General features: G+C 45.5%; 1 protein-coding gene and 2 long non-coding RNA genes across 3 annotated transcripts; all 3 read right to left on the minus strand.

Annotated features, from left to right (window-relative positions):
- Positions 1–11,416: 11,416 nt before the first annotated feature.
- On the minus strand, positions 11,417–18,731 carry LOC126541302 (uncharacterized). Its single transcript, XR_007601640.2, has 2 exons — positions 18,347–18,731; positions 11,417–11,878 (listed from the first exon to the last, which is right to left on the minus strand). It is a non-coding gene; the product is annotated as an uncharacterized lncRNA (long non-coding RNA).
- Positions 18,732–21,998: 3,267 nt separating this feature from the next.
- Positions 21,999–44,793, minus strand: LOC129387555 (uncharacterized). Its single transcript, XR_011892556.1, has 4 exons — positions 44,648–44,793; positions 37,727–37,793; positions 34,263–34,351; positions 21,999–22,118 (listed from the first exon to the last, which is right to left on the minus strand). It is a non-coding gene; the product is annotated as an uncharacterized lncRNA (long non-coding RNA).
- A 6,167-nt stretch (positions 44,794–50,960) lies between these two features.
- LOC126541300 (adhesion G protein-coupled receptor L3-like) lies at positions 50,961–118,834 on the minus strand. The gene is made up of 11 exons (XM_050188024.3): positions 118,737–118,834; positions 102,080–102,364; positions 98,761–98,901; positions 93,222–93,322; positions 93,130–93,147; positions 85,961–86,203; positions 84,073–84,181; positions 81,991–82,216; positions 78,968–79,135; positions 54,093–54,311; positions 50,961–51,759 (listed from the first exon to the last, which is right to left on the minus strand). The coding sequence occupies exons 1-11, from the start codon at positions 118,804–118,806 to the stop codon at positions 51,477–51,479; spliced, it is 1,863 nt and encodes a 620-aa protein (XP_050043981.1). The 5' UTR covers positions 118,807–118,834; the 3' UTR covers positions 50,961–51,476.
- Positions 118,835–121,896: the final 3,062 nt, after the last annotated feature.

Below are 121,896 nucleotides of genomic sequence, written 5' to 3' on the forward strand. Positions count from 1 at the left end.
CAAGGCTAGACGGATCGCCGATGAAGTGACCGCCCTTTTGGCACCTGTTGCGCCACACCGTGCATGACAACACCTGTCTCAGTGACACCGATAAGTTCCACAACTTCACTCTGTACTGGATCGCCCGGCAGCCAAAACTATCGAAGAGATTCTTACTACCAAGAGCAGCTACACCGACACCATCAAGATTATCAAGCGGTTCTGGAACGCCAACATCATTGAGGCAAAGTAAATTGAGAACCTACGTACCTTCAGTGTGGTGAGGTCTTGTAGCCATGTCACGGGACTCCGGGGCCTGTACAATTTCGTCCAGGTGAATATAAAAGGATTGAGATGTCTGGGAATTTCGGCGTCATTGAATGCAGCATATCAATTCTGCGGATTCCAGCAAGATGGAGGAAGTATCATGAAAGGGAAAAGTTGGCACCCACCCAAATGTAGAACGAAGCTACAAACAAATTCGAGGACACCTAAGTACTTATGAGTTGTGAATCATTAAACTCCACTTGAACGCCGCTGAGCGGTCCTTCTCAGTTATGAACACGTCGCGGGAACGCGGCGGCGTTGAGACGCTTGGTGCGTTTTGATTTCATGATGATAGTGATCTAAAGAAAGGAAAGACGCTTGGGTTTTGATTTAGCCTTTCCGAAGCGCATTTATAACGCAGGCGACAGCTTGTGCAGGTAAGGAACGCGCGGATAACATAGGCGGCTTCCGAGAGCCCTTTCCCCTCACGCAACACCTGGCCAGCTATGGGGGCCGCAAATATTCCCTTTCGCTCGATCTGCTCCGCCGAGGCGCGCTCGTGACGTGGCGTCACAGCCAATGTGAATTTACCTGCCGTTTCGTTGCTGCACACCATAGACACCGGCTTTTTCGTTCAATGGACCAATTGACGCTATCGCATCAAAATAAAAAATAAATATACTGGTTTCTTGAAAAAACGCCCCGCACTTGATGTAAAGTGCGTCCTGCTCTGGGACCCCGGACCGATATGAATATTACCTCAATAGCGAGGCGTTCGTTCTAAGAAACCTTTTTAAGAAACCTTCTTAAGGTTTTCTTTTTAGCTTTGTGTGCGTCTCTCCGTGTCTGTGTGTGTGTGTGCGAGCGTGTATGCGTGTGGGCGTGCATCTATTTTATACCACTTTTTATATTTCCGTGCCCTTTTACCGGTCTTCCAGGGTAGGGTAACAAACCGTATCTTTGTCTTCTGGTTACTTCCTTGCATTTTACATCTCATTCGCCTCTACGCCCCCTCCACAAGCCCACCCCTGACCTCCTCCTCTCGTTGTACGTGTTGCAACCTTGTCTTTGTGTTGACTTGCGTCTATATTGTGCATCTGAAAACAGAGGAACACATACGATGTAGTCACTGGGATCAACCTGAAGATCTACAGACACAGAAAGACGATTTTGTGAGAGTTCCAACCTATAGTTAGCTATATACGCTTGGCATCATGCTATTATAGTGTGATCCACAAAACAGAAAGAACAACCTTTAAGAAAGGAAGCAAGCGAGAACGCGAGCGTTACAGCATAAGTATTTCTCACCACTAGCAAATTCTGAATGGGCCAATTTCGCCGTAAGGAACTGTTTTTGAAAATTTGAGCGTGAGCTGATGACTGGCTTATATTGCTCTGTTGTGCCGTAAAATACCTGTTGCGTAGCTTGGTCACTTTTTTGCCTAGACGCTTCACAGTATATAATGAAAAGCTGTTAATAAGAGGAGAAAATCACCCTTTCGTCACATTGGAGGACGTGGTCGCCGTATACCCAGACGATACCATTAAGCGGAGGAGAGCGTTGACATAACCAGGTCGTGCACAAGCCGATTGCTGGCGCAGTTTCCAGAGAAATTCTCATTATGCCATCCCCTCTAGAAAGAAGGCGATTGCAGAGTTGCCCGGCACGGAAATGATGTTATCCTACCACTTGATAGGGCACTTAACCAGGACAGAGTATTTTGTGTTTTTTCAGGCATACACACAGACACGCAACTCACGTCAAAAACGTTGTGCTCGTTTGCGCACGTTCGGTGTACGCATGAGTAAAGTATTTTATCTCTCAGCCTCCATCTCTGGTGGCACGCGCCGTTTCAACCAATCTAACATCTACAACTCTCCCTATATTGTCGGCATTTCTGTCTGCATCCACGTATTTTTTTCGTACTCGTATTGGCAATCTCAATTCTTTCCACCACAAATTGGAAGGTAGACTTTTTTTTAGAGGAAAGTCGCTATCAATCCTTCCTCCTCCCTTCCCGTCTTTTGTTTTCTCACCTCAAGTAACCTGGGCTTTCTGCGAAGACACGTTTAAGGTTACGGGCAAACTGGACGAGATACAGTTTACGCAGGAAATAAGGTAGAGTCATCGAAGTTTCATCGAAGCATTTACTGCGAAAATTCTTGCGCATTGTCCGTCCGTCCGACGGTTCCGTTACACTGACGATCACCGATGTGTCCTTTTTGTCGTCGTCAGGCCGCCTCGTCATCTCACCATCGCTATAGCGCAAATAAATTGAAAAAAAATTTTCTCAACTGCCACCACTGCGTTTAGAACCCATTTCACAGTAGCAATTTGCCCGTGAGACATGGGCGCCCTAACTACTATGCTATCGCGCAACTTTATTGCGATAGTAATTATATGGGCACTCCAGGCGCATTACTATCGACAACGTTGCCGTCGCCGTGATGTTCCATATAAAGTACAAGGGAGAAAACATCGTCGCCGCGCGCCATATGCTCTATGAGCGAGTGAAAAGGCGCGACGTTCAGGATCGTCGGCTCAATCTCGTGCGTGCAAGGGAGCAAGCGCGGAGGAAGCGCGCCGGCTTCCGTCGCGCGCAACATACCGGGTGGAGGCGAAGGGGGAACTAACTCTGGTAGGTGATGTTCTGTGGTCGGTATGGGTTCTGTGTGCGCCACGAATGTGGGATTCGTCTCGTGATCGAGGACGGAGCAGCCACGCAAGCGGCGGCAGGCCGAGCGCCGGGCACGAGCTGAACAAGTCCGACAATACGTGCGTGCTTGGCGTGGCCAGGAGACTCCCGAGGAACGTGCTAGGCGGCTTGCGACAATGCGGGTGTATCAGGCAAGATGGCATAGCTTAGAATCTCCTCAACAGCGTGAAGCCCTCTTGGAAGCCCATCGCAGTGTCTTGCGCGATGCCCGGCAGCGCAAGACCGAACAGAATGCCCGCCTTCACGCGAGCACCAACAAAATATTTAAGCGGCATTTCGTCGATAAGCCGTTTGGGTACGTGTGCTCTGTGTGTGATTGTCTCTGGCATCTGCGAGACATCGTTTTCGTCGAAATCTCCCACACGCTTGCGCGACAGCCGCGTTCACGAAGTGAAACGTCACCGTAATTTTTCTTGAAAGCAATCTGTGAGGGGACATCGCGCGCGCCGAGTGCTGATGGCTTCGTATGCGCTGTTATTTCGCCGCTTAGTTCACGTTGAAGCGAGAGACATCACGAATGTTGATTCACTCGCTGCAGCTGCCGCGATTGCTCACTTTAGCGATTTGACAGCCAGTTTCCGCGTCATCAAGTGAGCTGGGGCGCTATAACGTAAAACTATTCCGAACTTTTCTATTCCAATTCTGCTATCAGCCCTCCACGATCGTTCAAAAACTTTTTTCGACCACGCCCCCTTCACCTGTCTGTCACGCGACGTCACGAAAACCGCGATACCTCCCCATCTGATATGACGTGTACACACTGATTATGCATGATTTGACAGAAAAAAGAAAAGCAGGCATTTCTGATTCGACCCCTTTTCGCCATTAGCCCTCGGCTATTGGTAAAAAGTTTTCGGGCTGCACCCACTTCACCTGCCTGTCACGCGACGTCACAAAACCGCACAAACTCACCGCGTCAAAGTGACGTGAACGCGATAAAGATGCATTAATATGCCGAACAAAACTGAATTTTCTTCGGAATAGCCGCAGGCTGCTCCTTTCCGAAAGGAATAAAAGATGGCTGCCGCCGATCGCTGAGACGCTGGCTACTCGCACCTGCCGGAGAGCATGGGTGTATTTGCGTATAATAAAGCTTCTTGCGTGGCCGTGTAACGTTTTCGAGCCCTTTCGGCACGTTTACCACCTCATTCTGCCAACTCTTCTTTGCTGAGGGTCAGTTTTAGCGCCATCCTTAAGCTTCCGTTGCATTTTCGACCAGCCACCACAAGCTGAGTAAGGGAAAGCCGACCAATCGCAGACGCCGGCACCACCCTCTTCATCCGGTTATCGATTTTCAGTGCACTGGCTCTGCCCCAGTGAATCCCTCTCCACTTGAGCGTTCTCCTCGCCTCTTGTCAGCCAATTAGATACGACAAGCCGCTCAGTGTAGGCAATGTTATTCGTTTATCAAGCAAACAAAAGTGAGCTCCTATGAACGAGGAGAGCGTTTGATTGGTCTGTTCAGACAACCCTGCGGGTGACCGCCCGGTGCTTGCGTCGGTGGTTACGCAAATTTGACGTCAGGAGATTGGAATAGAAACTTATTGGAATAGTTTTACGTTATAGGGCCCCTCTGTTCATGTTTGCTTGTGCGCGCGTCACAACATGCTTGTTAGTTTAGTAAGCGAATGTTTACAAGTTTATACGGGCGATAAAACTACTATCCTTTCTTCGTATAGCTGTTCGCTAATTTGCTATCGCAATTGCTGCTCCACCTTTCGGGCGAAACTACGGCCGTTTCTATTTCTTTATTGCATGGAATCGCGCAAATTTAGCGATAGACAATTACTGCAAGGTTTTATGTTGCACAGGTACAGAGCATAGGCATCTGTGATTGTGTTTCCATGGCTAGAACAAGCAGTGCTGTACAGGACGAGGTTGACAATGTGTGCATCGCATAGAAATTGCTCCTGACAGAATGACAGTATGTTGGCGCGCAATCCTTCGTTGTCATTATCGTGAAGACACCATAGACGACAGGAAAGAGATGTACATGACGATAATGATGGTCAGCCTCAAACATGGCACGTAGAGTATGTCCCCAGAATCTGGTGATTGGCGGAAAGCAACAAAGAAAGCTTCGACGGTGTCGGTACCAAGAACGACGTCGCAAAGATTACGTCACATAGTTTGTTACATAGTAGCTCACTGGCTTCACAGCCACCAAGCGCCCGATGTATATAGCAGCACTGCAAATGTACAGGGAAAGGGACTCGCTCAGATTTCATATAGGTAGCACTGCATCACTTCGCTCGCCACATGAGTTGCAGATTTTGGCCTTAGTGTTGATCAATCTCCAACCAGGATTTTAGGACGACTCATCAAGCCTGAAAAAAGAAGCCTTTGACACAACAATAGCCTCCTCGGCAGCTACTTCATTGATTTGCACAAACAATGAATTCCGAAAATTGTGTAAGGAAATTTTGTGTTTCAAGGTAATCTCAAATGCCACTCTGCCAACACGTCGGGCACGCAGATGCTTGTACAGTGTCATAATAAATAAAGGAAGTACAAAATATGACTGTTCTACACAGCTTCTAGCACTTGTTACATTGAACACATGGTAACCTCACCATAAAAACAAAGAAAAATAAAATAAGATTCCTGCCCAATAACACTATCTGAATCAAATAAATTCAAATAGTAATGTGTTGGTCCGCGCTCCCTGAACAAAAATATAAATAAAAAATAGCATAAGCCTTCGGCCAAACAGAGGCGAACGTAGGGTACTGGAAAGCTGCATATTTGCTGTTAATAAATCTAACCTACCTTCACACGGGAAGTCTTGGAATCGTCTCTTCAAGTATTTTGAATTCCGGAAAATGCTTCAGTATATCGCATAAAGAAATTTGCGTACATCACAAAGAAAATAAAGTGATTACTTAATTATCTGAACAACAATTCTCTTTCTCTAATATCTCATAATTTATGATAATCTTTTAACTATTCTAAAGAACATTTAATACTTTTCTTACCTAAATTTAACAGATTGTTCTACGACCACACTTATTCCCCACTCCAACGAAGATTCCCTAGTGAAAGAGCGAAGTGTTTTGAGGTGAAAGCCAGCAAGCAAGAGTAAGATGGCGGCCTTTCCTGTGGGAATGTGTCAGCTTCCCTCCACGCAGGTTTTCCAGTGTGAAGGAAGTTTGTCTTCGGAGGCTTCGGGCTGACTTAGCCCTGATACCTGCGGTCACCTGCGCCTGGTGATCTCCAAGTGACAACCCTACAACGTGTGGCAGGTGCCCGCCGGCGGTGTCTATGGAAGAAATTGATCGCCTTTTGTGGCTGTGTCCCGATTTCTCAACATATTAGGCACAAGTTTGTCAGGCAAGGCCAAGCTAAGGCGAAATATTCCATATGACTTTACCTGTTGGATAACTCACTGCAGCACTACCTGCATCAAATGGGCTGCTTGTATTTGTTTGATGACCTTTTGTTGATCTTTTAGTACATATGCCTTGCGACAAATTTTGCGAACAAAGAGAGGCAGAGGGAGAGAGAGAATACTAAATGAACTGAGAAATGAGAAATACTAAATATACTAAATGAGTTCAAAGCCGAAGAAATCGCTCAAGTCCGCTGCATCTTTATTTATTTATTTATTTATTTGTGAGCGCAGCCACGTTGAAATAAAAGAACCGAGGGGTGTGCCAGCAAACTGTAAACTTCTAAGGTCGGACCCTGTCACTGTTTGCGATAAACCACAGCTCGATTAGCAGCGAACACATTACTTGATACATTTAGACAAGTGATTTCCGTGGTCCTCAGCACAGAAACGGGGGCGTATTCCAACCCAAGAAAGGCCGTGCTGCTCCACCTACGCTCCTCAGGTCTTTGCATACATGCTGTTTGACCTTTCTATATCGGGACTTCATTTGTTCGGTTTTTTAAATGTTATATTTATTTTCTCGTGTTCTCTTCATGCGATCTCAATGAGGCTTCAATGGCAGTGAGGCTTCAATGCGATTGGAAGTTTCAGAAACCTTGAATGTTGCAGGATTGGCACCGTCAGCATTCGTTACCCTTGTCCTGTCTATCTCTTTGCCAGTCTGGACGCCTCACGGATCTTTCTGCGTGTCATTGTTACTACAAAGACGATGAACCTGTTAGCTGCAGGATGAAAGTGACGTCAAGGTTTTCCAGCTTTTTTTCCCATATTCTCACAACGAGAAAGCGCAACAACGCACACACTGCAGCCTTATGTCTCATTCCTTATTCATATTTCTGCGGTATATTTTGTGACTGAAGCTAGCCTTTCACTACTATTTATGAAATGCTTAGCTTGGTCTTTGTGACTTGCTTTGTTGAGCAGAGTCTTGTGTTGCTGTCCCTCAGTGGACGTTGCCGGCTGCATGGCTGATGAATTGTTTCTATGTAGCTTAACCGTTCCTCATGTGAAACTCCGGAACAGGGGTACTTTGAGGTACTTAAATAAAAATGATCCAATCGCGTACATAAATTCGTCAGAAATAACTGACATTTAGGTTAGTGGGTGCTGCTTGACTTGACGTAACACAGCGCAAACACGCGGACAAGAATGGAAATAAGGGACATGACAACGCTTGTCCCGTTATTTCTTGCATTCTTGTCCATGTGTTTGCTTGTAGTGTTACTTAGACTAAAGTCGTGTATAAAACGTTCCTTTCTCTTCTTCTAAGCTTCACGCATAAAAGGCAGCTGTCTAATGACAATCGCTGGTAGTGTAAACAACGAGATAAGACCTCATAGCGCAGGCGGTTATGCAGCATTATTGCCGCTCAGTTACCTGTGTAGTCTCTCAAAAGAGCCGCGCTTTAGGTGTTGGAGCGGCACGCGTACACAAAGCGCCATCTATGATGGAGCTGCGTGAACTTTACGCTACGTCGTTCGAAGCAACGCCGCGAAGCACTGATGATGTCCCGTTGGTGCCGTGTTAAATAGCTCATACTCAATTTTTTTCTGAGCATATGAAAATAGTGAATCCTTTACGCAAATTCATGTATGAATCGCAAATTCCTGCTCCCTGAATGTCAAATGGCGAAAATTTGCTCTCTTTTCAGCGAAAAAAGGCAGAAAACTGGGAAATGGCGAAGGGCAAGGAAAAAACACGGATGGATGTTTGCAAGTCCACCCAACCAGGCCGCTCTTAAATGAGCGAAAACTAAGAACTGTTTGAGCATGCGTTACTCTGCGAACTTACACATGCCGCACTAAAATAAGAGGTATTATTGAGAAACGCAGTCAAATACCGGCACACACACAAACACACACACACACACACACACACACACACATATATATATATATATATATATATATATATCGAGACGAGTGTAGACGAAGCTCGACAGCGAAGTCATTTCTTAGGTTCTTTGTTGCCGATCCCCTCGCACAGATTTTTCTTTTTTCTCAAGCTCACTGAGGGTTCTTTCCTATCAGCATAGATGGCTCTTGCATCAGGACATAATATATTTCGTCCTGCGAAGAGATTACTCAAACGGGAAATCATTTCCGATTTGTGTGAATGATGGCGGGCACATGTAGCTCTCAGACGACAGCTACATTATAACACCTTTCTAGGAGGTCTATTTTAAAGCTCATAAACACCATGTGCACTACGCCATATATTCTAACATTCGAAGAAAAGGAATGCGAAAATGTAAAGCGGGCGCTTTGGATTAAAATGAATTCAATGTCTCGAATGTGCATGGATCACAATGTCGAACGTTGACAGCACGACGAATGAAATTCCTTCTTATGGCACTGTTGAGTTGATTGCTGAAGTTTACTAAAGGAACACCAGAACACACTACGAGTTCAAAGCAACAGGATAATGAGAGGACCACGGGAGATGTTTGAAAGCGCGAACTCAGGAAGTGTCTATAGACAGAACAGAGTCCCGAGTACGGTTGTTGACGCGCACCATGTGGGCAGCACGGGAGAGCGTCAACAGCAGGTGTTCAAAAGCCGTCACGACGCGTTGCACCCAGGGTCATTATACACCGAGCACTGACTCGGGATCAAGAAAAAGGGGAGGAGGGGGGGGGGGAGAGGATAAGAAAGAATGGAGTGGCCGAAGTTTTTACTGAGTATGGAGAGAGAATTAAACTTGATTAGAAAAATAAAGAAGTGTTGATCCGTCTTTTAAGTGGTGTCAGAGACAGCGGCTAGGTTTTAAGAATCCTCCAGCGGAACAGGAAGATCGCTGCGCAGCGAAACATGGTTTAGAACTTGTGAGCGATGCTGGCTCGTAAACGGCAAGGGGATCAGTGTCGAAAGGCGGTGGTGAACTCCCAGGAAAGCGGTGAACATTTCGCCTAGAAACGCGAAGCTGAGCAGCGTCGGCACCCCGCCAAGAATGGCTTGGAACGCGAAAGCATGCTTATTCGAAAAAGCGTATAAGATAGTAAGGGAACTGGTCTGTATACACAGACAAATGCAAGCAAATACGAGTGGCCGTGCAAATACTCTGAGAAATACTTTGTGCAGAACGAGTTCGGTTCAGTGTGCAGTGTGTGCGATGGACTATGGTATCTTGAGGACGTGTCTGCGTCTTTCTTTTTTTTTTTTTTTGGAGAACTACAAATTTATGTTGAGCGAGGTGTTTCCCGGTGAAAACTCGATGAACTTTGTCGTGGGTGCTATACTTGCAAAGCACCTCTAAATGAAAACAGTGCTCCTCACTACCCCTCGCCCCGCCCCTAAAAAAAAATCAGACGAAGTTCTGGTTAAACGAATTTGCATAACGTGTGCGATACGTATAATCTTTCTTTTTCTTTCATTTTTTCTTTCTTTTGAGGAAATTCGAACTGCGGATGAACTGCGGCACTTTTGGGCACTTTTGGTCAGAAATTGGCATTTTTGCCCGAAGGTGCAGCATTGAAAGCGATACCAAGGTTTAACGCGGCGCTGAAGGCGTTTCAGAAGCTTGGCCTGATGAGCAGCGCCGCCAACGGCGCAGGAGATAAGCGCTAAAGGAAAACAGTTGTTGTTTGTCAGCTCCCAGGGAAAGGATTATAGATAGGATTCTGCTTGACGTTTACTGAGTGCTTCACTGTGGCCAAAGTACGCACAAAGGTATGGTATGCACAAGCAGCTCAGCAGGAACGATAATCTGTGTGCGCGCAATGCCCATGCCAATAGCGGAAACCACAGAACGCTGCCCGGCCTCTGGCAGAACTGACTGAGTGGAGATGTGACAGTGCGTCCACTTGACTCGGTCGCGTTTGCAGCGAAATAGCTATCGCTCAAACCTGAAGAATTGACCCTTCGCGCGCGGGCGCGTCGGTACTGTAGCAGCACGACGGTGGCGCCGTCAGTGGGGATGCGCCTCGAACGGCAATGTAATTGTTTGCTTGCTTGTTTGTTTGGTTTGCTTGTGTGTTTGTTTGCGTGCTTGCTTATTTGATTTTGGTGCGTCCAACGTAGTTGGTATCGCACAAGAAACGTTTACTTTACAGAGATGGTACGGTGGCGCCATCTTTCGCTGTAACGGCGAAACGCAATGAACGGCGTGTTTGTGACAGAAGGCGCCAGTTGCAGCATATGCGACAGCTTTTTTCATTATTATTTTATTATTTCCTTTAATGTCGCTGCAGTGGAAGCGTGCTTATTTTGGCTTGAACCGGGAATGGTACATTTAAAATTAGTATTGAACAAGGAGCACTAAAAATGCCACGTCGATAGGGAATTCGGTCGCTAGCTAGCCAACGGGTTCGTACGAAAAGTCGTGTCTGCCTGTTGCTCTTTTATTTATTTGGTATGTGGTCCGGTACCTGGTTTAAATATAGAAAATATACCAGGTGTATATTTTTTGTACAATCGGAGTGCATCTTTCGTTTTTACTTCCTTCTTTCTTTTTTTGTAAGTGGCATGCCCATTCAGCCTGTTGGGCGGACATTACTTGCACTAAAAGTACAGGTACATGACAAAAAAATTATTTGTTAAATTATTTGTTTTTGTTTTCACAGTACAGTGAAATCATGTTTACTTAGCAGAAACCGTTTCAGAATACTACAGCTTGCCATATATCCGTCCCCGGAACCTGTTAAAATGTGCGACGACGTTCCAGTTAAGTTTGTTCCAGACTGCTAAAGGGGCGGTTCTTGGAAACTAAGCAGTGCAACGCCAGTGTATTTCGTAGCGCATTTTAATGATGAATATGTCGAAAATGATGTTGATCTTAGGATCTTTACTAGCTGAATATAACTCCAGCATTGCTTAGCTTTAATCTCGCAATAGCATATTGTACCCTAGAGCAAATAATTAAAATGTTATTTAGGGAAATAATTGAACTTAGCTATTTGGACATTACAGTTTCTCATCCAGATAATTTTCCCCGTCTTCTAAAGGTGCACATAACAATGTTGCACGAAGCTATATACAGTATTTCTTTCAAAGGAGAAAGAAAATCTCTTGGAGCTAAAAAAGAAAATGATTGTAGTGTTCCATACGTCGTCACAGGCTGCACGCAATGTTTTCTATCGATTTTATTTGCTGTTTGCGGAGCATGGAAGTAGTATTTCTATGTAAAGAAAATGATTAATTTCTTTCATTTAAATAAACAAAGAGAAAGAAAAAGTGTTGGCAGAGAGGAAAGCATTGGTTATGTTCAAGAAAAAGATAATTTAACCAGCCCACTTTGAGACTTTTCAAAGCAGAGCGACATCAATAGGAGAACCTGCCCTGGTGTACTCGGTGAAATGTTCCCAAGCCCGTGTAACCTGCCGTCACTAAGTGTCATGCGTGTTTGCTAGGTTGCTGTTTATAGTGCTGGTGAACTTTCCCGCCATAGGGTCGTGCACCGCAGCTTCCCCGTAGGCGAAAGACAGGCTTCCGCGTTTGCCAAAGATGGTGGCGATCACGCGGCTGTCGGAGTTCACCGTAGAGGAACTGCCGCGTTCTTCGGTGTTGCTGTTCCGCCGCCATTGCATCTGCGTCAAGAAATGACAGGTGTGGTAAGACATCAGAAGAGGAAGGGCAGCGAACGACGCTTATTTTTCTTTTCCTGCGCAGTCTAACCCGGGCGTTTCGTAAATCTCGTCAGACATTTCAGTTCAAAGAACTATTAATGAATTTCCTCGACTCGAACCTGAAACCTGAACCTTGACCTCAAAAGCTCCAAACGCGACGATTCTTCTTTTTCATACTTATAGTGCAAGGGATTTGCGGGAATCAATTTTTTTCTAATTGCGCGCTCCCAGTGGTCTTACCTTGTTTTGTTCTTGCTTTCTTTTTTTTGTCCGCGAGGTGCCAACACAAGCCTATTGGTTGCGTTGTTTTGTTTCGAATGGTGCGCAGACAGCCCATATACGTCTAAGAGCAACGCAAAATGCAAAAGACTAAAGCGTAGTAATGAATTTCGAAGAGCCTGTCATTGCTGACACAAACATCTTGGGCCTCTCGTTTCTTCCTTTTCTTTTTGTTAATTTCTGTCGTTTTCTTTTGTCTTTTATACTCTTATGTCTGTCGGATCCGTAATTACGGTAATAAGCCTCGATCCCTCCAGAGCGCAGCCAATAATTGACTACCGATGACGCCGAACAGTTGAAAACGCGTGTCAAGTTCATCATGGCTTTGAAAGTGAAACGAGAGACCATTGATATGTCACCGACAGACAATGTAATGGCAGCTGTCCAGACAAACACACACATACACACACATACACACACACAGACACACAATTGACACGCGCACAAAAAATGTTGTCAGTAATATTTCAAATTTCGCACTACAGAGAGAGGTAAATATGCTGCGACAAATAACAAACAGACAGCAAAATAATTAATTACACTGCCAACGACAGCGAACAGTTGCGAAAACGGGCCAAGGGGAGCACGACTTTGGTCGCATAGAGAAAGACCATGGATACTTCCATAATCGACATTGGGTCGACAGCTTTCGCCCGGCGGTAAAAACGTGCCTCTTTTTGCGATGACGGCCGAGGGTACTCGAGCACGATGGATGGATGGATGGACGTTAGGAGCGTCCCCTTTGGAACAGGGCGGTGGGTTGCGCCACCGAGCTCTAGATGTTATACTGCCTTATGTCCTACTTAAGTTAAACAATAAAAAAAAAACACGATGAACTCCCACAACCAAATTTTCTCATCCCCTATTGCAAACTGTGCTTTTGCACGTCTCCATTTTTTTTGTCATTTCCCTACTTTTCTTCTACCAATCCTCCAATCCTCTCTTACTAATACCTACTGCGGACATGTTTACTTTTCCACTGCTCTCGCGGAACCCAAGGGCTTCAAGGAGGCCAGTGGGGCCTAAATCGGCCGCTGGGTAGACGTCTTCATGTTCTAATAAAACATGCTCCATAGTTTTCCTAGCTTTACCACAGCAAGCACATGCTTCTTCTTCCTTCTTATATCTCGCTTTATAGGTGCGCGTTCTAAGTCACCCCGATCTTGCTTCGAAAAGTAATGAGCTTCCCTTTGAATTATCATAAATGGTTTCTTTCCTGATTACGTTTTTTTCCTCTTAAGTAGTTACTCATGGCAGGTTTCTTTTCCATTGCCGCCACCTATGAGATTATTTGAGCCTCTCTGACTTTCCGCTTGACCTTCTTTGTTGCTATGTTGCCCACCCTACAGGCCACATACTTGCTGGTAAGCTTCCTAGTTCTTTTCCTCCAATGTGAATCAATATTTTCCTGTACAGATACCTGAACACTCTCCCAGCCCATTTACTTTCTTCTATATTTCTCAATTGTTCTTCATACTCAATTTTACTGCGAGCTTCCCTCACTTCAAAACTAGTCCAGCCCATATCACCCTGCACAGCTTCATTTGTAGTCTTCCCGTAAGCGCCCAATGCGAGCCGACCCGCTGACCTTTGGTTCTCATCGAGTCCTGATTGTACCCCTGATTTAAAGCGAACAACCGCATTTCCAAAAGTAAGTCCTGGAATCATTACGCCTTTCCACATACCTCGGAGCACCTCGTACCTATTGTATCCCCAAAGCGCTCTCTGCTTCATTATGGCTGCATTTCTCTTCCCCTTCACTGTTATTGTCTTTTCGTGTGTTTCCATATATATATTGCCTTCGTTTATCCATATACCAAGGTATTTATATTCTGTTACCCGAGGTATTTCCTGGCCCTGCATCGCCACTGTCTGTTCACTGTTTTCATTAAATACCATAACACCTGATTTTCTAACACTAAATTTAAAACTTAAATTGTTACCTTCCTGCCCACAGATATTAGCCAGACGTTGCAAATCGCTTTGCTTCTTAGCTAGCAACACAATGTCGTCCACATAAAATAAACCTGGAAGCTGCTGCTCTACTACTGTACCCGCCTGTTTGTACAAGAAATTTTGATATGAGGGATGTTTGTATGAGAGATATGAGAGATCTGTATGAGAGCACGCCGGTCTACTGCAGCGCCACCGGTCTCTGCAGCTTGGAGTCATTGCTGGCTAGACGAAAAATAATGGTGCAACACAGGGCCTCCCCGATTCGCAGTTATGACTGTCGCGGAGGTCATGCATGTAGGTAGAGAGCTCGCTGATTGGTTGCTGTGGTTTGTGTGTGTGTGTGCGTGTGTGTGTGTGTGTGTGTGTGTGTGTGTGTGTGTGTGTGTGTGTGTGTGTGTTTGTGTGTGTGTGTGTGTGTGTGTGTGAGTGTGTGTGTGTGTGTGTGTATGTGTGTGTATGTGTGTGTGTGTGTGTGTGTGTTTTGCACAATTTTTGCATAACATGTTTAAATTTCGCACGCTAAGCACGCCGGTCGATCGCAGCGCGCACCTGGCGGCGTCATCGCAGAAGCGTCCCTTTTTCTCCCATTGTTTTGCTGTACGGACGAAACACTGCCCCATTCCAGGACACCATTCTTAAACTGGGAAAAGCGGTGCGGAACTCCCAGCGAGAAACCATAGTTACTTAACATTTTGTAATTGAGTACCAGGTACCAATTACCAGTACCAGGTTTGTGACATGAACGAGAAGAAAGGGGGTTAACTGAGGGGCCCTATATTTAATTATCATATCATAAGAAGCCAACAAACAAAGACACCAAGGACAACACAGGGGAAATTACTTGTACTTACTAATTGAAATAAAGAAATGATAAATTAATGGAATTGAAAGTGGATGAAGAAACAACTTGCCTTGCGCGGTAGCTCAGTTGGTAGAGCATCGCACGCGTAATGCGAAGACGTCGGATCGTTCGTCACCTGCGGCAAGTTGTTTTTTTCATCCACTTTCAATTCCATTAATATATAATTTCTTTATTTCAATTAGTAAGTACAAGTAGTTTCCCCTGTATTGTCCTTGGTGTCTTTGTTTGTTGGCTTCTTATGATGTGAGTTGCGACATGACGTCTTGCAGCTGCATGTTGGGAAACCAGAAAGACATCAGTATAGTATAGCGTTCGAATAATAATAATAATAATAATAAAAATTGTCTACCTCTTGTTCGGCAATCTAATGAGTGTTCGCTGTGACTAATACTGCCAGTCAAAATAACAGTCGCTTCAATGTCAAGCTTTTATTTTGACGTTGTCAGTGACGCATTTTGTTTTCACTGATAGTTGTGCTTATAAAAATAAATGTTTAGGAATTAGGACTGCAAACTGGCTTAATTGGCTGTAGTTTCCGACTGTAAACAAAACACAGTTCTCGAGTAGGAAGTCGCACAATGTTCTTCTCGAACGCTGTGTTTTGTTTATAACCACGAATCCCCGACACGATACCGCTAGACCTAGACCGATTTAATGTTAGACCGTAAACATGTCACAATGAAATAAATTCTTGACCAATGGCCAACAATAGAGCTACAGGAAAGAACACCTGTGGGTTTTAAAATCCTTTTTGAAAAAAAAAAAGAACAAATATATTAGGTTCTTAGTAAACGTATCGCGGTTGACCGTACCATTATATTTTCATTGAATACCACAGATTGTATAGCGTGTTGTATGTGTATACCTCACGTCTACCATTGTTGTATGTTGTTATGTGTCTTGCGTAGATGTAAACTCAGGTGCGTGTTTTTAGGCTCTTTCGTTCACTTTTCTTTCTTTACGGAACTGTGTACGTCTCCTATAAGGTGCTAATTGGCAACTCCAACTAAATGCTCGCCCCTAGCGGCCGCGCCGAGAAACAGCTCTTCCAGGCTCAATCTTGAAGCGAAAGAAGGCCTCCTATCATGGCAAGCGCTGAATGCCTCGTAGTTCTCAAATGGTCGTGATGCCGCCGCGCACAAGCCCGAAAAATGAAAAAAATATATACAGCTGTCGAAAGATTTGTGTACCATTATGGACGTCATAGCGGTGGAAAGACAGCAATGTATAATTTCATCCTTTCGCGAAAGAAGTAGACGACGCGTATCGCATTGGATGAGAAACTTCGCATACGGCAAAGGTGACGACTGATGCTACAGCGGTTTGTTCGAAACACCTCGCTCGGGACTTCGTTCTTCCAGGCGAGTAGAACATTGCTTTCAATATCTTGCTGGTGTTTCAAATCGCGGAGCGTGCTTTGTCTAGGCAGGCGCTTTTATATTATAGTGATGTACGTTTAAGCTCCATTTGGTTTTGTTCGTTTATAGCTTTCTGCCCCAGCATTAGTGCCACTAATGCTTCAAGCAGCAGGACTGTTCGCGCTGCTGTACTTCTGTCAGCAGGCAGGGTAGGAGAAATGATAACCGCCTCGGAAGGTCTGAAGTTGATCATGACAGATGTCATGCCGCGAGGCGACATATCGTTTTCATAGCATGCTTTAGTTTAGGGGTGCAATCAGAAGATGCTGTTTTCTCGCACAACGAGTTGAGTTGCTAGTTTATTTGCTTTTAAGAAACTTAGAAGCAACAGCAAACAGCACTCGTTCCAGCTTAGGAGCGTTCGACCTGCGCACAGCGCCGCCGGTTCACTTTCCGACAATGCCCAGACAACTAAGTTCCATTACAACTGGTTCAGTTGGTTTCCCAATCATGCACACACTAATACAAGTGGCTTTTCCCAAAGAAAACTTTCGCCTAATTTTGGAAACCTGTTGGAAGAAACTCCACTTGCTCCGATTGATTGTTGTTAACTTATCGCGTTTCGCTACAGGATTTGAGAATTTCTACGGGCGGCGGGTGTCTGCTGCGCTCGCAAGCCCGAGCCTTGCCTCGAACACCGCGTACTGCAAGCCTGAACAAGCACCAGTCATCGGACGCAGAAGGCCTTATCACGCGTATCAGCTAAATATAAGAACAAAGGTGCGGCCCCGACTCCCAAACGGAACTCTCATTTGTTTTTATCCAAGGACATGCTGACCAGGTAACATTACAGTGTTTAGCCTAAGTGCAGAATATCCGTATTTAGCTTCTGAAAGCAAGACAGACGTCACTGCCTGTACACTGTGAGATGTTATATGCTATATCCTACAACACGAGTCGCAGTGCGCAGTTGCCTATGAAGGTCGAAAACAGTCGCGTATCGTACCTATACCAGTGGAGAGACGCCGAGAACAAGTGCTTACTCCTTTCGGAGGCCCGCTACACAAAAACGGCTCCACTCTTTTATTGAAGCTCCGGCTCGTTTGAAAGGCTCTTTGTACTTAAAAAAATCTGGTGCGGTTCGCAGGGCATGCCGGACGCTGACAAACACAGCGCAACAATTTCCGCAGTTTCGTCGCTCAAGTCCTTGAGACTGATTAAAGTAAGGTAATCGGCTGCAATGACACTTTCGACTTCTACGAAACACCTCGATTCGACGCTACGAACGAGAAACGCAGGAGCGCAGCACCAAGCGAAAGAGCCGCCGTGAACCTAGATGGTGTAGTCATCTTTGTTTATATGTACAGTGTTGCCAACACAAGTAACGGATTCTGGAGTTGCCAATAACGTAACGCTTTACCAATTTGTTCCTTTTACATTTCTTCCACTGACCCCCTATTGATAAAAGAATTTGTAGGACCGTGGCCACACCCATCCCTGACACGAAAAGCAATTCGTGCGCTAGTACAACGCTTGAAATGCACCAGCTTAAGAGACGGTTTACAGTGTTCCCGTGCATCCTCCCACACGCACTCAGTGCTTACTCTCTCCTTTTCCCCCTCTTTATATTCCCCTTTCCCCCAACCCCAGTGTAGGGTAGCAAACCGGGTGCTCGTCTGGTTGACCTCCCTGCCTTTCCTGTCCTTGCTTTCTCTTTCTCTCTTGCAGGGCCACCCCCACTTGGCCTGTATATCATGCGATTGGCGAAAATCGCGAAAGAACCGTAAAAGCTCCTAAACTTGTTAACCACAAAGTACGCAGTCTTGAACGGTTCTTCTTTTTATGCCACTTTGTTTCATCTGCCAAGATGCTAGTATTAAAAATAATGTTCGTCTCTAATGACTAAAATCAATTCGTATCGCAAAGGCACATGAGCAGGGTAATGCAAAAGAAAAATAAGAATGATAAGCTTACCGGGACACAACGGTCGAACAGTTGGCTAGACTTGAACTTTCTCATCGCCACTCGTCGGACGCTTCGGTTGAGGGCGCAATGGAAGAGGAACAGTGCGCAGCCCTAGTGGGGATAAAATTCTATTAATGAAGGATCGTGCCCTTTTATATGAGTGACGCAAAGAAACAAGCACATGAATAATTGTGAAGCATGAGCAGAAAATCCGGTATTGAACAACAGGCGTCTCGAGCGGCTAGGAATGGAAACATCTGTTTAGCACACTGTCCTGGAAAACTATAACCACCATTCAGATTAAATTTAGTGTAAAGCAATAAAAAAAGGAAGGGGGGGGGGCATTATAGTCGACCTGCACACCTTGGTAAATGTGTATATATCAGTTACGTTATTTTTTCGTTTTTTTTAAAGATATTCTTTCAGACAAGGACTCGGAAATATTCCGTAATCTCCTGTGTTTCCCAGTGCGCTGAGAGCCCTGCACGTGATACCGAGTTCATAATCGTTGGAAATTCAGCGGGTACTATACCGGGTTATCATTGTTATTGTTTTCGTTTTGACTGTACCCTCCCCTCCCGTAATGTCCCCCACGGTGCCCTTGAGGTATTAAAAAAAAAGAAATGGGGTCATGTTATGGGTGATAACCTAGAAAGATTAACGCTTCTGGCTCAATTCCGAGCTTTGGAGGTAAATACTGAACCCTCGCCTGCTACATATTTTCACACGTGTTACAAGGCTCCCGCAGTGTTCACGGTGAAGCAAACGAATTACTTTGCTTATGTTTGCTTTCGAAATGAAGGGCCCACTATGGGGGGAATATCCAGACACAGTTCAGAGTGTATGTGTAATTATGACTTTCTTAGTAATTTAATTATGTAAGAACTGCAGATCGTTGTGAGTGAATTTTAAGAATCCACGAGGAATTCAGCTAGTTACACTGCAAGAACCATAAGAACCCCCAAGGTCGCATCTGATGGAAATAAGGAAAAGGGGTGCGGATATCATGCCTGATGTGCTTGCGAAGCTAAAAGTGTGTGTGCGTGTGTCGAAAAGGCACCATATAGGCATTGTGATAAGAGCCATGTCACTCGTTTCACCAAATGCGTTTCTTATGTCGTGTGTAGGGTCCTCTTGAGTTGTGATGAAATTTAGATAGGACAGACTGGAAGGTACTTCAACGATAGGGCAAGAGAGCACGTGCTGTCGATTAAGAACCACTCGGAAGGGCAGCTATAGACGAACATTGAAAAAGGTGCGGGTGCATACCAGAATTTGCGCACACCACATTTCTAACGCAGTCACAAGACAGGACAGAGAGGGAAATTATTGAGGCGTTTCATAATCTGACTTCGGGTGACAAGTGCATTAGCACGCCTTTTCTTAACACTTAATGAAAGAGAAGTAGCATTCCAGGAAGAAGATGTGTAGTGTCCCAATTTATTGACCCAGAAACTCGCGTTTAAGCAATGTCACTGTCTTTCGTTCAACTCTCGCGTATGCGGTTGTTTACTGACACGCTGCCTCGTTCACCGCGCGACTAAGGTGATCCACGCGACCATAGGTTACACTTTCTCCGAGATTAGCCCATTTTTCAGTAACCACCTCCGGAATCGGCCAACTTTGCTAGTGCGCTGTCTTCATAATCGACCCAATAGACTGCGCAGGCGCGCCATATATAGAAAGCTTCACTTTAATGATAGAATTACACTTTACAGACCATACATCTGTTCAATTGAGGACATTTAGGCAGCGCATTTTGTCTCACTGCGTAATTCCGTAGAGAACAGAGCTTGCCACCAGCCCAACTGTACAGGGGTGGTATACAGAAGCGGATTCGTTACATGAATGATGCCCTGTGCGTTGCGAGCTATTCGCCAAGGCAGCAGAAGATGCGGTCATTAGCAAAGCCCCAGAAAGTTCACAAATGAAGCTTGACTTAAAAAAAAATATATGAGCCTGCTATGTGTGAAAGAGTCGAAGCTACATAAAGTATAACTGACAGCAAGTACGTCCAAAACTGCCTGAAATAGTTTCCACACGCACGGGGTGTACATCTTCGGCGTGGAATCACCCGACGATTGCGCACCTGTTTTGCGGCCCTCGAAAACCACGCTGCTATATGGCCCAGTACGCCGGCTGTAATATGTCATCATCATCATCATCATCATCATCATCATCATCATCATCATCGTTGCCGTCGTCGTCGTCGTCGTCGTCATCATCGTCATCGTCGTCATCATCATCATCATCATCATCATCAGCCTGGTTACGCCCACTGCAGTGCAAAGGCCTCTCCCATACTTCTCCAACAACCCTGGTCGCTGTAATCTGTACTCACGGCTAATACATTTCGACAGACATACCAGCACTTCCATCGCACAGCGCGAAATGATCAAATGAATGCGCTAAGGTCACTTGACAGCATACGAAGTTGCGTCTGAAGCACGTGCCTTGTGGATGCAACAGGTGAACGGCTCGCGGCGCAGCATGCCGCGCGCAAACCACTTGCAGCATGCCGGAAACTCTAGGATTCGCACAATACTGGGGGCCACTCTGGACAGATATATACCTAATCACCTGACCAGCCAACCAACAAAATGACTAACCGAATTAGTAAATAGTGCACTTCAGGCTTAGATTAAATATGAAACCTCTCACTTCGGAGAACACGGCTGCTGCTCTGCATGAGAACTGTCGAATTAGCTATGTGCTCGTTTGACCTGGATCGGAAAGAAAAGAAAGAAAGAAAATTAAAAGAAAGAATGCAAGAAAATAAAGAAAAGGTATACGTGGTTGAATCGAACAAGCAGGCGAAATTTGAGTACGCCCAATAAAGCACCGCAGCAATCGACCGGCTGAGGAATCAGGATTCCCCGGCACTTGTGTGAGCTCACAGCAATTTACAATAATGTAGCTCTTCATTTTGACGCTGGAAGCTGAAGCTGCCGCCAACATTACGCCATAACATCCGGAAACTCTAGCGAGCTCTAGCGGCACGAAAAATGACACGCTGTGTCAGTGATTTTAGAAGGCAAGCGCGAAAACGCATGTAGTTCTCCCGGACTGCCTTCACCACGGCGCCACATCTGTCGAACGTAGGGCTACATCCGAGCCGTCCACCCGATTACTATCTGCTAATCTATGGCCTACACTGTAGGTTGCTGCTGGACTTTATTGCAAGGGCTACAAGTCACGGTGGTCTTCGTGCTGTTGTTTCATTTTGTGTGGCGTTAAGCACGTTCTCTTGGAAAACTCCCTTCTTGACCTTACCTTCATCTTTATTTGTTTTCTATTATTTTGTGTGTGGAGAGTTGTCCGCAATAATATATATATATATATATATATATATATATATATATATATATATATATATATATATATATATATATATATATATATATATATATATATATATATATATATATATATATATATATATAAGAAAGAAAGCGTGCAGTTTCGGAGTTCTCAGAAAGCAGCGCGCCCGCTCGCACGCAGATGATAACGAGTGCCAAGCATTAAAGCTACGCAGAAGTAGAAAAATGGTTTCAAACTGACGGTAGTCTGGTATAAAACAGGACGTGCAACACTGTAGTCTAGAATACGCAACTACGTTTATCTCAGCTTCCGTTTCACGGTACTCGCCTGTGACGTGTTCAGGATACAAAACGCGTACGTCGCAACTAACGAGGCTGGCCTGCTGTCGAGAATCAGGAAACCGGGGAGCCAGGTGAGTCCAAGGAGGGGTAGCATTATCACCGTCGTCCTAATCCAGCGTCTGCAAGCAACACAGGCGAAGTAGCAGCAACATCACGATAACGCAGATTGTCTGTTAAAACATCGCCACCAGTTTCACGAGCTCACGAAAGCAGGTTTCGTCGGCCTCTATCTACAGTCCCTGCCGCTTAAAGTGTAAAGGTGAGGAGGTCTGAGATATTTAGTGTTTTTTGCATCGGTCCCTGTGAGGGCGCGATGTGCTGGATATTGCTATTGCATGACGGAGGGTCATTAAAGAAGTGGATCAGTAGCCAGAGACATTTTCATTACATAGAATTCCCGGTACAGCAATCTTAACGGTGGTCTATTTTTTAAACATACAAACCACATTAACTGTGGATTTAAATACGACGGAGGCTCGGACGCGGAGGCCTCCACTTTTTATTGATTTTTCGATCAACAGGGGCACGAAGCAGAACAGATAAACTTAACTTCCTTAATGAGGTTCCAAACGCATGGGCAGTATCAATCGTTTAAACGTGTCTTATAGATGTCGCAGTAATAATAGAAATCAGTGTGAGAATTACGTCTCGTTGAAACAAGCATCCTACTAATTCGTCAAATATCCAGGCCTGGTTTGTTAAATGTTTGAAACCCTGCCGCTAAGAATTAATGACTGGCTGCCATGAATTACCATCCTAGCACAGAGGAACACTAATTATTGCATATCAAATAGTTATCAACGTGTCAAGCACGAAAAGTGGGGCGTCCTTGTTAAACGGTGAGAAATTCTCGCCTGTCTTGTAACGGAACGATAACGACCAAAAGCGTGGCGTCATAAATGTCGTTGATATCTGTTCCAATAGAAAAGAATGAAGACACAGCTATACCTACATTGTCTCACAAATAGCACGTAATAAGGAACAAAAGCATACACAAATAACCTATACAGAAATGCACGTAGTATGTACGCATTGTAGCGCACACATTATACACGTTACAGATATACACGCATTGTACAGACTTTATAAGCACGCAGTAAGTACATGAAATACACAGGAAAAGACAGTAGATCAATGCAGCAAAGTGCATCCGATAATGTAACAATTAATCCAATGGTATTGACATTGGCCAGTTCATTGTGCAGCACTGAAAGAAAGTACAAATATTCAGCACGTGTCAGGCTCATGAATAAAGTCAACAGCATTACTAGTGCAAGAAGTTGGAAGGCCAATTCAAGTATTATTTAATATTTTAGTTTCAACTACCTGTTATGATTGCAACGCCGAAATCGCACGGCACGACGCCCCGCGGATCCCCGAAAATACGTCGCAAATATATTTTCTTTTGACGTTGCACCTTTACGGACACACTTGGAGTTGCACGAGTGGTGCGTTGACTTAGCGCAATCACGTGCAACACCCAGGCTGTACTCGTATAATCAGCCCAGTGCTTCCAAGATAACAGTGCACGTTGACCGAAATAAAAATGATCACACATGTGCACCCATATCGTGATCTCCCCGAAAAAAAAAAAAGGCATTTAAGAGCGCAATGTACAGCGCGGTTCGGTGCTAAAGGTAGCATCTTAGCAGGTGGCACTCAATTTGCTTAATTTGCTTAAACCTTTTCTCCAGCACAGGGTAGCCAGCCGGTGCTTGCACTGGCTGTAACCTCCCTGTCTTTGTCCCATCTTTTTTTTTCTATCTGGCTTGCTGATTGAATTTATATCAGCACACTGCACACGGGCGTAGGAAAGGGTCGGCACAACCAACCGCAAGTCCAGTGCTGCAAAACCGGGTGTTTGTACGTGTGCAGAAATTGGCACGCACTCTACATGTACGTGTTCTCTGTAATAGTGAACCACACTGCATGTCTGCTGATACCGGTGCAACTGTAATGCGTATATTGCAGTAAATTTCAATTTAGGGATATCGATTATACTGCGTCGACGTTTACACGGGGCACTACTGTTATTTTTCTCTCTGATAAAGTAGTCACTACAGGAACTTGTATGAGCCTAAACATACACGCCATAGCCCCCCGTTGTGAACGGAAATTCTGTTTTTCAGCTAGTCCTCTTTTTTTTTACTGGGAATAAGTTTGGCACTGATGCTTGAACACATGGTGGGCATTACAGGACAAATAGTGCTAGAAAGGGGATTAAACAAGAAAACACAAGGCGGTGCGCAGTTCTTGTTAAGTCCCGTCTTTAGCACAGCTTGTTTTACAAGTCATGTACCAACCATCTCACCAAGTCGTGTTATTGCATTGCAAACAAAACCCTGCGCTATTGCAACGTGTCGGTGAAAGCATAGTTTGTCGAAATGGACCCCTCCCGGCCTGCACATCCCGACGAGTCGGTCACGTGATCTTCAGGTACACGCGAGAGCATTTGGTGAGCAAAAAGCACGCCGCACGCTCGTTAGTATGCACTGACAGCGTCGTGTATCGCGGGAGTCTTCTTATTTTTCCGTGTATTTCGTGCGCGTCCGCCAAGCCGATTTGTCATGCTGGCGATTTGTTACGTAGTTTAATGGGTAAATATCACGAAAAAAAGGCAGGTAAGTTGCTTTTTTTTTCAGTTTCCCAGGAGACGAAAAGCATCGACAAACGTGGAAGTGCTGGCAATGCACCGCCACAAATGGCAGCCGTCAATCGCCGACAGAATCTGTGGAGTTCACTTGCGATTTTCTTGAAAGGTTGAAAGGATCGGACGCTGCTTTGACAGTGTCCTGCTGCTTTTATGCTGGAAGAAGTTAATTCAGAACGCGAACATAGGAGTAAGCCGTTAGGACAAAAGTGGTCACGTTAGCGCTTACGTGTTTGAAAAAGCATATGAACTGTAGGCAGCTCTCTACTTGACATATTCTATTAGATCAGTGTGAACTATGTGAGCAGTGGTGTGTTGCTGTAGCGAACAAGCACTTACACCTTCTGCCGCATTGCTTGATGTCACACAGGCACATTCACTCGCGCCTTAGCCAGATCGGGATAAAGTGCTGCTACAGGGGCACTTCCGATCCCGATTTCGCTCCATCAGGATGCATTCAATCGTGATCGGGCTTCTTGATCGTGATAGTAGATGTCAATAGCGCTCATCCTCAATGTTCAGCAGATGTCGCGGCGTGAGGAAATTGTTTTACCCACCATCTTTTTGCACACAGCCCGTGACTTCAGGTGTACACGAAAGGAAGAGGTACATTGAAAGCTCCTGCAATGCTATCGGCTCGGCAACATTCTGCCAGCATAGTGCGAAAAGTGCCAATCATGTCGGCCTGCGAGCATTCTGTGTTTACAGCACGCCCGCGTATCCAATTGCAATGGCCGCGAGAACTGAGCTACAGTACGGGATTTCGGCCCATTGGGCACAGCGACGGGGAATCGTTATCATGAAAGAACGGGGCAGCGGCAGCCCTGTCGCTAAAGAAACATCCATCCACAATCACACACAAGCACACGTGCCCACGCACACGCGCACACACGCACACACACGCATACATACGTGCACTAATGTGCACATATACGTGCGTGCAAACATGCGCCTCTGTTTTCATGTCGGTGACATTTGCACAGTAACGTTCACCATGAGGATTATTCTAGATAATTCTGGCTAACCTTGACTTGTAATATTGTGATAACACTACATGGTAGAAATTAGAGGATTAATGCGGCTAATACTCGCTATGACATAAATCTGCGATCACCGATGAGGTTAAAATAAGGAAATCAGAGAATGAGACAGATAGAGAGCGAGCTGGCAGGCATGTGAACCACGGTCGCATTCGGTCGTCTACTTTAATCGCGCGCGGGGAGAGGGCAAGGGGATGGCAAAAAAGATAAGAATAAAGGAAAAGAAAGAAAGAACACGAGGTAGATGTAAGCCGAAAGTGTTGAGACAAATCCATATACTACCATATCATTCCAGTGCTAAAATAAGCGCTGCGTTTTCAGTGCGCACAACACAGGTGTGCCATAATTTCGTAGGCATTCTTAGTATAACTAAATTTTAGTCCACCAACTACTTCTCAAGGTACGCTGCCCGTTGTCAGCAGAAATGGGCGTAATGAACAGTCTGATGAGAAGAGGCCATGTTCTCGCCCGGATCATTGAAGGCCCGAAGCGGTTGCGCTATTAAACTTACAACGCTCACTCTGCCTTCCAAGACAAACTTTACGGTAAAGAGGTCAAGAAGGGGACGGGCCGAGAGACATGCTTGCTACTCATAACCCACATTTGTTTCACTCTAAGGGCCCTATAACGTCAAACTATTCCAATCTGTTTTTATTCCAATCTCCTGATGTCAAATTTACGTAACAGCCGACGCAGGCATCGGGTGGTGACCCGCAGCGTTGTTTGAACCGCCCAGTCATATGCTCAACTTGTTTATAGGAGTTCATTTTTGCTTCAAAGCGAATAGCGTTGTCTACTTCGACATAGTTTTCTTAGCTAATTGATTGACAAGAAACGAGGAGCACGCAGAAGTGGAGAGGGTTTGCGTGGGGCTGATTTAGCGCAGTGAAACTAAATAACGGACGAGGAGGGTGGTTCCGGCGTCTGGGATGGACCCGCTTCTCATGCTTGACTGGCTAAAGATAATGCTTGTTAAAACGGATATTCAGCGAAAAGCAGTTGGCTGACCAATGTTGTATATACGTGCCGAAAAAGCCAGACAAAGTTGTAATACCACGTACAAATGCTTATTATACGCAAATCGTTCCGTTCTCCCCGAGAGCTCCGAGTAGCCACGCCAGAGCGGTCAATGGGCATGCAGACGTCTTCTATTAGTTTAGGAACAGGCACTCTTCAGCTGTCCCGAAAAAAAGTTGTTTTGTTCGGCAGAATTAATGAATCTTTAATGACTACAAATCGCTCTGTAGTAATGAGCTTTCGCGGTTTTGTGGCATCGAGTGACAGAAAAGCAAAGTGAGCGCTGCCCACTATCTTTTGACGAATAGGAGAGGGTTAATGACGAAAAAGGCATGGAAACAGAAATAATTATTTTTCCTTTGTTCAGTGTAATCACGTATAATCAGTGTGTGCTCGTCGTATCGGATGGTGAGCTATCGGGGTTCTGTCACGTTGCGTCACAGACAGGCGAAGCGGGGGTAGTCCGAAAATGTTTCACCAATCGTGGAGGGCATGATCGCAGCAATGGAATAGAAGCAGTTTCGAATAGCTTTACATTATAATGTCCTAACATTCCTCTGCCCCTATCCGCCATGCTACTTCGGTAATCTGACGGGAGCCAGCGTATACATCATGACACGGCCGATGGCCTTTGTGGTAGTTATAGCCACAGTCCATGGGGCGCTGCCTTTGTTTGCATGGATAAAGCGCGAGCTATGGAAAAGATACGAATGCGTGTAAACGACAACGCCAGTCACGCGCTGTGTTTTCCCGGCTTTATTGCTGGCCAGGAAAACACAGAAAATGGCAGTCTGATCGCGTAGTAAAAACCACGTCGGCTCAAAGCTGATAAGAACTGCCGCCAACTGCGAAGGTTGGCCCGCTGCTCGGTTTCGTGCTTGTCGCCGCCATGGAGCAGCAAATTTTAGAGAGCAGGGAAAGAGCCACCTTCCCACGCATATACCGCACAGTATGGACTAGAATAGCAGCTTGGGCTTGTTGGTTTTCCATCCTGCTATTAACAGCGCAAAATGTAGACAAGAGACGAGGTGGTGTCTACTTGTCTCGTCTCTTGTCTACATTTTGCGCTGTTAATAGCAGTATGGAGCTATGACAATTCTCTATAAGTAAAATAGCGTGATGCTCACCGGAACTCACTCACCAACTTTTTCCTACAGTGCTCTACTCACTCACGTTTCCCTCCAATCGCACTCCCATGCCTTCACTCGCAGTGACGTTCAGAGGCGCATAGACTGGCTATGTGGCAGTATGAGCACGTTGGTATTGCAATTTTAAGAATTTTACAAGCGCAAGGAAAACATGGTCGAAAAAAAGCACACATACAAATATACACAGGCGCTTCTTCCAACAACTTATTTTGGATCCCAACGCTACCTGTTATACATCACATAATCTGAACACATCAGTGCGCAGAACTCCAAGGCGTTACGAGTCAAAAATTCTACACGAGAGAGGCTGGCACACCCAGAAAATCTAATTGTTTTCTTGTCAACGCGATTGACGGCATGTTTTCGCACATTTGACCCATCTTTTCTGTTTATTCTGCTTCAATAATCTCTCTTGTGCGCTGATTCCTATTTCGGCCAACAATTCTGCACGTGTGGAACAACGGAACACAACTACAACTCCTACGATTCCGCAAGAAAGCCACCTACCATGTTTTTGACCTTTTAACTGTGCTCGCGCAACCGATCGTTACGGCAACGTCCGGTTTTTCCAACAGAGCTGCGACAACATGACAACGGTAAGCAATAGATTACACATTTTGCATAATCTATAAATTTATTTTTGTGGTGCTTTTCGCGACCTAGAGCTTTGTCTGCGTTTGGAAACGTGATCTTGCACCGTATTTCCACTTTGTCTAGTGCTGAGAAGGCCACACGCTCAATAGTTCGTTGAACGATCTTTTTAAATTTACGGGAGACTGTGTGCATGTATGGTCCCACAGTTATGCGATTCCCGCATCAAACGGCACTGGGCTACGGCTTTGCCAACATTCTTTCTGTCCCTCAGAATGTGCTCAGACACAGAGAACAGCAATGGTGGAAGGTAACCAGCATTAATCAGCCTCATTTTTTGTTGGTCGAAACTCAAGGCAACCAAATGCTGGCACGACTTCTTTAGGACATTATTGAAATACAGACAAGCAATCGCCCTTTTAACTAATTTAGTCTGCACTGAGTGGCAAGGAAGTAGGGGTTTATAATGCATAAACGCATAATGCCAACAAGAGTGATCACTACATAGCGACGAGCGAAGATCAAGAAAGGGCAAGGTTCCTATCTCTGGTAACTCTTAAGTCACGTCCAGGGGTCTGAGAAAATCTCGAATAATTGGCACGAGAGCGTGAACCTCAGACTCTAGCTGATCAGAAGGGCAATTAACAATAAATATGACATCACCAATCAATCCAAAAGCTTTTACTACCTTTGTACCTAGTAATTCTTCAGACAGCTTAATACCAAGGGGGCCTAAAAACAAGTAGAGTAGGCGCGAGACTGCATCTAGAGGCATAATGCACTGACGATCTCATTGGCGCGGCACTCGCAACGACTAGCACTCATTCGCATATACACTTATATCCGCTAACACTCGCTGCGATTCACAGACACTTACCATAACGTACTGCCGTTTTCAGTGCCGTCCATTGACAGCTTCCACAATTCATGAGAAATCGCAACTGACGGCTGCACAATGGCAGTGAGTGTGCATGAGTGAGTGCATTAGTGAATGAACGCGCCGGTATGCGCCACAAATAATTTTAACTGCACTGAAACCTATACCAGTGGCAATTTGCCATTCCGGTTCTTGAGCGACACAACTCCTCGCTCGCAAGATCAATACGCGATTCGCGCTGCAATAAGCCATCGTATCACTGGGTGTCATGATTCAAGGCTATAATTGCGCCCCTTTTCCTACTCTTGAATCATGACCTTTGGCACAATCATGGCGCAATCATGGCCTGTGATAAGATTATGCCGGCTTTAGCCTCCATAACGCTTTTGATGTCACAAAATACCGCTGAGGTTATATCGAAGTCGGCGCGCTGTTTCTTTAGCCGCCGCTTATCAAAAGAGCAGGTGGCATTGCCTGGCGCGCGTTCTCAAAGGAAGAACTCAGACACGTTGAGGTCATTTTACTTCTACCCGAGCGCTATTTTATGAGAAGCGTAAAAAGAGATGGGCATTCCCGAGACGATAAAGAATAACCGCTATTCTTACGTCGCGCGTGAACTTGAGCAGAGGAAGGACAGCGAGCGCAAAGCTTGTCTGAGAGCTTTCAACTACCCGCGCGAGTCACGAGCAGCGCTTTATTGCTGACAAAGCAAACACAGCGATTTAATTCTCCTAGACTTCCACATTACCAGCGTCTGCAGCAGTCTTTGCTGCGCGTGTGTTCATTTTTTGCAGACCTGAGTGTCGAATGCAGACAGGAGCCGTATACTCGGTGATCAGTCTTTTACGGCGAAACTGTCTGTGGCTAGAATCTGGCGGATCCCGTCCAGGCGTAGACCAACAATTTTTCATACGTGTGCCGATACCGAAGATAGTGCAGTGTCGGGCCGACCCGCGGCGGAGGTGAAGCAGGCGTTAAGCACTCCCCATACGTGAGCCGATCCCGAAGTTATATAAGTGCAATACCAGGCCAACCCGCGGCGGAGGTGCAGTTCGCCATTAAGGGGCCTGCATACACAGCTTCGCTGGTCACCCTTCTTCACGACGTGGAAGGGCACTTAGTTCTTTTTTTAGACGTCAGCCTAATATGTTGAAGTGACTCTGCTTATCTTGTGCGTACGCAGTTGTATGCGAAAAGCCAATTTACAGAACCCCGACTGCTCGCTCGCTCACTCACTCACTCACTCACTCACTCACTCACTCACTCACTCACTCACTCACTCACTCACTCACTCACTCACTCACTCACTCACTCACTCACTCACTCACTCACTCACTCACTCACTCACTCACTCACTCACTCACTCACTCACTCACTCACTCACTCGCAAGTCGAAAATATACTTGAAGCCAAAGGCCCAGCCTAAAAATGATGAAGCAGGTCGAAAAAAAAAAGCTGATGTTAAAGAAGCAGCCAAACTGACCTAAGAAAATATATGCACCGCTCCTTAGCAGTTATTCAATGCGTATCCATATGATATTTCATAAAATTTGCCGCTCGTTTTTCTAACGTACGACGTAAGTACTGATGCTTGCTTAAACGTAGCGCTTACCGTTCACTTTTATTTGAGGGCCATTACGAGTTTGCGACTTCACTTGAAGCAAGACTGCAAATTCCACACTTGATATTCGGGCAGAGCTAACAGTTAGTGTCTTTAGCGATTAATACATAGATATGCTGAAACGCACTGGCGGCGGCATGTTATAATTAGGGAAATCAGTCATAGCTCTGCACTGTACTGGCGTCCTTTATCACGTGCCGGTTTCACCCAGATATACCTGTCCCAACGAGTTAGTCAAGACACGAGACACGACAATATTGTTATTATGTATTTAGTTTAAAAGCATTTCAATAAATCCCGCAACCATCCGCTCCCTTGGCTTTGGTTCCCCTGGTGGTAGACTCCCCCCCCCCCCCTTCTTTTTTTTTTATTACAAAAAATTTTGATTACGGTCATTTTCATTTATTTTTCTAATATGGCAGCCTGCAATACTTAGGTGCAGCAGGCAGGGCATAGTTTCTTATTTTGATTATTTTATCTTTATTAATTTTTATTGCCCAACACAATCTTTGTCCCAACGAGTTACCGCTAACCGGACCACAAATATCCGATTAAGGCGAGAACTATGCTAGACTGTCAATAAATGTGTCAAAGTGACACCTTTCTTCCAAATCGTTAGACACCCCGTTGCAAGAAAGATAAGGTAGTAGGATACCGATTTGGGCTTAATCATGGCGCTCAATTGCAAAGTAAATAAACCTGTATTTTTTGCGCAGTCGCTCACGCTGCGTTTTCTTTTTTTTTTTTGCGTAAGAACAGTTGAATCACCGGCTTGAAGGCTTGAATTCTTGGCCGCAAGTATTACTTGACGGGAAAACTTATTTCTTCCTCATTGCTGTCCGAACGCGGCACGTCTAACATCCGGTCCCACATCTCGCGTTAAGCAAAGTCGTTGTGTCTGCTGCAATGCGCAGCACACTGAAGTGAAATGAAAACGCATTGAGTATAGAGGAGGTTCAATTCACCCCAAATTCAATGCCCATTGCTTTTTTTTTTTTTTTTGCCAGCGTTGGATACAACTAGCGAAAACAATCGGGTGCACCACGCCCGAAAATAACATCGCTCTTTCGCCGTATTCACTTTTTACAACGATAGCTCTTGTGGCTTCTCTCGCCAAACCTATATCATAATAGAGAAATACAGTATTGTATTGTGGTTTTGATGTTCGCTGGTATTCATCCTTGGAATCCTATCGTGCCTTGTCAGAATATTACAAAAAAAAAAAAAAAAAGCCGCATTGCCTCACCAGGACTCCAACTCCGGACCCACAGAAGGCCAGTCGATTGTTTTACCTCTTGGCCACTACCTTTTCTATTTTCTTTGGTTGTACATGATATCTATCGCATCAAGTGTAACGTTCTATGCTATAGCTGCACAAGCACTAGCCAACACGAATAAAAGATCATTTCGGTTTCTTCTGCAAATTATCGCGTTTGAATTGTACCTGAAACTATAGAGCGCTGTTACACAAGTTTAAGTTCATAACCCCATAAGCCTTCATATTTAGTCAGCATACCATCCTATATTTGTTTGTATCACATGAAGATGACGTGCCATTTTATAAGTTTTTTCTTCTGATTGCCACTGCAAAACTTATCGAGGGCGCGTATGTTAGACCGAAATGCCGAGTCCATTTCTTCTCTTCTAAATTTTACTTTCGTGAAATGATTGTTTGCTCAAATTACATGTACAACCTAACAGAGCTTCAACGGGACTGATAGCACCTCTTTATCAGTTCCCTCTCGTTGCCAATTTTTTAGGTGCAAAAATGCTTGTAGCTCTCGCTGTTACCTCAGTTACCTCCAAAACTTCGGAGGTCATGCCGAGGAGGCGGGCGTTAGGTCATGCGTCACTTTCCAGCGATCGGTAATGTCGGTGTTTTTTTTCAGTTTCGACCTCTCATGAAGCGGCTAGTTTTGAGAGCTTTTGTGACGCTCGTGTTCGTACTTCAAACGTCAAATTTCGCACGGAGGTTCTTCTATATCTACATTATCATAAATATGCTTCTTAAGTGATAAGGTTGATTGGTTGAAGCCATGCTCTACAGCTTGCCCATAATAAAGTGCTGAGGGGAAAGAATATAAACGAAGCCAGTAAGCAATAAGCGAAACTTCAGTATGGAAATATACGGAACAGCCGCCACAGTGTGGCTGCACTGAGGAGAAAGAAGACGACGTGGGTCCGCTTGATATAGCGTCGCCATTTTGGCCTTCCGTTAGCTATATGACAAAAGAAGGAGTCCTGTGTGTCAGCTTCTCCACCCCCAGGCAGCACCTCCTACACAAACGTCGACTACTCGTACTAGAGGCATAAATGACTCTTCTTCTCGAAAGGATATTGCTCCGCGCACCTGCGAGTGTTTACTACAACCGATACCACACGAGAAAGGTGCAAGAGTTATTACGTATGCTAGTTACCCGCTGTCGCGTCACTGCTTCACTTTATGGGTGAAACTATATTCCTTTAGTGCATGGAAAAGAAATTCCGGCAGAACCCATCTCACAATGACTGTCGACGTGAATGCGACTAGTATTCAAGCAATGTAGCGACACGCTGTGTTGCTGCCACCGAAACGCGTCATGTATGAGCAGTGTACTGCAGCCGGGCTCCCCTTTCGCGCTTCCCTCTGGACACGCTGCGCCATCTAGCGGCGCGCTAATGAAGTCCGCGCGCAGACCCCCTCCTTTTGCGTAGCCTCCGAGATACATGGCGCACCGGCGCGTGCTAACGCTGAGAGAGAATTCGCTACCCGCGGACGTTCGCGGCGCAGCGCTACAGCAGCGGACTGTTGTGCTTAAAGAACCCAAGCTACTTGGGATCGATTCCAGACCTTATCGGATAAATTTAAAAGGATTTCTTAAAAAGGATCGAAGAGCGGCGTAAAGAAGCCCGATAGGTAGACGCAAAGTGGCTGCAATAGGCTAAGAATGCTATTTGCATTTAACGAAGCTTTTCGTATAAGGAACGCACACTCGGTGAAATTTCCACACAGCCAGTTTTAATAATGGATGTATCAACCCTATAGCACAGTATACCTTGTTTCTGTGTTGATCTGTCGCGCACCAGACTTGGCAACGACGCGGAAAGCACGCGTATTCTTGCGAAGATAAACAGGGCACGAAAGAAGAGCCGTCTCGCCTCCAAGATTATGCACAAAGAGGCATTCCGCGCAGACCAGCCGAGTACGCATATTTGGCCGCCGCCGTCTGGCACCCGTGCGGCGTGAACTCTGCAGCAGCACACAGCCCAGCTGTTCTTTAGCTAGTTATTTTTTGTTTTCTTTCCCCCCCTTTTTTTTCTTTCCTGAGGATTCGCTTACCTGGCGGTTTCCAGACGCGCTCTCGACGTCGTCTGCTTCGAGAGGCGGCACGTGGTGCGAATGGTGAACACGAGCACGGCGAAGTTTACCTGCAGCGCGGCGACGCATGCGGCAATAAGATTGAGAGGGCCTCTAGCACAACTGTCGCAGTAGACAAGCAGGGTAGACACGCTGTTGGTTTAGACAGCGCGATGGGGAGCGTAGCACGAAAACAGGATGTGCGCGAAGAGGGCAAAATTATACTCTAATTGCGGAGTGATTTAGATTTCAGTGCGTTTTTTATGTGTCTTTAATAAGGCTCCAAGAGGCCGCATGCGACATCCGTTTTGTAAAGGCTGGACTCCTGGCACGCTCACTTTCTCACTATAGTCACGCAAGGAGCACGTGCTGATTTTGTAGTCCTTCTCGTGCACCAGGTTCAGCATTTTTCGTTTTCTTCTTTGCAAGAGGAAGTCTGGGGAAAATTGACGTTTTTTTTTTTTGTAGCCGATGACTTATTAAATTACCGTGTACATGCGCGGGCGTACGTGCGTGCGTGTGTGTGCGCGTGTGCGTTTTCTGTTTGTGTGTGATTCGGCGAATATTTTGTCTATGTTACCTTGGCCACACAAGAGCGTATGTGTAACCACAATAATTGGGAAGTCAGTAGCTCTTCAGCGTTGTAGTTGGTCACTAAGCTGTCACTAAACGGATGTATTTTATAGCACGTGGGGACAAAGGCGGGAATTAATCGTGCTCCTGCAATACGCGATCGGCTAGGATAAAAGTGACATACCGGTTTGAACGAGACACGACGAAGTGTATTTTTTATTTTTTTATAATGCCGGATTTCTGCACAGAATTAAACTGGAGAAAGATTACCGTCCCTGTGAACACAATTTCTCTGTAAAATGTCTTTGCTTCCAAATATATTCTCTGCCAACCCAAATGATATACCGCTTTGTAGACAGTTCTGGCAAAGTTGCTATAGTAGCACTTTCTCCACGGCGCATGCACTTGCCGAACTATCTATTTGTTGCTTGGAGATTAGGCAGGAAAAGAATGAAGCTTTTTGTACTGAAGACAAACAGAAGAAAGTTTAGTACCAAACTCAATGCCCTGAATTAGCCAGTCATAAGGTAAAGAAACCATTGTGTCTCAACCTGAACTGCGTGATGAAAAGTAAGTCCTTAGCCTAGTGAGTGGCGATCATTCCAGACTGAAATATAGTTTGACGTTACTTTACACTCTACGGAAATGTGTACCTTACCCCAAGATTGAAGAATACAACAAAAACTACATGAATATCAGCATTCCGATTACCTAAACTTTGTAACCTCATGGTCATGGTGCTCCTTATTAGTGACAAATACGTGTTCAGTAATATCGCATACTGCAATGAAGGAATCGAACGCTACATCTAAAGGCACCACTAATCATCTTCCAGTCAGCTCATTTTGTCCTGATTTCGCACGGCGCAGTCCTGCACACGTACTAAAGTTCGCGAGCTACGTGATTCAATGTTAAATTTGAGTGGTGCGAGCTATCTACAGATGCGAATCTATGCGGAATTCTTGCTTTAAGTACGACGTGTTGTCGTGGTGATTTCACACGCTTGAGCAACCGGCCTCTGTTTGACTAGACTTTCGAGAGCATCCCCTCGCGAATGTTGTCGCCAGCAAAAAAAAAAAAAAAGAACCCATCTCGGAACTGATATTCGTCGTCTTGTTTCCGGAACGCATTCACATAGCTTTGCTGATAACGCCAGTGCCTATCGCAACGCTCTGTAGCATGTGCCGCGAGTTTCGCTCCACACTAAAGACGGTCTCACCCTTGCGTGCTGCGCACAAGGTCAGGACAACTTAATAAAAAGCCTTCTTATATTTTTTTTTACATCCTCAGTTGGCCTGTTGAAGGCTGCGTTGCTGTTTGCATTTACAGAAGGATAAGATGAATAGAAAGCTGACATTGCAGAGAGATTGTGAAGAGAGCTTTGAATGAATAAATAAAGGAATTAAGGATTTGGTTGTGATTGTAATGATCCGCAAATCTTTATTCGCAGCTCCCACACAATGGACTGCAGAATTCCTAAGGAAAAACTGAAGTGAAATTGATGTACTATACAGCAATTATGTAGCTATGCGAATATGCGAATATGCCTGGATACACGGATTATTGCATAGAAAAAGAACATGAAATAAAGTAAGAGTACTGTATGCAGTTTCTGGTGATTGCACATAGGTTTCGGATGCTCAAGACAGCAAGCAGGATAAACACAAGGAAATAACTCAAATAAAACGAAGCCCTAACAGAACTTCTACAGTCTCTGCGATTGCGCCAGCCACCAAGAAACGCCACCTGGATAGTTTAACAAGCTTATTGCATCAAAAAACACAGAAGCGAGTACATGACTTCTTGAACAATAAACAATTTTCTTCAACTTCGTCCTACCTTCAGTTTTCCTTTGCATATAGCTAATAAATAACACAATCTCAGCAAGCCCGAGCGAATGACTGTGCTAAGCAGCTCCCTAGCAATGCACCCTTTCACATGGCTTGGCAAGCCCAGTCGCACACCCAAACAAATGTTTGCACAGGAACCGCTGAAATTTGGTCCTCACAAGAACTCGACAGTGCTCTCTTGTCACATTGAGCTCTTGCAAGCGGTAAATTTCACTCCAAGATTTATGTTCGTTACGGAGGCATGGAGCGTGATGTTACAAGGAACCGTCATGTTACAGGATATTCTGGTACCTATATCTCATAACCGCCAAGCGCAACAGTGCATGCGGCCTTCTTCAACAATATACCCTGATAAATGCCGGATGTGGAATGTACTGCGGAAATTGCGGTATAGATTTCAAGCTGGCCGATCCACATTCAGTATCTCTACATTTCAGTGACGCTTCCTGTGCTGTTCCCATATTTGTTCTAGTGCACCTTACCCCGCACCTTTTCTGAGAAAGCAAATATGAAAGAAGAAAAACTAGCACAACCATTTGCAAAGTTGTTATTTTTGCTTTATTTGTAGAGCGCCAAAGGAGAAGGCTAAAAGGGACACAGAAGTGACAGGACTGCGCGCTTTTATTATTAGAAGGTACAAAAGAGAGTCCTGCAACAAGAAACTAGACTTAGAAGAACAGTAATTTGGGCCTAACGGCCTTGTCGTTTTTGCGTCATCCATAGCATTCGTCCTGCGCGCTGTGTAAGTAGTAGACGAAAACCAGCTCGTCCGATTTACTCATCGCTTAACGTTAAGTTCGTGTTCCAAAGACATTATTTTACATATTCTATTGTTGAACAGCGCATGGTCCTGTCGTTTCTGTGTCTCCTGTAGTGTTCGTCATCTGCGCTGTACGAGTAATGAAGAAAAACAAAGAATATGTGTGGGTGTTCTTTGACCTTGCTCCCGGAATACTGTCGTCGAGTTACTGCGGCGTCGCAGCGTGATGGAGGAGGAATCAAGAAACGGACGTCGATGCTCACCGTGAGAACAAATGCAACGGGTCCAGCGTAGCTCCATATCACCCCATAGTTCCTGGAGAGCCAGCAGCTGGGCAAAGATAAGCGAGCAAACATGATAGGCGCTTTATTTATTGACCACACTTGGTGGACCCAGAAGAACTCACCTATCGGGCATGGCAAGAAGCCTAAAAAAATTCTCGTTTCAATTGTAGCAATGGGCAATTTAAGCTTTTCAAGGCCTGAATTGAAGCAAGAGTACGAGAAGTTTCCATCGTTCTTTTGCTGCGATTGTATTTAGTGCCATGTGAGTGCATGAATTCAAGTATAAGGGGTAATTTTTTTCTTGTTTTTGGTATTCCGCTTTCCTTTTTGACTAGTTGCATGTTGTACTCGTTTGCAAGTACCTTTTCTTGTGATTGTCAGACTTGCAACTAGCCCACTAGCATACTCTTAGAAATTGATGGAATAAGTTAAATGCATGGTCCAGGTGTAAGGAAATACTTTTTTTTTTCGCAGTCGGTGGGCTCTTGTAAATTTACTGGTTAAGTCAAATGTGAAGAACGGCTATTCGAAAGGCTTTATTGGAATATCAAATATATTAGGACTAGGAGGCTCCTAATGTACTGTTTTCGTCCAGTCGAAATTTCAGCAGCACAGAACGTTGGGCAAGTTTGGTGGTTGTTCGCTGCTACTATAGAATACGATGACGCAAGTGGTACTCATAAACAGTGCTTGTTTTGTTCCCATCCACCACCAGACCTTCGTTTCGAATGCGCCTTCCATATTGTACTGCTTGTCCTTTCTTTCTTCTTTAATAAATGTTTTCCTCCTCCTCCTGATCCATATTGTATATTGGCTAGTATACTGGCAAGAATAAAGCTAATACATTGGTAGGCTAAATGTTGTTGGCCGTAAAGCTTTCTTTCAACAAGAACGAAATCGCCGTCAGTATTGTTTCAGCAAACCAATAGAGAGTGTGCTGTTAGTGCCAGCTTTATCGTGGTTCGTCGTTCGCGCGCGGTTCTTAACACTCGAGACAGATGGAAAGTGCAGTAGCATTTATTCTTCTGCCGTCTAGTCTTCACCTGAATCGATGTTCCGTAAAGTCTTGTTAAAGATAGGTTGCTGCGGGGATATTGAGGTATGCAGAGAGTATATACTTCAACTTAAATTACTTCTTTTTTCTAGAGCTAGGAAATAAAAATGAATACATAAATAAATAGAAGAAGACCACCATGTAGCATTCACTCAGTCTCTGTCCATCCTGCTGGCCGAATGATATGAACACAGTCTATTCCTCCTCCATCGATGCCATCAGCACGCTAAATCAATTGTAGGTGCAAACTCGTAGCTCCGCTGATGTCCAACCTTTCGTGGCCCAATAGTAGAGAGAAACCTTGCCATAGAAACATCACGCCACAAGAAGCTGGACATTTATTTGTATGTTTCTCTCTTAGAGAAGCTATGATGATCACCATTGAATGCCACATTCATAACATCAGAAAATCAGTGCAACAAACCTTTTAAGAACATCTTTCTAGTTTATATATGACCATAATTGGCCCTTGCGGCAATAAACACCATGACATCATCATATGAAGTCTATCTTCTGTTTAACCTTCCTGCCTTTCACACCTCATTTGTGTCTCTCTCGTATATAATGCCTCCTTTCCTCGGTTTGTATTCGATGAACCGAAATAGACTGACATTATTATTATTATTATTATTATTATTATTATTATTATTATTATTATTATTATTATTATTATTATTATTAAGGAAAGGAGCGACTCTGAACGGCAGACTGATGCTTGGGAATACTTCGGCAATCGCTCCGGAAACGCGGATAGTCGTTTCGCCGGCTTGATTCAAATGGGGTAGAAGTCATAGCGGTTACTGAATGTTCTGCTGCTAATTTTTTTTTTCAATATATCAAACTTCTGTTAACAACGATAGTACCTGGCAGTAGCAGGCTTCAGTTACGATGCCAAGTACAGTGTTGTCTTTTGAGAATCTTATCTATGAATGCATTCGACGTTTAAAACCCTTATTGCCTTTTGGTGCAGACGGCATTCCCTCGTCCATTTTGAAGGCTTACGGCAACATATATGCGCTGGTATTTCCATCTAATTTTAACAACTGTCGAAGTTCTTCCATGTCTCCATGCTTTTCGAAAATTGCTCGCCTTTTCCCTGTGTTTAAGTCTGGTTCCAAAAGAAATATCTCGAACTACAGGCCGATGGCAGCCCTCAGTGTCACATCCAAGATTTCTGAGCTTGCCCTTCGCTCTATAGTGTCATCTAGTGTAAAGCGCTTGTTAGCACCAAACCAACACAGATTTCTCTCTATAGTCGCTCAGCAGTCGCCAATCTTGCGAGCTTCATGTCACAGATTTCTGCGCCAGTATTCCAGAGGGCGCAAGATGATGCCGTGTACTGTCACTTCGGCAAAACTTTTGATCTAGTCAGCCATTCAATGCTTCTCGTAAAGCTTATGCGTCATGGTGTCGATGCTGCAGTTGTTACTCTGCTTCGCAGCTATCTTCTGGAGAGGTCTTGCTTTGGTAGCATCAATGAACAGTCATCGTTGGTGCACAAGGCCACTAGCGGTGTCTCTGAAGGCTCCGTATTGGGACCACTCCTGTTCTTGGTTTTGTGAACGATGTTTCTCGTTATCCGGACGTCGTCCTTTCTTCAATAGGCCGATGACGGCAAACTTTTCAAAGATATTCACACTATTGATGGCTCCTGAATTCTTCAGTCAGGCATGTTGTTTGCAGAATGGTGCAAAAATAATCTTTTCAGCCTCAACGCTTCTAAGACCAAAATTATGTCCTTTACTAGCAATACCCTTAGTATTCTGCTTTCGTATGTTGTGGGTTCTTTTCCGCTGAGGAGGGCTGCTGAAGCCAATTATCTCGCTGTACTTTTTAATGCGAAGTTAAGCTTTTCATCTCATACTTGATGTATTGCTATGCATGGTCTGCGCTCTGTGTGTTTTGTTTGCCGTCTCCCACACGAATTCAAATCCCCAACTCCGTTCCTAATGTTGCATTAGGCTATATGTCTTCCCCAACTCGAATAGGCCTCCGTGGTGCGGACTGGAACTTCCAAATACCAGTGTGACATACTACAAAGAGTTCCGAAAAATGAGTAGCGGAGAGAGAGAGAGAGAGAGAGAGAGAGAGAAGGGAAGAAGGACAGGCAGGGAGGTTAACCAGACTGAGTCCAGTTTGCTACCCTATACGTGGAGAGGGGAATGGGGAGTGAAAGAGAGAGAGAGCAATTTACCGCCGTCGTTATTGCGCTGACGTGACACTGCATAACCTTCTAGCGCTTGCACTTTACCGTCACTGCCATCCCTTACCTGCCGACGTATTCGAGCAGACCTTTTGTTTTTGTATTATTTGTTTCACGGAAACCTAAACTGCGCTGGGTTACTAATTTATGTCGCGCTTGGGATTCTGCAGAAGGTCACGAGGGAGCATCGACCATTCGTTTTTCCTGCTTAATTGTCACAACAAACATTTTGCTTTGTATAGGAGGCGAAATCTCTATAATACCTATTTCGCTGATCTTAATGTTTTTCATGTTGTTTTCGTCGTTCTGTTCACAGCTTCGTGTTGCGTTGCGCTAGTTTTTCTAGGTATACGTGCTCTCTTACACCATGTAATTTAGTACAATTTATGCTTGTCTGGCGATATGTCTAATGTTCCAGCGTCTTTTCTTTCTTGTGCATTTTATGTCCTTGGTGCATTCTATGTACATGTATTTTACATGAATTGTTTCCATTTTCTTTATTCAATTTTCCTTATCTTTGTACCTTTAGCTGTGCAGTAATTTTGTTTCATTATACTTGCTCAGTAATCTTCAGTTGATATTCTGTTTACCTTGCTTTTGTCGATAGAGAAGAGCTTGTTTTGGTAACTTTCCATCTCCTTTGGTGTGTGCCAATATTATGCCCAAATTGCTTCTCTGTATATGCATCTTTTCCTTTTGCCTTCGTATCCTTTTCTCTTAAGCTGTACATTATCTTTTCATTAGGTTACTTGCGCACTAGTACTAAAATATCATAGTCCTTCCTGGGCACATATTCTAAAGGCTGGATTGGTTAATTCATTTTTATTAAGTTTTACGCATTGTTCGTGCTTTTCTCCGTCTTTTTGTTGTGAATTAACCCTGGCTTTTGTTGATTATAAACTGTTTCCTTTCTATAATTGTCACTTGCTATGTCATCTTTTCCCCTGTATCTGTATTTGTGTTTTTAACTATTTTTTTATCAGTGCGGCAGCACTCAGACCTCAGGGTTGTTCCTAGGCACGTTAAATAAACAATTCATTGACTGATAAATGTTGTTACACTGTAAATTTCGCCTTCTATAGTTCACTCATCATGCAGGTCACAAGACTCCTGCAGTGTGCATTGCTTTTGAGTGGCAGCTACGTCGCAGACGCAGAAAGCGCCGTATATAGAAACTGTCTACATTTCTGTATGGTTGCTTTCTTTGGGGGAATCAAGGCAGTGCGATACTCGGTTTACGTGCAACGTGAGGTGCACCTCACAGAAGATTATTGACCAAGGGTGAGAAATCACAATTTCTTTTATAGCAAAAATATCCAGCAGTACCATGTAATATCGATGACCAGTGCCTGTTGTCTGCGTAATCTGAAGCGCTCTTTCGTAAATATAGATAGTAACCTGGCTGTGAAGAGGTCTCTTTGACGCGGCGTCCTTTGTCGAACGTTTCATCTATCATTTCTTGTTTATTAGTATCGCCGTCGATATATCTGCCGGGCACGCGATTGCCCGGCAGATATGTCAGATATATGCAGATATATATCAGAGATATATCAGATATATGCAATAGCTTGACTTATAGGTACAGGTATCGGAGCTCACTGACAATTTGACAGAGTGGAGTAAATTTTCATCCAGACAACCCGTTCGATCAAGAGCTGGATGCCAAATAGTGCACGCCGACAGTGCTCCGAGAACGCGTTCTTTTCAATCACTCTCAAGGTCTGCCAACAGAGTCCTTCGTGTTTCAACCGGGCATTGCACGAATTAAGTAAGCTGTCCGGTGAGAGGTGCCTATTTATCACCGCCGTGTAGAGTATACGATTTAGGAAAGTTCTAAAGCTCCTCATCCAAAGTTATTCGGTTGGTCGCTCAGCTCATGTGCATGAGGAGTAGGTTCATCATGAAAATATGATTAATCATATGATTCTATATGGTGAAACACATGCGCAGACAGAGATAAACATTAATTTCTGAGCAACAAGAATTAGATACAGAATATTTTTCTCGAATGAAGGTATATTGACGGTCGCGCACGAAAAGCAATATCTTATATAAACTCGCAATATTGTGAGATTTGGTTTTCTGGCTCTGACGAACTGACCGTCTGAAGTGAAGAATATTATAATGTCTACGTTAACATCTCGCAATGATATCAAAATTAAATCATGTTTGTTTGTTTCACCAGTGTGTTGATTCCACGTCGAGTCTCGACCATGTAAATACTTATCGTGGCTTTCAGTCTGATGCTATATATTTTGCCAGGTTACCTGCCTGTCTCGCAAAAAAAAGTAGGAAGAAAAACGAACTTTGCATCTGTATTTTCGAAAACACCTTCAATTTTGCTCATGTCCTCCCTAAATTTGTAAGGTACAGAGATACGCGACTTAAATTGTCCATGGAAGGTGCCACTGAACGCTCGCTGCGTCTCAATACGCCTTTACGTTAGAGATATTGGGTTTTTTTTCTTCAAAAGTACTACTCCGCATGACATAGGTGCACCCGACGGATCTTACCGTAAAAGGGCCGACGACGCACAGCGATAGATGTACAGATGCAATTTGCCTTTCCGAGATCTCTAATGCTGTTGGTGGCCAGCACAAGCATGAAAAGGATGGTGAATGCGTCAGGACTCCGCGTAATTTTTACAGTGGACGTGCTGCAACGCGATGGCGCACTGATAACTTTTTTTCTTTCGTCCCGAGAGCTCAGCGCAACCTCCAAGCTGTCGTCAGGAGATCTGGATCCTTGCGGAGGCAATAGTTTAGTACAGAGTTCCTGTCTAAATGTCCACTAGGTGTATAAATACTTGGCCTTGGCCATAAACTGTACACACGCTTTTATTAAGCGCGCACGCTAGCTCGCGTAAATAGTCCCTGCACCATGTAAGAGAACGCGCGCATCCGGCATCGCGCACGAAATACAGCTGTTGCCGAGCGAACTGAAGCTTGTTGGTCGGAGGCAATATTATTTCGAACAGAGAGTTTCTGGACACTGCGCAATTCCGCGGTAGTGTCATCACATCCTCAAAACTGCCGTATTCAGTGCTCTGATTTGCTTAGATTGAAAGGGTTAACAATATCACATCTATACTCTGTATGGCTGGTGGGCGCATCGCGCCGGTCTTTTCGTGTGCGGTAACATACAACAGTTCGATCTTCGCTTTCCTGTCCTTCCTGATATGGTACGCGCCAGTGTACCTCCGCTATGTTTGACTTTATGGTGCCAGAACTCAAACGAGACACAAGGATATAGGCAGGAAGACACGTTGGCTCGAAAAACCCTGTCGCACTACAGCAGAAATCTGCGTTTCAGCTATTTAGAAACGTGGTTCCAGCTGCATTACAATTCCAGACACGTTATGATAACGAGACACGTTATCGTGAAGGTAGCGTACGTCAATGGTTTCGTCACTGCTCGTTTTTATGTGATTAAAAGATTCCGGTTTCCGCAGAATCGGAGCTTCGCTCTTCACAAGTGAAACGGTAGCATTCTGAATAAAACAGCATTGAAATTTGCTGCAGCACACTTTTTCGTGTAAGCCATGTACGTGAGCAGCAAGGCATAAGGGCTGTTATTTGACTTTATAGCGTCGTTTTACGGTTCAGGCAGGCTTTAAGTAATAAAGGCAAGCTATTATACTTACTTGTCTCTTGTTCCATAGCCATGTGGTCTTATTCCTGCTGTGATAAGGACGACCAGGAGAGGTGTGCCTGCCCAGATGTAAAAAGTCAAGGCCCAACTAAAAAAAGATGCTCTGGAATAATATCTTATGCTTTGCATGAATGCAAATGATACGGGGGTGCGAGCTGCTAGTCGTCACGCGATGCCAATAGAGGGTAATTAAATGCTAATGCAACTAATTAAGGAAAACGCTCACGAACGAATAGTTGTAATGCCGTGCAGCTACCGAATGGTTCCCCTCGTGGAAACAGAGCGACATTCAAGCAGATGTACAGACTCGCACCCAAGTGCAGTTTCAGAGGCGAAAGGCAGCAAAAGAGCGTTCAGTCTTCTAACAGGGGTGCAGATAAAGAAGAATGAGTCATGAAAGCACTTAACGTAACCGCACTTTTCTGAACATGTGCGTGGTACGACTCGCATTAGTTGCACGTCATGACGTCGCTGCTTTAATGCACGTGCTAGAGTTTTTGAGCCAGAACTACAAATGGACCAGACTTGCATGGCTGTCTACTCGGCGGCCAGTGCAGCTAACTAGTCGCAATGGCTAGGAGCTTCGGTCTTTGTAGTTGACGGTGTACGGCTGCGGTAATCACAGACGCAAACGATGCGATTTAGAATAATGTGATAGAAATGTTTTGAATATTTTTAACTGCTATGGCACGCGATCTGAATGCTCACCCCAGCTGCGTCGTGCCGTCGGCGCTCTAGAACAAAAATATCATCACCATTGATCTGCACGTTCACACACACTCGTGCAATGCGCACTTTCAGCGCTTATAATTGTAATTTTGTTTCTCATTACAAGTACAATTTGCATGACATATCCGAAAACGACGTTGTAAATTTGAACGGGCATTGCAGTAAACAATTGCCATGTTTGTTCTTGTTTTATGTTTATCTAGCTTTATGAGTTAAAAAAGGTCTTGGGGGACAGTTGACAAAGCATCAAGTATTCCTGCCTAAAATCACGGCAATACATAAAAAGAAAGAAAGAAAACACTCACCATGCATGTTTACATGTAAGTAAATGGTTTGGCATCGGCACTAAAGACACAAAATTTGAACTTGTTACCTGTGAAAGGCATACTATGCTAAACGTGTGAGTTGTAGAAGAGCAAGCAACACTTATGTTCGATTTTTTTTTTCGTCCATTATGTTCTATTTTCTTCGTCCAAGTCAAAGGTGGTATTCAACACGGAACACTTATTTCATTCCCTCGGGAAGGACACTACTTAGGAGGTGACACAAAATCAAGGATGCCATTGAGCGCATCATCAACACCAACACCCCGATGGTTATAAAAACCAAACCATAAATATCATGTTACAAATGTCAGCCGTTTTCACAGGACACCGATGTAATTTATATATTAGTCGGACGCCTGTGAATGCGTTTGTTCCCACAAACTTCTAGTACTTCTAACACTAACAAGGAGTGTACGACCCTGTTTTGTCTAATACCTTAAAGTTAACTTCACGGGGCTTTTAAAGTTGAAGCCATGCTGTTACCTAATAGCTTTATATGGGAGCACATTAAAAAAACCATTTCTGGTGAATCCCGAATAATTTTCAGCTGATAATGGCGCATTTGGCCGAATTATTCTTGGCGGTAAGGGAACTCAACTATCATGCACAAGTAAGAGTGTTCCAATTATCATGCATCAAGATTTTAAGATATGCAAATGCCATGTAGCTGGACAGAAGCAAGGTAATGTTGTTTGCTGTCGCTTGTAGATACCTAAGCTGTTTTTGGCATTCAGCCTAATTGCATGAGTAGACTTGATTAATTAATCAACTTCTCAAATATTATAGTAGATGAAAAGTGGCAATGAGAAAGTTGCAGAGCAACACAAAAAACTCCCGATACAGCTTTCTATTGCTCAATACGTGCTACATAAACGTGTTTTTCCGAGCGTGAAAGAGGCCCCCAAATGCGCTCAAAGTGCCTCGAGTGGAAAGTCACGCGGCAATTGTCATGCGTACGCTCGTAAAATCCGAGCACAAGTAAACTGACTCCTCATCATTAAAAAGAAAGCTTTGCATCTTGCAGGGAGTGTTAATTTTGACAGATGGGCACACACCTTAGAGCGACTTCGAAATATCTCAGCGCATACTTCTGATTTCTTAGTGAAGCATCGACATGTAAGCTATAAATAAAGAAACTTGGCTGCAACTGAGAAAGCGAATGCAAACTCAATCAAATTTGCGACAAAAAATAATGACACACGTTTTATCGCAGCAGTTCTACCGGCACTTCGCGGTACAGACGAGTTTTTGTGCGGCATAATATATATATATATATATATATATATATATATATATATATATATATATATATATATATATATATATATATATATATATATATATATAATAAAGCGGGGCAGTGGAATACAGCTCATGGAACAAGGCGCAGCCAAAAAAGAATCTTGTTCGTCGACCCTTGACGTACTCAATAAAACGACGCCTTCACACCCATACATCTGTCCATGAATGGGTGGAGGCGGAAGGTGGTAAAAGTATGGGTGTAACACAATGTAGTGGGTCTGCATGACCATCTTCGTTATCCCTTAGATATGGACATGTCTCCTCATTTATTCTTTCTCCGGTGACCCCCTTTCACCGGCTAACAAATGTTCAGCGTGATCGCTTGGCGCAGGGCATGCCTGCATGTACCGGAAACCTCTCGAATGTTATCGATAGTTCTGTCCCTAGTCTGTTGCCGCCAAAACTTGCCGTCTGATTTATGCGTGACGCGAATTGCGTAGTACTTTCTGGTGGGCACGCGGGCACCAGCGATCACGCTGCATCCTTCAACGAGCCATGTAAAAAAGCCGACGCGCTTGACCCGCTGATCAAATTTCGACAATCGCCAACTGTGCTCGCCGCTATCATTGTGCTTTGTGTGTCAGTTGCTTCTGTGGGCATTATTACTGTGTTCTTCATCGTCACTACAACGTGACAAGATACATTTACTTTAAATGGGCACTGACACAATTTTTTCGACTATTCGTTTTTCTTTGCTTTAAGTGAATTTCGTAGACCTCTAAACCATAGGACGTACATGGTTTATATACACCTTATATCGGAGTGTCCCACATTCGTCAGAGAACGTGCACTGCTAATTAAGGAATGTGGACTGATTGGACTCAAGTGTACGATCCTTGGCGATGCCTGTTTCCGAGAGGGAGTGCTGCTCAACGAGACCAGGCCCATATAAGGCCTCACTAACTTTCATGCAGAAAATTGATTTGGCCTCCCGTTTACAGACATTTTTTTCCGTGTTCCTACTTTCTTTTTTCCGCGTCTCTGTCATTTGTTTGTTTCCTATTTTCTTTCCTATTTCTTTGTCTCCTATCTTCTACTCCTCTTCTTCTTTTTTCATTCTCTGCTCCCGAAAGTGTAGGCAGGCGTTGTGCCCCTTTCGGTGGCAGTTGTCAGCTTGTTCCCTTCCCTGTTTCCTTTGTGTCCTTGTATGTTTCCTTATGTAATAACAACAACAATACTAATGATAGTAAACAATAGAAAAAATAGTGACATACCGCAGAGTGGCGTATATATATATATATATATATATATATATATATATATATAGAGAGAGAGAGAGAGAGAGAGAGAGAGAGAGAGATAATGGCCTCCTTGGTAGACACAATCTTGAGCACGTAATTGTAATCTATTTCTTATCAAGAACGCAGAAATCCCTTATTTAGCTCGGTTGAATGTTCCTTCTTTCAAGTCAGTACTTTTCACATTGTTCTATCATGTGTTCATCGTGCCTGTTAATATTTGCTATATTAATTATTTTTGGTTGTCTTGAAGATGGGATGTCTACGCACTTTGATTATTAATCTAGATATGTTGCAGTTTTGGACACTAGGATTCTCGCGTAGATATTACATTTAACTACTTGCTATCTGTTAAATAAAGTAAAAACTGCAACAGGGACTTCGATCTGCTAAATGTCTAACGTCCTCTCGCCTGGTAAATGTAAAGATAAACAGCCGAATATTAAATATTCTTTTTTAATATCACCGTAAGATATACTGCCGCAGAAGATAAAAACAATTCTGCGACATTGTGGTCCTATCAAATCGATGCACTTCGTGAATGGGTTCAAAAGAATTACACTAAGCTTCACGGATACAAAAACAACATGGAAAGCGCAGCACTTCATCAGCGTGCAATTTGGTGAATTAGAAGGGATGTAAAAAACATCAAGGCTCCGCTGTAAGGTGGCTGAATTAGCGAAATTCTGCCGCAGCTGCGAATAACAGGGTACTTTTTTTAGATGCACTAAAATTTTAAGAATTGCCCGTCGCAGACAGCCCGATTTTAGCCCTTGAAATAAATCACTTAGTGAGGCGGCCCGCTCCTTCTACGCGAAATCAAGATGCTCAATCGAATAAGCAACATAATTACACCAGTTATCCCTTAATTTAATTATTTTACAGCATATATAATTCCCGAGTTGTAGCCGGTGAGTTCGAAAGGTTTATCCACTTGGAACCAATTCTCAGGGCTGCGCCAGTTTTGAGATATTAATTTTCAAACTATTCGACGAAATACATTGGCGTTATGGTTAGTTTTGTGCTTCAATGTCTAAAAAAGCGTTTTCTCAAAAAAAGTAAGTGGGACAACAGTGCATTTTTACCGCGAGTTTGACGGTGCATATCTCGAAACAGGTGTCATCCTCAGAATTTGTTGCAAGTCGATATGCCTTGTACACTCACTAGCTGCTATTCGTAGTTTCAAATATTATCGTAGTAAACAATGAAAAAAAGTAATTAGCATCCTTATGTTAATTATTCAACTAAGCATTTTGATTTTTGCAGAATGGCCGTTTCATCCAGTAATTTAGGCCAGGGTTTAGAATTCTGCTATCTGCCAGAGTAAATTTTTTAAAATTTGGTGCAGCTATAAAAAACGCCCTGTATGTATACAGCATCTGTACACGGGAGCTGTAGCCAGAAAGTCGGGGTTGGAGCATACACCGAGCACGTACTCACACTCCCCTCCCCCCCTCCCACCCCTCCCCGAAATTGATGCGTACCAGGCTACTTGGGATAAAAAGACGACCTAGATCCCCCATCTTCCCCCTTCTCCTTACAACCGAAAAGCTATGCCCCTGCTGTGCACATTGTAGAAGAGACGAGCCAGAAAACTACCTTTTGTATCAGTTCTGATATTGAAAAACTCGGCAGTCCAATAACGCAGAAATGAACTCGAAGTTTGCTGGCTGCCCTCCATAGAGAACACAAGTGAACCACGAGGCTGTCCGCTATGACCATCAATCGTACTAACGCTGCAGTTAAAGGTATAATTTTGGTTAGCACTCAATCAGGCTATAGTTTCAAAGCTCATTCTTTCTGAATTTCATCCACATTCCTATGAAAAGAAATGAGGAACTAATTGCAGAAAACGTCCATAACCTCTTCTACAGCATCGCGAACGGCGTCGATATAAGGCTGCAGAACTTGTGGCCTATACGTGTAATTCAAATTAATTTTGTACGGATGACGTGTAGAACAGTCTTTAAGCAGACTTTCTGCATGCATTAATGATTTGCCTGTTTCTTTTCGTTTTATCAAAGAACATTCATCTAGGCTCAGCCAGTTGTTCCTGCATACCATGATTACAATGGCGAGTATGGCTCTGGAATTCAAGGGCACCACCACCCCCAGTTTTTCGCATACCGAGCCTCCGCTCTAGGGGACCGTCACCGATTTGGCAATCCTTATGTGCACGCTATTATTCCTCTATCCTGATATTACTCCTCTAATCCTGGTGGGCAGCTTATTCCTCCAGTCTTGGTCACTCCTCTATCCTGAGATTACTCCTCTAAACCTGATGGTCAGCTTACTTCTCTATCCTGAGATTATTTCTATGATTTTAATGTTCAGCTTACTCCTCTAGCGGAATACCATATTCTTGTTCAGTCCCCTTTCATAAGGGATCATGTGAGATTTTGACACATGCGAAGCAGCCTGACGAACCCCCTAAAGAGCTAACAATGATTGTACGCGACTTGCCGTATCCGAAAACATAGTAGCGCAGGTAGCGCTTCCTCCATGTGTCGAACACCGTAATGAGGACGAAGGTGATGTGGAAGCCCTCCAGAAGGATCCAGGAGAAGGCGGCCAAAAAGAAATAGTGGAGGAGCCCGGCCACGGCTGCGCACAAAGTCTGCGCACAGAGTAGCGGCGGCAAGCCCGCAGTGGTCGGTAAAAGGCATGGAGGGAGAGAAAGAAAGAAAGAAAAGACAAAAGTCAGAAGGCGTGTTGAGTTCAAGAATGCTTTATTCAAAACAGCAGTTTATTACAACATCAAGTTGCAGGAACAGCACAAAAAGCGCTACACGTATCGGCGTGACTGCAGTGTATTATAGACAAATAAGGTTCATCTCGTCTCGATAGCACACCACTGCGTACGTTTCCACTCGATCAAAACAGGGAACGAGCTCACTACACAACACATTAATTCGCATGGCGCTGCAGTGTAATGATCCACTCAGTAGGACTAGAAAAAGGAACGTGCTTACAGGAAGTAGGCGTAAAAGAATGACGTATTGCACGTGCAGGAGCGAAATATAAGCACAGAGTACTACGATACAGACATTTGTTCTTCTTGAAGGAGTGCACTTTCCCGACATCTTTTCAATCTTGAGGACACAGAAGTTTTACAGGTTAACGTTGGATTTCTAAGTGCATGGTGACTTTGTGTCTTAATGACAAACATGTGCCAGGTCGCAAAAGCACGCAAATGTGGACGTTAGTGCAGTGCAATAATATTTTCTTAATGACGCTTTCCAATATTTACGTTTAGAGATGACTTCTGGTCGTTTTCTCGAGAATAAAAGAAGCCAGTGAGCCTTCGAGTTGAATACCAAGGTGACTTCACGTAACCCGCTTCTATCAGGATAACAAGCGTTGAAAAAGCGTAGATCAGTTCGTTGCAGATGGTTGCAATCTCTACCTTGTGCTTGGTTTGGTCGAGTCCGAACATGAGGACAACTTCCGCAACGAGGAGGCAAATGCACAGGTTTAGATGAATTGATGTGCGAGGGTTGCGGAGGGACCTATAAAAAACAAAATGAAGAAAAAGGTGGATCACGCTATATTGAAGCGTCCGTGTTTGCTTTGAAGTGCAGTAAATTTGCATTAAAGGTTGAACAAATTATGAAGATTACGTAGCGTAGCCCACGTGCAACTCCCCTTTAAAACTACACAGCTATGAGGAATATAATTTGGATACATACACATCAAAGTAAAACACTGTGCCGGTGGCGACAGACCCAGTCCCCCCCCCCACGCCCCCCCCCCGAGCGATGGGAGACCTTGTTGTCCAGCCCCGACCTACCGACCCAGCTCGCGCTGGCGGCTAGGGGGCAGGAACTGCTGGACGCATATGGGACCTGAGAAAGAAGGTTCCACCCCATCTGGTGCCAGCGCGCACCAACCGTTACTAAGGGCTCAGTACAAAAGTTGATTCTCTCTCTCTGGCGACAGAATAACTGTCTGTCTCGCTTGCACGTATTTTGGCTTCCAACTTGCCTCCCCCCTCCCCCCGTCCCCCTTGCGCACTCTCGATCACATGACCTCCAACACTGGGCACGCGGCAAAATGGCGCGCATCAAGCCGCCGTCCTTCTCGAATCACGCTCGCACGCTTTTTCTCGCGCCACAGCATACGGCTCGCTAGGCGCGATCTCATCGCACTTGAATTCTATACGAAACGTGAAGTCAAGTAGTTTCATAATATTTTAAACATGGGATTGACCATTCGAGTAAAAATTGACGCGTTATGTGTGAGTATTTAGTGTTGCCTATGAGTAGTCTTTGCACTGCTGCTGATATAGTGTCGTGACATCATCATCGTGATACTGTCGACTTCTGTGCTTGATAAAAGCCAGATAAAGGTTTCACTATGACAGTGCGACAACAGATACCCCGCTCTGTTCGGTCACTTGTCTGTTATTTTTGCTTGCTGAATGAATACATCGGCTGAACAATTCAACTGGCGCGATAATCTGTCAACTCAGCTGAAGGGTACACGGTATATTTCGAACGACCTGAGGTGGAAAGCACAGATGTCATGAAACAATGACGACTGTGAAGCACTGTTCCGCCTACTGACAATGGACATAACATGGTCATCAGGAGCTTTTCGTACTACTGGGAACAATGAAATGCTGAGATTCTGCTCGCGGTACAAATGGCTATTCTCACAGCAGCGAAACCTTTGTTTTTTTTATATTACTTTATATTTCAAGCTACACGTCGATAGTAGTACAAAAAGAGAGCGGGTAGGGAGGTCTTTGAGCTCCTTAGCAGTAACACTTTTCGTTTGTGCCAACATAATTTTTCTCAAAACATATCTAAAGCAAATTACCCGTCAGTGTTACCTTAAATACATGTGTCCTCGGTGGTTGCTCACCACCAGGCAAATTTGAACAGTGACATGTCAGGACGTGAACACAAGTGTGCACTCTGCAGGGACCAATGTGCGCATTGAAATTGCACTTCACAGAACTTTGTGTCATGGAAATTTAGGACACTATACAACTAACTTGTCTTATAATAAATTGTGAATACGTATAAAATGATTTGGCACAACTGGCGATGATATCATAAACGTTGAAACTCGGATTTCTTTTTATTGAAATGAAAATAAAAGAAAGAGACGTAGTCACCTTATAATGGTGACGGCTACTCATTTTCTCATAGCGGAAACAACAATATAAAAAACGTGTAAGAAAATGAGAAGATCGAAATTCACACGGTCAGAAATCGACAGCACAGTCCTATACACCTATGAACATAAGAATATAAAAGTCAAATGCAAGTTGCACCACAATGAGTTTGTAAACAACGTCACAAACACACACAAACGGCAGTGATGTAGACTGCGATGAGCATATAAACAGATGAGGAATTACAGTGTTGAAATAATGCACACACACAATACAAAAATATTCGAAATGTCTCTGAAGTACACTTTGTGAGATGCTCCTACACAGTAGTATCGAGAGTACGTTACCAGGTACTAGCTGTGCCCCATCGTCGTCGGCTACGTCAGTTCCCGGATCACCCAAGCTGGGCAGCACTGGGCTTGGTCTGTGGTTTTCAGAGTAGCCAATTGGGCAGCCTGAGTGCCGAGGATTCTCGTTTTGTGGTGAATATTTTACGTATCCTCGTCGAGCTTGCAGCAACCGTGTCGTTTTAAATGTACCGCAAACACTGACTGAGGCACTCTGAAAACATTTCTAGCTAAATATCTCGTAGTTATTTATAACGGTCGCACATAATAGTTTGTTTAATGCTACGTACACTTATCACTACATTCGCTAACAGTTTCCCGTGTGACTCTTTTGCAGTTGCTTGTAAGAGAGCAGGTATCCTCGGCAGCTCACCTGAAGCAGCCAAACACAGTGACGCAGAGGCAGAGGCAAAGAACGGACGCGCCGCAACCTGCCCAGGTGATGATCCTGAGGGGCAGCATGGACCGTTGGTGTTGTGGTAGGGCTCCATGTAGGTCCATGAGCACAGCGAAGTTGGACAGGTGCTGGCAGAAGCAGATCACGTGAGTGCCGTTACGTGTCCCAACCTGACAGCCCTCCGGGCTCCACTCACTGGATGCGTTTCAAAACAAAACAAAAAAGGACAGTGTCAGGATCAACAAGAAAGGATAGCAGACGACATTGGTGATCACTGAAAAGACAAAGAAGAAGAAAGTACGGTGCCTAAACGAAGCGCACATGAGAAAAAAGAAAGCTGGCATATCCCACGCCGTATGGGAATCTATGTTATGCGTAGCAGTGTGCGGGGCCTGACCCTACCAAGTTAACGAAACGACCATGAGAGCACCAAGACGTATTCGGCTATTTCATGACCTATATTATGCGCATGTCATGACATTCATGTCATGGTTTCATGGTTCATGCCATTTATTTTGGTCATACAATCTTGCCATGCTAGGTCACTTTTGGTACATACCAAGTTAATGAAACGACCATGAGAACACCAATACATAGGCGGCTGTTTCATGAGCTACGTGACACTTACGTCATGATATTCATGTCATGAGCGATCATTTATGTTCGTCGCAGACTGTTGTCGCACTATTGCAATTTTGGTACATACCAAGACGCAGCTGCGGCTGTTTCATGACCTACACTACATGCACGTCATGACATTCATGTCATGACATCATTTATGTTCTTCATACTAACTCTAGTGATACTACGCCAATTTTGGTACATACCAAGACGTAAACAGCTTTTTCATGACCTACACGAGACGCATGTCATGACATTTATGTCATGACCTATTATTTATGTTCTTCATACACTGTTCTCATACTGTGCAAATTTTGGTGCATACCAAGTTAACTAAACGACCATGAGAGCACCAGGATGTAGGCGTCTGTTTCATGACTACATGACACACATGTTATAATATTCGTGTCATGACCTAATATTTATGTTCTTCATACGCCCTTGTCATACTATGCAAATTTTGGCACATACCACGTTAACGAGACGACTTTGGAAGCATCAGACGTAGGCGGCTAGACAGATAGATACCATCAAAGTGGCAAATGTTCGCTAACAAATCCTTCGCATTTAAAAAATTGGAGGACGGTTTTCAAATATTGCTGACTGCTTCTCACGCTTCCCGGCAAATGCAGCTTATGTAACCACAATGTTTACCTGGAAATGCTGGTGGCAAACGCTATTCACGAAGGCGAGCTTTCTGGTTCTTATTTTTGTTCCTCTCCCCCACGATCGGCGCCGCCGCGGCCGCGGATGCGCGGAAGCGAGCGCCATCTGGATGGCGTTGTAAGGAACCAAGTGGTGCACGCCACTCCTACTAAAATAGACCTCGAACGGCAGCTGGAAAAATGGTTTGTGCTTGAGTTTCCGCAAACAGAATTATGTTTTCTCGTATATTCAAATTATAATCCGACGCCTTCATGTCTGTAGGTTATGTGTAAGTCGTACTTCAAGGAAGGAAAGAGTGGAGAAGGAAGGCAGGGAGGTTAACCAGTTTAGCCTAACCGGTTTGCTACCCTAGACATGGGAGCGGGATGGGGGGGATGAAAGATTGGAGGAGAGAGAGAGAGAGAGCACATAACACAGCAAACACATCGTCAGGTACAGTCCGTCACTCTTGCGCGGTACGCGACATCACTGTCACAGCTGCTTGTCCAAGCCCGTATCCTTCATAAACCGAAGCAGTCCCTTCGTCGCCTTCAGCTGCGATGTCTTCTGTGGGCGATATGTGAAAATGGTTGCAACTGACAATGGTCTATTGTCCAGGTGCGCTAGAACGGACGCCATGGACTGTCTCTGAACATTATATTCAGAACAGTCGCACAGAATGTGTTCCAACGTCTCCTCGCAAAGACAGGCATTGCAGAGAGCGTTGTCGGCCATTCCAATGCGAAACGAGTAGGATTTCGTGAAGGCCACCCCTAGCCATAAGCGATAAAGCAGGGTGGCCTCACTTCAGCGGAGTCCAGTTGGCATACAGAGATGCATCAATGAGGGCAGGTCGTGTTGATGATTGCTGCGGTTGGTCTGGCTGCTTGGTGTGCACCATAGAGAGAGCGTGATCTCCCGTGCAAGCACTTGAAGCCTGCTGGCTGCGTCGGACCGTGAAAGTGGTATGGCCTCTTCCTGTGCGTCTTCAAGAGCTGTCCGAGCGGCTTTATCAGCGTCTTCATTTCCTATGACGCCGCAGCGACTTGGCAGCCACTGAAACGTCACGTGATGTCCTTTCTCATGTGATGTATGAAGTAGGCATCTAATATCGAGCACGAGCTGTTCGAATGGCCCGCGACGCAGAGCTGATAGCACAGATTGTAGGGCTGCCTTTGAGTCACTGAAAATTGACCATTGTCGAGGTGGTTCCCGATTGACGAAACAAAGTGCAGCGCGAAGAGCAGCTAGTTCCGCAGATGTAGATGTCGTTGGGTGGTCAGTCCTAAAGCTGATTGTGATACCTCTTGCTGGGACGACCACAGCACCGGACGAACACTGGATGTTTGTGGAACCATCTGTATAAATATGTGCACTGTCCGCGTACCTCTCGTGCAGAAGAAGCAGAGACAGTTGTTTCAGCGCAGGCGACGACAGCTCAGACTTTTTCCCGATTCCTGGTACGCTGAGATGGACTGTGGGGCTGACAAGGCACCAAGGGGGTATCGATGGTTTAGATGCAGCGGTGAAGCCCGAGGGAAGTTTGTCGTTGTACTTGACGATAGTTTTAGAAAATGATGCTTGGTGCCTGTCTGAAGGTAGTGTTGCAAGGTGGGGATAGGGGGCACGTGCAAAATATCTGATATGCGTTCTCAAGGCTTCCACCGTGATGTGAGTTTGCATTGGATGGTCCCGAGCAATCGCAATAGTTGCCTCAGTTGACATGCATCTGGGCAAACCAAGACAAACTCTGAGTGCTTGAGCTTGTGCTGCCTGCAGAACACGAATATTTGTCTTGCAGGTGTTGTTCAGTACAGGTAGACTGTATCTTAAAAAACCGAGGAAGAGAGCTCTGTAGAGTCTCAGCATTGCGTGCGTCTACTGACATCCCCCACGTCTTTTTTGTCAAGTATTTAAACAACTGGGAGGTTGCTGTCAGGCGCCGTTTCATGTAAGCCACGTGCGGGCTCCAACTGAGGTCTCGGTCGATAATTACGCCAAGAAATCTGTGGGTTCTGACATAGGAGATGACATAAGGCGTCATTGGTTTGCGAGTAAATGCCACTGGGGCGCATTTTTCTGGCGATATGCTCAGACCTTGTTCACACAAGTAGCTCGCTGTCAAAGTAGCCGCTCTTTGAAGCCGTGCACGTATCTGAGGACGTGTGACTGCCGAAGTCCAGACACAGATGTCATCTGCGTATATTGAAATTTTGGTGGTAGTTGGCAAGTGTTCAGCAAGCCCAATAAGAGCGAGGTTGAATAGCGTCGGGCTGAGAGCACCGCCTTGAGGAACGCCCCTGCTGGTATAGCGTCGCGTAGTTGGGCCATCGTCAGTTAACACATAGAATGATCTTGCAGAAAGGTAACTTGCAATCCACAAAAATACTCGACCACCTAGGCCAACCGTCACAAGAGCGTCGAGAATCGCCTCATGTAATACGTTATCGTATGCCCCTTTGACATCTAAGAATAAAGCTGCAGATAAACGTTTACGGGACCTTTCGTGCTGGACATATGAAACGAGATCAACTACATTGTCGATGGAAGAGCGGTCACGTCGGAAACCAGCCATGGAATTTGGATAAATCTTGTAGTATTCAAGGTACTATTCCAGGCGGCCAAGGATCATCCGTTCCATTATCTTTCCTACACAGCTGGCCAACGCTCTTGGGCGGTAAGAGGTGAGCTCTAGCGGGGATTTGCCCTGCTTCAAGGTTGGTACCAGGCGGCTCACTTTCCATTCGGCAGGAACATTTCCCTCCTGCCATGAGGTGTTGTATAGACTCAATAGTGCTATCCGTGCAGATTCTCCGAGATAACACAAGGCTCGGTATGATATACCATCTGGGCCCGGAGATGATGAGCGCCTGCAGAGAGCTAGTGCCGCCTCGAGCTCCTCCATTGAAAAAGGAAGGTCCATGTGGCAATCACGGGAATGGGGGACGTCATCTCGGGCTGGAGGGTCTGGACGTGTCGCATGGCCTGCTATGCGCGCACAAAAGTCTTCTGCGACATCGATGTCTTGCCGCCCTTGGAAAAGCGCGAGCGCCTTGAATGGAAAACGCTGTTGCGGAAGGCAACGCAGACCTTGCACCGTTTTCCAAATGTGAGACAGCGGCTTGCGGGGGTCGAGTGACTGGCAAAACGTTGCCCAACGTTCAGACGCTAATCTATCCATTCGACGCTGAATCTTCTTTTGTATCCTCCTGGCTGCCCTAAGGTCATGGATTGATTTTGTACGCCGATATCGACGTTCCGCCCGGCGACGAAGTGCGCGAAGTCGCTCTAATTCTATGTCGAAGTCGTTTCGCGTGTAAGAGATCGTCAGCATGCGAGTGGCGTTTCGCATCGTATTTTTAATTGTTTGTTCTAACCCAGAGGGTAGGCCCTCGTTGCAGGCATCTTCCATATCAGATTTGAAGTTGGCCCATTGAATCGTCCGAATGGTATTCCGTGGGCCAGATCTAGACGACAAGCTTTTGATGTTCAGATAGGTGGAAATGTGATCACTCCTATGTGTCTCAATATCTGGAAACCACTTCACACATCTGGCGAGAGAGTAAGGCCATAGTTGTAGGCGATGCTTGATAATCTTCGTCCTCTTGCATTTGTCTTTGTACTTCCCCATGCTGGATGGTGTGCATTGAAATCTCCTTTGATGACCCATGGGGCGGGGCAAACACTCAAGATATCTGCTAATCTTTTAGTGTCGAAATTGCTGGAAGGCAATATATACACGCCTATGAGAGTAAACAAGAGTTTGTTCTTTTTAACTGTGATGCAAATATACTGATTGTCGTCGTGGGGCGCAATTGGTTGCAAAACATAGGTGAGTTCACGACGAACAAAAACGATGATTTTGCTGCATGCACTATTTGTTGATGACATGAAACATTCGTACCCTGACAGTCTGATTGGTTTCGAGAAGTTGGGCTCACAAATGACGATGAGTGGAAACACATTGGTGTACACATACTGACGGAAATCTGAAATTCGTGATTTTAGCCCTCTGGCGTTCCACTGCATGATGGACGCTGCCTTGACTTCTTTTCGGAAGGCTGGGGTATGGGTAGCCATCTTTCTAGTTGAATGATTCAAGCACTGGGCTTAAGGCGTCCAGCACTTTAAGTGCGCTTCGAGCAGACGGTGTCGCCATCTCAACTAAAATCGTTCGGATGGCCTCCATGAGGGAACGTAGCACCGAGATGACTTGACCATCTGGTTTAGGCGAATCATCATTGGCCGGAGAAGGCTCCGGTGGGGCCGTGACCTTCTGAGGTTCCTTAGCAAGGGAGCAGCTCGGTAGCGTAGGCCATTCCTCTAAAGAAAGTCTTATCTGATTCCCTCGTGGAAGTGGTGGGCCCTTTCGCGGCGCGAGTATGTGGTACCGTAGTGGAGCGGGTACTATCACTTCGCGCATGCGCTTTCTTTGAAGACGTACGACGATGTCGACGTCGACTCCGACGCCGGACTACTTCGGCTGCCTCCCTGTGGGCCGAATTGTCTCTGGCCATTTGCTTCAGAACCGCGCGCTCCCTCTTGATGCGGGGACAGTCTTTCGACGAGGCTACGTGAGGGCCGCTACAGTTGGCGCACTTCAGAACTGTGGCACCACAGGTCTCTTCTGCATGAGGTTCAGCGCAACGGGGACACAGTAGCGAGTTGGGACACACGCCCTTGACGTGTCCTAGCCTGAAGCACTGATGACATTGAAGCGGCTTCTGGATGAATGGTCGAACCGGATGTCGAAAATGTCCGACTTTAACGTGGGATGGTATGCAATCCCCCTTGAAAATTACTTTTACGCAGCGCGTATTCCCAAGACGGCGCACTTGCGTGATAATCGTGCCCTCATTTGCCGGCTTGATGAGTCTAGGTAAATCATCATTGGGAATGGCAATGTCAATGTCGTAAATTACACCAGCTATCGATGTGTCGTCGATCGGGATGAAGGGGCGCATTTTGATTCCGCCTAGCTCCGTGATTTCTTGAAGTGGTCCCAGCACACTCGCGTTGTACACGTCTATGGCGAGTATATTCTTGCGTGGGTTTATTCTGATGTCTTTAATTTGATCCGGCACCGCACGTTCCATAATAATGGATAGGGCTTGCCTGTTCAGCAACCGTAGGTTGCTTGACGGTTCTTCCGGCATAAAGATGATGACGTGTGGCCAGCGCGCAGGCCTTGACTTCATAGTCGTAGTGCTCGCAGGAGTTGACGGCGCTGTGTTGGCGATCTTTCTCTTCGCCCTCTTACTCCGGATGGGTATGAAGCCGTCGTCGGATGAGTCGTCTTCCGACATAGAGTACAGCTCGGTGTCCTCGGTGTCGCTGGTGGAGCCAACTCGCTTCCTTGTGGTTGACAGCCGTGATGACTTCTGGCCAGGTGGGCCTCCGGCATGCTCCGCGTCCATGGCGGCAAGACGGGGAGGTGAGGCACCTCGAAAGGAACAGATTTCACCAAAAAATCAGAGAGCACAGAAACAAGCGTTCTGACCTCGTACTTCAAGAATTTCATGGCGCATTATACTTTGAGAAATTCAATTAGTGCAGTAATGCCTATGCGCCACGCGGAGGGCCTGCGTGGATCGGGATGCGTGGTTCGGAATGATTTTTCTCATACGGACATCGCCGCCGGCGCCGACGCCGACACCGACGCGGGATATTCTGCGACACGGGGCCGTTTTAAATACGTGGTAGTGCTAGTGGCCCAAAAGCAGACAGGCTTTGGTATGGAAGAAGATCGGACGTGCCAGCGCTGCGTCCCGCCAACATCGCGGGTCTGAGTCCCGTCCCAGCACCTGTCGTCACCCAAGTCGTCCCGGCCGAGGTCATGGCTCGGTAATGCGCCGCCGTCGACTGCCAGGATCAGTACTCGACTTCCCATATGGCTCCGTCCACGTCAGACAAGCACAAGTGCCAGGAGTTCGCTGGCCACGTGAGTGAACGTGCCATGAACGACATCGCCGACATTGGTGAATATGTTCCGTTTAGTTGGTTGAGAACACTCAGAAATTACGCTGTTTCAGGGACCGCACGTTTCAGGGTGCATGTTATATTTGGACGATTTTGAATTGTGCTGCTGTTGTAGAAGTTTATAAGAACATTGTCTAAGGAAAGTTTTGTTAGCTGTTGAGCCTGTTAGGCTTTTGGTTGCCATTTTGTTGCTATCGTAGTCTCTGTTTGTGTTTGCATGTCGAAATGAAGTCTATTTTGTTATATACTTCCTTGGCGTCCGAGTTCCTTCTGTCCAGTGACAGGTACTTCGAGCAGGTTTTTCACAAGACAATGATAACCATCTCATTGTTCGATGAGAAAAACCTGCAAATCTTTTGTATTGTGTTGTCAAGAAATCAGTATGACCGCAAATGACACCGGCTAATACTCTCATGACCAGCTAATACGAGCATGCATCTAAACACCCCAGAAATTGACTTTTCGGCAGCTACCACCGTAGATGAATTGGCCAAGCATCGCACACGTCAAGCTGAAGTTGTGCGTTCGGCTCCTGCCAATGGGGAACTTCTCGTTTGTTCTACTTTGATTTTCCTTTTCATTTATTGGCAATGTGATGTTTAGTGTTAAGACAACTTTCTGTTACAACTACACAAAGACAGTTATTTCCCCTTGGTTGTTGTATTGTTTCCTTGTCTGCTTGTTTGTTGGTCTTATGTGGCTAAGAAATCGAGAATGATTATACGAGTACACTTCCCCACGATTTAAGCAAGTTCTTAGGTTCAGTATGATACACATTGACAGCAACTCCACTAAAATCAATATCAAGTGGGAGGCGACGTGCGGGGTTCAATACACGTCAACGGTAACCGAACAGAAGTCAGCTGTTTCTCAAAAAATATTTAAAGCCCTGTTCACCAGAAAATTAGTATCGACAATGGTCCACTCTGAATAGAGTGACAGCGAGATTCAAAAACCACTAAGCCCTGCACATTTGTTACCGGCTTCGAAACCGATTCGAGCTGCGCGCGAGTGCCAACCCCCAACTGCAGCCTGAGCCGTTCCCTTCATGAGCATAACATTGCACAACTGTCTCGGCGCACTGGCGGTATACATTATGGAGAGCGAGCAAATGTAAAACCGCACGTATACACAGTGATGGTTGTGCAATAAAGAAACCTCGCTCGCTTGCCCCGAGTTTTTTTTAGGGGATGTGGGAAAACCATGGAGAACGCATGATGCTGCTCTGTTCTGGACTTCAGGCGAGCACTCGCTCAAGTCCGTGTGCGCAACGCCGGTAACGGAAGCAAGCTTTCTTTTTTTTTTTTTTTGAAAATTCGAAAGGCAGAGGAAAGCTAACGATCCCCACCAAGCCACAAGGTTGTTATAACGTAATCGACCGTTTTTATTTCTTGCCTTGGGGCCCTATAACGTAAAACTATTCCAATATGTTTTTATTCTAATCTTCTGACGTCAGATTTGCGTAACCACAGACGTAAGCACCGGGCGGTCACCCGCAGGGTTGTCTGAACAGACCAATCAAACGTTCTCCTTGTTCATAGGAGGTCACTTTTCTTTGCTTGAAGAACGAATAACATTGCCTACACTGAGCGGCTTGTCTTATCTAATTGGCTGACAAGAGGCGAGGAGCACTCTCAAGTGGAGAGGGATTCGATAGGGCCGAGCCGCTGCACTGAAAGTCGACAACCGGATGAAGAAGGTGGTGCCGGCATCTGCGATTGGTCCACTTTCCCTTACTTAGCTTGCTGTGGCTGGTCGAAAATCGCGGCGGCATGCAACGGAAGCTTAGGAATGACGGTAAAACGGATCCTCAGCAAAAAAGAGGTGGCAGAATGAGATCCTAAACGTGCCGAAAGTGCTTGAAAATGTTACACGGCCCCGCAAGAAGTTTTATTATGCGCAAATAAACCCATGCTTTCCGGCAGGTGCGAGTAGCCAGCGCCTGAGCGATCGGTGGCAGCCATCTTTTATTCCTTTCGGAATGGGGCAGCCTGCGACTATTCAGAAGAAAATTCAGTTTTCTTCGGCATATTAATGCATCGTTAATGTGTACGTGTCATTTTGACGCGGCGAGTTTTTGCGGTTTTGTGACGTCGCGTGACAGGTAGGTGAAGTGGGCGCAGCCCGAAAACTTTTGACCAATAGCCGGGAACTAATGGCGAAAAGGCATCGAATCAGAAATAACTATCTTTCTTTTTTCGGTCAAATCATGCATAATCAGTGTTTACACGTCATATCATATGGGAAGCTATCGCGGTTTTCGTGACGTCGCGTGACAGACAGGTGAAGTGGGGGTGGTCCAAAAAAGTTTTTGGCCAATCGCGGAGGGCTGATTACAGAATCGGAATAGAAAAGTTTGGAATAGGTTTACGTTATAGCGCCCTTGCTCTCCAGATAGTGCAACAATAAGCCGGCCACGTTTCCAATATGCGTTGTTTTTAGTGCTTACAGATTGCTCTTTTCGACCTTGTGTGTGTAGTGCGTCAGACTCGTGTAAAAGTAGCAATGATTTAAAAACGGTGCATCTTTACTGCATAAAAATACAGAGCTTATTATGGAACGATGCTTGACCAATACCGGCTTATAGTATTTTTTCGAAATACATTACAGATAGTAATAGAACATATGCGTCGAAGCAAGTTGGGCAAAATATTTATGCGTAAAACTGTGGCGGCAAAAAAAAATTTTTTTTTTCAATCTGGTTTTGTTAGCGGCCAGCAGTACGTGTTTAACGGACCTCACACGATTTTGCTTATCCTGCAGAGCTCGTGTACTGCTTTTACGCACTCGTACTAGCTCGTCAATAGGGGCATTGGCAGTAGCTCGTATCCAGCTGGCAACCAAATATAGCATTACCATGCATTGGCCACCACCGCAGTGTATGTGTGTCACACATCTGAATCTCTCCAATCCAAACGCAACCCGCCTCGACGCAAAGGAAATCAAAGGAAACTTAGCTCATGTATGTTAGCGGACGCTCCAATCAAGGACTATGCTACTGCAATTACATGGGTAAACTGATTAGTCCACGAGCTAGTCAGCTCTACTCTGGGCTTGAAGAAGCTCGCGCTCTTTTACAAGGCGCTGAATCTACATAGTTCACATTATGTCAAAGAAGCAATCGAGCATGACAGCTATATATTGGCAGGTTTGACGGGAGATTGCAGAATAAGCTTGATAAAAGCCAAACTTCAAATAGTCCTTGCTTTGCGACGATGCTCGTAACACGCAATAAAGAGAATCACTACGCGAAAAACACGAAATGCGATCATATCTTACCACTGTCTGTCGGTCATAACTCGCAAACACATTATTGGGACCTTTTATGCACATGCACAAATTAAATGGTTCGAAGCCACTTGTATCAGAAAAACCGGGGACATTGGGAATAGTCACGCTAGTACTTCAGCTATCAATATACATATATATATATATATATATATATATATATATATATATATATATATATATATATATATATATATATATATATGTTGACGGCACATTTATCTAAACATCTTCGTGCCTCGTTTTCCCAGCGATAAATGTGACTCTATATGGTGACACTGACCAGCGTTTATATATAATGTTTTGTGTTCCCCATGTATAGCGACTAATTCGTATATTTGTTATTAGCACCGTTCCGCATATACATGGTAAAACCTTGGGTTCAGTTTGGCGCTTGTAGTTCATGTTTCCAGCTCTGTTCCGGCAAACTTTGGCGCCGAGGCAGGGGCGTAGCCAGGGGGGGGGGGTGCTTATAGGGCTTCAGCCCCCCCCCCCGAAATTTTTTCGTGCTGTCCATGCACCGCCGACAAAAGCAACCCCCGGCGCCGGAAATCATTCTGGATTTTGTCTAGAGCGTCTTTTTCACGCTCGAAAAGCCATTTAACCGCGAAAATTGCGAACTCGGGCTGAATTTCGTGGCAACGCCTACGCACCTGGAGTCACATAACGCAAGCAGCCCCATCCGAGCACAAAGTTTCAAGGATGTTTTGATGGCGAACGGGCTCGCCGCGGCATTTCGCAGAGGCCGCGGAATCTACACTCTATCATGGAATTTACGGAGCGCGTGGATATCAATTCCGAAACTTTATGGGTATAAAGTTCTCATAAACTTTTGATGTGAAAGGTGCATTGACGTTTCCAAACGTGTGCTTTAGATTTTCAATTGCGGAACTTTGTAAGTTTAATGCTCCCATAAATATTTGATGCCAAAGGTGCATTGACTTTTCCAAAGTCGCACATCGGGCCATACAACGAGACAAGCCAAATGACCACGCTATCAGACAAGTTGACAAAGCCCGTAGCGAGGCCCGATGAGACGAAGCGTTGTGGTAGTTAATTCGTGCCGTCATGTCACATAAAAAAGTATATCTTTTTTCACCTGCGCCAAAGCATCCAGTGAAGACACTAAAGCCAGCCAAGGCAACTACGTTCTTATTTATTTTTTCTACTTTGACTTTTAATCGCGAGGACACATTGAGCCTCTTCAATTTTTTTGTGCCCGCTCCCCTACCCGCGCGCCGCCAGAGCCAGTCAGAGCGCATGCGTTTTTCTCGTGTTGCCCCGACCACCGCGCGGCGCCCTTCGGTGCGAGTTCGCTTTTCTCTGGCCGAGTGCATTTTCGCCTGGCAGAGCTTTGGACGCTTTCTAGCTAGCAGACGAGAAAAAGAAACAATGGTCGCTAGCAGCCATCACTGTGGGGACTCGACGGATTGCAGCGCGTTCGCTTGAGCGCAACCTCTCCAGAAAGTCTTGTCTCGCCGGTGTAGGATACCGAGCAGTATGCGCATGGTTCTTGGTGGACCAAGCGTCTCGTGATTTCTTCGATATTCCTTCAATAGCCATATCAGTTGCCCAAAGTAGGCATTCTATTGTGACCAACATACTTCGCCTTTTTTTTTTCATTACGGTGCCGCCGCCCCACAAAAGGAAAAAAAAAGCGCTGTTGCGGTGCAGCGAATTGTCGCATGGTGAAAGTGCTATTTTGTTACTTCTTTTGCGGAAAGTAATGGGCCATGGGACGCTTCAGCTGCCGGATAGTCTTATTATATTCTTGTGATAGCAACTATATGGACACTCTAGGTGCATTCCTGCCGTCGCCGTCGCCCTCATGTTCCGCATGAAGTCGAAGTGCGATAACATCGTGACCCCGCGCCGCATGCTGTATGTGCGAGTGAAAGCGTGGGGGGGGGGGGGGAAATGGGTGAGCCGACGATAGTGGCTCAGTCTTGTGTGCGCAAGGGAGAAAAGTGAGGAGTAAGCGCGCCGCCTTCCGTCGCGCGCGATACATCGGGGCGAGTGGATGGAATGGGGGCAGGATCTAGGATTCTGTGAATCTGTGATTGCGCAACATGTTTATTTGCCTTGTTTGACGCATTATATAGCGTGACTTCTTCTTAGATACGTGGATTTATTGGAGACTTACTTATACGTATGTTTAAATATCTTGTTTCGAGGTTTTGTGTATACGTGCCGTGAACTTCGGTTCCAGTGGCACTTTCTTGCCCTTTATCAAGCTGGATCTTCGCATTTGTATATTCCATTGCATCTTCGCATTTCTAATGTACGAGGGCGAGTCAAACGAAAGTGAGCCTACCCACCCCGCGCAATTATGGTTCTGTTCATTATCTGCAAGGCCTGCGCGTAGCACACAGGCATCTCTCATCTACAAGAGTGACACGCAGATGTGAGGGTAAATGTTCTTTAATGCTCTCATACACTGGGTTGGACATGGTTGCGTGCCGTAATGGACTCTCCAGAAGTTGAGCAGCGTGGTGCCGTCAGGTTTTTGACAGCTGAAGGTGCTTGTCCAAAAAGAAATTAGTTGCCGTATGGCTGCCGTGTACGTTTAACATTGCATTTCATTAGCCACTGTGAAGCGTTGGAACAAACGCTTCAAAGAAGGACGTGAAACTTGCAAAGACGATCCCAGACCGGGGCAAAGCCATCGTGCAATCACCCCTAACAAAATTGCAAAGGTTGATGAGCTGATGAGACAAGAACGGAGGATAAGCATCGATGAACTGGCAGAGCGTGTGAACATCAGTCACGGTTTTGTTCACGCCATAATTCATGAACATCTCGGCTATCGGCTCTTGTGTGCGCAATTGATGCGCAAGATTTTGAACCACCGCCAGAATAAGGAGAAGATTAGCGCTGCCTTTACTCATCTGATCCGTTATCACAATAAAGGTGACGATTTCTTGTCTGCAATTGTGATCGGAGACGAACCATCATGCCACTTCTAAGAGCCTGAAACACGACGGCAAAGCTTACAATGGAAACATTCAAATTCACCTTCCCCAAAGAAAGCAAAGGCCGTCATTTCCGCCAGAAAGGTGTTGTTGACTTTTATTTTTCGATCGTCAGGGGCCATTACTGATAGAATTTGCTAAATCTTGAGAGACTATCAATTGTTTCCGATATTGTGAAACGCCGGATCGGCTGCGTGTCGCAATCAAGAACAAACTACGTGGAAAATTGACGAATGGGGTCATCTTGTTCCACGACAATGCCCGTTCCCACGTCGCTGATGTGGTTAATACAAAACTGGCAAAGTTCAAGCGGGAAACGCTGCAACATCCGCCATACAGCTCAGACCTGTCGCCTTGCGACTTCCACATTTTGGGGCAACCGAAAAAACAGCTCAAGGGAACCAGATTCGTCTCGGACGATGTCGTGAAAGTCAGTTGCAGACGTTTTAAAGCAGCAACCCAAGATGCTTTATGAGACGGGAATTGCACGACTCTTTAGTGAATGGGACAAATGTCTAAATGCTCATGGGGGCTACTTTTAATTAAAGTACCCCGTTTGTTATATATTCGCATTGGCTCACTTTCATTTGACTCGCCCTCGTATATTCTGCAGAACTCCTGCTTGTTATACGTGGTCTCTGTTGCAACTATAGTTGCGGTGCAATTTTTTTTTTTTTATTGAAGTGAATGTTAGGAGAGGTTGGCGCCTTTGTGTGGTGGCACCGGCTACTCCTTGTCACTTGGCAGACGAAACAAATTTGCGCAAAAGGGGAGAATAGCCACACTAAATATAACACTCAGTAGAACACCGGATCAATAAAAAATATACAGTCCAACAGTACATGAGTCGCAAAGTTCTGTGCATGAGTTCAGTCCACATACGCATATATGATGTCCGATGTTTTGAACAGCCAAAACACACAACAACACTTGTAATACACTCCAAGTACAGGACAGAATTATACGTATTGCGTAAATGTTGCGATCACCACATAAACCAACTATGCACCACGATCAACGTTTATGTAACTCATTTAGCGTATTCGGATCATCCAATACTTAATATTTTCCCAAAATGTTGGTCTCCTCTAAAAACTTTTTCAGAGCAAGAAGCGCTCTTTTTTGAAGGCCCGCAGTTGGCCATGGGCCAAGTATCTTTTTTAGAGTTAATGGTCTTCTGTCTAATATAAACAAATTAGCTTGCAGTACCGTTCTTTGTGTATCGTATTTCGAGCACTCGAGAAGAAGATGATGCACATCTTCGTCTGGATGGCCACAAGAACACTGCGGACTAGAGACACGTTTTATTCTGTACAAGAAGTGTCTCGTAAATGCAGTACCAAGACGCAGCCGGTGTACCAAAGTTTCAAATTTTCTGTTGTCTCTTAGAGTTTCCGGCATTGATAAGTTTATACATGGGTCTATTGAGTATAGCTCCGAGTTTTTAGTTTGCTGGTCGAACCAGGTAGTTTTGCTGAGACGACAAGAAATCTGTCTCAGGATCAGACGGACTTCACTACGCAATAGGGGAAGATTGGTTGTCTCTGCGTTATTGTGCGCTCGATTCGCAGCTGCGTCCGCTGCAGTATTGCCAGGAATATTGCAGTGCCCAGGAATCCACTGAAATGCAATTACGTGGTTCATTGCGCTTGCTTTTGTAAATTCTTTGAGCGTCTCATACAATATCGAAGTGTTCAAAGAATTTTTCTTATTGCTCTGTAGTAATGTGAGAGCAGCTTGCGAATCGCTAAAGATAACCCATTTTTGCGAATGTTTTTCTAAAGTTATGAAACGCAAAGCACACAGGATTGCAAATAGTTCTGCCATGGTGGAAGATGTCTCCCGGGATAATTTAAATGTTTGCTCTAGCGCTAAATGTGGAATGACGAGTGCTGAAGTCGAGGAATTTTTATGACACGAACCATCTGTATAAACGTGGATGTACTGGGGATATAATGAGTAAATTTGGTAGAGTGCCAGTTGTTGTGCGGCTACTATGAACATGTCTCTCTTAGATATAATCCCGTCAACCGATAACTCTATTTTAGGGTATGTTAACATCCAGGGAGGGTAACTAACATCCACTTTGCATAATTCAAATCTTGGTAATATTGCTTTATGTTCTCGAACAACATCGTGAATTTTGCTTTTGTTTCTTTCGGTGAGCGCGAGGTTTAATGGATGCTTCTCGTGTTGGGTTAAGATGCGATAAATATGTCGGCATGTTTCAACCGTTCGTATGACTGGAAATGGGGGGTGACGAGCTTCAGCAATTACTAAAGAACTCGAGGTAGCCTGCGGAACCCCAAGACACACTCGCAGCCCCCTTGCTAGTAAATGTTGAAGACGTTCCTCAGAAGTTTGTGATAAACCATGGAGAATGGGTGCCGAGTAAGCAATTTTTTGTTTTATGAGTGCGTTATGAACTTGTAGTAGCGAAGAGACTGATCCCCCCCACGTTGTGCCTGCGAGTCGCCGAAGTACGTTTATTACTGCATTGGTCTGTTTTTCAATTGCGCGGATGTGTGAAGCCCATGTAAGTTGGCGGTCAAGAATAACTCCAAGAAATTTATGCTCTTTCACAAACATCAAAGCTTGCCCGTTAAGCCTAAGTTGGAAATTAGTCAACTGTCGTCTAGTGAAAGGAAGTACGGCTGTCTTTGCGTATGAAAGACTCATGCCTCTTTCTTTTAAAAAGGTGTCGATACTATCAAGGCCCTCTTGCAGCGTTGTTTGAATGTCTTGTATATTAGAACCAGAGGCCCATATGCAGATGTCATCTGCGTACAGAGAATACCGTAGACCAGACGGGAGCTTTTGTGGCAAGGCTGCCATGACACAATTGAATAAAAACGGACTGAGAACACTGCCCTGCGAAACGCCCTGCGTGATGCTGTGATAATTACTTTCTCCTTCTATTGTCTCCATAAATATTTTTCTATCTTTCAAGAAGTTTGACACCCATCGCAGCGTTCGACCGTGTAGGCCAAGCTCTAACATACCAGCAAGGACGTGTATGTGACTTACAGTGTCGAATGCTCTTTGAATGTCTAAGAATACTGCTACTGTCACATTTCCGCAGCTTCGTTCATGTTCGACGTATGTGGCAATATCTAATACTGCATCCATTGTACAACGATTTTGTCGAAAACCGGTCATGTGGTCGGGAAACACATGTGTGTGTTCACACCACCATTGCAGTCGACTGTCTATCATCTTCTCCATTAGTTTGGAAAAACAGCTTGTGAGACTGACGGGTCGGTAGGAATCAAGACAAAGTGGAGTCTTTCCTGGTTTTAGCACTGGAATTACCCGAGCTAATTTCCATGAATCCGGTAGAGTCTCTCTTATCCAGGTATCATTAAATTTCTCCAAAAGAGTCATTCTTCCTACTGGACCTAGGTTCTTTAACATCGCATACGTAACACCATCTGGGCCTGCGGTTGTCTTTGTACGGCATGACGAAAGAGCACTTTTCAATTCATTTAATCTAAACTCACAATCAAGTTGTGGATGTTGTGACATAAAGCACGCACGAAGCTTCTGTTCTGCTAGTGTTGTCGAACTTGCAAATTGTAGGCAAGTAAACGGAATTCCTGGTCTGCATATAAGTTGACAAAATTCGTCAGCAACAGATGTTTCCGGAGTGCTTCGAGCTACGGCAAGGGCTCGAAAGGGATGGCTCTGGGTAACTGGACCACTAAAAGATCGGACAACGGACCACATTCTGGGAACTGGAGTAAACGGAGACAACGACGCGCAGTATTCTCGCCATTTTCTTGTACCTAATTTTTGTAAGCGTCTGCGCGAAGTTGACTGAACTTTCTGTGCCATTTTGTAGTCGTCCAGCTTTCCACTGCGGCGGTAAGCCCGTTCTGCGCGCCTTCTAATTGCTCTTAGGCATTCATATTCGCCGTCGACTGCAGCGTATTTATTTGGGACAATGACTTGCTTTGTGCAGTTCTTGTAGGACTCACACAATGTTTTTGCAAAACTTTGAAAGTTCGAATTTTCACCCAATGAATTACTTAAATGGTGCCGAAAACTTTGCCAATTAGTATACTTTGAGTAGCGGTGGGTCCCTTCACTCCGTATGAGGCGATGTTTGACGAGGATCGGAAAGTGATCACTACCGTGCGTTTCTATGTCCGTTGACCATTCAACACCATCAAGAAGGTCTTGGGAGCAGAGCGTAACATCTATACAGCTTGAGTAACGAAACCCCCGCAAGAACGTTGGAGAGCTGTCATTTAACACAATCAGATTACTTTTTTCTGCGGCAGACTCTATAATGCTTCCACGGGAATCGTTATATTCACTGCCCCAGATGACGTTATGTGCGTTGAAGTCCCCACAAACCAGCACATGTGAGTTTGCGATACCGAACACATTCACCAAGCTGTCTACTGATATTTTGCTAGAACATTGTAGGTAAAGACAGATCACTGTGACGCTTGTATTTCTAAAATATATTTTGCATGCTACAAACTCCGGTATGTTTGAATCGCTCGACTGTATTAAATAGGACGGCAGGTCTTTTCTCACGCATAACATCGCTCTACTACTTCCAACAATGCGCGATGATTTATATATAACATAGTTCGAAAGACGAAAGTCATCTCGTACGCCTGCTTCCTGTATGCATAAAACAGGAAAGTTATGTTGAGCTAGTAGTTTGCGAAAATCAGCTGACTTATTTCGAAGGCTATTAGCATTCCACTGAAATATGAAAACATTGTTATAACGATTATTCATTGTAAGCCTGCAGTGGAGCTGTTGGTGGTTGTGGAAGCACCAACGATTCCATAGAAAGCAGTGCTTTTACCTCTGGAAGGTTGTTTGCGTGTGGAATGGCACTGAGAATTGCACGCAGAGCTGTGAATAGCACGGGCAGGATCATCTGTGCCACGGGTAAAGACGCGTAATCACCAAACGACGCTGAAGCTCCATGTGTGCTCGAAGCAGGTCGCTGAAGAGCTGACTGAGATGGTCGCTGGGATGACAGATGTGGTTGGGGCGAATGTTGAGGTAGTCGCTCAGATGTTAGGTGAGGCTGCTGTGTCAATGGCACAGGGCGTTGTTTAGAAGGTCGGCGAAGTTCACTCGAAGCCTGGGAAAGATGAGTAGTGTTCTCTGGAGGTGGATCGTGTCGCTCGCTGTCAGAATGTTGTCGACCTGAGTGCTTTAGAGCTGCAGAATAGTTCATATTGACCACTTGCTCTTTCTCTTTGTTGGTAGTTGGAGGCGCGCATCTTACAGCATCAAGGTTGGGTGGGGGCGCATTACGAGGAGGCAGCCTTCCGTATTTCAACTCATGTCTGCGCAACCTTGAGGCAGCTCTGCTCTGAGGGCACCCGGAGAAGGAAGCTGTATGGTTTCCGCCACAGTTGGCACACTTTGGCTGACACACAGACTTGCACTCTGAGTGGTCGTGGTCTTCTGAGCATATCTTGCAGCGACGTGGACTGCGGCAGTTCTTCGATAAATGTCCAAATCTCTAGCAGTTGTAGCATCTCAGAGCAGGGCCGTGATATTCTTCTACGGGATGACTCGTGAAACCTAGATGCACTCGTTGCGGCATTGGTTTGTCTTCTCTGAAATGGAGAATGACAGATCTCAGAGGGCGTGATTCTACCGCTCCATCTTCTTGGCGATTGAAGCGTGCCTGACGACGGGCAGATGTCACGCCAAAGTCCTTCAGGAAGTCAACCAGTTGTTCTTCTGTATACTCAACTGGCACATGGCGTATCTTGCCGACATTCTTGGTATAAGATGCCGGAATGAATGGTTTGACTCCCAAACCAGCCACTTCGCTCATCGACAGAAGATGTCTTGCAGATGAGACTGAAGTAACGTTGACAGCGAAACTTCCATCTCTGTTCACGCGGAATGACTGTACTTTTTCCTTTGCCGTGGAGACAATTTCCGACGCAGCGCGGTTTGGATTCACTTGCCAGAAGTTGCGCCCTTCCTGTGAGGGTCGAAAAACAACTGGAATTCCCTCAGGCCGCTTCTTCTTATACGATACCAAGGAGAACGGCGTGTCATCGCAGTCTATGTCTTCATCTTCACTTAGCTCATAGGTAGATGTCTTGTCGTCGTCAACCCGTGGTTTCTTGGCTTCACTTTCGCTTGTCTCAGCCATATTCACTGAAGGTGCGCTGGAAGGTAGGGCAGCGTTGAAAACTAGCGTCGCCGGCTTGATGACATTAGGCGCGTGGTGTGGCACTTCCGAGTCCGGCGCTGATTCTGCGGCACTCATGCGCCTAGGAATGCGCTGTCGGACATATGGCTCGTGCCGGTGTTCTTTGCCACCCACCGCCGTGGCAGGCGTAGATGGGCTGCGGAGCGCAGCAAAACCACGCGATACTGTGCGCGATCTCCAGCACACAGGTATCCCACGGGATGTCCGTTCTCTCTGGACAACAGCGAAGTCTCAACACAGCACTGATTCTTGAAGAAAACAGAAAACAATATCTCACCGAAGAAGCAGCGGCCGCTCAAGATACACCACCGGTGACAGCTGCTGCTGCGTAATACATTGGAACAAATGGCAGCGTCATTAAGAGTTTTCACTGGCCGTTGCATATGTACAAGAATGTAAACAAGGATCTTGAATGACAAAGTGTCATTAACATATTTGTCCTCAACTTGTTCATTTCATGGCCTTTACATTTTTCATATCAGCGGCATGCACTGCTTTGCTGGCTTCGAACTGATGTAGTTTTAAAGTTCGTGAGATATTTTATTTACTTATTAAATAGACAAAATACATGGAAGCATTGACATCAGTTATGTTAGGCACAATTTTTGGCACATACGAGTATAATCTTTTATAAACAAATACATATAATACTTGTATTGACAGTGCGTAGCGTTCAAGAATTCGTTTGCAGCATCTTTTGCAATGCCAATGCAGTTATTATTCGTGTATTTGATCCCTAGGCAAATTGCTTAAGAGGAAGCTTTAGCTTGGCCCCACTCGCAGAAATGGTTTTCTGAGATAACTCCGGAATCGCTTTTAATGAAATTTGTTGCGTTTGAGAGAGTATGTTAAATTATAGCGTCTGTTGGAAGCGGAATTTCGATTTAGGGCCTGAACTTTGTTTAAAATATTTTGAAAAATTCGAAAGTTCGAAAAAAATTGAATCACGTAGTTTAAATATTAATAGCTCTGCATCAAGAAGAGATATCGCGGTTCTGTAAACGGCATGCATTACACCATTCAAAGCGGACAAATTCGATATGTCAATTTATAACCTACGTGAATTGGTTATGTTATGTCCAAGGGTTCTGCAAAGCCGTATTTCCATAATACTGAATTTTTAAGACTCATGTGTAACAAATCAATTTTGTCCGCTGTAGATGTACTATTATGTGCAATTCACAGAACTGTGATATCAATTTTCAATGCTGATTTACAGAGTTGTAAACTTAATTGTTTCGTTTTCTGAAAATTTTCGATTTTTGCCACTTTTCAATAAAGTATTGACGACCTAAATCGAAAATTCGATTTAGGTCGTCAACAGTCACTAGAATTTAAGTTTTTCTTTTAAATGCAACAAACCTCGTCAAATTTGGTGCACTGGTTGCCGAGAAAAAGGAATTCTCCTTCTACATGTAATTAAATAGGAGCATCCGACCTAATGTTTCCTCTTAAGGAGGAGGTCCACCTGCAACGTGAGCCCCCCCCGAATGAAATTTCTGGCTACGCCACTGCGCCGAGGTATCATGTTTAGTAACAGTACAACTATTACACACCGCACACCAAGAAAGTCTGATAACGACGATGAAAAAAAGAAAGAAAACCTTAAGATAAATAAAGCCTAAGTAAGCCGAACCTCCGAAGGACGATGACAGCCGTTTACGCTTTGAGAACGACGACGAGGTCATCTACAGAGTTTTAGGAAGACATATGTACACCATCGTTACCATAACCCTGTTTGCCTGCGGGTTAAATGGGAACAGCAGTGGTGGCGGTGACATCGTGTGACGTAGCAGTAATTTATAATGCGTCACATATGTTCTTGTTGTGCAGACTTGGGCGAATGGAAAGAAAGCGATAAATTACCCGAGAATTTTTCAGAGACTTCATATTGCTTTCGAGATGTTTATGCAAGCCTTGATACGTTGAACATGGTCGCTAATTACAATAAGCATGCTCCATGCCTTGTTTATTTTTCCCTTTACATCCGCGGTATAGCACGACTAAAGATACTCCTTTTTCCTGCAGAAAGGCAGTCGAAGTTTGAGGAGCAGGCGATAGTAAATGGCCGCTTAGACCAAGGGCGAAGCACTGACTGCGATAGCAAGGGTTTAGCATGGCGCTTAAACTCCTCAGACGGTGTTCTACCTATACACATCCTATTATGGCACTCTTAAATACTTTAACACTCCATGTAGGGTCCGTAATTGCATCGCGCAGGCTGTCCATGCTGTCCGTAAGGAACCGCGCCAGTAAAATTACATCACTTTCAGGTGTGAGAACTGGGGCGCTATAACGTAAAGCTACTCCAAACGTTCCTATTCGATTTCTGCAATCAGCCCTCCACGAATGTTAAAACATCTCCCCCCCCCTCGCCACTTCACCTGTTTCTCACGATACTTCACGAAAACAGTGAAAACTCCCCATCTGTTGGGACGTGCACAAACTGGTTATGCATGATCAGACCAAAGAAATAGAAAAATAATTATTTCCGGTTCCACACCCTTTTTCTTACCATTAGCCGCCTCGCTATTGGTCAAAAGTTTTCGGTTTGCGCAGAGTTAACCTGTCTGTCACACGACGTCACAAAACTGCGAAAACTCACCACGTCGAAGGGACATGTACGCATTAAAGATGCCGCTATAATATGCCGAAAAAAAAACAGAATTTTTTTTTGGTATAGCCAAAGACGGCCCCGTTCCGAAAGGAATAAAAGATGTCTGGCTACCAATCACTCGGGCACTGGCCACTTGGAGCTGCCGCGGAGCGTGAATTTATTTGCGTATATCCAGCATTTTTTTTTTGCGTGGCAGTATAAAGTTGTCGAGTGCTTTCGTCACGTTTACGACATTGGTCTGCTAATTCTTCTTCGCTAAAGATCTGTTTCGTTTCGGCGCCATTTTTAACCTACCATTGCACGCCGCCACGATTTTCAATCAGCCACCGCAAGCTAAGAATGGGGAAGCGGGTCAATTGCAGACGCCGGCATCACCCTCCTCATCCGGTTATCTACTTTAAGTACGCTAGCTCAGCCCCACCGAAACCTCCACTGCTGCGTCTTCCTCACCTCTTGTCAGCCAATTAGACAAAAAAAGAAGAACACCAAGATAGGCAGTGCTATTGCTTTTGAAAGTAAACAAATGTCGTTCAATCGGTGGATTCAAACGACGCTCTCTGTCACCGCCTGATCGGCGGTTGCGTAAATTTCACCTCAGGAGATTGGACTCAAAGCAGATTGGGATAGTTTTACGTTATAGGGCTCCTGATAACGTTTTGCACTTTTATGATTTCGTAGTCTGAGAAAACTTAAGATGAAGTCCATGCGGTCTGAACGTTATGTTTCATGACTTTTGTTTGCGGGCCGCCATTTTCAAAATCCTGAGGAATAATTCAGTCGCGAACGTAAGTCCTGGAACGTACAACTTTAGTAATCGAATAGTATAGGAATACAACCCGCATATACGGCATGGAAAATCATATGCATACGTATACTTCAATATATACGGAGCCTCCCGGCAACGCCAACGGTGATGACGACGACGACGACGGCAAACATTGGCTTGGAGTGTCCACATAATTGCTATCGCAATAAAACAGTACTCTCTTCAACCCCCAATACTGCGAAGAGTCTTTGCGTAGATTAGCAAAGCATAATAGGAATTGCAATAGAAAGTTCAGATGCGAATGTTATCATGCAACTGTCAATATTTCGCACTTGCTACTGACTGCAGGAGTTTTGCTGGTTCGGGTTAGTTTTATTTCTCTAAAGTTCCCTACATTAAGCTTATTCATTAAGGTCTTGTTCTACACTATAGCAGGCAACAAGAATGCCAAAATTCTTTTTCGTCTGTCGCTATTCATGTCTTGTTCGTTTGCTACAAGCGATTTTCTTCCTGCTCTCTCTTTTTTTTTCGCCTAAAATAAAGAACCGAAGCTGTGCGCAAACGACATCAGTCTTCGATTTGAAATTTGGATGTTAAAATAGTGTGCGTGCAGCTGTACTAAATATCCACAAGAACGGAAAAAAAGTTACGGAGTCGACTGTTCAGCAGCAGATTAAATTAAACTGCTACTTATCTACTATTCATTTTTCATCAGCGACGGTGATAAACCAATCCCACTCATGCTAAGACACTCGAAAAAAAAATAATGTAACAAAAACTAAATGACAGGGACGTCAGGGCTTCAGCCATTCCTGAAAAAAAGGCACTTGCACTTTTAGGAGGGACAAAACTTGGCACATGGCTACAACTTCAGATGCAGAACTCTTGGTCGCAAGACGAGATAAGAGAGCGCTATTAGTATCGAGTGTTGTGCTTACAGTAATTTGTGCAAGAGTGCAGGCAGCATATGGAGTGAGGGGTCATCGTCCGATAAGGCTGACCAGAGAGGAAATACGCCCTTGGCGACCCTTGAGCACGGCCAGAGTACCCATAAGGGTTAAAGACTACTAGAAAGCATTTTGACTGCTGCTACGTTTGCGATTGTTCTGGCAAAAACTTGGACGTTCGGTTTGCCTCACCAAGTTAATCACTTTATGCAAAAACTACATGTTTAAAAGATGTCTGACTGATTTCCAAGCCGTAAAAGAGAAAAAGACAAGAATAGAAGAGAATTTGCTATACCAGCGAGTGTATGGACACATCGGAGGACGGTCTCGATAAGCCAGTTCTCGGTCTTACTTACGTTTGCTGTTTTTAGCCACATGAATTTCCAATCGTGTTTTTGCGCATATCATGCATTTTCGCAACGTCGCTTCAGACTGGCTCAGAGTGCAAGCACAGAACCGTATTTTGAGTGTGAATATAGAAAAAAAAAGAACAAGGAAGCAAGACCGCCAAGCACAGTTTTAGGTTCTTTACATAGCACTTAAATTTCTATTCAAGCAACACCATGTTTCCAAGAGTGTCTTTGACGGCTCATGAGCCGAACGTCCATAAAGCACTGCGTCGAAAGTTGGTATCTCTACTTAATATCCGCAATTGTGTGTCATACCTTAGTTACAATAAGAAGTGTATTCAGTACCACGTAAGCCAGCATCCCAAAACGGTGGCCGTTATGCGCAAGATGAACTGTCGTTTATTCGCGTACGAATACGTTTCTTTGTTTAAGCACCGCGGCAGAAGAACGTGCACACGCACTTGATGAGAGTGTCCCAGAAGACGCAGGTTGGGTTCTCCGCCTCGTAGTGCAGCATGGGCAGAGCCAACTCGACGTGTGCGCCCAGAACCAGGCCCGGTGCCTCGCTGCCTACCCGGATGCTGATGGCCGGAGAGTTCAGTTCCTGTTTAGGATGCTCGGCGTCCACCCTGCGTGTGCGTGAATAACGATGTGCCAACAGTCTCCTATGCAGTGATCCATATATTTACTTTAATGGTAAAATAAAAAAAAATAATGTAGGGTAAAAACAAAGCGTTATTAATTGCCGCTTTCTTCTTACTCAGCACTCACAGAAAGTTCACATTTCTTAGTCGCTATTGTTGAATAAACCCCATTGCATCTTTGCTTGCCCGGTTCATCAGGCAAGAGTTGAAATTCACCATCGTATGCGCGCCTCGCCAGATATATAGCAGAAGTGAGTTGCTGCATAAACGTGGACTGGCTTAGCTGCCTTTTTGCTAAGTAAATGTTTAAACAATGCAAGCATACAATGATACAAAACTTAACGACACCGACCCAGAAATGTAATCTTACTTCAGAAATTGAGGCATAACAAAGCAGATATACCTGATGGAGCTTCGTTTAAAGGTGCTGGAAGAAAAATACAGGTCACTGTAGTATGATTGTACTGTACTATGTCACTGTCGCTCTCTCTCTCTCACTCTCTCTCTCTCTCTCTCTCTCTCTCTATATATATATATATATATATATATATATATATATATATATATATATATATATATATATAGGTCACTGTATACTGATACAAAAGAACAGGAACCAAAACATTTATTTTCGCTAGGTTGTTTGTTCCCCATCTTAACTTGATTTTTCCTGAAGAAAGGTTCGCGCAGCTGCTACCTTTGCATAAACCCACCCTTAGTGTTCCATGCGTTCTACATGAAAAAAGAAATTCACAGACGATTACGATAGTCCCTAATGCGAAATTTCAGCACAGGTGTATACATGTTTTCATTTCGCGATATATTGGCTGGCGCGCACAATCTGTCTTGTGCGGCACGTTGAAAACGGAGCGAAGTGTGGCGCGACTGCCTCGCTAATCTGGAGATCGCGAGAGGCAGCGCGGAGGTGGCGCGCGGGCGCGATTCACAAGCAGCCGCCACAGACAGACCTCCCAGACGACGCGTGCTACTCTGGTGCCATCTCGTTACTATCGTCGCCTGCTTTGCGTCTCACGCATTCGCCATAACCTTCTCCTCCGCTTTTCACCTCATGGTTCTGCTGCGCCCTCCTCCTCCACTTTCCTCCTCGTGCTCTCTTCGCTATCACCATCTTTTGATCCCCCGCTGCACTCCGCGTTCGCTCTTTCATCCTTCATGCGCTCGTTCACTCGGTCACGAGGGACGTCGACGCTCGCTGCAGGAACGGGCGCCTGAAAGCTGCGCTCTAAGATGGCGCTATTCCGGCAGCATCGCTTTTTATAGCTCTTCGATTTGTGGTCCTCCATTTCATAAGTGGTACCTTATACAGAAGAATTTTGCGCTCAAGCCAAAGAAAAAGCGTGAACTCCTTTTCATAAAACAATCTTTTTTCTTTATTTTTGAAGGACAAGCTGACACGAAGGAGAATTTGGAGGCCTGGTTTCTTGGACAAAATTATCTCGTCAGTTCGTTTAACTATCTGTGACTCAAGCAGTTACGTGCGAGGCTTAAATGTTTGTACGGAAGTTCAACTTAAAACAGATGCAAAATATTTCAAAATACATCACAAATCGGTCATTTTGCAAATGTTGTGCCCTTTAACGTGTGTACTTTTTGGCTTTCACTATACTACACAGAGCGCATGCAGCGCAATGTTTCCATTCTTATGTTTGACTTTTTTAATCTGCCTTTCTTTTTTACATTTCCTGCTGGTTGGGCAGATTCTGATGTTTTGAGAAATGCTGTGTCCTCGTTGCTTGTCAAAGCCGAAATAATTTTGGCACTTCGCCACTGTGCTTTCTTGGATAGCTCATGAAATGAGTATCAACGATTGCAATAGCAACATATGAACTCCACTAATATGATATTCTGCGTGAACACATACTATTCATCATGGGATATCATGACTTTGACAATGATACGCACTTCTCACGATCATGCTGTATAAGGAAACAAAGCTTCAGCTACCGAATAACAGCCCGAAGACGTCTCTCATAGCTGTATTCTGCGACGCAGAGTGCGGCTACTTACAGCAATTGTTTAATCGAGAATTGGCTAATCTATTGGCTACCTTCCTGATCCTTGACCTAGGCCAACTTATTGTTCCGTCTTGAAATTACGCGTATGCCGCCTGAGTTTCCGACGTGACTAGTCTGGTTCGCTTCTAGGCTGACGTATGTAATTTCTTCATGGAACATTGTATAAGAACTCTCCTTCTCATTGTTCTTGCCTCACATATTCAAACACTATTGTAGGATGCGTAGCTGACAACCACGTTTCGTTTAACTTTCGGGGTCACCGTAAGTACGTCCGCCTATGTTGACCTGCTCAAGCTCTACAACTGCAGTCTCAAGTTTAGCGCTAGCTGTATTCTTTTTTTGAGTTCAAGGAGCGCTAGGCTACCGCGAAGAAATATTAAGCCAGTGCCGAGCCGTTCAACAGCAGCTTTATAATCTCGAGAGTGGAAAAGAAAGACAGTGAAGAATAAATATGGGTCAAAGTCGAGAACAGTGACCGCCGGGCCTCGGAAACCTTCGTGCGGAAGCTGAAGTTGGGCCTACCATCACAAAGAAGTTAGGGCAGTTCTTGGAACCCTTCTAAACCCGAAGCACCGCTTCGACAGGCGCACTTCTATACGAGTATACCCGCGGTGTGCTTTTCATCTCAATGTCAAGCTCGGCGTCGCCCTGCTGCCGCGATGTCCCTGAGGATCTCGTATACCACGGACACCCACGCGCGCACGCCCTGCGAGGCGCCTGCGGAACACACAAAGAAAGAGCTGCGCCCCCCCGCTGTTTCTGGGAAAACACAGAGCGCGCGCTCCCTGCCGTCCTTGCTCTCACCCGTCGTCGAGGAGGAGCTTATCGAGGCGCGGGAACTCGGTAAACACGATCACAACATCGCCGGCCCCGTCGTCGCCATCCTGCGAATTCTCATCGGCCCCGCTGGAGTTGTGGGCTATGCGAAGCTGGGCAGTGCTGTACGTTCGGTTCAAGTTGTTGCCAGGGGCCGGCAGAAGCATTGTCTGATTGGCGATGTGCGTCGTCGTGCTTGAAATGATGTTCATCTCTGCAATTGCAAGAAAGAATAACAAAAAGAAATCAGCGAGGACGATGCAAAGTGTATTTTTGTCGAGAACATCGGATGGCACGAACTGAAGTGCCGTGCCGCGCCTTCGACTGTGTGCATGAATAAAGTACATAGCCTAAGACCGCGGGAAAATCTGGAGACGAAAGGTACCTTGCTTTGCACTAACGCGCATTTGCAAGTATAACGAAGCGTCAGTGAGATCTTTCTCCTTGATCCACGTGAGTATGCAGGCAGTCTGTACGCCTGCTAGCGGCACACGCTATAGACTGCTTCTGGCGTAAAGTAAGAAACGAAGATAACGAACGAAAATTGCAGCACACTACGGCAGACTCGTGCAAGCGCGTCCTACCCGCAGTGCACACGTACGCAAATCAGATGCAGACTCATTCCGTCCTCGTGACACTACAAGCACCGTTTTGCTGTATGGCACGTGTATTTCATGGCTACTAAAATACGCAAGTTCTCGCAGATCCTGCGCGGTATTGTAATATGCTCCTACGGCGTTAGACGTACGCGTGCCTAATGCAAACGTGAGTGCAAGTAAAATCAGGTTAACATTTGCACCTACGAAGGAAATTACTGCAGTAATGCACTTCAGCACAAATACCTGGTGCTCGAGTCTATCTCATCGTCCGTAGAGCCCACTGCAATAATTTATTTTGACTGCGTAACTCTGTAAGGTTGTGCCCTAAGCGTGTAATGCGATGCTCTTCCCTCTGCTTCACTTCACTTTTTTTTTAATGCGTGTGCATTAGGATTGTCAAAAATGAAATAGTGCACATTTTTATTTTGTAACTAACGATTGTCTGCTTCGGACCACTGCCAGTTGCACTTCGCCCTTCGAAGAGGCAGGACGTGCGTCGAATGAGCTGCTGAACAATTTTGCATATCCCGGCCACAGCGGCCACCCACAGTGGATGGGGGCGAAATGCGAAACCACCCGTGTACTTAGATGTAGGTGCACGTTAAAGAACCCCAGGTAGTCCAAATTTCCGGAGTGCCCCCCCCCCCCCACCCCCCCACCCTACGGCGTGCCTCATGATCAGATCGTCGTTTTGGCACGTAAAACCCCGTAAAAAAAGAACTTTGCTATATTATGAACGCCGCTTAAACCATGAATCCGGGACCTCAAAGAGGTACGCCATACAGTTCTGAGGGATTTTTCTTGCCTTTAACGCTATATCGTCACTGAACGTTTTGTTTCTTTCTTCCTTTCTTTGTTCCTTTCTTTCTGTCTTTCTTTTTTCTTTTTTTGCACGTTACACGTAGAACAGTGATTTTAATCTCTCGTGTCCTTTTAGGTCCAAGTGTAATTGATAATGACGCACGATAAAGTGTGTCAGCTTAGAATTCTGAGGCCTTTACGACACCATGAAAAGTTTGGATAGCTTTTGGTGGCCATTCCGTCGTTGTAATAGGAAGGTTGTAATTGGAAAGTAATTGGCAAGTTTTATCTTTTCCTGAGGGATCACAGAGATCATTATTATAATGCTATTTTCTTTTCTTTCCGTCATGCGCTTTCATGCAAGATATTATCTAGCGCAGCTTTAGCAAAGTAATGTCATGCGTCACTAGTTGTTGGCTCCAGTTAGGCTTGTGTGGCAAATTAAATGACTATGGTAGAGCAGGTTGGACATGCCTTAAGGTACCTGCCAGCTAGACTACGTTACGCCTATAGTTACGCTGAAGAGAAATGAAGTGCCGTTGAAGCGCAATGAAGATCATTATTGCCACGCAATAGATGCATTCATTAACTGCCCCCCTTCCCCGCGCCCACTTCAGAAGCATTTGCACTCCGTTAACATCAGTATGAATGGAGAAATAATTGCACTTACGGAAATTTATAAAAGCGAGGATCTTTTGTTCACTGCTGGCAGCACTCAGGATTATTCCGGCGACATCCATTATCAGCAGTAACGTTGTGGCGCAGCTGTGGCGTGTTTGCTACAGAAATAAAGAGGGAAAAGTTTGGCTATCGCAATGAGTTGTTTTCAGGAATCACAACACATATAATTATGCATGTGCAGAAGTATCCCGAGTACATTTGTGCAGGTCACGAGCTTCTCTGTCTTTTCTTCGAGTGCTGAGATGTACAATGCACGCAGAGTCAACTAACGGTAATAATATACTAACGTAGCTGGCCATCAATGCTTTGAGAAGGTTTACTGAGAATTACTGAGAAGGTTTACTGGGAATAGCCATATTATGAAGGTGTTCCTTTCAATAATATGCTAGCTTTATTAAAAGCTGGTGATGAAAACTTATGCATTGGAAATTAAAACTATGGCGTGTTCTGGCCGAGGCTACTATGAGGCTGTTTACGGCTGGGATATATTGAACACCTGCGCGGATCTATCGCAACTTGAGCTCAATGAGGTGATCCGTATGATGCCAATGCACGGCAAAATACAGCTCGCACACTTCGTGGCACATTCCCTGTGCTCATGAAGTTTCGAAGCTTACCTGGCAACCTAACTTTGACAACAAACTAACAGAACTAACATCGCAGTGTATTGTTCTCTAACCACCAATCGGGCCATCGTTTACATTTCTACACTAAACTGTTTCTGTTGCTGACTGGCTGGCAAGTACTGAAAGGCTGCTGCTTGGCTTTCACCCTCCCGTGTCATTCATCATCGCGTTTGCAAATATCAAGCGGCCAAGTTGAAGGCAAAATCTAGGGCGAGTTAATAGAACATGCAATCAACAGAACGCTTGGCAAAAAAAAAAAAAATCACTACCTGACTGCGAAAGTCGATGTCCAGCGAAAGTGTCGAAAACCACCCCAACTTCTGAGGGGGGGTATGCAATGCTTTATGGCTTTAGAGTAATGGTAGTAGGGCTATTTTAGAGTAATAGTAGGAATGGGATTAATGGTGACTATGACAGCACGCTGCCGCGCATAGCGGTGATGCAACATTGAAATCAGTTGTTGGGCTGGTAATCTTGTGTACGAAAGGCTAGAGACGTCACACCCAACGTCACAAGGTGGCGTCACCGCGGCAGCTTGCGCAACAGTAATCGTTACCGGGAAACGTATGCGGGGAGCGCTACGTGCTTCTCATTGCTATCATGGGCGCCTTATCATCAATTATGTACTTCAGATGCTTTTGTTGAGCTTGGTTTTACTAAAACGTATGCTATTCTGTATTTTGCATGCGTGATTCCAAAGAGTCTGAGCACTTTTAGTTCATTTTGCTTAGTTCTTGTAGACTCTGCCTTACGGGGCTATGATGGATGGATGGATGGATGAATAACTTTATTTAGGTCCCTCGATGCGCGCGATAAACGCGCAGCGGGCCACTCACACGTCGGGACAGAGAGGCCATGCCCCTCCGCCGCGTCGCGGACCCGATGGACAGCCCAGAGCTGTGCTTCATGGTCCGAGCTATAGCCATTGCATTATTTGCTTGCTTACGGGGGTATGAGCCATTGCTGACAGTTTCCTGTCGACGGATACGAAAGAATCTCGGGATCTTAGTAACATACAGCTTTCCTGTAAAAGCATTGGAAAAGAACATTGCATCATTGCAATGTATTCCAAACATTGCATCAGCTCTAGTGATGTGTCCGTTTCCTCATTAGCGTTGTTGTGCGACCCATTTCGGTATTGCAGAGGCATCATGTCTTCACCAAACCCTGCGAGCGGATCGATGCTTACCGTTTTCACAAGACAAAAAAAGAGGTTGCGCGCTCTTAATATTCACAACGTTCTGGACGCACCAAGGGCACTTCGTTCCAGGGCTTGTCGCGGCTGAGCAGTTCGTCGACCGTTGAAGCCGTGAGACCGCCAACCCGCAGCGCCTGAGCCGCGCTGGCGATGCGGCCTGGGTAGTTGTCGCCCGTGTCGCTCCGCACCACGCCCATGTCTAGGAGATCGACGATGGCCACCAGGTCGCCGCCGACCTCCAGCGAGTTGTTGCTGACGAAATCGCTCACGGTCTCGATGATGTCGGCTAAGTACTTCTGCTGGGGAGAGGCGGCACCCGTAAGACATTGCGGAGAATTTGTTTTCTTGTCGACGAAAACACTGAGAGTATTGAAATTTAATTGTACGCTGGCTTTGATAAAGATTGATCGGGGCGCCGGCGTAAAAAAAAAAAAATAAAGAATTATATTTTCGCCATCACAGGTGGTTGCTAACTGGCTGCTCTCGGATTAATGAGAAATTTAGACACTGCGAAAGAGAGAGAGAGAGAGTGAGAGAAAGCACGGAGGCAGGTTGAATCTTATTATCATCATTATTATTATTATTTTATGTGAGAAGATATATATATATATATATATATATATATATATATATATATATATATATATATATATATATATATATTGATACGTGTACTTATCTTTATCGGGCGACCACGCCGCTTAACAAATGCAATCGCACAGCGCGGGACGCGCCTGCATGTATCCGACGTTTCTGGAAAGTTATCGATGCTTCTACTCGGCTGTCTGTTGTCGCCGAACCTTGTGTTATCTGATTTCATCGCGTAGCGCGAATGGTGTAGAACTTTGTGGAAAGCACGCGGGTCCAAACGATTAGTCTGGAACATTCGACGACTGCTCTATAAAAGCCGACGCGCTTGACCCGCTGAGCAGATTTTCGACGATCGCCGAGCGTGTTCGCCGCTATCGTTGCGCTATAAGTGTAGCCTGTTTTGTGGGCACAGGTTCGCCCAATAAAAGTTAGTTTTCTTGTTCACAGTATTGCTACTGTGTTCTTTCTTCAACGTCACCACCACGTGACATCTGGTGGAGGTGCTTGTGCGTTCATGTACCGAACGCCCCCGCAAAGCCGCGATCCAAGCCCGAAGCCCGAGGACAAAACCGACACCGCCCAAGACCAGCGTGCTAGCCGCAGACTGCAAGGCCTGCCCCCAGAGCACGGACTTCTACCTGAGGCGACAAAGAAGATCGTGGTCAAGACAACCTCAATGGCTGCCCCAGCGTCCCCCGTTATCCTACAACAACCCCGGGACCCACCGACCTTCCATGGAGCAGCGACTGAAGACCCGGAATCTTGGCTGGAGACCTACGAGCGAATCGCGACATTCAACAACTGGGACTCCGACGACAAGCTGCGGCATGTCTACTTCGCCTTAGAAGACGCCGCCAGAACGTGGTTTGAGAACAGGGAGTCGACCTTGACTACGTGGGACCTGCTCCGTAGCGGCTTCCTGTGCACCTTTACAAGTGTCGTGCGCAAGGAAAGGGCCGAAGCTATGCTGGACGCCCGAGTGCAGCTACCAAACGAGAACGTTGCCATCTTTACGGAAGAAATGACCCGTCTGTTCCGCCACGCCGACCCGGATATGGCCGAGGAAAAGAAAGTTCGCCTACTCATGCGTGGTGTGAAGGAGGAACTTTTCGCCGGGATGGTAAGAAGCCCACCGAAGACCGTCGAAGAGTTTCTTCGTGAGGCGACGAACATCGAGAAGACACTCGAAATGCGGAACCGGCAATTCAACCGCCGTACAAGCTCTACCCCCTACGCAGGAATTCAATCACTGGCCACGGACGATCTGCGCGAGACCATCAGGGCCATTGTGCGCGAAGAACTGCGCAAGGTCTTGCCTTCGTCGCAGCCTCAAGTGGCTTCGATCGCCGACATCGTAAAAGAAGAGGTGCACCGATCGCTTGGAGTTCCTGAGGTGCAACCAGAACCACCGCAGCCTCAGCCGCAAGCGATGAGCTACGCCGCCGTCGCCCGCCGTCAAGGTCCCTTTCCACTACCGCGCCAGGGCCCCGTAACGCCGCAATTCCGTCGACCACCACCGCCGCCGCCAGCACGCCCACCCGTCGCCCAGCACAGCTACCCGAGGAAGACTGACGTTTGGCGCGCTCCTGACCACCGCCCGCTCTGCTACCACTGCGGAGAGGCAGGTCACGTCTACCGACGATGCCCATACCGAGAGATGGGACTGCGAGGTTTCGCCGTTAACGCGCCGCGTCCACAGCTTGGAGAGCGCCCACGTGACATCGCCGACTACCTCGCCGCTACTCAATGGAGCTCTCGACGACCGTCGCGTTCGCCATCACCAGGCCGCTACCTGTCGCCGCAGCGCCGACCATACAGTGGCCCAGCCCGGGGCCGGTCAGCGAGCCCATATCCGGAAAACTAAAAGCAGCAACCGATGGAGGTGCGGTTGCTGTTCGTCGAACTGACGAAGATCCTCCGCCGCCGACGAAAGCGCCGAAGAAACCATCTCGACGACATAATGACGACGCGCCACCGTCCCGAGGAAGTCAGGAAGCCAAGACTGCACCGACGAAAGACGACTTCACGACGCGACGTACTAGCTTCAATTCAACACGACGCAGCCGTGATCCGACGCCAAGACCCAACTGCAACGCAAGACAAAGAACCACCGACCTCGACGTGCTTCTAGACGGCCACGCAGTCACCGCCTTAATCGACACAGGCGCCGATTTCTCAGTCATGAGTGGACACATCGCCGTCCAGATGAAGAAGGTTAAGACTGCATGGGAAGGCCCTCAAATTCGGACCGCTGGAGGACACCTGATTACGCCGACAGGAATGTGCACGGCAAGAATTACCATTCACGACCGGACTTACCCTGTCACCTTCGTTATCCTCCAACAGTGTTCACGAGACGTCATTCTCGGTATGGACTTCCTGGACCAACACGGCGCAATCATCAACCTGAAGTCGAAGTCAATAACGCTGTCGGAAGATAAAGCGATACCGCCGGAGAGCCCTCGTAGTCACCACGCCTTGAATGTGCTCGAAGACCAAGTGAGCATCCCGCCCCGCTCCAGCATTGTTATTTCGGTCGGCACCGAAATACCCGCTGACGTAGAAGGCGTCATCGAAGGCGACCAACGTCTACTGCTAGACCGTGAAATTTGCGTCGCAAGAGGGATCGCTCGACTGCATGGAGGGAAAACTGAAGTGTTGCTGACAAACTTCAGCCAGGAGTTCAAGCACCTCAACAAGGGCACGACGATCGCGTACATCGAGGAAATTCTGGAAACAAGTAATGCGTTTGTCCTCTCGGATTCCGCCGCATCTACCCCGACGACCATGGTTCCCGAACCAGACTACGACATTAATCCAAGTCTCCCAGTGATTAAGCAACAGCAGCTCAGAAGTCTGCTCCGACGATACAAAAGCTGCTTTTCGACGACATCGAGGATTCGACAAACACCAGTCGCCAAGCATCGCATAATCACCGAGGAGTACGCTCGACCACTCCGCCAAAGCCCTTACCGAGTTTCGCCGCGAGAACGCGAAGCTATAAGAGAACAAGTCGACGAAATGCTGCGCGACGACATCATCCAGCCGTCGAAAAGCCCATGGGCATCCCCTGTTGTCCTGGTGAAGAAAAAGGACGGAACCCTACGTTTCTGCGTCGATTATCGTCGTCTGAACAAGATCACGAAGAAGGACGTATACCCCCTTCCACGGATAGACGACGCATTGGATCGGCTCTGCAACGCTAAGTACTTCTCCTCGATGGACCTCAAGTCTGGCTATTGGCAAATAGAAGTCGACGAAAGAGATCGCGAAAAGACCGCCTTCATCACCCCAGACGGCCTCTACGAGTTCAAGGTTATGCCATTTGGACTGTGCTCGGCGCCTGCAACGTTCCAGCGCGTGATGGACACGGTTTTAGCGGGATTGAAATGGCAGACCTGTCTCGTTTACTTGGATGACGTCGTTGTATTCGCCGGAAATTTCGACGATCACCTTAGGCGGCTTGCCACAGTACTAGAGGCCATCAAGTCATCAGGGCTCACTCTGAAGCCAGAAAAATGCCGCTTCGCTTACGACGAGCTTCTGTTCCTAGGCCACGTCATCAGTAAATCCGGAGTACGCCCCGACCCCCAGAAAACAGCTGCCATCGCAAAGTTCCCGCAGCCCACCGACAAGAAGGCAGTGCGTAGATTCCTTGGCATGTGTGCCTACTACAGGCGCTTTGTCAAGGACTTTTCACGCATCGCCGAGCCGTTGACACGTCTAACTAAATGTGATGTTGAGTTCAAGTGGGAAACGCCGCAGGCCGACGCATTTGAAGAACTCAAACGACGCATGCAGTCGCCGCCGGTACTTGCGCACTTCGACGAGTACGCCGATACAGAAATCCATACTGACGCCAGTAGCCTAGGCCTCGGTGCCGTTCTAGTCCAGAGGAGAAACGGAGTCGAACAGGTGATAGCTTACGCTAGCCGGTCGCTGTCAAAAGCGGAAGGCAACTATTCTACAACCGAAAAGGAATGCCTCGCCATCGTTTGGGCTACAGCTAAATTTCGCCCTTATCTTTATGGCAGGCCATTCAAAGTCGTCAGTGACCATCACGCGTTGTGTTGGCTAGCGAGTATAAAGGATCCTTCAGGACGACTGGCACGGTGGAGCCTCAGACTACAAGAATACGACATCACTGTAACCTACAAGTCAGGACGAAAACACTCCGATGCCGATTGCCTATCACGCGCCCCCATTGACCCGCCGCCGCAAGATGACGAAGATGACGCCTTCCTTGGCATGATAAGCGCGGAAGACTTCGCTGAACAGCAACGGGCAGACCCGGAGCTAAAAGGCCTGGTGGAATATTTGGAAGGGCACACCGACGTTGTCCCCAGGGCATTTAAGCGCGGATTATCTTCCTTCACGCTTCAAAACAATCTCCTCGTGAAGAAGAACTTTTCACCAGTCCGCGCCAACTACCTTCTTGTTGTCCCGTCAGGACTTCGTCCAGAAGTATTGCGCGCCCTACATGACGATCCGACCGCTGGACACCTCGGTTTTTCCCGGACACTATCGAGGATACAAGAAAAGTATTATTGGCCGCGCCTGACCGCCGACGTCGCCCGTTATGTCAGAACATGCCGAGACTGTCAGCGACGCAAGACACCGCCGACAAGGCCAGCCGGATTACTACAGCCAATCGAGCCTCCTTGCCGACCATTCCAGCAGATCGGGATGGACTTGCTGGGACCCTTTCCGACGTCAACAACCGGAAATAAGTGGATCGTCGTGGCGACAGACTACCTCACCCGCTTCGCTGAAACTAAAGCACTGCCGAAAGGTAGCGCAGCCGAAGTGGCGAAATTCTTTGTCGAAAACATCCTGCTTCGACATGGCGCCCCAGAAGTCCTCATCACCGACAGAGGAACGGCCTTTACAGCGGAGCTCACCCAAGCCATTCTGAAATACAGTCAGACAAGGCACAGGAGAACCACGGCCTACCACCCGCAGACGAATGGTCTTACGGAGCGGCTGAATAAGACCCTCGCCGACATGCTAGCGATGTACGTCGACGTCGAACACAAGACCTGGGATGCCGTCCTGCCGTACGTAACATTCGCTTACAACACGGCGGTGCAAGAAACAACACAGATCACGCCGTTTAAGCTGGTTTACGGCAGGAACCCGACGACGACGCTCGACGCCATGCTGCCCCACGTCACTGACGAAGAGAATGTTGACGTCGCTAGCTATCTCCAGCGAGCCGAAGAAGCCCGACAGCTCGCCCGCCTACGGATCAAGAACCAACAGAGGACCGACAGCCGACACTACAACCTCCGACGACGCTTTGTTGAGTACCAGCCCGGCGACCGTGTTTGGGTTTGGACCCCGATACGCCGACGGGGACTCAGTGAGAAACTACTCCGACGCTATTTCGGACCCTACAAGGTCATCCGACGTATTGGCGCTCTGGACTATGAGGTCGTGCCAGACGGCATTTCGCATTCACAGCGGCGCCGCGCACGATCTGAAGTGGTCCACGTGGTGCGCCTTAAACCCTTTTACGGACGCTGACGAACTTCGTCATTTTGTTCTTTTCTTTGCTACGAGTGCTTTTGTTTATTACCTTCGTTTGTTTGCAGCATCGGGTCGATGCTTTTTAAGAGGGGGGTATTGATACGTGTACTTATCTTTATCGGGCGACCACGCCGCTTAACAAATGCAATCGCACAGCGCGGGACGCGCCTGCATGTATCCGACGTTTCTGGAAAGTTATCGATGCTTCTACTCGGCTGTCTGTTGTCGCCGAACCTTGTGTTATCTGATTTCATCGCGTAGCGCGAATGGTGTAGAACTTTGTGGAAAGCACGCGGGTCCAAACGATTAGTCTGGAACATTCGACGACTGCTCTATAAAAGCCGACGCGCTTGACCCGCTGAGCAGATTTTCGACGATCGCCGAGCGTGTTCGCCGCTATCGTTGCGCTATAAGTGTAGCCTGTTTTGTGGGCACAGGTTCGCCCAATAAAAGTTAGTTTTCTTGTTCACAGTATTGCTACTGTGTTCTTTCTTCAACGTCACCACCACGTGACAATATATATATATATATATATATATATATATATATATATATATATATATATATATACACACACACACCACATAGGGAGAAAGAGAAACGAGCTAGAAATTGTCTCCTTGAAGGGACACCACTCCCACCCGCTTGAAGAGTAGAGAAAAAGAAAGCGATAGAGGAAGGACATAAATAAACGACAATGAGAGAAAAAGGAAGGCACACTAGGGTGGTATGAATACAAAGTATAGTGTATGAGAAAAAGCCACATTGAAAGAAACTGAAGTTGTGAACATTCTGTCTGAAGCCAGAATTTCACAAGACGAAAAGAAACATAGTTACTGCTGAAAACAGCTGACTCTATGGTACTCTGCTTAAGAAACTCCGACGCGTGCTTTCGCCTTGTAAAGTATGCGCGAAGAAGGGCCTGAATTTATCGCCATGTACTTGCATGTATCGTAACGTAGATTCGTCGTTAATTTCAACGGACCTCCAGAACAAAACTCGATCTAATATCTGAAGAAATTACAACATATCATTCACTCGATGTTTGCCATCGTTTCAAAATTATTGGCAATGAACCACAGGGAAATCCTGAACAACTTGCCTTCGAGCTGGCTGTTATCTGTAAAAAGAAACAAGAGAGAACACGTTTAGCGCACTGCAGCTGTCTCTGAGCTGATTTACTACGTGCCGCACCTGGTTCTTGAGCAACAGGACAGAAGGCTGCACGCACTGTGCCGTGTTAGGGCTCTGAGTCTTCCAGTAACCCCTGGAGTTGCAGCACCACCTCATAATGCCTGCAGAGATAGTACGTGATGGGAAAGATCAGCCAGTGTAAATGGGCAATAGGCTGCACTACACTTCGTAATAGGGTGACATGGAGTATGAGAACATAAACGAGAATCTGAAAGAAAAACGTCACCGACACAAGGAGGCTGCGTTGAGAAGGATCCGCATTGAGACCAACTGCAACCGCTGTATGAGCTCCGGACGGTCGGCCAGCCTTCGGCACGATTGCCTTTTTTGCACTTGTCCAGCTGCTCTCTAAGATATATCGCACATCCTGTAGAATTGTCCTGGACTGTGCCAATCAAGATGTCGCTATACCTGTGAATGGTGGGTCTGTATCCAAGCACGTACCATCTGTACCGAACCTGACTACCATCTGTGGATCTATGGTCCACACCCTTAAATTTTTGCTGGACTTCATTAAAGAGAACAAGCTATATATATGCATATAAGCTAATTGACCTGTTTTATACCGCAGTGTAAACTTGCGAAACAAAATTTAGATCTTTTTTTCTTAACCAATGTAGATTACCACTGAAGCTGCAATCGTAGAGTGCCAGAGTAACAGTGCATGTAGTCACAAATAGATTTGAAAGCAAAGGAAACTGACATTCGTATTAGCACGTATTTCCCTATCATATAGTTTGGGCAACTAGCCTGGTCCCAGAAGTCCTTGCTCGCTTGGAAGCACTCCGATGAATTTCTTACCGCTGAGGTAGCCATCGTTCCTGACGGGGGCATGTAGGCTTATCACACAAGTCATTGAAGCATAATCTGAAGTTTAGCCATGATAAGTTGAATCTTGTAAGATGCGTTAACAAGTGATGAAATACTTATAAAACTAACTTCCCGCGTCCGAGCGTTGATGCACGAGCAAGGGAAGAGAGAGAGAGAAGGGAAGAAGGAAAGGCAGGGAGGTTAGCGAGCAAGGGAAGCATATCTGCTGTCGTATGCTGTCTGAAGCAACGCAAATCCAACGCAATGATAAATTTGTGTCGCCGACTACATGGCTCTAAATGTGCCGATTTCTTTGCAACACAATGGTGGCACCATCTGTCACCACGAGGCATGTTTAGGCGTGTTTTGCCATAGCGGTGACAGACGGCGCCACCATTCTATTGCGTGCTGCCCGTGCCCTTCATCCCTCAATATCCACAACCAATCTCAAAACGACCACCGAGATGACGGCCGAACTTTGCTGCAGAGGTGAGATAATGTGTAGCAGAAGTTCGCAACACTAATCACCTCATGTGAAGGGGCCGGGCACACGGCTTCCTCTACGCCCTGACGCGGGCAGGCCCTTATGCAGGCCAGGTGCAGCCATGTAAGACGAGTATGTCACTTCTGTTGCATCGGGAATACTCCAGCAGGCGTGGACAAACACTGCTTCTGTGGTAAAAATGCACGGTGAGTCATCTGCCAATGTCGTCAACTTGTTGTGTAGTTCCAACTTTGAAAACCTGCGCCATACTACCTGGAAGTACATTTCAGGCAGCTCGCGTTGACAACAGCCGTAACAGAGCTCCTAGATTTTTACTTTTCCGGAGAAGACCGATTTCGAGGTTCTTTAGCGCCGGTGGGAGGGCCCATTCCTTCGCGCACTGAGAGACAATAGTTGAGTTCTATGCAACCTTTCTCAAATAAAACATTAGAAAAAGAGGCATCACGGCTTGCTACTTTGAAGAGGTGAATTGTTGCAGGGGTAATCGTAAATGAATGTATTGATCACTTTGAAAAACAAAATGTGAGACAGACAGAAAGCGATAAATAGAGGAAAAGCAGCAATGCTATAACCATGATAACGCTCGGTGATCTACGCTATAGACCATTTACAGAGCCGCTGAATAGGCGCTGTGATATGCGAACGCGCAGTTACTGACTGCCTTCTGCCTTCCCCTTCCCGATAGCAGACGACGTGCTGAGTAAATGAATAAAATTGCTGTTTTGGCTTTCTGGTTGAATTATTATTCCCATGTACTGCAACTCTTTCAACCGAGAGCGCAAGCAGAATTTTACTCCTTATGATATTTTCCACGCGGCCTTATTTTAACCTGACGACGGTGAGCATGTGTGTCTTCTGATGAAGCGATAGCTAATTCGCGTACTTCTTTTTCTCCTATTTTCTCGTAACAACAAGTAGCCCTTGCCACCTCAGTAGTGTGTAATCCGTCTTTTGCCTTTCTTCCTCTCTGTCTCTTGACGGTGAATACCTGCGACCAGGCTGCCAATAATATTGTTTTCAGTGCCATTAAATATACATCTCTGTTGTTTTCACTGCCTCTCACAACCATTGGTTCTCCCTCCTGAACATGCAAGAGACTGACAGTTCCCGGACATGCATATTCAGCGAAAACAGTCCCACCTATATAGACACATGAAAGTTTGCCCGTATAGTTACGCTGTTGTATTAGCTTATCGGTCCCCGAATTAGTCATTGGGATAAAAAAAAAAGATAAAAGTAAGTATTCTTTTCACCCGAGGTGCCTTGTTGTATTGCGCTTCAATGAACGAGCACTCCGTATAATATATTTCGTTGTGCCTTACGTGCTCAGAACAAAATTTGCAGTGAAACACGATTTTAACTTCTATACTTAGCGCAACATAGCAAAATGCATGCTTACGCGGGAGACGTTATCGGTTTTTTGTCATGACTGCATGCGCAGTCCCGTGCGGTTACTGTATACGTACGAGCCGTGACTAGTCCTCTCTTCCTGTTTATAAGTTGCGCATTACCGGACGCGAAGTCTTCGTTGAGAAGCATGACAGTGCGGCGACATCAAAAGTCTACGAGAGGACACTCGATCGTTCCTAACTTACACTCGTATCTGTTCATATCGCATTCATGTTGGAGGTAAATATCTTTCTTTCTCTTTTGTAAAGCTGAGTAGCCTAATGTGTAAAAATAATCATTCAACCACGGCAGACAGCCATTTACGTGCTAACGGGCACTGTCGGCACTTTAGGCTGCCTCGGTATTCTTCTTAGTGGTGCTGCGGGGTACACTGATATCGCAGATTGTCACAGGATGCTGCTTCAGGGGTACCACACCACATTTAACTCCATATCTGCAATGTGCTGTACTATATAGTCAACAGAGTTAGCACAAGCTCATTCCCCTTTTGTTGCGATTCAGGTATTCGGCTGCGCTCGCAAGGCGTGCTGTGGCGTCGAAGGCGGTGGCGCCGGTTCTTTCGCACTGCAAAATTAGCCGCCACGAACCGTCTATACTTGCGGAAGAGGAAAGCGGGACATAAATGGAGCCAATGCACACTCACTCCGCCGAATACAGTTTTCTGAGATGATAGTGGAGTGGCGTCATTTTAAAGATTCGAATTTGTTTCGAAGAAGATTGGGCTTTGAAAAATGAAATCTCTATAAAAGGCTCATTCTCTGTTCCATTTCCAATTGTCGCGAAGTGCCTGCATATGCATGCAGTATCAAAAAACCTTTCATATACTTCTGCTGTGTCTAAATCTAGAGTGAATACGCATGATGTTCGTGTCTATAACGGCGACGGTATCTCATAAAGCGATGTTTCCTGTTTTGCTCTTTGATGCGTTGCGATGCACGGGATCACAAGCATGCCGCTAACTGCGGCCTTCATCATGGGGCCCTAATATTATGAAAAAAGAAAATTACGCCATTACCTCAAAGCTGATATTTTACACTCTCTTATTTCTTAATTGCAAGCTGCATTCCAAACGTAGAGGGAAGATGCGAGCTTTGGGAAACTTCCTCGGCGTTTCCGACGGCAGAGAGAGAGAGAGAGAAAGCAAGGACAGGAAAGGCAGGGAGGTCAACCAGAAGAGTATCCGGTTTGCTACCCTACACTGGGGGTGGGGGAAAGGGGAATAGAAAAAGGAGAAAGGGAGAGAGTGAGCACTGAGTACGTCTGGGCGGGACACTATGCACAGGGACACTATAAGCGGTCTCTTAAACCGGTGCACCTCAAGTATTGCAGTAATGCACGATTCGCTTTTCGTGCCAGTGACGGGTGGGGCCATGGTCCGAGTATCTTTGACTCGGTGAAAGGTCGTAAGTCGAGTCGGTGCAAAGTTCCCCGCAGAGGGAGGCGTTGTACATCGTAGCGGGGGCAGGTACACAATAGGTGCTCGATGGTCTCCTCGCACCCACAGGAATCGCACATCGGGCTCTCGGCCATTCCCAAACGAAAGGAATATGAGTTTGTAAACGCTACTCCCAGCCACAAGCGGTACAGCAAGGTTGCTTCACTGCGGGAAAGGCTAGATGGCACTTGTAGCCGTAGCGTGGGGTCCAGTTTATATAATCGGCAGTTAAAGGCACCTGAACTCCATAGATCTTGCGACTTTTTGCGTGCATGTAGGCGAAGTTCCCTGGCAGCGTCCGACCTCGCCAAAGGTATTGAACGCGTCTGGGTATCTTCGTGGGCAGACCGGGCAGCCTTGTCTGCTAGGTTGTTGCCGACAATGCCACAGTGAGCAGGAATCCATTGAAATGTAATGGTGTACCCTCTTTCCAGAGCATGGTGGTGCACTTCCCTGATGTCAGATATCATCTGCTCGTATATTCTGTGACGTAATGCAGACTTGATGCTGTGAAGGGCTGCCTTAGAGTCACAAAATACGACCCATTTCTCTGTTGGCACTTCGGTGACGTACATCATAGCGGCATGGAGAGCTGCAAGTTCTGCCGATGTCGATGTAGTCGTGTGCGACAATTTGAATTTAACTGTAACCTTCTTGGCTGGAACGACGAATGCGGCAGTTGAGCTGGCACGTGAGGTCGAACCATCGGTATATATATGTATGCGGTCATGATACGTCTGGTGTAGTAATAGGAGCGTAAGTTGCTTCAGAGCCGGCGATGGACGATTGGACTTTTTTGTAATTCCAGGAATATCAAAATTCACTTGAGGCTGTCGTAGGCACCACAGGGGAGATGAAGGCTTTGTCGCCGGTGTAAAAGATGACGGTATGCACTCTTGATGAGCGCTAATCACTCGTGAAAATGTCGCTTGAGGTCTTTCGGCTGGTAGGGAGGTCAAATGATGGTCGGGGATCCTTGACAGATGGCGAATGTGCGCCCTGAGAGAGTCGAACACTACGTGTGTCTGGATCAAATGGTCCCCAGCGATGGCAATTGTTGCTGCTGTTGACGTGCACCGAGGCAGCCCTAAACACGTGCGTAGGGCTTGACCTTGTATGCTCTCCAAGGCGCGTGTTGTACGGCAGAGTGTTGTACAGTGGCTATGGTGCTCGTTTTTATTGGAAGGAAATTTTCAGACTATTTCCTGTTGCTCTTACAATCTATCACTAATTTTTTTTATTATTTGTTTGGTAAACGGTACTTTTTTTTATCTCGGCGCTGCGATGAACAACCTCTCACTTTAATATATATCGAGGCTCTTGCACGCACAAGCGTTCGTACTACCCACTTACAGACAGGTTGCAGGAGGGCGCCTTACCAACGTTCCAGGTCGGGCAGTCCATCTCGGCGCACTTGTCCGGTGGCGTGGCCGGCCACGTGATGCCTCGGTACACAGTCTCTTCGCACTCGTTCTTTTCCGGCAAATGACGGCTTTTCTGGAGCTCAGAATCTATTGAGTCTGCAGCCCAGAAGAAAAAAAAGAAAGACTACCGTGATTGGCAGGACGCGGTAACGCTTACTCGCATTACAACAATTCTAACTTGCGGAAATGAGGTCACTAAGATCAACGCCCCCTAGATGTCACAAGGCCGGTGCACTTCGATTTGTGACGTCAAGCTGCCTTGCCCGACTGCCATAGAATCTAATGAGGACGCTCCAGAGCAAACCTTAGTGATTTTTTAACGTCAGCGCTTTCATCATGCCGGACTTGGCAATGGAAATTGCGGTCCAAGTAGCATGACGTCACAAAGCAGAGTGCACAGTCCTGCTATCTAGGAGGCGTTAGTAATACAAATTCGGCAAATCGCACCGGCGTGCACCGCTGCGATTTGCCGAATTTACCATAATATCGCCGGAGGCTGGTTGGTACAAAATCAATTGGTCTTTCATGTCTATTAGTCCATAAATTTATTATAGCGTTGCAGACTTTGACTAGGTGCCAGAGTAATTTGCTGCTCCAATCCGTTCAGTCCTTTCGGTTTCGTGTCCCCACCCCAGAAAAACTTACCCTAGCGCTATCCAGCCTTAAATATGTGAATATGCAAACTTCTCTATACGCTTACCGCCGCCTACTTTGTGGGCCGACGAGCCTCCGACGCGGTATTTTGTGAGAAAGCCCCCAGGTGCTAACACACAACCGGCGAAAGCCCGAACCATAGAGTTTCATAGAATAATTACAAGAGGGAACCCTGGCGCTAGTGTCTACAGGAGCTGCAAGCGGGGTGGTTTATCCAGGATGGGGGTGATGATGGTTAGTGCATATATTTGCCTAAAGTTCGTTCTTCTGGCTTCAGAGGGCTTTGTGACTCTGACTCATCATTTAAAACCAAGTACTGTTGTATAGGTCAGTAAATACACACCAATAAAATTAACCAATGGCAGGATTCGAATACACCCCGATATATAAACCATTACGCCACGGCCGCATACACCGACAAGCGGTATAGAACACCCTTAGGAATTTCTCGCGGGTGAGTGAGCGCGCTGAGACGCTTGACGTGTTTCGATTTGGCCGTACCGAGGCGCACTTTCAAGGCAGGCGAGAGATTGCGCTGACAAAGAACGCGCGGATAACGCACGCGACCAGAGAATTACGTCTGCAACAACAGGGAGAAGCATCGGAAGGGCACGCGTTGGAAAGAAGGCGAGCGTGTCGGCGGACATGTTATGCGAGAAAAAGAACACTACAGCAATATTCCTTTCATTCACCAAACACACGATTGGTAAAGATGATGACATGATGTATTTATTGAGGGATGACTCGAAGGCCTATAATGGGGAATAGTAAGAGGAGGTGGGAGGCGCATTGGTAATAAAACTGAGTTTACGGGGGCATTCGTCATAGTCTGCATGGTATTCTTTGCATTTATTTATCTCTTAAAATATGGCAGCCTTGGTTTCAAGGGTGAAGTATAGGCTTCATAAGAAATGATTCCAAAAAAAAGATATATATATATATATATATATATATATATATATATATATATATATATATGCTACGCACTTTATGACAATCTTGCAGTGGGGAGTTTCCGCCCTAAATTTGTTTTGTCTTAAAATCTATCCTTAGGTTGTGATGCTAAAGCACCAATAGTTAGCATCCGATGTCACTCGTTTTTGGCAAAGGACAAAAAGGAGTGGCTTCGGTTTGAACGAACCGGGACGTAGTACGATCATCGTAAAAGCGGTGGTGCCTGCTTTTACAGCTGCGGTAGGTACGATTAAATGGAGATACTAGACGATTAAGTGGGAAACGACACGTTTCGGACTTCAGTTTTAACAAAAAGATGTGCAGAAACCGTCGACAATGATTGTCAATGTAAGGGAACAGTTGAACGCTTCTAGAAAGCTAGTGACTTTAGTAAATGAGTGATGCGTTTGAAGCTGCGTGTTTGTTGCAGTGAGAATATTTAGATAGCATCTGCTTGATTGCACAATTCTGTGCAGAACAGAACCGTTAACTAGCACATTTGTAGCGGTAGAATAAATGACTACGCATATGAGGCGAGCCGTCATATTCCTTCTCTTCAGCGCCGCGGACGCCAGCGGTGATGGCGACTGCCATCCTACTCTCCTGCCACCGGGACCCTCTCCCGCAGCCACCACAGGTGGAGAGGGTGGCGGGACTATAGAGGAGGGCTGTGTCATTCCCGAGCACTCCAGCTCTAAACCTTCAGGTGCCCAAAAGCACTCGCGCTTAAGGTTTCTAGATAGAATAAGTGTAAAGCTTGTCTTATCTAGGGACCTTAGTCGCGCTACATGCGTCTTTCAAATGTGTTTGGCGACGAACGCACCGCCCCGCAAGTCAGTTGGGCGAGAGAACGCGACCATTGCATCTGCGTCCTTTCATCGGCGAAAGTCTGACAACCACGGAAAGGAACTGAAAAAGCCAAGGGAACCCAATCGCATTAAACAAAAAAAGAAAAAAAAAGACAGAAACCATACAGGGCGGGGGTTACAGTTTGTAGTCCAAATATAAATATTTAGGACTTTCGCTACGAATTCTTTTCCAAGCATTAGATTTAAGCTTCAAAATTGCCGTAAATTTCGCTCCGTTTATCTTAAATTTAGTATCGTATGTCATTATGTAAATCCGTACTCATCAGAGAGAAAGAGTGAGAGAAAATAAGCTGGAGAAAGTGGAGTGCTCCAGCAGAAGAGCGTCTGCATTGCTGCCTTGCGCTGTGGGTAAGAAGGCTCACAGAAGTCATCAAGCTCGATTTGTTAGTTTCAGGCTTGGTGATGCGCCTTGCATCGCACGTGAGTGCCTGTCTTTCCGCAAACTGAAAATTAAGGCCTTCTTCACAGCTGTCTTTTTACCGTTTTCCCATGCGGACGTTCGCAAAAGAGCGTTTCTGTATTTAACAAAGAAAGGGGACAATGGGTAAAATCAGTTGGTCGTATATAAGTGGCAAGGGAAAGAATTGCGCTTATATAAGCTTGAACCATTCCCCTATCCTTCTTATATCTCTCTCCTAGTCTCCCTATATCTGGCTGCTCTGCTCCTGTTCGTTGAGTTCCTTGCGTCATATCAGACGCATTTTCATAATGCATCCAATGCGATAACTTTGCAAGAAGCACCATCGCCGTATGGATATAATCCGTCCTTGCCCTGTGCGCGCTATGCAAATACTTACGCCTTCCACGGAACAGCGCCCAGACTTCAGCAGCTTTCTGCATGGCTGCACGTCGACGCCGGTTGTTGGCGTCGGGCGCCGGTGCGAGTACGAGCTTCTGTTCCTTAAGCAGCATGCTCAGGCGCCTTTGGAAGGCGTCTTCGGGTTGCGATGAGGTACTTGCAGTCAGCGACGCGGTCGTCGTGTCGTTTCGTGTCGCCTCCGCCAGTAGCGTAGGTCGACCCGTGCTCCCCGTCCATCTTGCCGGTGCAAGCGAGGAAGTACTGTTGCATTCCGCCTCCAAACCTGAAAAAACGTTTGCCCCAAAACTGAACTTTTCTTTCTCCTATATGACGACGTAGCGATCAGCAAATGAACTGCTCCTAGCTGTTCTGTATGCTGTATACGATTATCCGTCTTTTGTATCTCCATCTTTTTTTTTTCGTTTTGTAATTAAATGGTGTGAAATTGCAGTAATGGCGAACGTTTAAACAGCAGAAAGTGTCAGTTCAGATCCGAGCTGTCTATTGGGCGAAAAAAGAAATATGCGGTTTTACGAGCCAAAACCAGTTTCTGATTATGAGGCACGCCGTAGTGGGAGACTCCAGAAATTTGGACCACATGGGGTTCTTTAACGTGCACCTAAATCTAAGTAGACGGGTGATTTCGCATTTCGCCCACATCGAAATGCGGCCGCCATGACCGGGATTCGATCTCGCGACCTCGTGCTTAGCAGCCCAACACCAAATCCACTAAGGGACCACGGCGGGTGTCTATTGGACGACCTTGTATCCAGAAAGACGAACTACGTTCAAAGCATGACAACGACGCGCACAATCGTCGGTCACCGAATCTGAATATACCATGGTAGCAAAAATAAGCTCCTCTATATGGTCCTCTTTCACATTTTTCTTTCGGACATTAATACCAATCAATCACTTATTATTTATTATATAAAACTCTTATTCATGTTATCTTTTCTGCACAAACTCAATACACTATTCCACTATTTGAACATGTGTCAACGTAAATTTCCGAGTAATCGCTGGGGCTGGCGTACATTCGAGATAGCACAACACTATTCGCGTCGCGTCCTCAATCTGATCAGACAAGATGCTTTCGCTATAGAATCGGCGACGATATGAAATACCTTTCGGATACAGTGGCGACTAGGGCATGTAATAGCTCGGAGCAGTCGCCGGCGATACTCTAATACTGGAAAGCATGGCTGTAAGAAATGTGTGGCAACGAAGCATGAGAGGGTAGACAATCGCGAACCCCACATTTTGTAGATATATAGTGAACCACAGCCGCGATCTATTTCGGGAGAGGTGATTCATCTGTGCGTACAAGCTGGCAAGCAGCGGGGCTATGATAATTGGGTTCATGAATGCCGGCAACCGCACATCCGCTACCGCAATGTCGAGTGCTATGTAACTACGAAACTGGCGAGTGCAACATTGTGCGAGCGCGAGCACTTTATCTCTGATGCCCGATGTATAGGCCTCACATGCGTATGATTCAGCAGATAACAAAAAAAGTTAACAGGGGATGATGCTTCTGATATTACTGGCTAGATGGGCATTAGTGCGTTTTATTACGCGAATCCTTCATAAGTCAGAAATCATCAGTTTGGTTAAATGCTGCACACGTTTCCTTCGCTTCAAGACTACTATAACTCGATTGAGGTTGTGAAGAAAAGACAACATGAATGACAGATTTATATAATAAATAATAAATAATTGATTGGTAATAATGTCGAAAAGAAATATGTGAAGGAGGACGATATTCAGCAAGTACAGGAGTTTATTTTTCCTATCATGGTTCTTTTTAACTATAGACCCAAATGACCCTTGCAGAAACAGCATAATCAAGCAGACAAGATAATGGTAATCTCTACCACTTGTGACGACAAGGACATTTTAAAAGAGACGAATAATGGTAAGGTGTTTGTTCTTACTACCATTTTATTGTTTCCTCCTGTGAAGCTTGACCGCTGCGAGAACAACGTGCTCCAATAATATATAGTCAGCTAGGGTTCTATAATGAGCACTTATAGTCGCGACAAAAGTTTGTAGACCATGTAATGAGCAAAAAATTAAAATTTCTTCTAGCACAGCTCTGTAACGCATAGAACTGCTTCAGCACGCTGGATATGTCGGACGCACACATGTGGGATGGACCGCTTTATCTGAGCCGCCCTGCCTAAGTCGCAATAAAAAAAAAATCACAAGACCAATGGTCTTCACATTTTTTCTAGCGACGGTACATGTGATTACACCGGTGTCCTTGCACTAAGTATCCATAGAAACACGATGACCGTGCCCGAGAAATAAAATGACGACCTTGTGTTCATCTGTAAATCGTCATAAAAGAAACTTTCCGCCTTTATATTTGCTCACTCTTTTATCGACCAAGGACTTGAGTTTAGCTCTCTGGAGCTACGGCTTTCCAAATCAGCTGGAGAGGAGACAGTGCTGATACATCTGACGCCAACAAGATACCTTATTCAATGTCATCTCAGGACTTACATACGCCAGTGTGACAGTGGGAAGGCCGAGGCGCAATCTTCCATAGATTACTTATGTCGACACTTCGCCAGCGCCGATTAGGAGCCAGAAGTAGGATAAGCTACGACATACCCCTTACGTCCACGCACTAGGAACTTTCTCGTCCTTATATACTCCATACTGCTTTCTACAAAAATGTTCTATGGGGAACTCTGGCGCCAATGTGTTGTGACATTATTTTGTAACGTAAAAAGTTTGAATTATGGGTCTTTGAATAAGACGTACTGCTTAGCTGCAACGTTACGGGGAAAAGAAAAGGGCAGTGAGTAAACTAGTGCAAGCAAACATTAAATGTATAAATAAACGTTGGGTGAGTGACATTCTGAAAACATATAAAGGTGTCCCAAAATATATTCGGAACCATGTTGGGGAACCCTATGGAATCCCAATGCATCTTATCGGACAGTTGGTTCCAAAAGCAAGGCACAGCTGACTAGTGCAAACGAGCAAGTGTATAAAACAAAGAATATTTCAATTGGGGGGTCGTGGAAGCAGGATGAATACAATCTATAAAGGCGAAAACGATGCTGATAAAGCAAGCTTGTCCAGACCATTTACAGTGATATCGGTGATATGAATCACAATGCAAGCCATAAGATTAGAGCTGTTGAAGTAGGCGTAGCAAAAAACGGAACATTGGGTGAATTACAGAATGGTTTCAGGCCAGGCAGAAAATTAGCGGATAATGTTTTTGTACTAACTAAATTAATGGAGGTTTCAACGCTTCCGAATAGATCACAATGCATATCGTTCTAGATATTGAGGGAGGTTGCTAAAACGTAGGCTGGGAATTGCTATGGAATATTCTAAAACCGAAGGGGACATAGACGGCGACTTCATGGAGCTCCCCAGGGAAATACCGTATGTCCCAGCTAACTTTAGTCAGCCTAGTCCACGAATAAAAAAGATTAAAGAAAACACCACGCAAGATACAAGTATAAGGCCTCGGGCGTTCGGCCGTCAGAGGTCTGACAGCCGGACACCGTAGACCTAAAAATGTTTTCTTGCGCAACGTTTGCATTCTAAATTCTTGTTTTTTTTATTGAACGACTTTGCGAACGTTTGCTGGGACACCCTATATAAGGACAATCGAGTACATATCGCGCATGGTGAAGGCCGCGAATGCAGACAACTGATGGAAATTCACAGAGGACTTAATTAAATATGGCCATCTGTCTCCATTGCTGTTCGCATTTTAATTTAAGAGAATAGAAATACGATTGAGAAATAGTAAATTAACATTTTATTTATATTTCACACGTAACAGATATAAACGGACATAAAGGACAGAGGATCCCTGCGGCTGATGTAGGTACGCCGACAACGTAGTACTATTAGTGAACAATGCAAGGGATTTACTGACGTGTGGCAATAAAGCGACATATCTAGGCTTCAATTTTAACCCGTTGAAATATGGAATTACGATCTTGAATGAAGAGACGTAATAACGTGATATCGATTCAGCAGTGAATCATACCCATAGTTAAGCAATACATGAGTGTATACACAAATGAGGAAAAGAGTTACTCAAACATCAACCAAGAAAATTTGAATATCTAGGGAAAGCGGAATGTCGCTATAAGAATCATAGATAGCTTTGGGGCAATAATAAATAGAAGGCGGTGCGAGGAAAATGGAAATGAGCGATAGTGGCAGTCCTAACGTTCGGAAATGCCATTTCGCGCTTCAAACCAGAAATTTTGTCGAGGTTGGAATTTAACCAAAAGGTCAGTGGGCCGATTCACATTAATAGAACACCGTAAAAACGCAAATAAAATATTACAGAGTGACATGGGTTGGGCCTCTTTTGAGTTCAAAGAAGCGGCCAAGTTTTTGAAGGAAGGCTCGGGAACACGGATGAAAAGAAATGGGAGGCTCAAGTGCACAATTATCTGTATCTCAGAAGTGCGGACACTGCAAGGAGCAAAGAGGTCAGGAAACTTGGCAAACAAGTACGGGGGTCATTGTAAGTGTAGACATACAACCCGGAATCATCAAAAAGAAAATGAGAGAAACATAGGCGCTAAAATGGGGGAATAATGATAAACAAAAAAGTTCGGTGGGAATGTACAAGCACAGAGGGCAAGAACTCAAGAGGTAAAATTTGTACGATAACACAAAGGGCTATTTGGCTAGAGGCCAGAGCAGGCTGCCTATGGGGGAAAAAACATACACGGGCACATCTTCGCAGCGTGATCAGCCATGTGTTGGCTGCAGCGAAAACCAGGAGACAACTCAGCACATTGCAGTGGAATGCCAAGATATTCACTCAGCCAGGAGCGCAAAGAAAGTCCACCTTGCAGAAGCAACAAGGTACAACGCTAATGGAAGCGTAAACTGGCCAGCGGCTGAGATAAGCAACAGACGCTGAGAGTACTGGTGAATAAAAAGCGGGAAAGAGAAGGAGCACGGGTCGTTAAACGAATCAATCAATGAATTTTATTATTATTAGACATGTTACAGTTACAAAGGAAATGTAATACAGAAGAAGGTCCCAAAATAAAAACTGTCTGGGTGACCTCCTGTTATAATATGTATGAAAATATAGAATATACGATTAGCAACCAAGGTGGGAGCAGGTGTAGATAACTTTCAGTCATACACATAGTCGTTACAGGCATAGAAAACTTTACAGTTATTGTGGTAGAGGTTTCAATGAAAATAACTGAATAATCTTAAGCAGAGATATGCATAATGCTAGACTGCAACAGATGCAGTAAACTTTATTGACTCAAGCAGGCTAAGTCACTATTTGTCACCGTGCTGTTTCAAAGGGGATGTCATTAGAAATCATCATCTACGGAAGCGGCACATATTTCGGCTCCGCCAGCTCGGGGCCAGTATTTTCGAATTTCTCTAAGCTTTGTCTTAATGAGTTGAAATGAGTTTGCGGCTTCGCAAATTAACAGTCTTGATTAACATACTGCCCTATAAGTGCAACATTTCTGCTATCACTACTCATGCGCCCAGATACTGCTTGGACTAATATAGGTAAAAAAAAATGTGAATGCTTGGAAATTCTGTAATATAAAGCGTAATATTAAATAAAGTCACAAGGATTCTTGAACCCACAAGCCCGAATATTACTAGGAAAGTCCATGTAATAACCATCGTTCCCTTCTTTGCAGGAAACTTCATCATATCCTCATTGCCGCACGATCAATGCGGCTACATACCGTCGGTCATGAGATTGCCCCAATTTCCCTGGTGAGCATCGTTATGGCTCTGCTACAGTTTGGCGTGATGTGAAGGTTATCGCGTGAGGGAGGACCCAACCATCAACCTAAGTGGGCTTTAAGTGTGGTGTGGTGTGGACAGAAAATGTTAGCTCTTCTCTTCCTCATTTGATCTCACTCATGTGAGGCGTCACTTCTTCTGTGTAACATTCGCCTTCTTCCTTATATCACTCTGTTGTTTTCTTTTGCTTACTTGTTGTTTCCGTTGCCTTTTCCTTTATAAGTGCTGCCTTTCCCTTTATTTTCGCACATTTCTATAATTTTGCATTTCTTTTCTTGATATTGCCCATGGTATTACGTTCGCAAGTATTATACCCTACTTAGACTTTCGGTCGTCGTATGGTAGAAAATATTATATAGGCACAATTTTCTCGCAGGTAATATGCTTCATTTACGTAAACTGTTTATCATAGCTGAAGTATTTCATCTGAAGCTTTTCACTGTGTATGTCTATTATGACTATTATACATTTTCCAAATTATTACGTCGGGCATCATGTACATGAAGTGACAAACATATGTAGGAAGGATGCCCATAATTAATAAAAAAATTTCGTGAGGAGATCCTAGTGGAGGCAGTGCCTCGTCACCAAAATTTAATTTACGGTGCTTCATAAGGTCATCCTCTACCTCTACAATTGGTCAGCAAATTTGAACCACGGAGCTTCGTCCGAAATATTACTGGCACGTATATGGGAGCAAATCAGCTGAAATATGAGAAGAGAAAATTAGGCGCTGGTGACTAGCATTCATATCCTGCTCGGACTAGCATTCATATCCAGCTCCGGACTAGCATTCATATCTTGCATATCCACCTGCGTGAAAGCTGCAGCTACGGCACGCGGTTTCTGCACTGGCTCGCCATGACGTCATACATTTACCATCGCCCGCTCGGCTCTTGACAATTGTTTTAGACGAAGAGAGACAGCAATGAATACCGTGAAGCAACCACAGTTAAACCTTGCAAGTTTCCAGATATCCTACCTCAAATACGAGCAAACGCCGTGAAAACAGTGAGACGATCATAATGCGTTGGCACCAATGTTTTAGCGCCAGATTAATAAGGAAAGCAAGTTTGGCCACGATTTTGTCCAATAACATTTCAATTTTTTTTTGACAAGTGAATAGAAACAGAGTTGTGGAAAAGAAAAACATGCGTGCCTCTGCTATGGCAATCAGCACAGACAAGCGGAGCTGGGGGAAGGCCAGTAAAGTAGTGGCGAACCTCACACTAAGTCAAGCTTTTGTTGGGCTTCCCCCAGCTCCGCTGGTCTCTGGTGTTTGTGATAGCAGCACCACGCATATTTTTTTCCACTGCGAGGAAGAGGACCGCCGAAGCGAGCACGCGGGTTTTTATCAGAGAGCAACGACGTGACACCACCTGTGTCACCACTGCACCGCTCCTTCTTCCTTGCTAGGCTCCACCCACCCTCACCGCGTCGCTATGCTGCGCGATACTCTGCTTTCACTCTCTCTCAGCTCGGCGAAGCTGCGGACGTCAAGAGAAACACAGCGAAATTCTAACAGCTCCACTGTAATATCCGGCAGAACCCATCTAGCGATGAATGTCAACGTTAGTGCGCTTAGCTTTGAATCAATTAGCGACACACCGTATTGCCAAAGCCGGAATGCGTCACGTATGAGTGGTGTATTCAGCCATGCGCCTCTCTCCTGCTTCGATGATGATGGTGATTTGTTGGCATTGCCTTGGAAACGGGGCTGTGACAAATAGTCACCTAACCTGCTTGAGTTAATCAGGCATGCTATACGTGCTTTTCATTCTACCATTTTTATTTACCTCCTTAATCTTATTTTCTTGCTTCCCACTGCGCATGCTGTGCCCTCTAGCGCTGCCGCCATGAAGTCCGTGAGTGGCGCGCGTGTGAATATATATTCAGACAAGACTGTCTAAATGTATATGACGCGGATTTGATTCCGCCTAGCACCGGGTAAATTTTGAAGGATCATTTTTGTCATTGAAGTGCCATGGCACATACACAGTAGCACATACCCAGTGACACAAGTTGGTCCGAAGGTTGGTTTCAAATACGGTTCCCTCATTATGGCAGCCCTATGCTGTGCCCATAAGACGATGGAATGCCCAGTTCAAGTTGGCGGAAAGGCGATTAGGGACACCGACCGACACCGAAACATTTGTAAAGTATTCTAAGAATACTAATCACATTTAAAAAAATGACTCGCCATCCCGGTCCTGTGAATGTGGATCTCCAGCGTAGCTGTTGCAAAACCACAACAAATACTGATGGATGTAACGAATGTTTCATTATTTTAGAATAATGGTAACGATAATCGTTTTGCGGTCGCTGTGTGTCACGGTGCGGCAATATTATCAATGGGCGCCAAAAGGCCGTAGTAATAGGAATCGACGAGCAGGAAGGTTAATTTTTGCCACTCGGGCAAGCGGCCGAAAGAAGTCGAAGCCAGGTTCAGACATAATTTTTTATTGTTGTTGGCGCGACCATGACACCCCGACGGCTTTTTGAAGGAACCCCTGCGTATTCTCTGCCACGTGCGTGCATTGAGAAGCTTGTTAAGAAGGCACGGGTGCGAAAACTCCGAAATATGTGGTGTCTCTGTGCAATCCTGTGTCCATGAATTGCTGACAGTGTATGTGTGCCGACGGCGCCGTATTGCTGGCTGCCGCCGTTTCTCTTGTATTTGTGAACGAACAATAGAGGCCCGCCACGGACTCAAGGATGTGCTTGTGTGGTGCAATACAAGTTCGCGATCTCTAACAGCAAGGGCGGAATCACCCGTTCCCTCGCCCCTAATTAAAAGGGGCGCGGCCAAGACCTTGGGAGGAGCCGGGATACAATTGGGTGAACTTGATTGGATCGTCACCAATATCTGCCGTTCCCCAACGCAGGGAACTAGGGAAAGGAGAAGTTATTTAAACGCAGATTTTAGACCGGTCGATAGGCAGTCTAGAAGCTGAGCCTACAGTCTGCTGAAAAGCATCAAAGAGCTAGTGCCGTCCAGTATCGCCTGGGCCGCCTAGCCGCGTCTGAACTGCGAGTTACTAATTGACGTAAGAGACGACAAACCAACGTCTGCAACGAAGCCCACGGTAGTTCCTCTCAAGTTCACTCAACCAGCTCAAAGGAAGCCGTCAGACCTAGATTCCCGGAAACCCAGCCCAGCAATCACATCCACCGCAACGAGACCGGCTTGCCAGCGTTCTTTGGGAAAGCTCTGCCGTCGACTCTATGCTTTATGGACTTGCTGCTGCTGCGCGGCTATGCGTATGCCATCATTTGTTTTCTTTTGAACTTTGTTTAGTTGACTATCGTTTTGTTTGTTCTGTGTAGTGTTAATTTCTATATCCACTGTTAACCATCGCTGTATTTGTTTTGTATTCATCATTGATCTAGATTAAGTGCATGTGGGTCAGTGCTCTTGTGTTTTTTGTGTTTCGTTTTAATTGTGGTCGTCAGTCGATAAAAGATTCTTTCTTTCTCCAGACTATAACTACTTCGCTGTGTTCGGTTGAGTACGAAACGACAAACCGGCTTGTATACCCCGTCGACGACTTCGCACCAACGGCGAACGGTTGACGAGCTGTGACACTGTGGTAGACCGTGATGGGTCCGGCGATAATTTTCGTATGCATTCTTGGCGAAGATAAAATCCAAACAAGTGTTGTACCGTGTGGTTGGTTGATTGGATTCGGTGAAGCATGCGAGTGCAAAGTTGTCCCTGAGAAACGACAGGACAGACCTACTTGTTTGGTTTCACAATGTCAACATTAAAGTCACTGATGATAACCAGTGGTGTGCCTCGCTCTTGTCTAACACACAGAAAGTGCTTTCGCATGAAGTTCTCAATGTATGTCTTTGATGTTACAGGGTTGATGTGGATTGTGAAGTTGAGCATTCCGTCACTGGTCGTGACACCCCATGCATCAGCACTGTCGGTGGCATTGATTCCTGGCTCTAACATCTGGCACAGGAGCTTGTAGGATCGCAGGCTCAAATGTTCCTTGCATACAACGCAATAGCGCCAGCTCTTTCGTCAAGGCGCTTTGCACGTGGAACAGCAATGTATCCCGTGACCTCGATTCGTTTGTCCGACCAGGTTTCGGAGCAGCCCGCGAGAGATGAAGATGAAATCATCTCTAAAATCAATTGAATGTAAGGCGAAAGACCGCGCATTCAGAGCAGCAAGGGAAAGTGTGTGCGCTTCGTCGAGTATGGATTGTGCCGTTTCGATTACGTTTGGAGGTGATTTTCAAGTCACGTAAATTCATCGTATAGGTCCCCGGTCGATGTATTTCTTCCTATGGTATAATTTGCTGTCATTCTTTTCGTTGGTGATGTATAGGTTGTTTATGTCTGTGCGTCGAATAAGTGCAACATACACCACCTTATGGCGAAGTTGCCTATCCTACTTGTAGCCAATCTTTTAGTATCTAGAACCTTGTGACTTGTGCACAGTCATTGCACTTCCCTGTACGACGGTGAACTGTTTGTGTTTGCCGCTCACTCCCGTCCTCTTGTCCTCTTGGTGATTGTGACCAAGCGTAGCTCAATGGGCACCCGGTCTGTTGCAATCTTGAAGAATAGTCTATCTGCATCATTCAGGAGCCTTTTGGCTTTGATTTGTGCTACCCGATCTGTATGGCAGTCGTCAAACTTTAACCATAAACGTTGCGCTTGCGATGTATCGACCACGTTGTACTCAATCTCCCTCAACACACCTACATTACTTTCACGAGGCCATCATTCACATCAATGTTGAGGCTGAGCATGTAAGGTTTACCCCTGGCACACATGATGGTACAGGAAAATTGGCCATTTCTGCGTGTGGCTTTTTGGCTACTTTACCCAATGCCATTTCATACTCCTTCTGGGTCCTGTGACCGAGGAAGGAAGGAAAAAGTGGAGAAGGAAAGGCAGGGAGGTTAACCAGTTTAGCTTAACCGGTTTGCTACCCTACACATGGGAGCGGGATGGGGAATGAAAGATGCGGAGGAAAGAGAGAGAGAGCATATAACACAGCACAAACATCGTTAGTTACAGTCCGTCACTCTTGCGCGGTACGTGACATCACTGTCACAACCACTTGTCCAAGCCCGTCTCTTTTATAAACCGAAGTAGTCCCTTCGTCGCCTTCAGCTGCGATGTCTTCTGTCGGCGATATGTGGAAATAGTTGCAACTGACAAATGTCTATTGTCAAGGTGCGCTAGAACGGACGCCACGGACTGCCTCTGAACATTATTTTCAGGACAGTCGCACAGAATGTGTTCTAGCATCTCCTCGCAAAGACAGGCATTGCAGAGAGCGTTGTTGGCCATTCCAATGCGAAATGAGTAAGATTTCGTGAAGGCCACCCCTAGCCATAAGCGATAAAGCAGAGTGGCCTCACTTCGGTGGAGTCCAGTTGGCATACAGAGATGCATCATAGAGGGCAGGTCGTATTGACGATTGCTCCGGTTGGTCTGGCTGCTTGGTGTGCACCATAGAGGGAGCGTGGTCTCTCGTGCAAGCATTCGAAGTCTGCTGGCTGCGTCGGACCATGAAAGTGGTATGGCTTCTTCCTGTGTGTCTTCAAGAGCTGCCCGAGCAGCTTTATCGGCGTCTTCGTTTCTTATGACGCCGCAGTGACTTGGCAGCCACTGAAACGTCACGTGATGTCCTTTCTCATGTGATGTATGGAGTAGGCATCTAATATCGAACACGAGCTGTTCGAATGGCCCGCGACGCAGAGCTGATAGCACAGATTGTAGAGCTGCCTTTGAGTCACTGAAGATTGACCATTGGCGAGGTGGTTCCCGATTTACGAAACAAAGTGCAGCGAGAAGAGCAGCTAGTTCCGCAGATGTCGATGTCGTTCGGTGGTCAGTCCTAAAGCTGATCGTAATAGCTCTTGCTGGGACAACCACAGCACCGAATGAACACTGCATGTTTGTGGAACCATCAGTAGAAATATGTACACTGTCCGCGTGCCTCTCGTGGAGAAAAAGCAGAGACAGTTGTTTCAGCACAGGCGACGTCAGCTCAGACTTTTTCCCAGTTCCTGGTACGCTGAGATGGACTGTGGGGCTGATAAGACACCAAGGGGGTATCGATAGTTTAGGTGCAGCGGTGAAGCCCGAAGGAAGTTTGTCGTTGTACTTGACGATAGTTACAGAGAATGATGCTTGGTGCCTGCCTGAAGGCAGTGTTCCAAGGTGATGATAGGGGGCACGTGCAAAATGTCTGATGTGCGTTCTCAGGGCTTCCACCGTAATGTGAGTTTGCTTTGGATGGCCCCGAGCAATCGCAATAGTTGCCTCTGTTGATGTGCATCTGGCCAAACCAAGGCAAACTTTGAGTGCTTGAGCTAGTGCTGCCTGCAGAACACGAGTATTTGTCTTGCAGGTGTTGTTCAGTATAGGTATTTAGGTATAGGTATATAGGTATTTTAAAAAAACTTAGAAAGAGAGCTCTGCAGAGTTTCAGCATTGCGTCTACTGACATCCCCCTCGTCTTTCCTGTCAAGTATTTAAACAATTGGGGCTTGTGAGCAAAGTATTCTTTGATGGCACGGGCCTCGTGTACGTCACACACATCCTGTAGGGCGACCTTTGTGCTGAATCGTTGTTGGAGCAGAAGACACGAACCTGGCGCTACTGACAATACATGATCGACAGGCACTAACCGGTTCTCGATAAGTTAAGCTTCCTCCGGTGTGAGGGGTTCGCCGTCTCGATTGCGTTTGAATATTTCTCTGGTTCGAGCCAGTGGCAATTGCCGTAGATCACCTGACATCATCAAATCGAGTGTTCCAAACGACTGATCGTAATGATAGGCGATATGTCTCAGTGTCGAGTCGATGCAGGCAAATGTGTCGGGAAAGAGCATGCTTATCTCGTCTATGATGATGCACTTAATGTTCCGGAACTCGTTGCAGTAAGTATTGAAGTCACTGTCCGAGACGCCACCGTAAATGTGTTTGGTTAGTTTGAATGCTGCGTGTACTGTGGTGCCTCTGAGTGCAACTGCAGCCCTTCCGGTATTTTCACACACCGCGTATGCGGTGTAGGTCACGTTACCTCCGGTGTTGTACTATTTGTTGTATACCTCCATGATTAGTCGCAGCACAAACGTCTTACCTCACCCGGCCTGTGAAGAAGACCCATAGTGGCTCGGATCCGGGTGTACTGATGCGGTGCATAACTTCGCGGATGATGTCACACTTTTAAGCATTCATTCTCTCCATCATGGTACAACCCTCATCCATAGGGAATACCCCTGCCCTCTTCAATACTGTAGCGCACGGGGTGTCCATCTTCATTGCGAGCACGTACTCCGGATCATCTATAAGACCCATGCATGTCACGATTGTAGTCGACACGAAGATCGACGCCATGCAAATTGTGAGGGTCCCATCTCGCCTTCTTTATTTCCTATGACTCACCTGGCCATTTCCATTATCTTTTCGGAGCCTTCATACATGGATTACTGCTTTTGGTTATCCATACTCGATTGCAAATGTTGCTCATAAATGTTTTCAGAAATGGTATTATCAAAAATACCTGCTTCTCTTTTAAATGCATAGTAGAGTAGAACCTAGGACCTTTTCTCTTTTAGAACTGAACGGGTCATCGATAGTGTAGTGCGTATATCTTTTTATGGCCGGTGTATCTATGAACTTGTACACTCTAACCCTCGTGTTAAATTCGTTCTTGAATACAATATCTGCCAGACACACATCGACGAGGTTTTGTAGTCGGTCTTCATATTTCAAAACTATGCTACGATTCCACACTTGTGTTGAGTTATCATCCAAGTTTTCAGACTCTATCTGTTCATTAGTTTTTAGCACTTGAGGTCCCTACTCTGCAAGACACTTGGGTACATAAATTACCTCAAGGCTATTGAGAGACATTGGTTGCTTGATGAGAAAGCAGGCTGCTTCCGCCGCCGAATTTCAATTGTTTTGAGCATCAACACACCTAACACCTTCAAGGCTTATTTGTAACCCATGTTTAGATTTTTATCGATGATGCTAGCAGTTGCCTTGTGCAGATTGGACGTTCCGCGATCCGCCTTGTTTATGTAATCGACGATGTACGTCACACAGGCGTAACGATTCAGGATGATGTGGATGTCCATATTTGGATTTAGAATGTAGCTGATCTAGGGGTTAAAAATGTTTGCCCATTTATGCTGCACCGTACGTGTCATTAGAATGCACGGCCTAGAGATTGTCACCCTTGAAATCTCTACATATTATAAGTATTACGAACGGGAGCTGCAATGGATTTGGCTTAACTTTGTCCTTCCGGATTCAAAGGGCTTCATGACTTTTGCTTTGGTTATTCAGGCGCTTTGCTGAGCGCTTGAAGCCTCTGCCTCACGGGAGCACGAGTCGCTGTTACTGATTTGCATTGCAGCCGGGATGGGCCCAGATATTTGTTAACGGACGGACACGAAAAATGCCGACCACCGGGAGCTTAACACCTTCGCTGTAATATTTAAGAAGAAGGAGAAGAAGAAGTTTATTTTTTCTTTCAAATTAAAAAAAGAAAGTGAAACAAGAGCTAAAGGCATATAGCCTGACAAGGGCTCTTGCTCCAGTCAGCATTTCAAGCGGAGAAAGCGCACACACGAGAAATGAAATGTGATGCGACTCCATTGTATATATACAGACACAAATACAATTTACTACAAACTGGCTATGTAAATAAAGGGGGTAGTAATTTTAGCGGAAGTTTACAAATATAAAGCAATATTCACGTACACGGTGTAAATGTACTCTAATACTTAAAAATACGGAGAGCAATAATTATCGCTCAAGATAACTCAGACAATTATTTTAAACATGGATTTTTTTTTCACATATAGTGCATTCACGCATACACCTAAAGTATTCAAAACACACAACAATGAATAGAAGTAAAGTTTGCATAAAAACACAGAACAAAACCTCAATTTTGCACAGTACCATATTCTAATACTAACCTTCTAATATGTCTTTTACTGATGTGTTCATTAAAGTTATTTCCTACCCTATCCATTTAACAAAATGGAAAATTGATTGTTTATATGCTGTATATCATAATTGGTTCTAATTTGCGGTGTCCTTATGATGTTTCTCCTCAGGCATCACTGTGGTGTAGTACTAATTGAGGCAATTCTACATAATTGATTTTTCTTATATGCGGTATTAGTTTATACGTATATACCTGGGTTACGTTTGGTATTTCATGCTTCAAGGGACACTAAAGACAAATATTAAGTTAAGCTAAAGTGATAGATTAGTGCTCTAGAATCTCTAGGGCGCCAGTATTATCGCGAACAGCGCCTTAATAATCGAGAAATTGAGGTAAATGCAGGACATCGCTAGAGACTTCCCCGAGCCATTCAAGTACTTGCCCGATGACAAAAGCAATCCTCAGATAAATTCTGGCGCCAGTACTCAACCACTCGTTGCAGAAAGCATACTTGTATTGTATTGTAAGACGACATAAAATGCTGCTTGTCCTGTTTTATTTCCCTTTTAGAAAAAATAACTCATTGAAATTACCTTTGCTAACAATGCGGGTGGTCGAAAGGTTTCGTTCTCTCTCGACTCCATGCCGTCCACACTTTCGCGTTTCAGTACTTTCCTGATCACGTAGTGCTGCGCTGGTTTTACTGCCTGGCGAAACTCTCACAAACTGCAAGCATCAGAGAATTCAACTTCCATGTGATGTCGCGAGATGCGGGAATGGTCTACGCCACTTGACCAAAAAGCAGCTGCCGCGGCGAATCCACTGCTCAGTCTTGGCTCGATACCACCGTTTGTCGGATGTCGTTTTACTCACCGACGTGAGCTAAAGGCGGTGATGGCGCATGCAACGTCACCACTCCCCCGGTCGGTTGGCGGGAGATTTGAATCTCGAAAAAGGTATTCGGACCCTCCAGATCCAATTTTCTCGTAGACTAAGTCTTTTCTTGGCACGAAACAACAGTGGCGAGGTTTCTGGAATGGTATTTAAACAGTCCACGCCGACTTAGTATTTGCCTTTTGTGTCCCTTTAAGTAACAGTTGATGGGAACGTAAGCCTTGCAATCATCCATGATAGTTTTCAAAATTTCGCAGAGCCTGTTTCTCTAATACAGTTACTTTAGATAAATTCTGGTTGCTTGTGGTACTCCATACTAAGCAGTAGTATGAGAATCTGGAATGAAATAGCGTGTAATGGAGCGCCTTCCTTAACCACAACAGCAGCAACTCACTAAGTTTAAAGAGGCAGCCAAGAGCTTTACTTTGTTTTGTCGTTAACTTTTCAACATGTGTATTCCAACATAGGTATTTCTGAAACCAGACACCTAAAAATTTCTGTGCCTCTACCTCCTCTATATTTTAGCAGTCTAAACTGATTTAGTGCTGGGCAATGTACATTTGACAGCCAGTAGACAAAGATACGTAGGAATATACACACAAGGCTCCTCCTAAACCACTTCTTCTTAATGCATCCATATTTTTTTCGCGGAAGACATAGACACCATAGTTGCAGCTGATAACTTCGTCATCTATGCGTAGCAGTGCGCTCGCAATCTAAAAAAAATGAGTCTGCACCTCGCTTCATTATCCGGTGACCACTAGTTAAGGGCACTTGGTCAGTTTTGACGAGATCACTAAAACTCTATAAAATGAGCGTAGTGCGCTGGTCGCTACAAATCCTTGTGCGGGATCTTGATGACGCCCGCTATAGGCATTCCGTGCTTATACGAAGCTGGAATTTGCAGTTATACCACAGAATCTACACTATTGCATTTTTTTTTACATGATGAACTGTAACAAAATTTATTTTCGCGGACTATCGCATTACATGCACCAGAAGACAAACTGACCCATGGAAGTGCCGATAAATCAACTCACACTTGTTCGCTGGTTGTGCCGCCCTTAACAAACCTGCGAGCCACAGTAGTTGCTGCCAGTGGGCCTTCATGACGGCCGGTGGCGGTTGCCGCCAGAGTGCCGTCTCTTTGAGGTTACCAGCTGTTTTTGGCCGGCCTATAAGTACTCTCCCTGTGTTTGCCAACTCATTAGTTTGGGCCGCGGCACCTGCTACGCTGAACTCTACCTTCACTGATAAGCGGTCTCAGCCTTATGCGCCCACTCTGTGGCGAGAGCATAAAGTGCTTCCACTCTTGGAACTTAGTCTGCTGCAATTAGACACTCGAGAATGTGGCTACGTGCTGTTTTCCTGTTTGCGCGGTCAAAACACGTGCGGCTAATAGAGCACCTGACATGTAGTAGGCCCGTCCTGTAACGTTTTGATTAACTGCGCACAGAGAAGTCTGAGAAATACTTTTCAATCTTGCGATTTCTCCATGCATGTCCGCGCGCTTATTCTTGTCTCTCTACGTACATGAAGTAGAAATAATAAAATACAGAAAAGTGGTTTGAAGTAATAACGGGGGACTTTCTGTGGTCTCAAGAATGATCGACAGACAGTTTAAAGCTTCACTTATCCAGAGAACGACGTAAAACATGAAGTGCGTTCGTAAATGGAAATCTAGACAAATGGTTTATTATAGTCAAACTACGAAAGACAAATTTTGTTAACTTTTATATTCAGTGATGCGATTTCGATTCCCAGGAGTAAATTTATAGCGCCTGAAGCGTTTAAAATCTCGAATCAACGAAGTGAACTCGATGTCCTGTTTGATTCAACGAAGTTGTGGGTTGAAATGTGCATAATTTATGGAGGAATATAGGTGTACCGGGTATCAGTTCAGGCTACGGACTTCACTGATATGTTAAGATTGTTTGCCGCTCACATGACGGAACAATTAAAGAACATGCTCCACAGTCTCAACCTACATGTCTACAACCTACTGCATACGAAGACGAAAATCACATCTTCTTTTCTGCCTTGGATAAACGTAATGTTCTTTGCATGAGCGTTTTAAGTGCTTTCTACTTTAAACTATCGTCGTTTTCACAAAATGAGAAAACGCCGTTAAAGTGATGTTTAGTTTTATATGCAAATTTCACCCTAGAAGAATCCCAAACCATTATCCGGTTAAGGCATAACACTGTACTAGTGTTATTAACCATTCATTCCGCATTGGAATCGCCGTCAGCCCTACTTGTGACACCTGCTGCTGCGAGGAGACGATTGAGCCCCTTCTTTGTGACTGTCCCCGTTACAAAGTGCCAAGAAAAGTGCTCGTGACCGCGCTCGAAAAGCTGAACAATCGCCCCTTTACAGAGGAAAAAGCTCTAGGACACTGGTCCAGACGGGCTTCGGCACTCAAGGCCTGAACGGCTTTGCTGAAGTTTTTAAGGACATGCGAATTCTGCGACCACCTTTGAATGTTGTAGCACACAGTTTCGCGTTACTGTGTGAATTTTCTGGTTTCCATATTTTTTTGCTCTTCTTCTTCTTTCTCCTTTTATTCCCTTTACCCCTTTTCCCAGCACAGGGTAGCCAGCCGGTACTTACACTGGCTAACCTCCCTGTCTTTCCTCCCCTTTGTCTCCTACTCCTCTTCTCCTGTACGAGAACCCGTATATGCGAAATACTTGCTGTTGAACTGATGCCAGTAATAAAGTTTCTATAGGCATAAGCAAAACTGCGTTGTTGTATGCAACTGAAATACGTAATCCTTTTCTTAATACGCTGTGAGTTCTGGTTGAAGAAATATCTAAAGCTCAACCCATTTTTATGCGTGGGCATAGAGAGGGCAAATGTCCGATGTTTATTGCAGTGAAACCACAAGAATAACGCACATAACGATGGCGTAGAAAACATGTTTGCCGGCAAAATATAGAATGCTGGAATTTGCAATCACCTGGGAAAAAAAATATTTAGAAAAAGATTCTCGCCCCTGGTAGCGTGTAGTGCAGGCACACGCCCATCGCAAATGGGAGGCATTTTCGTATTCTGTGCAGGTTTACTACGCCATTTGAAGAAGGTGCATGGTAACGGCAAAAAAACATGTAGACGGTGAATCGCAAGCCCACTCTGTAGTCTAGACGAAGTTGTGTACAGTTCGTCGCTACCGCCGAGGCACATATTATAGCCTTATTTTGTTTTTCCTTTTTGGCAGCTAAGAATTATTTACATGAAGCCTATTTGCACATGGTGACCAAGGCAGCGCACTTTCAAAAGAGCTTTATTAATAGATGACCACACATAAGTTGTACCCACTCCATGTTCTTGTTAGCATAACATTTGCCTTGTCGTATGCCATATAAATAAACTTTCCTATGCACAACGTGCGGCACACCCCTGTATTTTAAAACCTATGTGAAATGCGCTAAAAAGAAAAAAAAAAGCGTTCTAGAGCTCGGCAGGCACATTTAGATGGACTCACTGACAAACATTCTGAAGGTCACATTACAACGCTGTCATTTCACTTGTGCTACCCGGGCTTGCCATCGCAACTCCGAGGTTGCGCTCATTGAAGCACCATGGTAGCAGCTTGCGTGCCCATAAAGGAAGTCAACTTCGCATTTTTGTTTCTTCAAAACCAGGCAAACTGTGCCCAGTGTTACACTGAACGGCGTAGACCCTAAAATCGGATCCTTGTGCGAACTTTGAGCTTTAGCAAAGCAGCGGTAAAGGCAACATAATTTTTCTAATATACAAAAAGAAATATGCACATCACTGTATGGCCAATGTAGACTTACCATTGGACTATACTGGTCATATACATCGAGCCACATGACCGGCGCAGCCACCGGACTTTCCGTCCGCTCACGTGCCCATCGTTTTTCATCGTTAAAAAAGCACTGCCGTTAAGCGGAATGTATAGCATGGGGCCAGTGCCGATTACCCTATTCATATACCCGTGAAATGCACAAATGCTCTCATAAAACTACCAATGATGTTGCTTGTTTGAAAGTTGTAGAAATTACTTGAGACAGGCCGTTAGACGGAGAATCTTGATTTGGATGATATATATTTTATAATGATTTTTATAAGGACGCGCCTTTTTTGTACAAGGCCTTTTTTGCAGGGGCTTCCCTCAAGGGTCAGTATTCAAACCACTCCTGTTCTCATTTTAAGAGGAAGCTTTAGCTCAGG

The sequence above is a fragment of the Dermacentor andersoni genome, chromosome 2 (genome assembly GCF_023375885.2).
Source record: "Dermacentor andersoni chromosome 2, qqDerAnde1_hic_scaffold, whole genome shotgun sequence".
Classification (NCBI taxonomy): Eukaryota; Metazoa; Arthropoda; class Arachnida; order Ixodida; family Ixodidae; genus Dermacentor; species Dermacentor andersoni.

Excerpts from the sequence above, each read along its gene's own strand:
- LOC126541300 (XM_050188024.3), bottom strand. The coding sequence starts at position 118,806 with ATGAAGGCCCACTGGCAGCAACTACTGTGGCTCGCAGGTTTGTTAAGG. Across the intron at positions 84,182-85,960 it reads CCTGGAACGAAGTGCCCTTG|CAAACACGCCACAGCTGCGC; the intron begins GTGCGTCCAGAA and ends TTATTTCTGTAG. Across the intron at positions 54,312-78,967 it reads TTCTGGGACACTCTCATCAA|TGAGTGGAGCCCGGAGGGCT; the intron begins GTGCGTGTGCAC and ends AAACGCATCCAG.